This window comes from Glycine soja, chromosome 3, assembly GCF_004193775.1.
Source record: "Glycine soja cultivar W05 chromosome 3, ASM419377v2, whole genome shotgun sequence".
Lineage (NCBI taxonomy): Eukaryota > Viridiplantae > Streptophyta > Magnoliopsida > Fabales > Fabaceae > Glycine > Glycine soja.
This window is the reverse complement of record NC_041004.1, coordinates 47,215,712-47,359,890: the sequence shown is the minus strand read 5'-3', so window position 1 is coordinate 47,359,890 and position 144,179 is coordinate 47,215,712. Positions and strand designations below refer to the sequence as shown.

Sequence of the window (144,179 nt, the reverse complement as noted above, 5' to 3'; positions counted from 1 at the left end):
ATATCTTTAAATTAAATTTTAGAAAACAAAATAACCAATAATTATATGATCCAAAATTTTTAGTGTTGGATGCTAATGCATTTAATTAGGGAAAATATTAACATTTTCCTTTATATAAATCAAAATTTTAGTTTGATACCAAACAAATTGAGAGATTCTAATTTTTTTTTTCTTCATAGAGGTATAATATAAATTCACCCTATAATCATATTACACTAATTTTTTCATTAATTATTTTTTATTTACAAAATTCAAACTCAAAACTTTACTTTAAAAATTCAAATCCAGTTTCATTAAACTGACAATAATATGTTGATTGCATCTTATTTAATATTTAAAATACAGTGAACATAAAATAAAACTCATGCTATGTTTTGCCATATTTTAAGCTATTTATTGCATGCAATTAAAGTATTGATATATACCTGCCTCTTCAACACAAAAATACACCATCCATTTAGTCATAAGCTTATGGGGCCAATACTCTTACTTTATATAATAACTTATTATTTATTATATGCTATTAAATGATTGATATGTAATACTCATGCTATGTTTTGCCATATTTTAAGCTATTTATTGCATGCAATTAAAGTATTGATATATACCTACCAGGTTGATGTTAGTAATGTCGATTTCATAATAATCAAGATGGATTATTATGGAATCATGGGATCAATTTTTGTGTGAAATATATCATTAATTCTCGTTTCTGTATAAGATTTTTAGTTTGAATCTTACCAGTGGAAAAAAAAAATCATCTTACGTGTGAAAATAAAAAGTGTTCATTCATAATTGTTCATCTAACGCGTGGAAAAAAAAAAATCATCTTACGTGTGAAAATAAAAAGTGTTCATTCATAATTGTTCATCTAACGCGTGTATAAAACTTCCACCGAAAAAATGTTCTTTACTGTAGCATAATTTTATAGTTATCAACCAGAGGGCATGCAGATCAATCCTCAAATTATTGTTACATGGAGCACGATCGATTATGTATTATGTACTATATTACTTTGACATTCATAGCATGATGAACAAGTTTCCGATTCCATGCAATAAAATTGAGTTTTTTTTTTTAACTAATTGTAGTCAGTTGGATTCCTAAAAAATAATAACAACAAATATTCATCAGAGAACTTGAGTGCACATAAGCTGTATGTTTTTTTTCTTTTAATATGATTTATTTATTTTATATTCAAAGATTTATTAGAATTTGAATCCTAATTATGTTCTTCTATTTATACTATTTTTTTTTTTGTGAGGACCTATTTTTTAAACTACTGTTACGTGGAAGCAATACTTTATTAATAATAATAATGAGAGGAGGCCCCAAGGCCACACAAACGTGAACTTTGACCCCAAGGGAATACATACCACTAAGGATGTGAATATATAAGGTTCACTTGATAATTGAAAAAGGCTGAAGGGAATGAAAAAGAGAGAGATGTCGGGTTGAATTTTTTTTCATACTCAACCTAAACCAATTGATCATAAATAGGTTAGATGGAATCGGATTAATTAGGTATGCATATATATAAATTATTTTTATTTTTTAAAAATTAATTAATTTTTATAACAATAATTTATTTTTGTCTAAAATTTTATAAATATATATGACTGAATGCACTCAAAAGATATAAATTATGATAATATTTGACTATTAAACTTAATGATTTCAATATTAATAAAATATTTTTATTTTAGATAGAAATTAAGTATTATACTAGCATGAAGAAATATAAACAAAATTAAGATAAGGATAAAAATAACAACTTAAAAAAGAAAAAAAAATAATAGATAATATAATTTAATAAATTATGTGAATTATTAATGTATTTTTCATATAATAATAAATTTAATTATATGATATGTGTTTGATTGAGTTAAGAAATTATAACTTATTATCCAATTCATATATAATCAGATCTTAATTGAATTGGATGGAATTTAATCCAAACACATAAAAAAAATCCAACATATATTTAAATTGGACCAGAGTAAGGATTAATTCAAACCGGTAAACACCCACATGAATTCTTTTAAATAATATTTCTAACAAAAAATAACATTTGATGATGCATTAATGTTAGTTTGAGAAAATAAACGAAGGAGAAGATGGGTTCCTTTAGTATTGATAGACATGGTGAACAAGTTTGGAATTCCATGCAAGAAAATGAAGCAGCTAATGAAGAAGAGAGTAGTAAAATCGGGGGGTAATAGAGTTAATTAGAAGATGCGGAGGGAAGATGAACGGGATAGTTATTGATGGAGTCATCCCAGGGGTTGCCACGCCAGTCCTTTAAGAATGGCATGTCCCTAACGGCCTTCCAGACGGCGCTGTTACACTTGAAACCCGACCCGAAGGCGATCTGCCAGACCCGATCCCCCTTGGAGACCCGACCCTTGGCCTCCGTGTAGGCCAGCTCGTACCAGAGGGAGCTGCTGGAAGTGTTACCGAATCTGTGCAGGGTCATCCTGGAGGGCTCCATGTGCCACTCGCTCAGCTCAAGATTCTTCTGCAGCTCGTCCAGCACCGCTCTCCCCCCGGCGTGTATGCAAAAATGCTCCAAGGCCAGCTTGAAATCCGGAATGTATGGCTTCACCCCCGACATCTTCAGCACCTTCCTCCTCACCAGCGACACCACGAACATCACCTGCTCCGAATATGGCAGAACCAACGGCCCCAAGGTCGTTATGTTTGTTTTCAACGCCTCCCCTGCCACTGCCATCAACTCCCTCGCCAAACACACCCCTATTTTCCCGCTCTGGTCCTCCTTTTGGTATACGCAGTTGTAGTTCTTGTCATCTGCCCCCTTGTGGGTTCTGACTGTGTGGAGGAGCTGGTACTTGGAGCGTGCCATGTCTGATGGCTTGTTTGAGAGGAGCACTGCGGCCCCTCCCATTCGGAAAATGCAGTTGCAGAGTAGCATGGATCGGTCGTTGCCCATGTACCAATTGAGGGTTATGTTCTCCGTGCTCACCACCACCGCGTAGGAGTTCGGGTTTGCTTTGAGAAGGTCTTTGGCTAAGTCAACCGATATGAGTCCCGCGCTGCATCCCATGCCGCCGAGGTTGTAGCTCTTTATGTTGCTTCTCAGCCTGTAGTGGTTCACAATCATTGCAGATAGAGATGGTGTTGGGTTGAACAGGCTGCAATTCACCACCAGAATGTCAATGTCCTTCGGATCAACCCCCGTTTTGGCCAAAAGAGCGTCCAGGGCGCCGAACATGACTGCCTCTGCCTCCAGACGCGCTTCGCTCATGCAGAGCTTGGGCGGCCGAGAAGTTATTCCTCTGGGAAGGTAGGTCTCGTCGCCCAAACCCGCCCTTGTGGAAATCTTCCTCTGGAATTGGAGAGACTCTTCCTCGAACCCCCCACTCTCTTCGGTCATCTTCAGAAACCCCTCCACCGATATTTTGCGTTCTTTCTCCGGCTTGTAGCACGCGAAGTCCACCAGGTACACCGCCGGGGACCGCTTCCACCAGTACAGGGCGGCCAGGGAGAGTAGCGCCGCCGAAGCCGCCGCCACGGTCTCGGCGTCGAGCTGGTGGTTGTGGGAGCAGAGTTTGGAGAGCTTGATACCACCGGTTAGAGAGAACACGAGAGGGAGGGTGATGGCTAGCATCACAATGCTGGCTGCTTTGCATGAGTATGAGTAACCGTATCCCAATCCCAACTTCACGTATTTCAGTTTCACCGACTGAAGGAAATCCGGCAGCCGGCGCCGGATTCTGATCACGGCGGAGGATGAGTCCTTGAAGTCCATCTCAGCCGTTAATCTCTCCCTGTCCATGTCTATGCTATTGCGACCCATTTGCTTAATTTAATAATTTCCTATCTCTCTCTAGAACGTGCTTGTGTGTAGAACTCTAGAGATTGTGATGTTTGTTTGTGAAAGAGGTTGGCTTATAAAGCAGTCACTTGAGGGGGCTCGCGTTTGGAGGAAGCTGAACCATAACTGCGCTCTAGGAAAAAAACAAAAGCAAATGCTCAAACTTGAAACTCAAATGGGAGCAACAAACATGCTATTGCTAATGCTACTTTGGCCTTTCCTTCACCGCAAGAAAGATATTGACTCTAGTCACTTCACGTTAATTAATCTTGCCCGGGGGAGGTCCTAGTTTCGGAAAGGATTAGATAATATTGCTCAACTACTTAACCAAACTCTTTTTTAAAACCAATATACCCTAGGCAGGTGATTTTGTTGATAAATATTTCACTAAAATATTATTTTTTTCCTATAAATATCAAAATGTTTAGGATTGGTTCTTACAAAATTTTAAATTATATTTTCATTCTCATAAAATATAAATAAGTGATATTTTAGTTCATTTTGTCACGTAACACATAGGATTGAAATTCTTGAATCCAACTCTAAATTAAAATATCACATGTTTATATTTTGTAAAAATGAAAAATATATTTGAAATTTCGTAAAAAGAAATTGAACCTTTTGATATTTACAAGAACAAAAAAATATATTTTTAATGACAATCGAAGTGGATAGAAGAATTTGACTTTGTGAGGTATTTTCTCTTAATAAGCATTAGCAGGAGTGTCATCACGTTGTTTCTTTGTTTTGCCCATTTTCATTTTTTATTACTTGTTAATGTGTAACGTATGCACTTGATACAAAAACTGGGCTACGGGCACGCAAATGTAAACCACCAAAACAAGAAAAAGAAAAGAAAAGAAAAGAAGAAATTGGTCTCTATTTTGGGGGCATATACGGTAGCAGCCAGCGAGATGAAAAAGGGAGATGGGAAATTTGGGAAAAATTATTGATGGAAGGCTGGTGGTCGTTGGTGGCTGGTTGTCAAGGAACAATTAATGGTATTGTGCTAACTTGTCAAAAGCTCAACACCATTTAAAAAATGAAAAAAATAAAAAAAAAAAAATTCTCTGTTTTTCAATTAAGCGCATTGTCTTTTCATACGGCTACAAATTAAGGGGTATGCATGTTCGTTATGGAAGTGTTCACTGCCTATACAATTTCTTTCTTTTTTCGCGTTTTTCCTCTAAAATAATGCATCCTAAAACAATAAACAACGTCAGGCTAGAGATAGTAGGGGAACAGTAATAGGAAATGTAAGTAGCTGATCTAAATTATTCAACTGTTGGTGTTGGACGGTGAGATTCAGAAACTGTTTGACTTTTTTTGAGCAAAAAGTTGTATATGCAAATGCAATTGGATTGAACTGAGCCATGTCTACCTAAGTTGGTGGAGATCAGTGGTTTAGGCCAACAAATTGTGAAATAACATAATCAGCCCATAACTGCAAAATTTTGTGATACAGTAGTGTAGGAATAAAGTTTAATTTTACCCAAGTCATAATAGAATTGGCCCCAATATTACGGGTACCGATCATTTAGTGCAGTACTCATTGGATATTGCCGATCCCTTGGAGTCTTTATACTTTAATAATGTTTTCATGCAAATCCTTATCCTTCTCAAGATCACCCCAAACAACACGTGGGTTACATGTTACAGCCATATAAGTATGGCGCATGTAGCTCACCGACCTTGTTCAACCGTTTTAATACGTTTTGAATTTGGTTGACCACAAAGGAGATACTTTGCCGGTGGTCAACGGAGTTTAAAAAGCGGTGTCTTTTTCCCCCCTTGTTTAAATGTCTAATTAAGGACCAAACCTTATTGGTTCATCCATAATCACCAATAAAACGCACTTAACGTTTTGAATTGAAGATGACGAAGCTCTTCTCTGCATGCAACCATTATAGAGCCAAATTCTGTGTTTGCAATTTCTGGAATTTGCAAGACCATCCACAACTTGCATACAATCAGTTTAAAATATGCTAAGCGATAAATCAAATGTTGAAATGGTATTTAGCAAATGAGAGATTGCAATATACAAGAATAAAAGGGATAAAAATGAACTGCCTTGTTGTGTCTTGGTCAATTCTTTGTATTTTAAGGACAAAGGTTACATAACAATATACTATCATTATCATGCAGGACATCACGGGATCACGCATCCCTTAAGGTAAATTACAAGTACAGATGTAATAAATCTTGAATCTATTACAACACATTAGTCCAATCTTCTTCTTTTCCAATTATCAACTCACACTTTATGAACTATGTAGTAAACTTTAACTTAATTTCAGGGCTACAAATAAAATGCTATAGTAGGATTTAGCATGTGAGAGATGGGTGAAGTCTTGACTTGCTCAAATCTTCATGTTTAAGGTAAAAAGTTTCATAACGGTGAATTCTATTTCCAGGCAAGTTATCAGCTAATCAAACATTTTTAACGACTGCTTAATGAGACGTACTTGATCACTATTCTTCTAAGGTGGAAGGGACGTTTCACGGCCATCTACTGCTGTTTGTGATTGCATTGTACAGGATCTCGCCGAACAGATGTTTCGGGGCCCTATTTTTTTCTCTCTTTTAAAAAAATTTCAACTCACACCTTACTTGATGAACTATGAAGTATTGTTTTCGATCCTTTTTAAGTATATTGTTTAATTCCTGTATTATAGCCTTAGATCAAACTCTGAAATAAAGTGTATTTGTATTAGGTTTGATCATAAAAGAGATTCTAATCCATTTGTCTTCGAGAGATATGGAATTAATGAATGGCCATGAAAATATCACAAGGAATTGAGTCCGGCGAGTGTAAACCAAAGGGACGAAAAGAACTTATCCTTGGAGTTGGAGGTGCTGTGGCTTGATTCCACGACGAGTAGGACCCTTTGAATTCTGCAACTTGATAATGGTCCCCCATTACAAATGAGAACAGTCACAGAGCCATATAAGCATACGGCACTGGATTTATGTACTCAGTTAGCAAGTGAGATTAAAACTTTTGGGTCCCATTCTGGTATGTCTATGCACTCACAAATCACAATGTGACATACACTTCATATTGAATCATGCTTCTCCAACTAGAAACTAATTCAATCAATGTATTTGAAAATAATGGGGATGACAATGATAATCACGGGGTGGGTCCACGCCTGGTTTTAACCAATTAACTCACGTGCAAACTTAATCTCTAGCTCAGCTTACATGAAAGAGTTGCACTCTAATTAAGTAAACGGGAAATGAGAAAACTTAAGTCATTTGTTTTGAAATAAAAATGATTTTACATGTTTCAATATTAAAATGTCATCTTTTTTGCACTTTGCTTCTTATTATTAAAAGTTTTTTTAGAAATTATATTTTTTTTTGTTTTTACAATTCATTATACGAGTATTGTTAGAAAACAAAAATATAGTGATGTTTTTTAAATTAAAAAACAAATACAACATTTTTATCAAACTTATTAATTCTAAAGAAAAATTCATATTCTTAAAACCTCTGGAAAGTAAGGAAAAACAATTTCTATATCATAAATTTCAGTCTTTTATTTTCGAATGAAAAGAGATATCTTATTATACGGCTCTTTTTTGTAACACGTAGTTTCATTTTTATTTAAAACTTATTTTTCAAGGAAATTAAACTATTAAGTATTTCAATTTTGATTTTTTTCATTAAGATTTCTTTTTATATTAAAATATTTACATGAAGAATTTAATTCTTCAAATCTCAATTTATTTTTCAAATTATTTTTATCACTACAAGATTAAATTTTTTTACAAAGACATTTCTCATTGGGAAATTTCAAAAAAAGTCGTGAAAAGTATTTATGCCAACGAAAAAAAATGCCGTTGCATGTTATTTGTTGCAAAAAGTTTTCCAACAACTTTAAATGTCACTTTTGTTAGTGATGTTTTTGTTAGAGTTTTATGGTTTTAGTTCCTTTGTCCCACATTGCTTGGTTTATAAAAATTTGTGTCTCATTAGTGTTATATATAAAGACACCTTGTAAGCTTTAAATTGTGCAAGTAACAAGAAAGTTTTTTTATTACTCTATACTAACATGTGACATCAAGAGCTTTTGGTTACTCCACGGGATTTCCTTAGTTTAGAGGAATTAGTGGGAGTCTTCTTAAAGGAGACAGTGAGAGCAATGACATTAGAAGAGGGGAAGGTGAAGATCGAAAAGTTCGATGGTAGAGATTTTAGCCTTTGGAAGATGCAGATAGAGGATTATATATATCAGAAGAAGTTGTATCAGTTGTATCAACCCTTGTTAGGGGATAAGCCAGACGACATGAGGCAAGAAGAATGGAACTTGCTAGATCGACAGGCTCATGGCGTGATCAGATTGATATGAGCCAAGAACGTCGCATTCAACATTGTAAACGAGAAGACTACTGTAGGCTTAATGAAGACATTATCAGATATGTACGATAAGCCGTCTGTAGCCAACAAAGTATACTTGATGCATCGGTTGTTCATCCTCAAGATGGGAGAAGGTAACTCTATAATTGATCATATTAATGAATTTAATATTACTCTTGCCCAATTGGAGTCAGTGTAGATTAAATTTAAGGATGAGGTGAAGGTATTGATTCTATTATCATCACTACAGGATAATCGGGTTGTAACTTTTATTGCAATTAGTAGTTTTACAAGGGAGAACACATTAAAGCTTAGTGACATTTGTGACTTGATCTTAAGTGAAGATGTTCGCAAGAGAGATTCAGGAGAATCTTCTAGTCATGTTTCCAATTCAGCATTGAATACTGAAGGCAAAGGAAGGACTACCCAGAAGGGTCAGAATAGTCGAGGTAGATCAAAGTCAAGAGGAAAAGGTCAGACAAAATTTTGAAGTGACATTATCTACTGGAATTGTGACAAGAGAGGTCATTTTACCAATCAATGCAAGGCACCAAAGAAGAATAAGACTCACAAAAATAAGAAGTGCGATGATGATGAATGCAAATGCAGCAATTGATGAATTTGATGATGCATTAGTTTGCAGTTTGGATAGTCATGTTGATTCATGGGTTATGGACTTAGGTGCGTCATTCCACACCACTTCCTCTAAAGATTTATTGTCTAACTATATTTCTAGAAGGTTTGGGAAAGTTTACCTTGCAGATGGAAAATCTCTTGACATTGTCAGAAGAGGTGATATTGACATCAAGACCTCCAATGGATCCCTATGGACATTGCACAATGTTAGACATATTCCTGCCTTAAAGGGAAATTTAATATCTATAGGGCAGTTGGATGATGAGGGGCTTTACACTACTTTTGGAGATGGAGTTTGGAAGGTAACAAAAGGCAATCTCGTTGTGGCTTGTGGAAAGAAGCGATGATCTCTTTACATGATTGCAGATGAGGATATGGTAACAGTTACTGAGGCTATCAATAATTCAACCCTATGACATCAAAGACTTGGACACATAAGTGAAAAAGGAATGAAGCTTATGGCGACAAAGGGTAAGCTATCAAGCCTGAAGCATGTTGATGTTGTTGTTTATGAACACTGTATCTTTGGAAAGCAAAAAAAGGTTAGCTCTTCATGGGCAAGGAAGACTCCTAATGTTGAAAAGCTAGATTTGGTGCACACAGATGTTTGGGGGCTAACCCCAGTGAAATTTGTTGGAAACTCACGCTATTATGTCACCTTTATCGACGACTCTACCAGAAAGGTATGGTTTTATTTTCTTAAAAATAAATCTGATATGTTTTCTGTGTTTAAAAGTGGAAAACAGAAGTTGAAAATCAAACAGGTCTAAAGGTTAAAAGTCTAAAATCTGACAATGACAGAGAGTATGATAGTCAGGATTTTAAGGACTTTTGTTCAGAACATGGAATCAGAATGATTAAGACAATACTAGCAACACCTGAGCAAAATGGTGTTGTAGAAAGGATGAATAGAACCTTGAACAAGAGAGCGGGGTGTTTGTGGATCCAATCTGGCTTGCCTAAAACATTCTGGGCAGAAGCAATAAACACAACAACATATCTCATCAAAAGAGGACCATCAGTTCCTTTGAATTATCAGCTTCCCAAAGAAGTATGGTCAGGAAAGAAGGTAAAACTTTCACATTTGAGAATTTTTGGGGGTGTTTCATATATACTGATAAGCTTTAATAGTAGAGATAAATTGGATCCGAAGGCGAGGAAGTGTTATTTTATTGATTACGGATCTGACATGTATGGCTACAGGTTTTGGGATGACTAAAACAAGTAAGTTATCAAAAGCAAGAATGTCACTTTTAATGAAAACTTATTTTATAAGGACAAATTTTCTTATGCTGAAAACAACTACCCAAATAAAGATCCCTCGAGTGAATGGGTCTAACTCTATTTAAACTTCGTCCTTGATCCCTCAACAAACTTAGTTTAAACGAGTTGCATTAAGATTACAACATAATATAAACTAAATCACTGCACTCTGTCCCTAGACATATAATTTTCTAGTCTGTTCTATCAAGTTCTAAGGTTTTAAAATACTTCCCAATACTAAAAATCCTAACTTTACATACAAATGGGTGATCAAGCCACAAGCATGCAAGAAATAAGTATAAATAGAAGTAATGAACACATAAGGGAATGAAATATTTGAAGAGTACAAGTATTATACCACACTCCAATGCCTACTCACTTATACTATTTTCCCCCATTTATATATATTTACTACGTCTATACTGAATACGGTAGTAAAAAAAAAATTAAGAATACAGCGTCAAAGATAAAGCACCAATAAGGGATCTATTTTTCTCTCTTTCATATCGAACATCCAACCAGACACATCCAAAGTTCCAGATTTAGCAAAGCATGGGAACTCCACGAACCACAATAAGGGAATGGCACTAGAAGTAGAAACAGAACAATAACCCGATTTATGAATTAATCAAACGAATCATTGAAGGCGTAACCCTATGAATATGATGATTGCTTTCCCTAGAGGTTGCTGTGGACAAAATGGTACATGATCAAAACGTTCTCTTTCATAGGATACATGTGGCATATAGGTAAGGGGAAATATAGGAATAGGCGATACCTTAATTCTTCATATTTTTTTTTCCTTCAGTATCATGCCACACTATGTCTTGCAACCCTGATGAGAATATTTTGTAGAACTGCATATAAACCAAAGATAGGGTAGCATTCAAGAAGTTTTTATTTGTTAAGAGAAAACAAACAGAAAAAGTAGAACTTAAGGGTTCAACCAGAGAAAAGTGATAGGAAAAAGGCTTTGCAAAAGATCTAAGTCGAGCAGTAGTAAGAATCCCAAATGAATTAAATCTGGGTTGCAGATTTCCTGATATGACTCTTGTATTTCTGGATCAAAAGCAAAGACAAGGAATTTTCACATGCCTTATGAAACTCTAATGTATCACCCCCTGTCTTTCGCAGCTCCACCATATGCACGGATGGCGCCACTTCAAAAACCTGAAGCCAAAGACAATCAATTCCAGGCAAGGTCCCATTGGAAAGACACCAACAAAATTCTATTCCATCATGTCTTCTTTTGACAATGTCAATTTTCAATAAAAGATTCCAATTTACATACATATGCATGAAATTTATGTTCTACGTTTTATTTAGATATTATAGAGTCAAGATCCTATGGTTAGGCAAAAGTCCTTGCCTCGAGACAATGCATTAATTGAATCCATCAAGTTGATCAAATAATTGTTGCAAAAAGTGTCAAGCATTCAAATCTCCTGTTTGTCATATAAATTCCATTCACTTGTAAGCTAGATTCGAGTCCTGTCAAGTATGTCAAACCTTAAATGACCAATATCTCTGAAATTAGATGCCTTAGGTAAATAAAATTGGAATTATTCACAACCAATTTGTGGTCTTGTGACTGTGGATTCAGATATTTTATCCCATTTGCTGGTCCCATTTCCTATTTCCTTAATTGAATGTTGACAACTCATCAAAATGAAATAAGCTATTGCCACTTTAAGAGAGAGAATCAATTTTTGTATTGAGGTGCCATTATTTAATTAGAGACAAGAAAAAAGGGATAGAAAAATTATCATGTGACCATGAAAAAAAAAAAGCCTATTATCCTAAGCAAATATCTCAGTACCTCAGTAGCCACTGAAAGGTGACCCTTCCTCCCACTCTTGTCACCTTGCAACTTCATCTGCAGTATTTAAATCTTTGTAAGTTACAATACTCTACCCTCTACAGCAGTACAAAGTAGGTCACAACAGGAAATAAACAATGCATACCAATGTGCAATGCATAGTAAAATTGAAGAGATACATTGTTACCTTATAATTTCGCTTGTGTACATTAAAGCCCAGTGGCTTGGCTGCTTCCTCGATTTTAAACATAATTTCATTTGCAGGGCACTGTGAAGTAAAACTTGTTTCTTGCTTTACTTGACCCTACAGTATTGAGTTGACATAAAACAGAGACACCAGGCATCAACCAGAAGTAATAAATATAAATATCAACATTTTATTGTCCACTTGACAAAATGAACAAATTACTAGCTTAAATTTGAATCTGATTAAAAATTATTGATCCAAATATTATAGTCCACAAATTATTGCAGGTGGTAAGTCAATATCCACGGGAGTTGACGACTTGCGATATAACCAAAAACATTTTAAAAAAAAAAAAAAAACTAAGAAGTGCATGAAAACGTTAACCTGGTCAAAGCACAGGATCATTTTCACATACCGTTTGCTTCTCAAACAAACTGTCAAGATTGAAACTTTGTGACCTACAAATGAGCTCAAAAGCATTCATGGAGACGGGTTTCTCTTTTCTCTCTGTCACTAGATTTTCCTATAAATCAAAGTGAATGAATAAACAACAGAATTTCCTGCAACTGATGAAAGAAGTTGAATACAAATATTGCCTAAAAATCAGTACATTAGACTCATTGAAAGCAACGACTACATCATCTACATTTAGATCCTCTTCCTCAGTGAAGGATGTTGGCTTGTATCCTTTTTTGAACCATTCATCTTCTAAGAGCTCAGGAATTTTTATCCTCTGCAAAAAAAAAAAAGATCTTGAAGTGTAAATCACCGGATTAAAAGTATAACAAATAGCAACAAACAGAATTCGAAAAATACAATAGTAAGGCCCAATAGGAATTAGCAAGTAGAAATGGTCAACAATTCAAGCAAACATTCAAAACACACCGTTAGAGGGTTTGGGTCAAGAATGTGTTTTAGCAATTTCTTTGCCTGTGGCGAAAACCATGATGGACAAGAGAATTCTGCCCTGCCAATCTGAAATATAATTGTATTTACAGATTTTCACTTCCATAAAAATTGATGAAAAACGCAACTTTTTGTTTTCATGGGTAATGATAATCTAAAATAACTCACTTTTTTGTACAGAGCCATATGAGTTGGTTCATCAAAAGGCAAGTACCCAGCCATAAGTACAAAGAGAATGACTCCACAAGACCAAATATCAGATGTAGAACCAACATAACCTCTATCATTAAGCACCTGATTCAAATGGCACACAAAGCACCATTTATTGCAAGTTTGAGGGACTAAAGACTAATGTAGTTTACAATGTCATTCACCATGTCAAGGCTAGGACCTAAAGTAGGTACCTCAGGTGCAACATAATTTGGGGTTCCACATGCAGTGTGGAGCAGTTCATCCTCCTGCATTATGTAAGAATTTGAAAAATGTGATTCCCAAAGTTATATGCAAATGAATCGCCCCTAGAGTAGATAACTCAAGTGAAAAAGTAAGATCAGACATTTCCATAGCAACAAAGAGCTTTGTAACAAAAATAGTTGTCTTAATATCAAAACTTGAAAACTTAAAAATGAAATACCATCTAAGATACTATCCAAAATCAAGTCTAGATGACTATGAAATTAACCTTGTAACACTATGTTAAGTTAATTAATTAACCTTGTAACACTATGTTAAGTTAATTAGCTGCAAGCAAATATGATCTAAAACGAATCATGAGATGTATGTATATTCAAAGAGAAACAAACTATCATTTATGGGTTGTCTGATACTCCCGAATAATTTTAGTGAGATGCCATAAAGATTAAAGAATTTTTTTTTTTATATCAGCTAAATTTTAACCTTAGGCAACTGCACAGTGTCTAAATCAAAAATCAAATAACATGAAACCTGTAACAATCCAGCATGGCTGGAATCATCTTACTTTCTGTGAGTATGTACTCAAACCAAAATCTGAAACTTTAAGGACACCATTTGAGTCTAGAAGATTCTCAGGCTGCAAAATACATTGAAGATGACTATAAAATAATGAAACCTGATTAGCCTATCAATCAAATTTAAAAGTTATGGTGCTGGGGAGAAAAGATTAAGGAAGTTGAAAGACCTTCAAATCTCTGTGATACACGCCTCTACTATGGCAGTAATCAACAGCATTAATAAGCTGTTGGAAATAATTTCTTGCTTCATCTTCTTTAAGTCTTCCATTTGCAGCCTATAAATCAAAGAAGCAATCCAAGAATTGTATGTACTCAGATGCAAGATTGTCTGTGTAGAATATTGATAAAACTAAATAAAAAGACTAATATGTAGTGTAAGAGGAATATATTTTATGTGTGTATTAGAAAGGTAAATCAGACTTACAATTTTGTCAAATAGTTCTCCCCCATCAACAAACTCCAGAACAATGTAAATCTTTGTTTTGCTTGCCAACACCTATCCTTTAATAGAGGACATATATTGACTGAATATAGTGAATGCAACGGATTCAAAGAATAATAAATCATTAGTTACATTATATCCATAATTTGTCGCTGATATATAATCTAGGCTTATTTTAATATAATGATGACTTCACTTAGGCATGCATTTATTATACCCATGGTAACAAAATCTAGATATACTTAACTTACTCGCTAAACCGAGTATACTTTAGAGAAGCAGGATCCTATGATATATATCTTTAGGATTAGGAGAAGAGAAGACGGATACTTCACAGACATACTATCGTGTGTCACTCTGTCATAGAAAGGAATAAATAAAAAAAATCACCTCAATCTTCTATTCTTATACATACTTTCTACAATATTTTTTTATAACTCAAATTTTCTTGTTATTTCTTCTTTTCTATTACATCAACCTAACTTTCACTTTTCCCCTTTTGTTATCTCTGTGATGTTTATGAGGTATATGTATGTGTTCTTGATTTATATGGATCTAACAGTTTTCGTATCATATTGTCCAAATCCATATGCTGATTTGACCCTGTGTTTGGTTTAACGGAAGACTGAATTGGTGTTAATAAAGGAGACTTGTTTGGTTTGGATATGGATAGGGGATGACAAAAAAATAATAATAATTATATACTGTTCTACCCTTATAAATAATAATGAAAGAAATACAAGTCAAACAATATCTTAGAAGAGTTATGTTGTAGTATTTTACTTTCTTTTCTATTTTATTTTTACTTTATTTTTTAATCTTTATTTCTCATCACATTATATTGCACATTAATTACTTCTTTTTCTCCTTCTTTATCTTTCTTTTCTTTTCACTCATAAATCTCAAAAGTAGAATGTGCATTCAACATTTTTCATCATGGGATAATTAGTTTCTACCATCTAAAAATTATAAATTAATTATTTTTCTCTTCAAATTTTCCCAATATGAGGAAGGATTCAAATAAAAAAGGAAGAGATTTTTAGTTCCTTCATTTTCCCTTCCTTCCTCCAATTTTTTAACTCATTAAACAAGCCAAAACTAAAATAAATCTTCTCCCCCTTTTTATTTTCCTCTCATTGAACCCACTGAAAACTGAAAAAAAAAATTAAGCTTATTAAATGCATGGTAACTAAATATTAACTAGTTCAACATTATAGTAATATAGTATATAATTATTATACAAGTAATCTATATGTTTACACAATTTTTATTTTTTTTTGTGTATAAGGGTAGCAATAAGGTTTGAATCAAGATCCTGTATAAACTATCCCAAATGTTCACCACTAAACCAACTTTAATGGTCTTATTTTTTCACCACATTTTGTTTAGGTAAATTTGATTGGTCTTACCATAAGAAAAATATGAGCCCATTCCCATTTTAGCAACGTCTATATAAAATTTATTAAATAACAGCGTAATAAAAAAATAGTTGCGCAAAGGAGATTTAACTCAGTAAATTATCTAATATTGTCTTAAATTTTTATAAATAAAAAAATCAATCAATAACATTTCTTATAACTATATTGTGATATCCACATATTGACATCACTCGAAAGTAACTTACTTCACATGCCAACATTTTTAAAATTAATTTGATTATCAAATAAGTAAAAGTTGTTTCAGTATCCATAAATCATTATTCATCATAAAATTATGTTTTAAAAGGTTTAATTATTCTCCATGCCCATAAAATTTTACTAAATTCTCAATTAGATTCTTAAACTTTTATCTTTCCTTCAATTGGGTCCGAGATTTGTATTTTTTAATTAGGTTCAAGTGTTCATCAGCTACCCAACATAGATCCAATTAAAACATAAATATAAGTTTAAGTATCTAATTGACAAAAAAAAAAAATACTTCAGGAATTTATTTAAAAATGACAAATAATTCATAGACCAAATTAAAAAATATCAGCATTTACATACTACTATTCTTACCTTTTCAAATCAGTATTCTCACTACTTCAAAACTTGGTATTCTTAGCTTCTTCAACCAATTTAGAATCTGGGGATGAAAATACTGACATGCAGAGTTTTATAATTTTTTAATTAAATACCTGAACTATTTGTCATTTTTAAATAGGTTTCCAAAGTTTTTTTCTTTTCTTTCAAGTAGGTTCTTGAACTTGTATTTATCTTTTAATAAGATATTACATGGACTTAATTAAAAAGTTCAAGGACTTAATTATATATATATATATATATATAAATATATATATATATATATATATATATATTCAAGGGCCTAATTAAAAATTTGGTAAAAGTTTAAGATAGGTGAAGTATTTTTTTTACTTGTAGAAATAAAAAATAAATAACAAAAAATTTATAATAACATATATATATTTTTCAATCAATTGAATTATTTCCATTAATCTTGATAATTAAACTTATTTTAAAGAAGATTCATTAATAAATTATAAATAAATTTGACATCATATTTTAATTCAAAATCTTAAAATTTAAAGTTTTCTCTTCATTCATATCGTATTTATTTTTTACATTTCTATTCAATATGAGACTTCACTTGATCTAATAATAAAAAAGTTATGACTAGGTGTAATTAAGCAAAAGTTTAGTGAGGAAGGCACATGGTTTGGTACCTCAAGTATTCTAACAACGTTGGGGTGATTGATTAACTTCATGGTTGATATTTCTTTCATGAGCTGTTCCATCATGTTGAGGCGGAGGACATGTTTACGGTCGAGGATTTTGATGGCGACATAGTTACCGTTCTGGACGTTCCTGGCGAACTTCACCTTGGCAAAGCTTCCCTCTCCAATTGTTTTTCCCAACTCGTATTTACCAACCAGGATACGCCCTTTCGCTACCTTCATGCTGCTCATTTTTGGACCTTGCTCTTATCCCTTTTGTTTAGTTACTTACTTATACTTGAAATTAATTAATCATTATTAGGAGGAAGGAACCCAGATATGTATGGAAAAAAAGGTGAGAAGATTGATGCTGCCTGCAGTATATAGGTCCCACAAACTCTCTCTCACTTTAATTTCGTGTCCTTCTTCATTGCTTTCCAAATGCCCAAAACAAAATACACACAAATTCATCTACATTTTTTTTCTTTTGTCTCACTTGCCATTTGAAATTGAATTATCCATCAATTTTCCTTTCAATGATATTAGGCTAAATGTGTTAACTAAACAGTTTAATGTGTATATATTGATATTCTGATCTAATTTGACAAATTATTATTTAAATTATTTTAGAATAACTATTTTAAAAATTAATAAATTTATTATGCATAAATTGTAATTGAGCGATTGTATAATTTTTTTACAAAATAGGTACATGATCATTTTTCCTTAACTACTCTAATTAATGATTTACGTTTTCAATGGTCATTTTGTCAACTTCTTTTTTAAATTCAAAGACCAATTTGATTGATTATTACAATTTTGAAAACTAAATTAATTTATAAATTATAATTTTAGAATTTTTTTCACTATTTTATTAATCTGAGAGACCAAATTGGCCAACTATTGCATTTTGAAGACTAAATTGACGATTCGCTGTAGTCTATTAAATATAAATTACCATAAAGAAAATATAAAATATTATTCTTTTATTTATTTATTTATAACTTCTTTTATTGATTGTTTTTCGTCATTAAATTTGGAAATAAATTATCCATAAATCAAATTTAACAATTTTAGTTTTTATTAAAAAAATTATCATCATTAGGTTTGGGATAAATTATAGATTGCCGTGTGTAGTGTACACATTCGCCCTCTTTCGTCAATAATGCACATATTTTGTTGTCAAACTCCGAAATAATATTTCCGTGGTTAGAATTATTGAGCGGACTATAATTGAGTTCGAGAGGAGGATAAAAAGATAAGAGTGTCCCACAATAATACTTTATATGGTAAGAATTTAGACTTAATCTTATTTTTAGTCCAAACAATTTTATGATTATGTAATTCTGATGTCTCAAAAAAATTTATTATACATTTAGAATATAAGCCTAAATATTTTTCTGTAACAAGTTTGTAATAAATAAATATATTTTAATATATGAATATACTATAATTAAAATTTGTAATAAATAAATATTTTTAACTTATAAATTATATTTTATATTTAAAATAAACAAATTATATTGTAAAATAAGGTTATTTTTTATCATGGATAATTTATTTCAAAATTTTTAAAATCAAATTTAAAATAAGGATAAATATGATAAATTGAAAGAGATAAACAATTGTGAAATTTAAATATATGAATGAAGATAAAAAAAAAAGCATAAATTGAGATGGTCGAGAAAGATTTTAAAAAAATAATGTATATAATAACACAGGTAAATGGAAACACTCTTATTCAAGAAAATTAAACATCATAGTTTTTAACAAACTTTATGATTGTTAATTTCTTAGCGAGTTAATCTTTATATCCAATAAAAGTAAGTATATTGTGTCTTCAATATAATACAAATATACAATTTTTCTTAAAAAAACTATTTTATTTTATTTATTTCGTGTTGATAATCAGTAATCACATCTAAAAATAAAAACTGTTTAGGATAAGGCGAAAGTTTACAATTCAGAAAAAAAAGGCCAAAGTTTACAAAAATTGGAAAGCACAATTATGGGTCAAATTGGGGATATGCTAGGTGCACCCAGCAATATTGCTGGTGCACCCAGCAATTCAATGAAAGGTCAATTTTGCCCTTCAGTTAAAAATATAAAAAGCATTTTTTTTCTTCCCGGAAGCATTCTCTCTTTTTCTCACTGTGTCTCTTCCGCAAAAAGCTTCTTCTCTTCTCTCTTCCCCGACAAGCTTCTTCTCCGCGAGCTTCTCCGACAGCCCTCCGCGAGCTTCTCCGACAGCCCTTGGACCCATTTGCTTTCGAGGTAGGTGGCCTTCTTCTTAGCTTTGGTTTTGTTATGCACTACATTAGGGTAGGTTAGTGTAACGTTAGGTTAGAAGACGAAACCTAGGGTAGAAGACGAGAGGGGAGAAGACGAGAGGACGCCGGAAAAAATGGCGGAAATCGCTGACGGAGGAGTCTTCCGGAAGACCCCTTAGGGGTTCTTCCGGAAGTTCCGGAAGAACGTTTTCCGGAAAGTTTCCGGAAGAAGTGTTCTTCCGGAAGTAACCAAACGTCTTCCGGAAGAACACTTCTTCCGGAAGACTTCCGGAAAACGTCTTCCGGGAATTTCCGGAAGAAGTGGTTCATCCGGAAGAATTCCGGAAGACTCGCACTTCCGGAAGAAGTTTCAAACTTCCGGAAGACCTTTCCGGAAGAACCCTTCTTCCGGAGTGTTTCCGGAAGAACCACTTCTTCCGGAAGTGGTTTTTTTGTTTTTTTTTTGTGTTTTTTTTTAAAAAATTTTTTAAACAGAAATTGTTTTGTTTTTTTTAAATGAATTATTTTATTTATTTTGGTTATTTTGTTTTTTAGATTTTATGAAAAATGAAGTTTGGGTTTTTGATGTCATATTTTTTTTATAATTTAAATTGTGTATTTTTACTAAATATTAATTTGTAAATTAATTTTTTTTTATAAAAGTAGTTGTGTTTGTTTTTGTTTATTGTTTTTTTTAAATTAGTGTTTTTTCTTTAAAAATGAAGTTGTCTATTTTTATAATTAAAGTTGTGTGTTTTGGAAGTTTTATAAAAATACTAATTTTTTATAATTAATTAGTTTATTTTATTATAAATGAAGTATTTTATTTACTAAAAAAATTGTGGATGTTTACTAAATAATTTTTTTTTTACATTAGTTGTTTAATTTTTTTAAAAATTTAAGTTGTGGATGTTTAGTAATGAATTATTTTTATATTAGTTGTGTTTTTTTTTTTTATAAATGAAGTTGTTTAATTTTTTTAAAAAAAAATTAAGTTGTGCATGTTTATTAATAATTTTATTTTACATTAGTTGTTTTTTTTTATATAAATGAAGTTGTTTATTTTTTTAAAAAAAAAATTAAGTTGTGCATGTTTATTAATAATTTTATTTTACATTAGTTGTTTTTTTATATAAATGAAGTTGTTTAATTTTTTTTTTTAAAATTAGGTCGTGTATGTGTGAAAATGATTTGATTTAAGTTAGTCTTATTTGTTTATAAATAAAGTTGATTTTTTATAAAGAAAATTGTGTATATTTTGACCGAAAAAAAAACGTGTTCGACATGATTTACAGATCATGGCCAGAACACGAGGTTTAGGTCGTGCCATAGGTAGATTTGTAGGCAGAGATAGAGCTGCTGGCGAGGATGCTGGCGATGTTCCCGAGAGGCGTAGGCCTACTGCCTCAGCCCGTAGGCTACGCGTTCATCAGATGACTACGGAGGGACGTGATATGGCTGAGGACGTCGCTGACATGACTGATGATGTCCCTGAGCAGCCTACGGAGGCACCTGAGATGCGTGCGGACGCACAGGGTGCTGATAGTGGTGAGGGGTCAGATGGTAATGATGCTGCAGAGGGATTCCCTGGTGGTCCACGTGACCCGTCAGTGCTCACATCATTTGCCGAGCATGTTGCACATGCCGTGTGGAGTGGACAGGTATTTTAATTTGTTAATTATTTGTCATTGTTTATTTATTTGTTTATGATTAATTTTTTTTTAATAATTGTATAATTTGTACTTCAAATCAGGAACGTCCTGATTTGAAGTTAGTGTCACATGGGAGGAAGCTGACACTGATTGGGAGGCCAGTGCCTGAGATTGAAGGCCTGGTGGCTGCCACAGGATTAAGTCCACTGATAGATTGTTCAGTTATTACTGGCGATCCTGGACTTATATCCGCATTTGTGGAGAGGTGGCACAGTGAGACTAGCACCTTCCACCTTCCAGTAGGAGAGCTGACGATCACATTGGATGATGTGTCGTCCATTCTACATTTGCCCATCACTGGCGCCTTGCACAGTTTCCACGCTCTTTCTACGGAGGAGGCCAGATTCTTGCTCACAGAGTTGCTGGAAGTGTCTGCGGAGGAGGCCAGAGCCGAGACAGCGCTCACACGTGGAGCATATGTACGATTAGGATGGGTTCGTGACATTTATGAGACCAGATGTCAGGCCCGGCGGTGGATTGTCGCAGCTCGCGCTTATTTGCTGCACCTTGTCGATTGCACTCTTTTTGCTAATAAGAGTGCAACATACGTGCATGTGGTCCACCTTGACGCTTTCCGGGACCTCGCTCATAGTGGTGGTTACGCTTGGGGGGTTGCCGCGCTGGTTCATATGTACGACCAGTTAGATGAGGCTTGTAGGACCACCACCCGACAGCTTGCGGGGTACTTGACGCTATTTCAGGTAAATTTTGTGTTTATTAATATGTTAGGTTCGATTATGATTTAAACATGTTTTTATGTTATGTTAACCTCAATTATTGTGTAGTGCTGGATCTATGAGCACTTCCCTAGTGTGCATCAGTGCGTGACTGACGACACATACCAGGAGACGTCCCCACGTGCTTCCCGGTGGTTGACGTCGAAGGCGCACATGAAGGGCATCACAGGAGCACCCTACAGGGCACGTTGTGATGGTTTGACCGTCACAGATGTGTCCTGGTTGCCGTACACGGAGCATCGGGGTGTTAGGGCGTTTCAGGAGATTTCATCGTTCCAGGGTCAGCTCAGATGGGGTCCTATGATCGTCGCAGTTCGACCGGAGAGGGTGGTACGCCAGTTCGGTTACATCCAGAGCATCCCTCCGCCGCCTGTTAGTGCACGATTGTCACAGGAGCAGATAGATGACAGGTGGATGGAGTTTGCGGATCACTTACTACCTGCGGGTCAGCCTTGTTTAGTGCCTGGGCAGGTATCTGCGGATTACATTGAGTGGTTTTTCCGCATATCTCACCCTTTCATGACACCGACCCAGGCAGCTGACCAGCAGAGGGATGCACCAGCTGCAGACCCTGAGGACTACATACAGCCGCCCAGCCCCCAGGTTCCAGTGGCATTTGACCCCCCTCCATATGTGGTAAGATTATTTGCGCGTTTAATGTTTTATGAGTTGTTGTTTATTTTGAATTTCATAATAAATGTTTTTACTGACTTTGACAGGATGATTACGAGGGATATGAGGCGATTGCACAGAGGTTGGAGCGTGTGCTCAACCTTAGGATAGTCACTGCAGGCACAGAGTTATATGACATTATGCAGGACTGCCTGACGATCGCGAGAGGGGGACCCAGTGCTGATGGGACGGTCAGGGCTCGTCAGAGACGCCGCACGGACCATTGATCATTGTATTTATATTGTTGTGTTGTAGTTGACATGAATATTTGTAATTATTACAGTTTTTGTTTAATATAGTTGGCGTGTTTTGCACAGTTTATTATTTTATAATATAGTTTGTTATTCCGATTGTTTGTGGTCCTTAAGCAAAGTTTACGGTTGTTTTAAATTTATTTTTAAAAAAAGGGAACCTAGAATCATGAGTTTTGTTTGTAAGAATTACATAAAAAATAAAAGTTTTTAAAATAATTAATAAATCAGGAAATAGTCCCGTTCCCCAGTTCTCATGTTTGGACGTCAAAGAATCCAAAAAAAATAGTCCTGTTCCCCAGTTCCGTCAACTAACACGTCAAAACAAAGCCTCAAAATCGAAAAAAATAGGAAATGAACCCTTTTTCCATGTTCAAGTACCCATGTTTGGGATTTTTTTTTCCAAATGCACAGAAGCTCCACGATCACAATCTTCAAAACCTATTCATTAAAGAAGCAAGAGAGTTCATTAAAGTTCAAACTTGGAATATTCTTATTCCCCTTGATAATTAATTAAGTTCGGGAAATGTTCCTATCAATTATCAATTCGTAGTCACTTTCTACAAATTTGATTGGGAAAGAGCGATAACTAGGCATGCTAATTAATCTTCTATGGCTATAGTATATTGATCAACCTCAGATAAATACAGTAATCTTCATAAGACTGGACCTCCTCCTGACCATGCATGCATGGTTACCGCACGAGAGAATAAAAAAAAAGGGAGTTAATTTTGTTTAATCCAATGGCTGAGATTGAGCACAACCACCTTGGATATATCCTAATCCTAGTAATTAAATTGATCTTGTAACTCTCACAAGCATACTCATCGTCACCATTAAAACGCATAGAAGGCGGCGCGCACATTCTCCAAACAATTAATAGCCACCTTTAGTTACAAATGATTCACTCTCATCATATCGTATATTCATATATGTTGCCAACACTTCCTTTCATATTCCCACGTTCTACTACTGTTTCATCAAGGAAAGGACTTACTCCAATCCTTCTTCACTACTACTTCAGCATCGTTATACATATCTTCCTGTGTGAAGCATAATCATGGAGTCTCAGTCACTCATGGGTTGGAGCTCTTTCTACGAAATAGATGAAAAACCATTTCCATTTACGTGCCAATTTTCTTACAGGTAAACCATGAAACTTCTGTTGTACTATCTTACCATGATGAAATGTTTGATGTGAAAAAGCTATGTGTGGGGAGGTGGCGGGCGTGGCCTTGGGCAGCTCAAGATATTGTATACAATACGAAAATTATAACAATTATACTCCTTAATTTCACATGAGATATACAGTTTTAATTAATGATAATAAAAAAAGATAATCTAACTTCATGTCCCAATTCGATATTGTATACAATGTGTTGTCACGCTCAAACTGTAACACGCATGCATGTCATTATTTTTTGTCAATTATGACAATGATGTATGTTGTACGCGTAAATGATTTTTGTTGGACCAACAATTTCCTTGCTTAACCAAACGAGTAGTTGATAATATTAATTGGTTAGTGACGGGTTACAACGAATTATATCGCATAATGAATACAAATAAATAAACAATGAATGTTTAGTCTTCATTTAGGTCTACATAGTGTGTTTTGAATGACATCAAGCTTGTGTATTCCTGCATTCTACTAATATATGGAATTGCCCATTGCTTTGCCTGAGAATAACAATTGGTTGACCACAACAGCGCTGGGGGCGGCAACGGACAATGGTCTTTCAAATAAACCTGTTGTACATGAACAAACATTATATCATGCGCTGACCGTGCCAAACGAACAAGCGAAGTCATTGCATAATTGTTACACTAACTATATTCAATGTACCTGAACAAAATGATTTCCAAACACGTGACCGACACATATGATGCGGTGGCCAGAAGAGTCAGGTGGTGGTTGACTTCTAAGAGGGAAAAATGTCATGCTTTGTTGTTGGGACAACGATACAAGGATTACGTTATACCGTGAAGCAATCACATATCCCATGTCTGTTATATCCATCCACTTGTCCACACTAACCTGAATGAACCAAACATACACATGTAAGTTATTTAAACATTGTTATTAAAAAAAATTAACCTAAAAACATACCTTTGAAAATCCATCAACAAGTAGGGACAACTTTAATTGTTCAAATCTCTCTGTGCCACCGAAGAGGTTCATGTACTCATGCGACCACCTGCCAAGTTCTTTAAGCAATTCATTACGCACTAACGGCCACGAATCTTCCCCCATACCTAATAAAGCGCCAATGGACCGATATCCACAGTTACCGTCCGCTTTCACATCCACAACGTCACGAATGAAACCTTGAAAGAATGACGCAAATTGATCCAACATCGGGATGATCCTTGTTGGCTGACGCGGTTGAGAACATGATGCACTTCGTTTCACTGGAGAGTTGCTGCTTTGAACAGAATGAAAAGCATCAACATACTCCCAGTAAGACGGATCACGCTTTGTGGATGTTTGACTTCTTTTCATCGGTTTCTTCGGTGCACCTTTAGTGTTCACCTTTGATGGAGGAGGGCACATAGAGTTATGATCAGGGTATGCGATTTCTCGAAGTTTACTCTTCAGATTTACTTTGCCAGCCACATCAAGTTCATCAAACCTTTTAGATATGACCTCTATTTCTTCCTTGATGGTGACTTCCGTCTCACATAACCCTTGGTCTGAAAAGCAAAGTCTCCTCCAAAAAAGATGGACTGACTCCAATGGGATGCTGCTAGCAGTATACCTAGAAAGCTCACATGCACAAGGAAGCCCGTGCGTGCTTCTCATCACACAACCACAAGAAGAGAGATTGTTGCCGAGATAACGTAGACGGTCAATCTCAGAAGCAATCTGATTTAAAGCATCCCTCGAAACCATCCCAAGAAGTCTCTTATATAAGGTTTTTTTATATACATGGCCAACCACATGCGTACTGGTTTCAAAGGATGCTTTAATTTCGACGTGTTGCAGCGTGATCATGTTGTTCATGGCATCCCAAACACTACATAGGTCTCCAACGCTATTTTGTAGTACTCTTTTGAGAGCCCAATGAGCTGATTCAACCCTACATTTAAAATACACAACAAACATGAAAATATACAACAATTAAATACCATTTAATATTAATCGTTACTAACAAATAAAATCAGTTGTTAATACCTGTTTGTTGTTGTGTTGCCTAGGTGCATGACCTTATTCGTCCATGCTGTAATAAATTTTTCCTTGTGGGGGATAATCCATGTGTCGTTAACATAGTCAACGAACATCGGCCAAGGCGAACAAGCAACTTGAAACTTCTGATATGACTCATGAAACTCGTATTCGGACGGACAATCAACCAAAGTACCCCAGTTATCCATTACATAGTCCCACGCATTTTTTTCCCCGATTAAAGATTTGCACTTCGCCTTCACATTCTTATCGATATGAAACCTGCACAACAAATTAGTAGACTCGGGAAACACAGTTTTCACTGCATTCATCAGTGCTAGGTCTCTGTCAGTGACAATAACAAGAGGGAGGCGATCGTGTCTTAAAAATAGGCCTCGAAATCGTTCCAAAGCCCATACAATATTATTAACACGCTCAGCCTCCAGATATGCAAACCCAGCAGAGAATGTCATCGCCGTTGGTGTCACTCCAACAAAGTCAAGTAGTGGGAGTCTGTACCTGTTTGTTTTGTAGGTACTGTCTATAAAAAACACTAGATGACATGCATTGCATAACTTTACTGCATCTGGGTGACACCAAAACAGATCACGCACCACAACTTCATCCTTCAATCTATGCCAATGAATGTATTGATCACGTTCGAGAAGCTTCATCAGATGCTGCATTTCGGTATCAGCTCCTCTTATTGAAGAACGATATGCACTTCTTGCATTGTAAATTTGCTTTATCGTGGTGTAACTGTCGGCATTGTGTTCCTTCAACGTTAGCAAGATGTTTTTCGGTTTCACCATCGACTTTGTCATATCAGCAATAATTTTCTTTTCTTCCTTAGTCAATCGCCCGGCGTATGGATGTCCAACTAAGGACTTCGCCAATTCATGATTATGAATCCCACAGATCAACTTCACCATCCAACCTTCCCCTCCACGCACTGGTTTCCCACGAAGCCTGAAGGGACAACCACATTTCCTACTCCCGGTGTCTTTTCTAACGAATTCTTTATTTCTACACTTGTACGTACCACTCCTTTCACACCCAATTAACACAAATGAACTTCTTCCTCTGCTACCGGTCTCTGTGTCAGATCTCATAATCACTGCAACAAATCCATTTTCATGGGCAACTGTTCGAGCCCATTGCAAAACATCATCTCGAGTAGCGAATACCTACAACGCAACCCTAACACATTAATTTTCGTACAAACCATCAATTCAACCAATGACTCAAACTATCTATGATTACCTGAGATGTATTAAAAGCATTTGAACAATCGACATGTGGTTCATTCACTCCACATTCTTCTTGATTATCATAATCATAATCCATATGAACTTCTTGTGACATCGCAAAGTCATACCTCCATTGATCTTCGTCCATCTTAAGGACATATGCATCATACACAAGTACATTCAAATTATCATATAACCACATCCAAAAATTTACTACACCTTAAATAACAAACATATTAATAGGACATATGCATCATACACGACTATATTAAAATTATCACTATATTCTAAATTTATAACTACATTATTTACTTAAACTAAACTTATCACTATAATAAACAACTAATAAAACATTTTTGTACCATTATACATTTAAGTTACCTAAATCATTTAATATTATACCATTATACCTAATTAAATTATCCACAACATATATAAAACAGAAATACAAAAAATTATAAAACAGAAATATATATATATATATATATATATATATATATATATATATATATATCATTATAAAACAAAAAAATTATTAAATGAATTTTATTGTTATAAATTTTAATGTCCACAATATATACCATTATACCTAATTAAACAAATAATCCATTATTAAACAAATATATATATATAAATTATAAAACATAAATAAAAAAAAAATCTAATAATTTAACACTTCCGGAAGACCTTCTTCCGGAAGTTACTGAGGCCGATTCCGGAAGAAGTGGTTCCGGAAGTGTCTTCCGGAAGCACTTCTTCCGGAATGGGCCTCAGTGACTTCCGGAAGACCTTCTTCCGGAAGTTACTGCGGCCTATTCCGGAAGAAGTGCTTCCGGAAGCACTTCTTCCGGAATGGGCCTCAGTGACTTCCGGAAGACCTTCTTCCGGAAGTTACTGAGGCCCATTCCAGAAGAAGTGCTTCCGGAAGACACTTCCGGAACCACTTCTTCCGGAATAGGCCGCAGTAACTTCCGGAAGAAGGTCTTCCGGAAGTCACTGAGGCCCATTCCGGAAGAAGTGCTTCCGGAATAGGCCGCAGAAACTTCCGGAAGACGGTCTTCCGGATGTGTTTTCCGGCAACACTTCATCCGAAAAAAATTTCTTCCGCATACACATTTTTTTTACTACTTTTCTTCCGGAAAAGAAAAAAAATACCCATAAAAGCGTACCTCCGACAAAATAGGAAGAACAGCCACTAACAAAACTTCAAATACCGAACACGGGACCACCGAATCTCTAAATACTTCACGGGACCACCACCAAAATAGCGAAAGCGCAACCGGAACAACACCAAAATAGCGAAAGCGCAACCGGAAGAAACAAAGCAACCGGAAGAAACAAAGCAGAAGAAAGCGAAAGCAGTAAAAAGAACCGAAGAAAACGAAAGCGCAGTAGAAAGAAGACTTTACGCGTTAATTTAAAGAAAATTACACAAGGGCAAAATCGTCATTACATACGCATTAAATATTATTTAATTTTTTTTTTTAAAAAGTTCAGTTCCGGAAGAAGGTTCTTCCGGAAGTTTCCGGAAGAATGTTCTTCCGGAAAGTTTCCGGAAGAATGTTCTTCCGGAAACTTCCGGAAGAACCTTCTTCCGGAAACTTCCGGATGACGATCTTCCGGACGAAGTTCGTGAGTACTTCCGGAATTCCCAAATTCTTTTTCCGGAAGAAGTATTTCCGTAAACTTTTCGGAACAAGCTTTTCCGGAAGGTTTCCGGAAATACTTCTTCCGGAAGAAGAATTGTTGAAGGGCAATTTGGCCACTTCACTGTTTGCTGGGTGCCCCAGCAATAATGCTGGGTGCACGTAGCAACTCCCGTCAAATTGGAATAAGAAGGCCTGCGTGTTGATTAGCACTGTAAAGAATTATGGACCTAATTCAGATTTAGCCTTTGGGCTATACAGCGCGGACTGTTTCACATGACAAGGCTGTGCTTCAACTTTGATCCAAAAATGGCTGGATTGCACTTTTTAACCAAAAAGGTAGTAATTTTAAAAAAAAATATCTTAATGGGGGTAGATTTTGAAAAAAAGTTTAATAAAGTTTTTCATACCTGAAAAATAGGTCATTTTCATATTACTACTTAACATTCATTTTCTTTAAACCAAGTATCTGAAAAAAAATTATGTTTCGTTTTACTACTTGTGATTAGTCCCCTTCTGTTAAGTGATGATGTGACACACAAAGTGTCACATTATCGTGTCTTATCATTGACACGTCAGCATCACATGATCACCTTCTTCCCCTTCTTCTCCTTCCCTTCTTCCCCTTCTCCAATAGAAACCACCACCACCGTGCCATCACAGTTGACAACGCCGTGCCACCACCGCGGCATTCAACCAAGTGAGGAAGCCAAAAAAAATAACAGTGTCGAATTTGGGCATAGAGTGAGGAATCAAGCAACAATGAAATATTGAGCAAAAGAAAGAAAGGCTAAAAATAGTGCACCACTCCTAAGCTAGTAAGGTTTCCACTTTCCCTATTTCTACTCTCCATTGTCTTCGTCTTTCTAGAAAAGAAAAAAACAATTCACACTTTCATAGTGCCAAAGATTCTCTTTTGCAAATTTCACTTCACACATCCATCCATCCATCCATGTCTTAAACTATGCTTCACATATCAAGCAAAGTCTATTCCAACTCGTGCAACCCCATGGACGAAGATCGGTGATCTGGTGGAGCAGATCGTTGCATGAGATTCATTACATGAACTAGAAAGCGAAACTAGAAGTAGAAGAAGGTACTTGGTAGTTGGTTCTTTTCAATGTTTGATTTTGGATGTGGAAATAATGTCCTACAAGGATGGTAGCAGAAACAGAAACGAAAATGGAATCACTATGAATAACGAGAAGTATGTCCGTTACATGCCTAAGTAGGTTGAAGCCCTAGAAAGGTTCTATCACGATTGCCCCAAATCTAGCTCCATTCGCCGCCAGCAACTCATTCGCAAGTGCCCTATTCTCTCCAACATTGAGCCCAAACAAATCAAGGTCTGGTTCCAAAATAGAAGATACCTACCCTAAGGGGAGAAGGAGTTGGATGGCGTGGTGGTGGCAATGGATGATGGTGGTGGTGGTTTCTGTCGAAGAAGGGGAAGAAAGAAAATGGGAAGAAGGTGATGATGTGGCATTGAGGTGTCAATGACAAGGCGCGATGACATGACACTCTATTTTCCATGTCATTACTTAACAGAAGAAAATTAACGTCAGTAGAATGAAATGGAAAATTCTTTCAAGTACTTGATTGGAAGAAAATGTTAGATACTAATCTAAAAATGACATATTTTTTAGGTATGAAAAATTTAATTAAACCTTAAAAAATAATACTAATTTAAGGGTAAATCTTAAAAGCAACCACCACTTTGTACACAAAAATGATAAATTTTATCGTGATTTCTAATAGAATTGGTGAGAGTAAATCATCAATTTGATCTTTGAAATTGTGCTTAAACTAATAAAATTAGTGAAATTATATAATATAACATCAAGTATTAAGAAATTCTTTAAATTAGTCCTTTAACATTGATAAAATCTATCAATATAAGTTGATTACTCTAAAGAAGAAGAGAAAAAAAATACTAGTAATATTTTAGAAATAAATGAATTATTTATTGGAATTGTTGACATCAATCTGCCCCGGTGAAAAGCATCTCTACCTCAGAGTGAGACGGAACCAATTCCCCCACCTAAGTAAATAAATACTATTAACAGCTTTAATCAATCCCCAGATACGTTGAAACCCCATTTTATTTTATGCGTTTTAAACTCTCATAACTTAATTAAGAACGAACAAACTAACATAGCAGTTTGACATCGTGGGCCGCTTGCACTCATAGCATCCCTGCATTCGTGTTGTTATTTGCCGCCCTTGTCTCCTCTTCTCACCAACCAGCCTACTTAATCCTATTCCACACAAGGCAAGGCAACTTCCCCTTTCATTACCAAATCAAAAATGACCTTTTGCTAATTCATTTCTCTTCTGTTTCAGGATGGTATCAAATGAGACTGAGGGAGAGGGAGGCTACAACAAGAAAAGTAGTAGGTGGATAGCAACAAAGTCATCTTCATGTTTGTTTATTTTATTCTCGTCCTTGTTGATAAGCATAGCAGGAGGTTCCATGCTTGGATTCTGGCTACACAAATACCATCCATCAAATACCCAACTCTGGATGGTACCTTTTGGCTTCCTTCTCTTCCTTACCCCTCTCTTTATCTGCCTCTCCGTAATCATTCCTGACCTCTGTGTTCCCAGAACCAGAATCGACCAAGACCAAGCTTTTAAGATACAGGATCAGCCTCTTACTTTGCCATCTATACAATAGAATATGCTTGTTTGTTTTAAACTACTTCTCTGGTTTCTTTCTCCTGCATTTTAAGAGGAGTGTAATGTAACTCCATGTTTTCTTCTTTTCACTTGTGCAATATTGGAAGCACAATCTGGTTTCTTCCATGTTTAAGAGGAGTTTGTATACATACAACAGTTCAAAATGATACTTGCTGGATGCTCCACACTTGAAAGCTCTCTTCACATATTCATCAAAATGAGTTTCAGTAATCTTTTATGGATTAATTGAAGGACAGCACAATCATTTTCCAGAATTTGTTTACTTTATTCCATTTCGGGTTTACAACTAAACTAGAAGTATCAGATATCTCAGAACATGACCGGGGTAGTAGATATCTGGGACAAAATTTTCCAGTATTATATTATTGTGATTAAAATAAGGTCATTTATGTGATTTGGAAGCTGCATGGGAAAGCAGTGTGCAGGAGTAGGCTAGTCACAGATGTTCCCTTCCCCAGATTCTACAATCCAATTGGAATTGACTAGGCCACATATGGGGTCAGTCATGTAAGCTAACCGTAGCTTTCAAGAAAAAGCATTTTTCCAACACCGTCCCTTGATCCTCTAGTATTAGTTTTCCAAGAGATGACGTCGATTTCCAATAATACAACCATTTGAAAAACCAAATATCTATGACTTCCAAGTAACTAAGAGCCACCGCAATTCATTCAAAAGGCCTATTTCAATACAAATTTTGGAAAAATCCTTTTAAGTTTTTTTTTTTTTTTTTCTGTAGACTTAAGTTATTAAATAGTTGAGAATTTGTTCATCTCGAGCCATAGAAATTATGTGGAATTTTATCTCTCTTAACAGAGTATTTCTTCTCAAGTCATTCATTCCATAAAAGAGTTCGTTGAACAGTCGTTTTCTATCCTCAAAAGACGTGGTGTTTAGAATTTTCTCTGTCGCCCTATGCTTAACACCTGGTGTTTAGAGGGTCAACTACAGAAGGTGAGTCCAAACAATTCATTTAGCGATTTATTCGAACACAGGACACCAACCAAAATTAGCATGTTTCATAATTAATTGAATTCTGCAAATGACCTAAAATTTTATTCCACTTAGTCTGTTTTTTTTTTTTGGAAGACATTCCACTTAGTCCGTGGTCATCTCCACCATGCATTGAGTTTCCAATTTCATCTAACAAGAAGTACCAGACAGTAAGGCATAGTAAAGTGGACAATTTTACATTCAATTTTTTATGAACCAAAGCTAGTAGTGTTTGCACATTAGTAATGAAAAAAGTCATCACACTAGTAAGGAAATTTGAACTCATGTTCTTATATGATATGAACTTGATGTTGCTAACTAAACCAAAAAACAAACTAAACCAACATTTTTTATCAAAAAAAAAAACAATAGACGAACATTTATTAGTTAGTGTGGACATTCATAATCTGTGCATGGTAATAGAGTTGGAAGCCTTTTTTTTTCTTCGAAAAAGGGAATATATAATTTTGTGATTGATTTGAAATTACAACGTGAGTGAACAACAATCATTTTTCCTTAAACAACAAAACAGTGATTGTAGCAATTACTGTATTTTATGTTTACTTCTGTCGCCACCAACTGCAATTTGCTTTGCGCCTTATATTTTATTCAAGAGCAATGTTATATTTTAGCAAGTTTACTAGAAACTTTCTCAATTACTTAGAGTATAAGTATTAAATAAAATAAAATAAAAACATTTAATGTCTAGGAACCTAAAGATTATTTACTAACTCCTTCCTAAAATTATTGTGGAATTGTGTACCCAACGTATGCTAGCATGAGTAAGGGTTACACTTCTTTGCATATAAATTTTAGTTTACAATTCATTTAGTACATATACTTGCATTTTTTTTTCTTCATGTTGTCAATTGTCTCTTAACTCCATTAGTGTTGGATGCTCTAACACCTCCAGAAAATAGGAAGAAGTAGTGTCAAATTGCTAGAAAATCTCAGCGTTGTTAAACCACCAAAAATTTATTTCGTAACATCAAAGATGTTCCCTTCCCCTCTCCTTTCTCTAAATATTTTTTCTCCCCTGAAATCCCCCTTCCTTCAATTTCTCTGCAACCAAATAAGACGCTAAGTATAATATTTTCCATTTTAAAAAAAAAAGTATAATATTTTCAGTATAAACAGAAGCTTCACATTATTCAAATGGGTTCACTTAGCCCAACTCCACGGCCACCTGGTTGTCACTTGCCTCCACAACAACCCACTTACTTGCCTTTACCAATCTTCTCGAATCCTTCGCCCAAACAAATGAGTTCTCTCCTAGTTTACCCAAAACTGCATCTTCTTTTACCCTTCTGTTCTCAAGGTTGTTATTGCCGTTGTTGACTTGGTTACGGGCAGGAAAGTATATGGAAGAGTAGTTAGATCCGGGCTTAGCACTGATCATGTCATTGGAACATCTTGTTGAACATGCACGGATAATTGAGATGTTTGAATGATGCTCGGAAGGTGTTTAATGAAATGCGTGTGATTTGGTTTCTCGGAATTCGATTATCTTGTGTTATCTTAAGAATGGATGCTTTATTTTAAGGAAAGAAATCAGAAATGGATGCTTCCAATCTTGATCAAGGGCCTGCACTAGTTTAGTTTCTTGACTCCTTGAAGCCCCGTTTATTTTTCCCACCACCTTTTTTCAAACAGTAGCTGTAGCATCTGGACTTCGCAATACCATCACAAGTATAATATTAGGATGAACTCTTAAATTACTTTTACAACGAATGTCAACGAGTACAACAAAAGAAATCAGATAAAAATGCAAGTTCCACTTCAATCAATCAAGTTCACAGACAAACCATGTAAACCGCATTTCCCCGGAACAGTGCAATAATCGACAGGTCAAACACTTGGAATGAATTTTGTTCTTCGAAAGCAAATCTACATTTAGTCCCCTTAAGATCACAGGTTCTTAGATTATAAGAATAATCAAAACAATCTGAATCGAACATTACATATATACATCTACTGGACAATTCTATAATTTAAAACATCAGCAATCAAGTAGAGTATTACTTTCATGCCCTACGCTGCACTGTCATGAAGTAAGCATAAATGACATCATTTAATGAAAAAAATGTTCAAACCTATAAGCTACCCAGCTTTCATACATCAACATCCGAACGTGTAGGGAACTCAATGCCCCTTAGTGCAGGTATGTTGTCTAAATCCTCTTTTGAAAACAATGGAAACAACCATAGGGCCTTCTTAGTGCCAAAAACCTTGAAAAATAGGGTAAAATAGATAATAACAAAAAATCAGATAAGAGTGAATATGCTATTCACAAGTTATTAGTTCAATCAGAGATCACAAAACTACTATTACATGATTCTTTTTAAGCTTAATAGTACTTTTGGTTCTCCTACTTTCTCAATTTCGAGAATTGTCTCAATTATTTATTGTAAATTTGATCCTCCGCTATTTTACTTGTGTAATTTTGGTCTATTCATTAACTTAATATTTATTACTTATTAGAAATACAGACATGACACTCTAATGGATTCCCATGTTAGCATATCCATGTTGATGTGACACTCTATTGCACTAACACATGGCGTGTAAATTATGTTGGATGCTAAGTTGATAGATGAACCAAAATTAGACAATTAAAATAATGGGATCAAATTTGCAGAAAAACTAGAGGGATGAAATTCACAAAATTGAGAAAGTAGTAGGGGCAAGATAGATACCAACTGATAAGGGAATAAAGACTGAATTTTATTCAAAGGAACAGAACAGAAATTACAAATTACACAGGAAACTGAGTAGACTAGTTAATATATAGGTTTCCCCCAATATGTTCGAGAGTCTGGTCTCTCCCTTCCTGAAAATCCACTCAAAAACTGCCTAACTCCCCCCCTGCTGTTACTCCAGAATTTATTCTGCAATAACTGCTTAAGGCAGTTACGTATGGTCCTAAAAACACACACACCTAATTAAAATAACAACTGCTTGAAATAACTATCACAAACAACAACTGAAACAATTCAATCCTATTAATAAATCTTAAGTCTTGGCTCTCCTCTTATAATATTTACTTATAAGAGGCCTAACAATACTCCCCCCCAAAAGAGTCATCTTGTCCTCGAGGTGAAAAGAAGGAAATTGGTGCATGATGGTGTCGACTGGTTCCCAAGTGGCTTCAAAGTCTGGGAGGTCAGTCCATTGAATAAACACCTCAACAATCCCTGCAGCAGTGTTACGCACGGCTTTTACAGCAGCCGGTGTTACCTGCAACTCCAACTCCTCCGATAACATAGGTGGTAAAGGTTGAGGATTCGCTGAAGGGGAGAAAGCCTTCTTGAGTAAAGAAACATGGAATACCGGGTGGATTTTACTCTCCGGTGGAAGGGCTAACTCAAAAGCAACTGCCCCAATCTGTCTTGTAATTTGGTAAGGACCATAAAAACGTGGACTAAGCTTCTCATTTGTCTTCCTAGCCAATGATCGTTGCCTATATGGCTGTAACTTGAGATACACCCAATCGCCAACATTTAATGGTATTGAACGCCTAGATCGGTCAGCATACTTCATTTGATTCTGCGCCTTGGCCAAATTTCCTTTGAGATCATGTAACATTTGGTCCCTGTCATTAGTCATCACGTTTACCTCTTCCGCAGTTGATGGAATAATGGCTCCTTTCAAAAGATGGGGTGGGTCACAATCATACAAGACTTTGAAAGGAGTCAATTTCAGAGAGTTGTTGTAGTTGGTGTTAAACCAAAACTCAGCCCAATTTAACCGCTTAGGCCATTGTTGAGGTTTAGTCCCTGTGAGGCACCGCAGATAAGTCTCCAAGCAACGATTGACCACCTCGGTTTGACCATCTGTTTGGGAATGGTAAGCAGAGCTAAATTTGAGTCTAGTGCCGGCCAATTTGAACAATTCTGACCAAAAGTGGCTGAGAAAAATTTTGTCACGACCCGATACAATCGAAGAAGGAAACCCGTGCAATTTAACTATCTCTTTGATAAAAACTTCAACAACCTCTTTTGCAGTAAAGGGATGGCTAAGTGCAAGGAAATGAGCGTATTTAGTCAATCTATCAACCACTACTAAGATGACATTTTTTCCGTGAGCCTTGGGTAGCCCTTCAATGAAGTCCATGGATATATTAGCCCACACTTGAGTTGGTATAGGCAATGGTTGAAGAAGTCCTGCTGGAGAAAGAGCTTGATATTTATTCATTTGGCATACCTCACATGTAGCTACATGTTGCTGGATGTCTTTTCGCATTCCCTCCCAATAAACAACTTCTGAAATTCGTTTATAGGTTCTAAAGAAACCCGAATGTCCCCCCACAGCCGAATTGTGAAATTCTTGTAACAACAATGGAATTCGAGAAGAGCCTTTGGGAAGCACTAACCGTCCTTTATAAAACAGTTTCTGGTTCTGAAATTTATAGCCCGGATGGGAATTAATATCTTGTATCAGATCATGAATGATTCCTTGGAGCTTAGGATCGTGGTGAATTTTAGTTTCCCAATCTTTTATTTGCTCAAAGTGGATTGAAGACAAAGCTGAAAATGTCATCTTTCTAGAGAGAGCATCAGCCACCCCGTTTTCCTTTCTTGGTCTATATTGTATCTCAAAATCCAAACTCATGAGTTTAGAGGTCCACCTGAAATATTCCTCGCCCATTACTCGCTGTTCAATGAGGAATTTGAGGCTCTGCTGATCAGTTAAAATTATGAAGTGCCTTCCCAACAAGTAGTGCCTCCATTTTTGGACAGCCATCACAATTGCCATTAATTCCCTCTCATATACTGACTTAGTTTGTGTCCTATCAGATAAAGTTTGGCTGAGAAAAGCCACAGGTCTGCCCTCCTGCATTAGAATTGCTCCTAGCCCTTTGTTGGATGCATCAGTTTCTATAGTAAACGTTTTGGAAAAATCAAGGACTATCAGAATAGGCAATTCAGCCACCAATTGCTTTAAGTTTTCCAAGGCAGCTTGTGCTTCCTCATTCCACTAAAACTTATCTTTCTTCAACAATTGAATCAAAGGTCGGGCTATCTTACCATAGTCCTTAACAAACCTTCTATAGTAACCCGTCAACCCCAAAAATCCCCTCAGAGCCTTAACATCCTTGGGTATAGGCCAATCCAACATAGCATCAATTTTTCGGGGGTCTGCTGTCACGCCTTCTACAGAAATGATATGACCCAAATATTCCAATTGAGTTTGGCTAAAAGTACATTTTTTCTTATTAGCAAACAACTGGTTCTCCTTCAACAATGTCAAAACAGCCCGTAAATGCTCCTTATGGTCATCCTCACCTTTGCTGTAAACCAGAATATCGTCAAATAAAACAAGTACAAATTTCCTCAAATATGGCTTTAGCACCTCGTTCGTAAGAGATTGGAAGGTGGAAGGTGCATTGGTGAGTCCAAATGGTATGACAACAAACTCATAATCCCCTTCATGAGTCCGGAAAGCCGTTTTATGAATGTCCTCCTCACGCATCCTGATCTGATGGTAACCGGATCGTAAATCCAACTTTGGAAAAACCACTGCTCCTCCCAATTCATCAAGCAGTTCATCTATAATAGGAATAGGAAACTTATCTGGTATAGTAATCTTGTTAAGAGCCCGATAATCTACACAAAAACGCCATCCGCCATCTTTTTTCTTCACCAAGATTATAGGACTAGAATAAGGACTAACACTAGTTCTGATTATACCAGAGCTAAGCATATCATCTACTAACCTTTCAATTTCATTTTTCTGGTAATGTGGGTACCTATACGGTCTGATGTTGGGAATATTAGACCCTTCCTTCAACCGAATCGCATGATCTTGCCTCCTAGGGGGTGGTAATCCTTTCGGCTCTTGAAAGACTGATTCATACTCTTTCAAAATCGATTCTGTCCAAGCAGGATAAATTGCTGACTCTCTACCTTCCCCTTGCAAGTGACAGTACTTCACCAGGAATCCTTGATCTTGATCACTTAGAGTCTTTAGGATAGATTTTAAAGAGTCTACAACCCTAGTTAAAGCCGAGTCTCCCTTCAATGTGTTGTATCAGTTCACAACTGGAATTTTAAGAGTTAATTCACGAAAATTTGCTCTTACTTCTCCCAAACTAGCCAACCATTCCATTCCCAACACCACATCCACTCCTCCAAGATCAAAGACATAGAAATCTTGTTGAATTTTTAGACCCTGCATCTCCAATGTCAATTCGGAACATATCCCTTCACAATCTAGCTTTCTCCCATCACCCACCTCCACAGTATAGATGGAGGTTGCATTCATATCTAATTCCTGTTGTTTCACAAACGTAGCTGAAATAAAATTATGAGAGGCTCCACAATCAATAAGTACCATGACTTGTTCCTTCCCAATCTTACCCCACAACTTAATTGTTTTCTTTGATGAAAGGCCAGCAATACTACACATAGATAACTGGAGGTCTTTTGGCTCCCCCTCTTCCTCAATTGCATTAGTATCCCCCGCTGTACCCACTTCGTCATCCTCTTCGGTCAACACTAAAACTTGTAACTATTTGTTGGCACACACATGGCCTGGACCAAACTTTTCATCACACCGAAAACAGAATCCCTTCCTAGACCTCTCTTGTAACTCCGCATCTGTTAACTTTCTAAAGTTTCTTCCTCTGAAGGTATTGGAAACCTTCACTACACTTCCCTCTCCGGTAGAACTTCCAGTCCCGGACACGTTGGATTGTTGCTTCGCTCCCGGTTCCCACGTCATTGTGCGGTTGCTGCTGTACGTCCTCATTGGCCTGCTCATCGCACTTGTTGGATTTCCCCCCTTGATGGACAACTAGTTTTTCTCATCCACTCGCTGTGCCCAATCCATTAAATCAGACAAACTTTCTGTTGGATGGAGCTTTAACTCTGCCCTAATTATTTTCTTTAGTCCATTCAAAAAAATCCCTCTCAAGTACGCTGGTTCTGCACTCTTTAACGAACCAGCATAGAGTTCAAACTTCTCTCTGTATTCTTCCATTGAGCCTATTTGTTTGAGACTCAGCAACAATTCAAAAGGACTGTCAACCATGGTGGGTTGGAAACACCTAATAACCGCTGTCCGAAAATCCTCCCAATTTGGATGGTGCGCAGAAAACTCCCACCATTGATACCAAGTCAGCGCTTTCCCTTCCATTGCTACCATAACCGCCTGCAACTTTTCCTCTCCAGACATCCCCTTCAAATCAAAATACCTCTCTACTCTGGTTGTCCAGCCATACACATCCTCTCCATCAAAAACAGGTATCTCTAACTTCCTCCATCTATCCACTTTGTGTCGTCCTCCATTGTGACTTCCGTGTGTTTCACCTTGAGGAATTGTGTGGCTGTGTTCGCTGCTCTCTTCTTCCTGTCTTGCACGAATTTCTTGCACTGCGGCTTGCACTTCCCTTAACTGTTCAGTGCTTTTCTCTATTGTTTCACGCATCGCCAGCAAGCCTTCAAACCCCCTCTCCAATGCCTCCATTCTAGCCTCCATGCTGCGTGTTGACACCATGAATTTGTCTCCAGGAACTTGTTGCTCTGATACCAATTGATAGATACCAACTGGTAAGGGAATAAGGACTGAATTTTATTCAAAGAAACAGAACAGAAATTACAAATTACACAGGAAACTGAGTAGACTAGTTAATACATAGGTTTCCCCCAAGATGTTCGAGAGCCTGGTCTCTCCCTTCCTGAAAACCCACTCAAAAACTGCTTAACCCCCCCTGCTATTACTCCAGATTCTGCAATAACTGCTTAAGGCAGTTACGTATGGTCCTAAAAACACACACAAAATTTATTCTGCAATAACTGCCTTAAGTTACGTATGGTCCTAAAAACACACACCTAATTAAAATAATAACTGCTTGAAATAACTACCATAAACAACAACTGAAACAATTCAGTCCTATTAATAAATCTTAAGTCTTGGCTCTCCTCTTATAATATTTACTTATAAGAGGCCTAACAGGGCACCAAAAGTGCAATTAAGTCTTATTCTTATTTGATTTTGATAAAAATTATTACATAGTTATTCCACAGTAGAAGACTTCATTTCAAGTTAAATTACAATAAAACCATCAACATTATTTCAGAATATATTTTGGCCATCAATAGAAGTTATAATCTGTTAGTTTAATTACAAGAATATGAGAAGCAATTCCTCAGCAGAAAACTTTATGCTAAATTTCATTAAAACACCACAACATTAAAACTAAGCTTTGGTCTCTTTGGGGGGAGAGGCGGGTGAGATGGGTTTTGAAAAGTCCTTCCTTACACCATCATAGAGTAGGAATTTTCCTACTCCTAAACCAGGAAGGATCTTCACTGTCAATTTTTGCTCCACTTCTTGTCTATTTCTTATCTTTTAAAGCAAAAGTTAGACAACTCTCCAAGGGTAAGAAGTTTCTTATGCCATAGAGATGTTTTTTTTTTTGCACAGCAAAAATCTGATATTATTAATAGGGGTCAGTACTAGGTGTACTGAAATATAACAAAATATACAAGGCAGAAAACTGCCATCCCCAACTACAGAAAATTAACCACAATAGGTGGTTACCCAAACAGCAAAAAACCCCTACGACATTTCCTCCTTTAAGCAAGAAGACCATTGATTAAAATGTGTGTGGAAATCTTTCTCCATGCATTTGATCCAAGACCAAGTGAGAAATAAAGCTTCATCCATGACTTTTTCAGCGCAGAAATCGTGGTTATTAAACACCAAGGCATTTCTATGCTTCCAAATAGTCATGGATAAAGCTATCCATAGAGCTTTCCAACGATTATCTACGTTGCTTTTACCACTCCATTGAGAGAATTGCAGAAAATGGCGATTGGGTTGGGGAAGGAAAGGACCCATCCTATTATGCCATAGAGATGTAAAATTGTTTTTTTGTTAGGAGGGGAGAGGAGGACTGAAAGGTGTATGGAAAAAACATACTATAATTGTACATTCTCTCTCACACACACCCTTTCTTCCTCTCTTATTCTTTTTTAATTATTAACTCATAAATTATACATGTAATATTTACTTCCCAAGTTTCTGAGCATAAAAACATTTTTGTTTTGCTGCTTTACTATCATTTTGTAATCATTTGCTACTTGATATCAGATATTACCTGCTCAAAATTCCTCTTCCAGCCCAGGTCGTACATCCACCTAACTCCTTTTTTCTTTTCATGAACCTAAAACATCATTTTTCCAAATAATATTTTAGATAAAAGAAGGGCATGGTGCTGCATGAAGATTAAACAATAAACAATGCAGAGTTATTTTGAAATTTGTTTGGTAGTTAGTGTATCAGGTTTTCATCTAGTTGAAGGTCAATGAGACAATGAAGAATAGATAGTCGAATCAATAACTCATTGAAACAAAAATATCCCCCAAGTACATAACCATCTTATCAGAATTAATGATGACCCAATGAATCTCACAGTTCCGATGGCTATAGATAAAATAAAACTTTCAGAGCATTTCCACATGTCAAATTGTCATGAATTTTTTTCCCACTCAAAGGTGCTTTTGTAATTTTTCTCACAAATAAGATCTCATTTGGAGTGCATTTTAGTTAGGCTTCTTCTAACATGTGAATGCCCGGGTTGCTATTCTAGTAATAGGCTGGTATAATTCCTATGGGAAGAGGCACAAGTTAACAACAACAGTATTACCATATACGGTAAAAGGAGAAAAATAAGAATGTATAGGATTACCTCAACTGAAGTTGTGTTGCTTAACAGAAGAGATGCATGCATGACAACGAAACAAAGAAGACTGAGGGCGAAGGCTAAATTAAGAACTGCATCAAGGCACACAATCTGTAAGAAGCATTAACAGTTATGAGAATGCAATAAAAGATAGGTATAGTAGCCGCTTAATATAGTAGAAGCAGAATACATAAACATACTAGAAGCCAAAAAGATGACTGCAAAGCCCCCAGGAGACAAAGAATGATTGTTGGATCCAGCAAAGAACCTGATAAAACTAGGAACCAGAGCTAGGCAATCCAGGACAGTCTCGAGGAATGTATAGAGCTAAGAAAATGAGAATTAAGGAAAAGAAATGAATAATAGGTAGAAGTAGGAAGGGAGGAAGGTAGGTATGAGGAGAAATGGAATAAGTAGTACCAAGAAGAGGAGAAAGTACTTGTAGTTACGTGCCCCAACACAATTGACGACCCAGATGCAATGATGGTCCATCTTGAGAACGCACCTTTGGCAAATAGAGCAGTGGTGGCAACGAGGAGGCTTCCCATTCTGGCAACGAGAACAATAAGAGGGGGAGGATGTTGGATCCGAATCGGAGCCAAGATGGATCCAATTGAGAGGAACGGGGCCGGGATCGTTGAGAAGGACCATGAGGTAGGACCAAGTTAAGAGGAGGAGGAGGGTGTGGAAGAGGAGGAGGATGAAGAAGGAGGGGATGCGGAGAGGGGAGCTGAAGAAGAGGAGAGGGCCCCATGTGATGAAAACGACGGCGTAGTAAGTTAGGGCAACAATAGCACCGAACAAGAGGATCATCAAGTAGCCAAGGACTCTGAGGCCAGAGCAGAGCTTAAACAGGTTTATGTTGTTTCCCATTCTTATGTTTGGGAGCCAACCCGACCTGCTTCTTCGTGCCGGGAATAAGCGCTTCCAAATATCCCAAGCCACGACGCCCTCCTTCTCTCCTCTCATCACCGTCTCAGAGATCCATGGAACCACCAAAATACTAATACCTACTCTTCTCTTTTCTATAAATTTATCAACTTCCTCATATCACAATCACGCCTTAATTCTTTTCCTGTTAAAATACTGCCAAATATTATTAAGTTAATTATAACAAATATATATTCTAATTATATAGACTTTGATTTTATGCAATATAATATAATATTTAATTTATACAATTTTATGCAATTACATTTATAATTACAGTATTTGATTAGAAGAGATCAAAATGATAAATAAAATAATATTACAAAAAAAATTAAATCAAACTAAACCATACATAAAATATTATTAAATCTTTTTATTAAGTAGTATTACTATTATCGACAAAAAAAAATATTCTGAAAAATATTATTGACAAAACTTAGATGAGCTTTCTTTAGATATTTTTTTATTTTGTTCAGTAGTCATTGGCATGCTTTCTTGTAGCTTTCATAAGTTATGATACATCTAACTGTCTCATTTTTTTTTTTAGATCAGTATACGAAAACTTGTTGATAGGGTCTGGGACTGAAAGTGCTGTTGCCACAACATAATGAAATGATACGAGGAAGAGATGAAATTAGAGGAAATTGTTTTGTTAGGGTCGAGGCCTCAATTGCGTGCTGGTTTTCAACAAATTTGCTTCGTTGCATTGATATCAATAAGAGTGTTTGCATTTTGGGCAAATGTATCTGATACTGGGTATTCTATTATTTACTGTCTTTGTGTTTTGTTGATGTAATACCTGATTAGGAACTGGTATTCCTGGGAACTGGTTTTTATTCGGGTAAGGAGGGCCAAGCCTCTGGACTATGGCTTGTCCCTATTCTGGGTTTTATTGTTGGATAATGTGACTAGCTGGTGACAGAGGGGACTCATGGGAGATATGCTCTTGTAAATATTTAGCAGAATGTGGTTGGGAGATATAGTTTATATGTAATGTAGGTCACCATAATTAATAACATTTATTCTTTAGCTGTTTCAAAAAAGAAAAAGAGAAATCAAAATATGGGAAAATGTAGTATTTTATTCCTTAGTTTCACCCAAGACTATCAACCACCCTTGTACTTTATTCTTTATGTCCTTTTAGACGCTAAGCAAATGTGGCTTACAACCTAATACTAACATGTGTTTTGTGATGCCTCTCAAGGATATGTAGCACGTTACAAATGTAGGAAAAACACTCTTATAGTCACACTGTTTTACGGGAGAGAAAAGAGACACGTGATTAATGGATTTCAGGCCGGAGAGGATCAAGTCCGGTAAATGTAGGGTCAGAGTGTGTATCTACTTGTTATTTATAGTGGTAAAATACTAAATACTTGATCCAACAAAATCTTTTATAGGACTAGTCATTGGAACTATAAACTCCTTGAAACCTCTCGGAACTTGTATTCTACTAAGAGACCAAGCATCAATTACAACTAAAGCTATGCTTCATACAATCTCAAGCAAGCATCTATACATTTCAATCATACAAGCCATAAAACTAAAGCATGCATGGAGTAGTTGTTGTTTTAGGCCAAAGCCTCTCCACCTCCTTCCCTAGTATTTACAACACCAAGACTTGCACGCTTCTTAGTGGGCTTGCTCAATTGAAATACAGGGTGTCTGCATAGCCTGCGCACTCCATTTCTCAATTTCACCCAATGTTCACTGTCATATATACCTCTATACCTATTCTCTAATGGACCATTCTCATATCTAGAAGGTGAGCTACTACCCAAAACAGATTCAAATTCCCCAACAACTCCATTTCCCTTTTCCTCAGATCTCCAAAGTTTCTCTTCAATACACCATTCTATTCTTCCCAAGGTAGAAGTCCTTGAGAACTTGCTTTTCATAGGTGGCTTTGGGGTACAAGTTTCTTCATCACAAGATTCCTCCTTGTTATTAACTTCCATAGGATGGGAATCACCTTTGCATGAGGGAGAATCTAAGAGTGATGAAAGCTGTCTTGCCTTGGCAATTGATTTATCTCTTTCTCGAAGGGTCTTCAGAATCAATGTCTTGAGAAAGTTCATCACTTGCACTGCATGAATCAATGCAGTCAAAGGGTCCGCCATCTGCAAAGCACAATGAAACAAACATTTAAATATCCACATCCACTAGCATAAGTAACATGTGCATACAAACAGTTATACGGGCCTCACTGGTAGGAAGAAAAAGTTATAAATGTGATACAAGTAAAAATGAAATGGAAGAGAAAGTGAGTGTATATTTATAATAACTTAATAACCCTTAAAAATAATTATTAAAACATAAGGAAGTTCAACTAAATAATGAGCCTAATTAAACTGTTTGAGAGAAACCAACAATAAACAACAGAAGAATACATCTTTATTTGCTTATAATGTTGGCTAACCTGTGTCATGTTGGGCGCAAAAACCATGGCAATATTGCGAGCATTCATTTTGTTGAACTGTTCATGTTCAACAACGTCTGCCATCAAATTGATTGCCCAGTCAAGCAATGCAGCTTCAGTTGAAGGAAGCAACTTCATAAGATTGGTGCAATCCTCTTCTGTGTTGCAATGCATCACCTGTTCGGGGGTGAGGGAATCAAGTACCCCCGTTGGAAGCTCTCTAAACCAAGCCTGCAATACATTAATTAAATTAAAATAATAATAAAAATGGGCAGAAGACCAAATCCATGGCTGAGCTTCCTTTCCAAATATTGAAAGAACAATAACAAATCCCGTATTAATTGAAGCATAATAACTGTTAAGCAAAAATAAAAGTAGATTCCAATTAACCCTAATATATGTTAAGTCAAGCATAATAGAAAAAAATAAATTAAGAATTAAGAATTTAGTATATACCTTTATTAAACCAGATAAACAATGAACGTCAATTCCAAGTGGTACCAGACCTCTGTTTAGCTGATCACGCACAAATTCTTCTTGGCTGTTATCAGCATTAATTCGGAATATTCCTTCCGCCTTCAGGCATAGCAAAACCATGAAATTAGGCCTCAAAATTTATGTGGAACTAAAGGGTATTTATCCCAGTACCCAAAAAAAAAAAAGGGTATTTATCCCACAGTCGAGTTAGGCCACAAAATTTTATTAATGATCAGTTTATTTGATGAATTATTAAACATTTATAGCTACACCAAACATGATAATTCGGCCAGCATACCGGTATTCTGTGGCGAAAGAGAAATTACGGAAAAGTAAAACCAATTAAATGCTTTTAAAATTTATTCTACACAAACATTACATACTTTAAGGCCTCCCTCTGAATACAATCGCTTTTGCATCATCAGCAGAATCGTTGGGACACTGTTCCCCCTTTCATCATAAGAGCACTGCATTGACTTTGCAGAAACTCCAAATACCTTTGCACTGCATGAACATATGAACTCATTCAAATATGGATTTAAAAGGAAAAGAGAGGAAGAGGGTAGTACATAAATGAAAGTGAAAGGTAAAGCAATCAACTCCCAGCATAGTTTTTTCATTTTCTTGCCTCCACTGAGCAGAGAAGAGGCATTGAAGAGATTACAACCAACAACCACAAGACCAATCAAAGAACCTTTCTAAGCTGTATTGAGTTTACAACAATAAATCCATACCCGACTGTTTAATTCCTCCCCATCTCTAAGTCATCAAACCTTTAATTCGCAGATATCAAGCAACTTGTTTCAATTGAAAATGCATTCAACAATAAAACTTCGAACAGACGTCAACCAAGGGACAAAGCCAAAATCTTCATGCTGGGAAGGCTCATAAAATATCAGGGCATCTCAACTTTAGAAACCAAAGTTTCCTAGCTAGAATTTGGAACTTCAACACGAAGCCCAATATCTTCTCCGTTTCAGAACACCCCGTTGGATGCAAAAATTACAAACATTTCTCCATCAACGAACACACAAAGATGTGGTCCTGATTGAGGACATTATGTAGCCTAGTTCATTACAAAGGTTACGTATGGATAAATTTCTCTGTAAGTACTAATTATGTACTTTACTTTTATCAAAGTTCTCATGTAATTTCTGTAGAAGATGAAGTGATTTAAACTCATAAAAGAATTACAATTCATAAATTTACAAATTTAGTCATGCACTGGAAAAACAAACGCATCTAATCCTAAGCCAATTGTGAATCAACACCCGCTGATCTGAACCGAAAAAACCTCAACAAAATAGAGTCTTCAGCGTAACTTCAACTAGCCAATTTCATGTTCTGTTACGGTGTAATGAACTACTAAAAAAGAATGGTTAAGAAGAACAGAGAGTTCACCTGGCACTGGGAACCCTCTTGGAAACCTCGGGCTCGAGCTCAGAGGGCAAACCGAGAAAGCCATTGAACCTATCGAAGGTAACATGCGAGACATGGCGCACCTCTGTTGGCCAGCTAATATCCAACGAAGAAACATCCTCTCTTTCCACACTGCAAGTTACCAACGACTTCTTCAACGCAGCCACCAAAATATCCAATATCGCAAACTGGTTCGATTGGCAGCCATGCCCTTTTGACCCTGGATTCATGAACGGCGTTGAAACATGGTTGCTCGAAACATCATCATCTTCGTCTGCATCCTCATCATCATCATCACTGTCCAATTCTTCTTCTTCTTCTTCCTCTTCTTCATTGTATTCATCCTCGCTTTTCACATCATGGAAAAGTGGACTGGGTGGAGCAGCGTTGAACTCGACCAGTCCGCAAGACTTGGATCGAAATAGCCGAGTCATTGCCGTAATTAACGAGCAAGCAATAATGGGGCGGTGTTAAAAGGATTCGAATGTGTATGTGAGACTGTGAGAGAGAGAGAAAGAAAGAGTATTAAAATGGGGGCGGTAAAACTATAACTAAAAGGGAATACTTTTAAAGACTATTTCAGAAGAAATGAGTTGGGTTTGGTTAAGTGGTGAAAAGGAGAGAGGAAACAAGGAAGGAGGGATGAATCAACGATCGGATTGGGAAGGTATGCTGGTAAGGTGGATGGAGACAAGTTGCTTTTCTTTTTGTTTGTTAGTATTATGTTGGTGGTCCTTTTTTTCTTTCTTTTTTTTGGAGCTATTATGTTGGTGGTACTTGGTTGAGAGTAACGCAAGGAAAAAAAAAAGGCGGGTTAGTGAGAAAAACGCCATGAGAGTGAAAGTGAACAAATGATCTAGACGACGTGAGAGAGTGAAATGGAAGATTTGACGGTAGTTAATGCAGTTTTGACATTTTAGCATCTCCTCCTTGGCATCAAAATTCTTTAAATAAGATTTTACTTGTTCATCTTAAATTTTTCAAACATTTAGTTTAGATTTATGGCGGAAAAAAGGTATCTTTCATCCCCACATCACGAAAGATACTAAACCTTGAAACAGGGTGTCAATAAAAAGCAGAACAGAGCAGCAACTTTCGAAATTGAGATGAACTAATTGCGCCGCTTTTCCGTGCTTAACTTAATTGGTCACATAATTGAGCTTCGAAAAAGAGATTATATTGTTAAGCGTCAGAGAATGGATTTCTCTACAGCTAGAAAGTACAGCCCGTGTTTAGGATTATGATTCCAAAGTCACATGGGTACATGTTCCTTCCTTGTTCGAAGCTGCAAGACTTTCATCGCTGAGATTAAAAAAAATGAAATTTCACACAAGTGAAGTGGAAAGTGTATGTATTGTGTCATTTTTGGGGCATGGGATGGGGCTATGCAATGGTGGGGGCATGAGAACATGGCCATGCACACATCATGCAAATACACCAACCTGTCCTGTCATTACTATGCCACCTCCGCGTGATGTTATCTACCCGTGGGGTTTTCTTTGGTCCCCATCCCATGCATCACGTGTATTGTTTGCTAGCCTGTATCATATTACAACTTACAATTAGGTATAGCTATAAAACCATTTTCTTTATATTATTTCCATTTTCTAATGCAAATGGAGTCATAGGTTTCAGTTTTAATCCTTTTTTTCATATAAAATCGTTTTCAGTTTCTTTTCTCTCTCAACTTTTTTATCCTATAAAGTCGAGACTCGAGATGAATGACTCCAAGTGTACGTGTACTGAGTTTAACTATTTGTATAATCTTCCAATCGCAATATTATGTGGTCTTGGGAAACATGCTTGGAACTTCTATGTACGTACCAACTCTTAAGAGTTAGGGACTTCAAATTATTTGGAATTTTAGAGTTACAATTAGAGTATTTTTATCAATGTTCTAATCTCTGACACGAGTGTCTTTTTTGTTTTTGGAAACAAAGTACTATATGTAATTAGATCTTGTACTGATTATTATTGCGATGTCATCTAGTTTTTAGTTGCGCTCGAAGTTTAATTTAAACTAGAAAAAAAATCAACCTATATTTGAGTTAAAATTTAATTATTACTACTCTAATTTAAAATATTTTAAAAAGTTGGATTAATACAAAATATAAATACCGTCAACATATTTTCTGAAGAGTCCAAACTCCAAAACTCAATGAATTAGGGAGGGGAGAAAAAAGAGGGGACGTCAAAAGTGGGGCTTTCAACCTACAAGCTGCATTATTGACCCCCAAATTTCCAATCCTGGATGCGCCCCAGTATATACCCTTAATGAGAAAAACAGAGAAATTTGTCAAATTGAAATTTGAAATTAAAAATTTATTCCCAAAAATATATATACTATATTTTGAATAATTTAGCCATTTTTATTGACAATAGATGTCTTGGTCCAATTCATATGTTCATGAGAAATGTTGATAGTCTTTTAATTTTCCACTGACATTATGCGAAACCGACGCGTCGTGACGGTCGTGTTGGGCGAGGAAAAGCAGGAATAACCCCTTAGATTTTTAAGTATTTAACACTGACGTAATGAAAAAAAAAATTGAAAATGGACCTCAAATCATGCGATTTTTTGTCTTCTTATGTGTATTTACTATTTACAAGTCTAATTCCGGATACACTCTTGCAATTTGTAAATGTTTCAAAGAAAGAACGATAAATACAAATGGAAAGAAATAAATTAACCAAAGCCACACATTCAGAGAAGATAGACGACACAATTAAAATCGTTTTTTAGCACCTTCGTCAAAAGGAAGGGGGGGGGGGGGGGGTGTTCCTAACCTTATGTGAAAAATGTTAATCTCAGATACAATTTTTTATCACGAATTTAAACATTATTAATGTCAGAAACAAGTTTTTAGTTAAAATCTATTAATGTTTTAATGAATGAAACATGTATAACATAATTTATCAGTTGCTAACTTGCTATGATCGAGAGCATCATAATAGATTAAAAAAGACATTTAAATTTTTAATCAGGCATATATTAGATCTCCTTGTTTTAAACTTAAAAGAAAAGTAATTGATGAGATACAATTGTTTATTCTTTTTCAAAATGTATTACTTTACCAGTTGAAACTTGAAAGCCTAGCCATGGGTCTTGATCGTAAATATAGTTGAAAGCCGGGCCTGCTTCTATTAAGCTCTCCTTTCTATTATGAGATACATATTGAGGAAATCAGTTTGGGGAAGTTGTTTTCTGCGAACATTCCTTCATATGATTGGGGATTGAATATATCTTATCCATGATTAATTGTGTCAACCATACCTAAAACACCCACCATCATTTAAAATTGTTTGAGTCATTATCATGTGGTTGCCTTTGAAGCATTGGACAACATGCAGTACCAATTCCATGCATACATTCTATACTAGTCTTAATTTGGTTAGGAGTTACTTTTAAGCTACTCTATAATGAGCTTCGGAGTTCATAGCCTCGACAAAGAGCGTTTCCTTTGGGGGATGAGTGAACAAATTAGGTGAAGGTGTGCGTGTGTAACAGTTTAACTTAACCCACCAACTAGAATAAAACTTCTTAGCGAACAAAAAGTGTGAGCTCTAAGGTATTGAATGCTCAAACAGTAATTTTTAGTATATATTGGCCGGCATATCAAACTGAAGATAACTTATTCTCTTCTCTTTTTTTTTTCAGAATTGTCAACGATATTTGTACTCTTTCTAGCCTTTTAAGCACCTCTTTGACGCGTAGCTTAATTTGCATAAATATATGTATTCAGACAGAATTGGAACGAATTATACGGAAGGTGACTTAATCAATCAAAATCTCAGTTTGTGTACAATTTATTTACTTTCATTAACTTCTTTCGTTTCTCATTAAAAACAAATTCAACCGGTCATGATATTTGAATATTGAGCGATGCTATTTCCTACGAATGCCAAATGCAAATTGGGAGTTGAGGAAAACACCGGTTGGTACTTGGTCTAAAAAAGCAATTTGAAAACAACCAGTTTGAAATATTTCAAAAACCAATTTGAAAGCAGTCTAGTTCTTATAATTAATTTAAAAATGATTTAAATCTAATTTAGTTCAGAACCAATATTTGAATATAAAATCAAACTTATTAAAAAAAATTGAAATCAGCTCGATTCATTTTTTTTTAAATTACGTTAAAATACATTTATTTATATATTAAGTAGTTTAAGTTATTATAAATTCTTTGATAATCCTGCGGATAAAAAAATATATTGAATATTTTCTTTAACTTCACTCAAAATTTTAGTACCTCTATTTGTGATCTCTCTTCTCTATTTATATCTTGAATTTGAATGTTTAGAACTTTAACTGGTTATTTGTTTTGGGTAGAACACTAATAGATAAGGATCCTAAACAGAGGTAGCCTCTGGTCCAAGAATGCGCTAAATGCTAAATTATACTTGGGCTGAAAAACTTGCCTCTTAGTGGACAAATAGACTGTATTAATTTGCAGCATTAAAATGAATTTTTCTCAAAACAAAATAAAATTTTGGTGACAACTCTCTTCAATCCTCCAATATTTGTTCTTTTCTCCGTCCAATCCCTGATTGCGATAATTTAATTAATCAAATGCGCTAATTAACAAAGCTAAATTGGGAAATATTGAGTCAGTTTTATGTTATAAGTCCTTCCTCTTGACCTATATTTTGAAGATGGCATGTTCTTACGTGACTTTATGAATGCCAAAAAAGACTACAAAGTAAAAATTAATTAATTTGTATTTAATATGGATTTTTCATCGCCTTTATTTAGAATTTTATTTTATGATGATTCAAAATAATGTCATTATAAAAATTATCCTAGTTAATCGAATTGTTTCCATATGCCAAATTGTGATTCTGATTATGAATATGCCTAATCAAATATTTGGGGGGAAATGAATATTGAAAAGACGGGACGAAAATAAGGCCTCTTCATATTTGATGAATATATTATATATTTTAAAAATATTTTTTATAGTTATTTTATTGTGATAACACACTATGCATTGAGAGTGTGTAAAATAATTTTACACTATTATCTAATTATAATCTATATGAGTTTGTTAATTTTTATAATAATTATTTTGAAAATCATATCAATGATAATTAATAATTATATCATGGTATAAAATTATTTTACATTGTTAGTAGATCAATGCAAGACAATTAAACTCTATATTATTTTATAAGTATTTCAAAGATAATTTTTATTATAAAATTCTTGAATATTTTGATATTATTTCAAAAATCATACACATATTTTTTAGATAAATCAGATATTTATAAGTGTGTGTGTTTTGTTTATAGGAAAAAAAATTAAAGAATGAAACATTTTTTTATGAATTAAAATCAACTCATTGGCATCAATTTTTAAAAAAGTTTGACCAAAAAAATCTATGAAACTTCAAGTTCAACTTTCAACTTATAAAAGAATTGATTTATTTTATATTTCTTATATTTATATCTCATAAAAAGTTTACTCGATTAATGAGGTGCGTGGCCTCCCTTGGACTTTTTTTTTTTCTGTTGCTACTGACTAGGCTGAGGCCCAAAGGAAGAAGATTGCTTCTTGGCATTTGAACTCAAATCTGGCGCGCCATTTTTGCCTCTGATTTGGATGAAGCTCAGACGCAGAGGTTGAGTGAGTGGTGGGGAGGTTCGCCGGTGGGTTTGGGGTAGCGTGGCTGATTTCTTGTTTGCTTCACCTTGCACTTTTTTCTCATATAAGGATTATCAACATTTAGATATATCAACCACTCCATAAACATTGCCAAATGGTTTATCTTCGTGAAAAGCATTTTGAGATGTCAATGGTACAGTTTCGCCACATTCTCATTACTTTTCATGCGATGTTCATTGGGTGATCCAACCAAACTACGCTGTTCTCTTACATTAGCTTGTTCATTGTGTATCTCAACTGCTTGTTCAGAATGTGCTATTAACATAACCAACAGAAAGATGTTTGGTAGCATGAAAGGCATATTTTTGAGGTAATTCACCAACAAAAGAAGAACTCTTCCATTCACTGGAACACTGCCTTGTTAAGTTTAATTTACACAACACTGTTGACGTAGGTAGACCAGAGATCGGAACTGACGATGCCAAATGTCATTGCCCTAGTTGGGGGTGGGTGATTTTCCAGAAATAGGGGAGTGCATCTTTTCAAAGAGGATAGTTTTGGAAAACAAATTAAAAGGGGGAGTGGATAAACAAAGAAGGGGAGTGAATATAACAAATTCCAAAGAAAAACTGACTAAGGGAGCACCAAATGAACCCACGGTTCACCCAGTATTCAGGAAAAAACAAAATGCATCCACCCAATTCAACACGGTTCAAGCGGCAATAACCCTATATTTTAATACTCCTAACGTTTTAAAATGTATTTCTAGATAGTCAATTTATTGCATTCTATTTATTTCTTAAAAAGATAAAAAATATATTAAAGATATTTAATATTATAATTTAATGCCTACATTAAATACGGTAAAATTATTAACAAAGTTGTAGTATTTCAGGTATTTTAGTAGGGAATGAAATAATTTAAGATTTTTTTATCATGAGTACGAAATATTAATCATTTTTTTATAACTAATCTCTATCAAATAGTTAATTTAAAATTTGGTTTGATTTTGACAACTAATTTAAAAAAATTCCTTCTATACTATTTTTCAAACTACTCTCCCATTATATTTATTTTTATATTTGATTCTATTTTTTATTTATGAGAATTAAAAACAGTATGATAAGGATTATAATAATTCATGCAACATGTTCAACCAACGGAGCTAGCCTTGACTATTTATCTCTTTCTTCTATAAAAAAAAAATTATCGCTTTTAATGTATCATTTTCATCTTTAGTGTTTAATTGAATTTCAATGTTTTTTTTTTCAAAATATATCAAATAGTTCAAAATAACCCTGTATCACAACATTAATTTTTAAATCTAAAACATAATATATATGATAAAAAATCATTAAAAAATAATGTTTATATATTAAAAATATTTATTATAATAAATTTTAGTTATATTAAAAAAATATTTATCATGCAGACATAATTAATTAGAATAAGTACATTGAATGAGAGTGTTTTCTTCAATGATAGCATTTTTATAATTATTTAATATTATATATGTGTTTCAATTTATCACTTTCATCTATATTTCCAAATTTGATTTTAATTTTTAAAAAAAATCAATAATAAAAAATAATCTTGTATTACAATATAAAATATTTATCTAACTGCAAAAAAATATAATTTTTTTACCATCCAACTTTTCTTTTGACAAATTTTACTACTCAATTTTCCATTTTTTTCACATTTTACCAAGTTACCAAAAAATGTTAAAAGAAAAAATAAAACGTGTTTTTCGTTACCAAATATAATGGTAAAATACACACAAATCGAAAAGTTAAATGATAATTTTTGCAAAAAAAGAAAAAAATTAAAAGATAAAATTCACGAAATGATGAAAGCTAAGCGGTAAACTTCATGCAAAGAAAATTTCGATTGTAAAATTCATGAAATCATGAAAGAGGGTGTATAAAATTTGTAATTAAGCTAAAATAAAACTGATCAGAAATCGAGCGTATTTTTTCCTCTTTTAATTAAATGTTTGTATCACCCAAAGGAAGTAAGATGAAACTGTTATCCTACTCCTACCATTTCATTCCTAAGAAATGTTAGGATTCAGCCGCATTCAGATTTCAGAGAAAAGAAATGGTCCACTCCCTATGCCAGTAATCTTTCTCCATGCAAACCCAATTTTAATTTCAGTTTATGGTTCATATTCGTGTTGAACTGTTCATAGGCACGTGCAAGAGTTCATGGGATAAGGCCGTTCCAAAATAATAGAATAGATGTTCTTGGATTTTTGCAAGAAATCTCTCTTCCAAAGTAAAAGAAAGTTTAGGCACTTATAAATTAGGAAGAATATAATACCTATATAATTAAATTTATCTGAAAGACTATATAATTAACCATTAAAAAAATCAGAGGAAAATAAACCATCTCAAAAGAACTGAACAAGAGAAGAATGTAAAAAAACAAACAGAGAAGCTTGTGCCGTGTGCACTGTAATGAGCCACGGCTACGTATGGTAAATTCATTCATTCAGCGACTCAACACTCAAAAAGAAATAAGAACCCGTTAAAATTTGGCCCAACATTCGGTCAATTGTTTCCACTGTCATCAAATGGGCACAAATCCTTCTAGAAAATTAAGAAAAAGAAAAAGCATATTTTTTTCAATTACGATTCCGAGCAAAACTATAACAAGGAAACTACAATTGGAAGATGTAACGTTCATTCTTGCGTCGTCATCACTCAACTAAGAAAAGCAAATTAAAAGGTAAAAAAAGCTAAGAATTTACAAGACGAAATCAGTAATAGCTTCAAATAACCCGATTTTATAATTTGGGGTGAAGAAGGTATTTCGATCAGAACTCAGAAGCCAAAGCAGCGAAGATGGAGGGACTTTTCCCTATCAATGATCCCACGAACGTTCCTAAAGTGCTCGACATGGCAAGGGATGGTTATGGTTCCTTTGTGATCGAAACCGTACTCTTCCTCTGCGTCCTTGAGAAGCTGCATGAAGAGTGGGTGTTTGAAATACATGAGTGGCACCACGAACCTTTCTTGCTCTTCTCCTTGCCCCACTTTTATTGCCAAACACCCTTTGGGCACTCCCCGCTTGTGAAAACCCTTCTCCGCCCCACTAGCACCCATCACTGCAAATTAAACAGCCTAGTTAATTTGTGTGTGCGTTTCTCGATAGAAGGGAACCTCGATCAAAAGAGCCAAAGATATGAGGGTGTGTTTGGTTTCTCGAAGCAGGGGGTTACAGACGAATATCTCAGAGACTTTGGAGCGTTAGTCATGGCTTAGACACACAACAAATCGGGAGAGTAACGCATTCCGAACACAAACACTTGACGGAGGGATATATAATACCACAGAGTGTGTCACTGGCTTTTCCACTCAGTTGGACTCCACACCGTTCGATCTTCGTGACTATCCTCATCAACGGATCTTTTGTGGACCCAACAGAGAATACAAAAAGTGGGTTAGAATCGGATGCAACGCTGACCTTTCTTGTGTCACTTTACGCCCGTACGATCAAGGACACTTGTGCTCTCATCGGGCCCTCCTAGGTATTCTTAAACTGAAAAAAAAATTAAAATAAAAGCAACTTTGCCTAGAAGGCTAGAATCTTATAATTAATTAATGGCTAATATCTTACAATTAAATAAAATAGTTTTACTCTATTTGAAGAAATAAATAAAAAATTTAATGCCTACGGTCTAAAATGTCATTATGCATAAATTTTCTTTCTCATAATAAATCCATACGATTTCTAAATTGTATTGTTATTTAAGGATTTTGAAAATGATACTAATAATTATTTAAAAGGTCAATTTGTTATTATATTTATATTACTGTAGGATTATATTTATATTTAGGTCATTATCAAAATACTTAATTTAATTTTGATAATTTTCGGTCTAAATAAATTTTCCATTATTATTTAATAATGTGTTATTTGCATTGCTAACACAAAAATATGTCCAAATTCTTTGAATATAAAAGAATATTTTGCTAGATAATTATATAACTTTTTTTTTACATTAAAAAAGTATTCAAGATAGGTTGGAAGGGAAAGAGATAGGGAAAGATGGTGAGTTTGAGTCTCTTCCACTAACAAAAAATTAACAAATCAACAATTAATATTTGTCGAAAAAAAATATAGCAAATTATATAAACATCCCTCAAGTTGAACATATTACACATGCATTTCCTATCTTAAAATGTATTTTTTTGCACACCCTAGCTGAATATGTTAATTAGCATTATTGGTGTGATTGTGAAATGTCGAAATTATCCTTCGTAGTTTTCAAACCCTTCATTTTGTTGTTCCCTCACACGTTCTAAAACCCTCAAATTAGAAACTCCAAAAATGTGTTCTGCTTTGATTTGAGTTCCTTCTCAGGTTTGATAACCACAATCTCCGTGTGTAAGGATTTGATGGCCATTGTATGCGTATGCTCCATAAATGATAAACAACAACAACAACAACAACCAATTTCACAAAATAACACCCAACAACCCAAAAATCGCATCAAATAGATACAAAAAGGAAACAAAAAAAATACACCTAATTATGAGATAAATTGTGATTTGTGTCCAACTATGAAACCTTCAGTACAAATGCAAATGAAACCTAGGACCCATGATCAATAACTCACGAAGGCATGAAGAAATCAAACAATAGTATGAAGAAATCGATTTGCCCAATAGAAATCAAACAAAAACCAACGAAAACATGAACAACCCCTAAAATGTATGATTTAAATGATTATGTAACTAGCAAGGGTATTTTTGTATTTTCATTTTATGTTTTCATTTCCTATTTTCATTTTCTGATAACTATTTTAATTTTCAAAAGATTAGAATTCTAAAAACATTTTTTATTTGACTTCTTGTGCGCTCTGTTTTTTGTCGAATGAGAGAAGTGTGTGAAGGAAAGGAAGCAAATGTATTTTTAAATTTGCTTAAAATTACATTCATTGTCACTGCATTTTCATTTTATCCAAAATGAGGTTCATGTTTTCAACTGAAAACGAGATTTTATTATTTTTATTTTTTGGTTCGTTTGATAAAATATTTTTACTGAAAATATTTTTAAAAATCCAACCAAACACATTTCCATCACCATTTTTTATTTTCAGTGAAAATGAAAGCAAGAAACAACCAAACCAAACACCCTCTAATATAATTGAAATTTCACAATAATGGGTGTTTATGTAATGGTTAAATAGAAGAAATGTGTGTATAATATGTCAAAATTTGATGGAATATTTGTCTAATTTGCTAAAAAAAATAGAGTATTCAAAGTATTATACATTCAATTGAATTTTCTTTTAAAGTAAAATCATTTGAAAACTATATAAAAAATTCCATAAATTTTTATAGAATTTATTGACTCGAGTCGGATGAAGTCATTGGTTTTATATCCATTTGCATTTTTATTTTTAAAAGATACATGTAAAAAACTAAAAATGAATTAAAGCATAAAATATCAAATTTAGATTCACATATATGTTTACATTAGTATAAAAGATAAAAACAAAGATATTGCTAATGGGTTGAGACGTTGAGTAGTTCAGTTTCACTTTCAACTATTTGTGCGCGCTACCAGTCTATGATCGAGTTTCGGTTTTTTTTTTTAATTAATTTATTAGAACCAATCTAATTATTATTTTTTTCGTGCATCAAGTCAAACCTGGGATCACACCACTATATATGTGCCAAGAGATATTATTTTTTAAATTAAAGAATTTGAAAAATAAAAAAGGAAAAAAGAATAAATTATTATAAGAAGGGGTGTAGATTAATTGATTTGACTCAAATTTTAAGTAAAATAAAATTCAAGTTGACCACATTTAATTAGGTTGATTTAAGTTAATTTTAAAAACTTTCAGCCAATTTAATTCAAACAAATCAAATAAAAATTAACCAACCGATAAAAAATTTGTAGGCAGGGATTGGACATTTTTTTTACATAACTGACATAAACCCAACTAATCATAAACGAGTTGGATTAATATGAATATTTTTAAAACATTTATTTTGTAAAAATTAGAATTTTTAGAACAATAATTTGTTTTTGTCTAAAACTTTGTAAGTATATATTGACTAAATACATTCAAAAGAGATCGCATTATTATAATGTTTGACTAATAGAACTAATGATTTCAATGCTAATAAAATAATTTTATTTTAAATAAAAATAAAGTATTATATTAACATAAGAAAACATAAATAAAATTAAGACAAAGGTAAAAAACAATAACTTAAAAAGAAAAAAAGATCGTTGATAATTTAATTTAATAAATTGAGCTAAAAACTAATGTGTTTTGATTTAATAATTAATTTATATAATAATAAATTTAATTATATGATATGGATCAGGTCGAATTAAGAAAAATGTTATAAAATAAAACTTATTATGCAATCCGCGCATAGGATAGAGTCATAGCTGGACCCATCGGAGTCGTCCAGACACTAAAAAACCAACTCAATATAATTTGGTTGAATTGGATCCGGGTATACCCCAGCCCGTGAACACCACTAAAGGCCATAAAGAACCGGCGCAGCTAACAGTAGCTCAGGCTGAGAGACCTAACGCCTACTAGAGCATTAAGGGCTTTTGCTATTTACACTGCCCTTTTCAATTAAATTTTCTTAAATAGTTTTATTCTCTCAACGTTTGTAAACATCAATCCTCGCTCTAGTTACACTGCACTCCCCCTCACGTTTCACTATACTTCCCCATCCATGAGGAGTTGTCGATGGCTGCAATAAATAAAAATTGATGTGTTGTGAATTGTGATGATGAAGAGCACTACAGGTGAAGCATTGTGCAACAAGTTGAGCTTGAGCGTAAGGGGAAGAAATTGAATTTATGGAAATTAAGGTGGGGATGAAGTTAACATAATGTGGTAACTTCTAATTAGATTTTTTTTCTTTCTTTTCTATGATATTGACATGTTGATCATTGACTGGGCTGATCAACTTTGTGTTTTATGCTTTTCTTGTTTGCATAAGGATTGTGAGAAGAAAAAAAATCATAAAAAGAAAAATGAGAGGAGTGCGATGAAACCATAGGTGAGGGAGTACGGTAAAACCAGAAAGGAAGAGTGCAGTGAAACAGACGAGTGAGAAGTGATGTTTGAAAAAAGGAGAGGAAAAAAATAAGATTATTCATGAGAAGGCTTCCTTTCGACCCTGCTGTCCTAAATCCCACATGATCTCAAGAAAGAAAAAAATCACTAGATCATTGACCCAAAAACATAGGGATCAATCAATTGATTTAATAAAATCCATTTCAAAATATTCAAACATGAGAGATTAAATAAAAAAAAATCATTCATTTGTCTAAATGAACAGCTAGCATGACTGAGCTAAGACACCACAGTGCATCAAGGGCCTGCATGGTGAAGGGTGGGGTAACGAGTTTAAATGACAGACACACAACATTGACTAAAGTCTATTACCACTTTAATACTGCATTGAAGTAGGCAATGAATTAACAAACCTAATGAAACTTCGGCTCTAGCTCAACTTCATATTTCATGAGGTGCTAGCATGCTTCTTTTTGCCATAGTACTGCAGGGCAAAGGCAAGGCCCAATATCAAGAATGGCAACAGGAATTGCAAGATCTTTACAACAAATCCAGAAGATTGATTGCCAGCGCCACCTGCTTGTGTAGGTTGTGGCAGACTATGGTTAACTTTCGCTGGAAGAGTGGAAGTGTCAACCTTCCCGACGAAGTATTTTTCCATCATTTCTATGGCAGAATCACTGTGGCCCACATCTTCAAAATCAATGGTGGCATCCTTCCCTGTAAAAAAACAAGGCTGAGATTCTTAGTTCACTCCTTTCCAGTTCCTACCACCGCTGGCCAGGCTTACAGACTACTAGTATGAACCAGCCAACAAGGAGAAATTTATAACCTGTTGACGTTACCAAAACTTCATCTCCTCCAGGATGCTCATCCAGAAATGGCGTGATATCATACACCTGTCGCAGTGGAATGCATTTAATTATGATAATTTGATGGACATACTAGTCATAAAAGTTGAAGTTTTAATACCAATTGTAGAGGGAATATAGAATACTGTGTTAAAATTCAACTTGAATCTTTCATTGGACATTTACAAACGAAGGTAAGGATAAGTATCTCATTCCACTTGATAAGTTTCTTTTTTTTATCCCTCTTCAGTGAAAAGCACCAAAACATGACATTTTTATGCATTGAATTTACTAATATCATAGACTTTATAAATTTTTAATTGATCCATCCTATGGTCCGATATAGTGCTTATCCAGGAAGAATAAAAAACACCACTCTTTTATTGACTAGTCAGTTCTCAATCAGAAATTTATTTCTCCAATGCACCCTGTTGAATACATCTTGACAACCTTATATGCCTAACAAGTAATAACATTAGCAGCCCCTAAAGTTGTTAGACTAACCATTGATGAATTCATATTTCTCTCTAGGAATAAAGATGATGTAAAAATTACAGGAAATGTGATAATTCATCAGATACGATGACATTGTTCAAAGTTATTCAAATGAATATGAAGATTATTCAGATTCCAACTTCAATCCTTTAGTAGATACGGGGACTGTTACTAGACCAATTATAGTTTGAACAAAAAAATGTTAAACCTAGGGTACTGAGGATGTTGCCATTAAAAATGGTGTCAGCTGTCAGGGAGATATTAGCTTAGAAGAGGACAGTGAGGGTAGCGTAGATATTAGCATGGGTATCCAAGATACTGGATAGGAGTCACAGGACATTATTAACCTATCAAGAGCGGCTTGTGACTTGAGAGGATGTTGATTTCATAGATGGGATTCTTCCACGTCCAGATTTTGTAACGTTTTAAAGAATGAATATATCACTTCACCAGCATGTTGAAAACTGTCTGTGTCATGACAACTTACAGTACATAATAATTACTAAAGTACTCATGATGTTATAGATCTCATTCACCATACACTGCACAGTTTAGTAATCACCTTTTTGTTATTCTATCTCAGGAAAAAATAAAAGGAAATTTTAAATTATTATGTAACAATATGTGATTCTACATTAAGCAGTTCTGAAAATTTTCAATAATCTTTGTCTACTTGCCAGTAGCTAGCAATCAATCATGTATTAGAATTTATGTGCAGACTACTGCCCAAGAGTATGCGAGAGAGAGCTAGTGGGTTTTAGTATGAGTGATCTACCAGTTCAAAAATACCTAGGTACTTTGGAGTTTGGACACATGGTCCTCTTGCATATATATACCCTTTAATTTGTTTCTAACATACCAATATCTTGATGAGCCACTACATATAACTGTTCCAACAGGAGATCTTGTGGTAGTTGAGATGGGATGCATGAACCTTAACAACATTATGAAGTTGCATAATGTTCTCTTTATTCCTCAATTTATTTGCAATTGGATATAGTTTTGATTGAGGAATCAAGGGCAACAATTGACCTCAAGCTTCAAATTTGGAGACATACATTGGAAATAAAGGGTTTTTGACCTTTCGCTTAAGCAGGAATAAGACATAGTATATTCATTGCAATTTTAGCAAGAGACAAGAGGAATATGACTTGGAAATAAAATTGGAAGAAGGTGTCATACCACATGTTTCTAAGTTGATATATCTGGAATCAATAATACAAAATAGTGGAGAAATTAATGAAGATGTGTCGCACACAAGATTCAAACGGAAAGACTAAAATGAAGAAGACATCAGGGTTATTTGTGATAAAAAAGTGCTTATTAAATTCAAAGGCAAGTATTATCGTACTACTAGTAGATCTCTCAGTTTTCAATTTGATGGAAATAAATTGGAATGTTGTGATGTGTGCCATTGTTCCAAACGATGTATCATGGAACTGCTACTTGAAGGAAAGAAATTAGTGGGATGCAAGAGGGTTTATAAGATAAAATATAAGGCAAATTGGGGAGATTGATAAATATAAAAATGCTTGGTTGCAAAGGGATACACATAGATTGAAGAAGATTTTAGAGAGACATTTACGTCCATGGTTTATTGAGTTCTCTGCAAGTCCCTTGTAAGACTTCTACAACACTCTTTTGTTATAATCAATAAGCACTTCATATATCAATGAATCCCATTTTCCATGAGCATCTTCTATCCAGCATCATTGCTACTAATTATGTTCTTAGCAAGCAGCAACCAGATGATGTATTTACTAAGGCTTTGGGCTCTAGACAGTTTCACGACCCGCTGGCGAAGTTGGGAGTTCTTAAATCTCAATCTTCACTCTCCAACTTGAAGGAGGGTAATAAGGGATAACATCAGGCCTAACAACTTCCGTTGCAATTGTGCCGTTCTTCATAATAGGTATAATTGTTTTGTTGAGGTTATTGGGTCCGGTTTCCAAATTCAAATCTGGTTGTATTCTGTTCCAACGTTGTATTTGTATTGCAGAGATGAATTTTTGGGTTCTACATTTTGTTTTGATCACTAATCTCAACAAATCAAGCAATTCACTTGATAAGCTTAATATACTGTATTGGAGATTAACATGTGGCTTCTGCACCCCATCACACCCTCTACACGAGCCATCGTGCAAGCATTTAGCACGCATCATGGTAATCCCAGAAACTGAAAGAGAACAACTAAGACAAAGAGATCAAGAAGAAACAGACCTTTCCATTGATAATAATCCAGCAATCCTTTTTGTTGTTGTGATTAGCCACCTCCTCAAAAGTCAAAGGTTTGGGATTTGAAGCCATTCTTATTTGCTGCCGCCTCTGCCAGATTATTCACAACAAGTGAGGAAAAAATCGGAAAAGTTGAAGAAAAAATCTAAATACAGAAAACAATAGGCAACACAGCGCAACTTTTTTCTTGTTCAAAGCACTACCTGTCTGTCTACCTCACAAATTATTGTTTCACATCGGATCCGATCTAGTTAGTTCGAACATTAATTGCTCATACTTTACGTACTCCATCATTTTTTAAAAATATATAAATAAGAGTATTTTCTAAAAGCAAGTTAATATTTAAATATGCGTTCTAATTTTATTTTATTTTTACTTTGTTAGCTAACATTTTGTTTTTATTTCACATAAATTGAACCACTGAACTATATTATATTAAAACCCATGCGCTCCACGAGATGGATTTCTACCAATATATTGGATGCATCGATATGCACGTTTTAAAAAAAATTAATATAACTGGAGGTGTTTTGTGTAATAGATTTTCGGTGTACTTTTAGGATATGCTATAGGATTTATTTTAACTTCATTTAAAACCTTATTAGCATCATTTATCATTTATGTAGATTTAAGTTTGATTTGATTTAAATTTAATAAAATATGAAGTGAGACTGAATTATTTAAATTAAATTATAATTTATAGTACATGTTTAAAATAAACAATATCGTTATGGATACAATATTATATTATATAAAAAATTATTATTAAGTAATTTTTTTTAGTAAATATATAGTTGTTAAAATATATAAGCTTTCAAGGAATAAATTAAAAATATTAGAGCAGACAAACTTATTCTTAAAATAGATAAGGTTACTGATAAAAAATAGATAAAGTTAATTTTTAAGACTGGAATACGTTAAAATTAATTTCAGATTGAGATAAATTAGTATGACAAAAAGTTGATCTTTTCAATATAACTAGAGTAAAATGTTTATATTTAACTTCTTCTTTTTTACTGAAAATGTCTATATTTAATCGGTGACTATGAGAATCAACAAAAATATATATGTACAGCTTAATTATTATCTTTATAACTACTATACCTACTCCCCTACTGCCTACCGGGTAGTTACATTATCTTTATGTAGTTGTATTTGAATTAACTGTACAAAATATTTTCAAGATTAATTATGAAATAGTTAATTATTATACTTAATTATATATAAAAATTGTATTTAAATACAGTAAATAAGACTATTTTTAAATTCAAGGATCCGACCATTGGCTATGAAAAGAATTATTTAGTTCACAATATGAACGAATTTTCTACCTTTTTTTTTCATTTTATTGATTTTCTATATTTGTTGCTTTAGTGCGTTTAATTTGGGATTGACTCACTATAATTTTTAGAAGTAATAAAATAGTTATTTTTATGGTAAACTCATCATGATTTTATACTCATTAAACCAAACACAATATTAATTGTTTAACTAATTGATGAGTAGAATTTGTGGACTTGTTTGAGACCCTATTATATGCCTATTTTTTTTATTGTAATGGAATTTGATTGACTGATTGTGATTTTTATCTGAGGATTTCCTGCGTTAAAAAAATGTATGTCTATTTTTTACTTGCAAGTTTTTTGTTGCTATTTGTACTTGCAAGTTTTATAGTTGCTACAATATAGTATTTGTTATTACTCCATATAAGTTCTTAAATTTTGTAGAGATTTATATCGGGTGCTTATTATTTGTTATTGTGTTACTTTTTTCGTCGTCTCAAATATGACTTAAGTATTTTTTGCATAAAGAAAAAAAAGTTATCAACTAGCATGCAGCTTGCAAAGGGTTGAATTAGGTAGCAATTTAATTGACTTAACTCGACTATCTTTCTTAGTCAAGTTATATATTGTTTTCAAAGGCTTCAGCATCGTTTTCCATAAGGAGAGATTGAAAAATAGTTGAAAAGGTAAGGAAATAATATGCTCGGAACGAAAGACCAAAAGACCAGAATGGAAAAAGTGCTATATTTGAGTGAAATACATAAAGTGGAACACGAGATAATTTTTAGAAATGTGTTGTTAACACAACATTATAGAGATACAAATTTATTGAAAAAGAGCACTGTGTGAATTAACAAATAACAAAGGATCACCACACAACCCCTTGGTATGTTCAGAATCTCTTTCCATACAAACATAGATAGATATTTATTATAGTATTTTCCAACCAAGGGCAGTGAAGAGCACAGGCACAAGAATTAGAATCATTCCATGCCCCCAAGTTGGCCACTCCACCTATTTTTATTTTCTCCAACAAAATATAGCCAGAAAACAGAAAAGAAGCAACACTAGTACTATATATGTTTGGAATCAGCGTGTTCCTTGAGATGGAAACCTTCCCCGGATGGTTTCTTGGAAAGAGAGAGGCGCACTCCGGGGTCGTGGTGGGAGCATGAAGCGTGGTACAGCAGCGAGTTGTTCACACACTGCACGTTGCTGTTCATGTACGCAGACATCGGAAACGAAGAAGAACTCGTACCTTTCTGATTCTTATCCTTCTTGTTCACAGTCCCTTCCTCGGCACTCGAACCCTCGGATTCAACCCCGTCAACGTTGATGTTGGAATTCCCCTTCTTGTGAAGGTACTTTGGATCGTGTTTCTTCGGGGACTGGATGAGTTCCATGTACGCTCCTCTGTTTTCCCCTGCAATGGTTATGACTCTCATGCCGGACTCCTCAGACTCCGAGAGCTTCCGGTGAACAACCTTCTCCTTGGATTCACTTTCTTTGACGCTGTCGTGTTTTCCGTGACGGGCATTGTGCCAGGGCTTGGGCCTGGGGTCGATGGTTTTCTGGACTAGCACGGTTTTGGGCTCGGGCTGGTCGGGTATCATGGTCTCGCTCCTCGACTGGGAAGGTGTGAGGGCGAGAGGAGAGGGGGGAGGTGAGGTGTTTGGAGAGTGAGAGGGACTTGGCAAGGGAACACGGGTAATGTTTTTATTCTCTGGGGAAGTAGGGAGTGAAGAAGAGGAGAATCTGTTATGTTGAGAAGAAGGGTGTTCTTGAGGCTGGGGAGCTGGTTGAGTTGGCTGAATCTGTGGTGATGATGGTGCTGAAGCAGTTCTAAATGCTGGCAGGCGTGGCTCTTGGGCAGGGGCAGGTGCAGGGGGTGGGGGTGGGGGTGGGCTAGACCGAATTGAGGCTAAGCGAAACCATGGACGAACTGGGGGTGGGTTAGCCATGTCTTTTAGTTTTAGCTAAGGAAATAATAATAATAATGTTATTTATAGAGCCATCGGAAATGTGAATAATACTATAACAACTTGTTGAAACAAACAAAAAGTGAATTCTGATCAATAGCATAAAGAGAAAAACAAAGCATCCGATTCAATAAGCACTTCCAGCTGACACAAGCTCACAAAGTAAGCTTGGTATCCAACCGTTACGGCTACCATGACATTCATTTTTACTGTCTTGCTAGTGACTTTGCTTGCTGGAGCAGTGAGAGAGCGATGCTCTATAATACCTTCTTCCTTTACCTCATTTTCTTTCTTTTCAAGATGCTTCATGCGGTTTCCTTTACCGAACGTGGCAATGGGGCCAACCATGGAAACTAACCTATTTCAGTGATCCAGAAGTAAAGAACCTATATATATTTATATAAACCAGACGTTGATCCTTCGTACGTCTATTTGAAGTCATTCTGTTTCTTTATTGCTCACTGTTTATGGAGATGACTTTTTCTTTCTTCTTCTTTAATTAACCTTCGTTCAGAATGCTTTTAGCCTTCAATTTAGTACGTACTATTATTCTTTAGGATCATTTTTTTTGTTGTTGTTAAACTTTCTTTAGGATAGTTGTTATTAATATTATACATCCCATTTTTGGATTTAGATAGTGGAAGAATGATACAGATAAAAAGAAGAACAAATGAGACGTATAAATAGTGGTTTAGTGTAAAAGAAGAAAAGAAAAAATTTAAAGAAATGAAAATTATTCTCGATATAAACGCGGCTTTTATTTGTTTAAAGTTGAACTTAGCAAATATATACCACTATTATGTTCGTGAAACATATGGAAATCACCAATGAGTGGTGGAAGTTTAAATTTCTTAAATTGGGACAGAAGAACCCAAGAATTTTTTCTTATATTATGCTTGCATACCTACTTCTTTTGTTCACCAAAATATAAGAAAGTGAAAGATTAGTCTTTGAGATACTAAAATTTATTCAAAGTTTTTTTTTATTTCTTAACAATTTTTTTATAGGCCCGAGTTAATAATAAAACAGGATAACATTATCTATCAATAATGTCATTGGTATGTATTTATAGTTTTGATGTCATTTTAAAATTGAAGAAATAAATGTTTTCATAAATATACAATGCAAATATTATACTGCATTATCTATTTATCTTAAATAGAAACCAATAAACACAGAAATAACAATATTAAACTCTATTCTAAAAAAACAATATTCAACTCTTTCCAACTTGCCTAATAGATTGTCCTGATCATTATACTGATATATCAAATATTTAGTCAATATTATTTTTATTTACGATTCTTAAAAGAAGAAATTAATAGGGAAGTAAGCGTGTGGTGCGATTAATCTCATAAAGCTCCACTCTCCATATATAAATCAGGTCGTTTTATATTATGGCCTCTTGGGTTGTTAGCCATCTGTATTGGGTAGGCTTAAGGCTTGGGATATATTCTCCCAGTAGCTGTTATATGTCCCTGCTTGCATGGGTTTGTTTCGCTCTTTTGTTGCTTTGGTAGGTTTGTCTATATACTCCTTTGCCGGGTTAGAGCCCTCACTGTGCTCTGCCCAGGTTTTTTTCCGTTTATTAATATATTTTTTGCCGACAAAAAAAATTGTCTAGTTTAATTTAATTAATATTCATTAGTTTTTTTATCTCTAAAAATTAAAAACATGTACCAAGGAGTTTATAACAACACACTATGATCAACCTAGTTATATCCTTAATTAAGATTCTTTAGTTTGAATTATAAGAATGTAGCTATGTTAAAAATTTTGAAAAAAACTTTCTTGTGTGTAATAATCCTAATGGACTCCAGTGATCCTATAAAAAAAACCTGAAGGTATAACTTTGCTGAACTTGCTTATTTTTCGATCGATGTTATTAATCATTGTTCTTTCTCTTTGATCGCGGTCATGACAAGGGTATGTAAGAGAAAAGAAAAATATAAAAAAAATAAAAAAATGTTGATAGGGTGTTAGTTTAAGATTATCTAAATATCATTGCTCTTTTAGAAAATATAGTAAGCTTCGGTCCATTTTTAAAACGTGAGAGTAAAAAGAACAAAGAAATAAAAAAAAAAGCAACAAATGTGATAAGTTTTGCCAAAAAAATGAAAGAGTTAAAAAATGAGGTGGAAAAAAAATAAATTCAAAGGGAAATCAATGTATAATAATAATTACTCACATTTTTATATGGTCATCTTCGAATCTGTTACGGATTGGGCTAGGACCCAACAGAATAACAACTCTCCCAAGTTCAGATATTGTGGAGATTCAAAGTTACGAGTGTTGCCCGAAATTAACTTTAGTAACAAAATAGTAACCTAGACATGAGATTAACAACTCACATCTATGCTAGGAATAAAGTGATTTTAAAACAGGATATATAATTACTCACAAGAGGTCTTAAGCCTTACACTAAAGTTATTCTAAAAGAGTGATAGAGCCAACCCAATTTCAACCTTTATATAACACTAATGTCATTCTAACAGGTGCGTATCTTGTCATTCTAATAAGATTATTAACTTTTACCAAGTACCCTACCCATTATTCTCTAGAGCGTCTCAAGTCTCAACCATGCCAAAATCTTGGCAATTTCAGAAAAAACGCAGACGTTAATCTTGTAGCATACTAAGACAAGTGAACAATCTACTTCAGATCAGTGATCAATCCACCTAATATCTACCATCAATCCATTCCAAATTTATCATCCACATTCATTTATTTAGATAGATCAGTCCATTTCAGATTTGACATACACATTTATTACGGACAGATCAGTTTTCAACTGCTGGTTTTAAATCAACAATTCAACATACGAATGAATCTCAACTTATGCTATTGATTTTTTTTGGGTGCAAACTTATGCTATTGATACCCATCGAGAAAAACAATCATCAATGTGATCTTCGTCACTCAAGTTGCCCGAATAGGTATAGGAAGGCAAAAACGTGGGTGACAATCTTTTCAGTTTATAGATCTAGAGAGCTGTCGGGTTCAAGTGGAAACCACTCGTGGACATGACAAGGTGCTAACATATATTTGAGAGTTTTTGTTTCTCAAATAAATAAATAATCCATAAATAATTCGCGAAACAGATGCTTTCAAACTATAAACAAAGTAATTAAAACTCTTAACTTCTTTAAAAATATTAATGTTATTGTATTAGTTGTTTATATTTTTTTACTATCAAAGTTCAAAAATATAAAACGGTCATCAAATTTATCATTTTGTGTCACTATGTTAATCTTTTATTCATGATATTTTAATTTTTAATAAACAACTTAATTAAAAAATTAATAATATTGATACACTAATCTTTAAAAGATTAATTAAAAAGTTCCTGTACAAATAAAGAAACTTATGCAATAAAAGAAAAACTGATATGTACCTCAAATTAGAAGGTCACGAAGAAATTCTTATGTCCTCTTCAAATATGAGAAATATTTTAGTTGGTATTGTTAAAACTAAAGCCCCTTAACAGACACGCTAATTATAAAATAACTCTCTATCAGAAACACACATATTTATAAAATAACCTTTAATTTTGTTAAATAAATCAATCTTTCCTTTAATATTTTTAATATTTTATCTGTATTTAAAAGCACAGTTGCAAAATGTAAGATGCTAATAATATTATATATTTTCAGCACATTTCATACACACGTGGTGATGAGAAAATCAATTTAAATTTTTAAATATTATTTCAAGTGAGTAAATTTAATATATAATAATTAAAAAGTGAAAGATTGTGGCTCTAGGTCTAGATGTGATAATTTCCAAAGAAAGAAGCCTCCAAGATTTTTTTGGATTGCATACAATACTCCTCCTGATTTAAACGTTTACAACAATCTCCTCTATAGAAATATAATGTAATGTAATGTTTTTTAAATAATTAAAAGATTAGTGAAATATACAAAAAAAAATGTTAGTATAATACTTTTTAAGTATAGAAATAGAAAAAAAAAAGAATAATGTTGTGTGTAATTTGAAAAAAAAAAAGATGTGAGGATAATTTACTCTAATTTCTAAAGGAGGTGACTCTTGGAATTGTGAGAAACAATCAATTGATGTTTATTCAAAGATTCATAAGAAATCATTCACTATAATATAACTAGAGTCTAGATGTTATTGATATGAAAAAAATCATCCAAGGATCAGCATACAAGTGAGACGGGTTGTATAATGGGAAGAAGGTTTTCTCAAGTTTCTTAAAAACTTTTGCAAATTGCAATAAAGAGGGCTTCTCAAAGTTGTGAAAAAACTTGTAATAAGAGTTATAAGATGGATGTGGTGAGTTTTCTTTTTGTCATGCAAGTGGACTTGGTGGTTGAAGGGAGAAAGAAAAAATGGAGAGATTGTGGGTTCAAATCTCTCCTACTAACAAAATTAATATCTAACATTTACAGATAAAAAAATTAATATTTATTGAGATATTTTTGTAAATATAGACAAAAAGGTGTCAAACTATATTAAATACATTTTTTTTGCTATTTTTTTTAAGTGTTATTTGTGTGTCTCACACCTTTGATTTGCATTCTCAATGTGAAAGGGGTTTTCCCCCAACATATATGATCAGGTGAAAGAAGTTGTAACAGCATAAATCCATATTTAGCGTATACTTAGACGTATTTCATCAGAAATATCTATCTAAAGTCAGGGTCCCTGCACCTCAGAAATTTGAAAATTTGCAACTTTTGCTAATTACTTCCAACACTATTTCTAAAATATTTCCAACCGAATAAGCAAGGTGCAAGACTACAAGCACTACCCATTCAATTGCAGAAGAATGCGAATGTAAGAAGTTCTTTATATGCCAACTTTTACACTAAAGAATGGTGTAATGCAATTATTCAATGCTTGTCTGGCACTTAATCATGGTACATATGGCTAAAGGAGAGTAGAAAATGTCAAAATTATTTGATGGTGCCAGAAAGCAAAATTGAAAGTAAAATACCAGGGAACTTACACTTTAGATTCTTACATTCAAGGCCATGTTGTGAACTCAAACACCTTAAACACAATGTCAATTCCAGTGGGAATCTGCCACACAAAGAGCAGAACGTTTACTGCATTCAGCGCGATGTGAAGATTTCTGGCTGTTTCATTTCCTTTTTGCATTGATGGTACCAGGGCTGCTGCCAGTGCCCATAAAACGGTAATAGCTGGAGGGCAAAAATTACACAACAATTATCAACTTTTTTTACCACCAATGCATATAATAAATAGTGCAAGCACTAATTGTATAAAGGATTTTTATACTATTATCCAATTATAAACTATCACAGTAAATTTATTATCTTATATAATAATTATTTTAAAAATGACAGTAACCATAATTTTTCTCATTGCAGTGGAGCGTAGAAATTAAACCGAGTTGTGTTATCTTTACCCTCTTTGTTTTTGGTTCATCAAATGCAAATTTAATCTTTACCTGCTCCTGCAAATAAATGTGGACCGGGAAAAAGCTTTCCTGTCCTAAACCATGTGTTGACTCCTCCACCAATTGACTCAAGCACCCCAAATCCTAGAAGTATGGATCCTGCATTGAAGTGTCTATCCTTATAGGAACCTTTGATCAGCTCTTTCCTTTCCTGAATATGAGTATCCAACAAATTAGATGCTTCATCGGGTTCAGAATTTAGCATTCCATGATTAGCTCCATGCATTTTACTGTTTTATTGGCTACCATTATAATCCAGCATCCAGAAATTAATGAAACAAGCACACACAGTGACATTGTCTAATTGTTCATGTAATGATATAAATCAGGGTCAGTTGCACAATTGGAAAAATATGTTTCATTAGAGAGACATGCATTGTTTCAATACACTTTGACTACCTACCTCTGTGAGTTGCTGTATTTGGAGTTCAACCGGTGATGGTGATGCTTCTTCCACTGGTTTCCCATCTGGGGTGACTGGGGTAGGTTTGACTTGTTTCTTGAGGTCATTAATATCATTCTGGATAGTCCTAACTCGCCGCCATTGCCACCCCAAATACCCTGCCCACAATGTATACAAGAAAAAAGAACCCATCACAATGGGGTGTATGAGAGCAAATGATCTTCCTTCCAATATCCCAAACTCTCCACCAACAGCAAGTGCATCCTGTGCCAATAACACGACACCCATCATCACCATCACAAAATCAAATCAAACAATGGGATGAGCTAGATAATGGATTTATGCTTGCTTGCCTTGGTTTCTAATAACAATGGAAATGTGATTGCCGAGAGGGAAAGAAAGGCAGGCTTGAGAGCATCGATGTTGTTAGGAGAAACAATATAATCTTTTGGGATATTTAATTTTGAATAGATGGAAGGAAGTGGAAAAAGTTTTGAGGTTGATGGGCGTGGCAGTAATGGCTTGTTAGGAAGGATTGGAAGCTTTAGAAGAGTGAGTGTGGCGGCCATATGAGTTCTCTGAGAGTGAAGGAGAAGAAATTGAGAGTAGCCTAATTAGTGCAAGACTGCCAGACAGGGTTGAGGTTCTACCCTGCAAAAGATAAGGAACTTGTGCCTAAGATGTTACTTCCCTCCACTGAGCTTTCTTTGTGGTTTGCATTGAATGTGTTGTCACTTTCTTCTAACCACTTTGTTATAAAAGAAAAGAAAAAAGTTCAACTATTTAAAATGTTATTTTCTAAAATGTTACTCCTACCAGTTGTGTGCAAAAACACAGAACTAGCCTGTTTGTGTCTATGCACAATTCAAACGAGTATTATTATTAAGTAAACAAGAGTTTAGTTCTGAAAGTCCTATTTGATTGGAAGTAAAAATTTTATGTTATGTGGTGTATTGAGGTGATTACTCTTTTATGTGTCAAAATAACTTTATCTTAAAACAAAAATGTCAAAACAACTTTTTAGATATAGGTACCAAAATATAAATTACTTTAATTTTACTCGTTTTTAATCAACTTAATTTTACAAAATCAAGATCATTTAAACTTATTAAAATGTTATTCTATGGGTACTTTATTACTTAAAATAAATAACTAAATTGATCTTAAAAAGATATATTGCCCATTATCATATAAATTTTTAAAATATATTTTAAATTAGTTAAAAAAATATTAGAAAATTCCAAAGGCTAATTTACCTGATGAATTACATATTGTGAAAACTTATGTAATAGGTTTTAAATTTTGAATACTAATATATATTTCCTATTCTACGATGTCAATAAGTATATTTTGAAAGATCATTTTTTAAAATAAAGAATTATTTTCATTGTTTGTTCTACAATAAATATATTTTACTGTCAACTTTTAATTTTTTTTATTTTTTATTCGCGATAATTATCATAAGTTAATATCGTTCCTCATATTTTCTGTAATCAATACCGAAAATATGAGCAAAGGTTATTAACATGCTAATTTCCTTTTCTGTGAACGCTATGATCCAAACTTAATGGAGCGAGGGAGTATCTCGGGTTAGGCCTTTGCTTCCTGCATTCAATTTTTTCTTCCTACACCCCCAAAAATTTTGATATCCCTAGCTTATTACCCTTTTCCCCTCTTATTTTCCCCATCTTCCTCTTCTATCTTTACACTTTCAAGTCACTCGCATTACCGCAACTAGGGCCTTGCACCACATTTGGTCATGGAAGCAATATCACAACTCATCTATCGCCGAATAAATCCATCCCCATGCGCCTCTTCTTCCTTGCGCTACCCGCACAGCCTCCTCCACATTAACGGAGGCGAAACCATAAACACCATGACCAAGGGTTAAAATCCAAAAGGGTCCTTCACGGCACCAAACTTGTCTTCGGTGACAAAAACAAGGGAATATGCCCTTTGAAGCTTTTTGCAGGCATTGAGAATTGCCGTGGACCACTTCGAAACTAGCCAAATTGAATGATGCTTCATGCATTTGAAATTGTAGTTCCCATTGCCCGTGCACCAAAGCCAACAACAACAAAATTGACCCTTTTGCACACCTAGGCTCCAAACCTATCCTGCTTTGCTTTTTCCAAAAAAAAGAATTGAATAGGCACCGAACTCAGACATGATGATGATGATGTCATGGTAGGTTCCAAGTGCCAACAAATAAACGAGAGTGAAATTGAGGATAACCCCCAACAACCAAGTTCGTTCAATCCAAAATTAGGCCTTGAAGCCTTGAAAAGAAGAACGCAACACAGCCCAGGTCACAGTGACGAGTGACATATGGGGATTGGGGAGTGTATTTGTCTGGGGTATTTTTAATAAAACCAAACAAAGGAGAGTGTATTAGCAAAGAGGGTGAGTGGAAATAACAATTCCAAGAACTTTTAGATTTGAAAAACGAGTGAATAGACAATTTAGTCCCTGAGATTGTATCCATTTTGTATATTAGTTCTTAACTTAATGTTAAATTTAAAATAGTCTCCATCTTTACATAAGTGTTGTAAAATAGTTCTTTCGTTAAATTTTAAAGTAACGCTATTAGTGAGGTCAATTTTAGTGTCACGTAGACTATCCAACGTGGCACTAAAGGATGACGTGGCATGGCACGTGGACGTGTCTCCTAAAAGATGTCACATCATTTAATGATAACAAAATGAGTAAATAGGCAATTTAGTCCTTGACTTTGTACCCCTGTTGCATATTAGTCCCTAACTTAATGAAAAATTTAAAATAGTCTCTATCTTTTGCATAAGTATTGCAAAATAGTCTCTATCTTTTGCATAAGTATTGCAAAATAATCCCTAACTTAAAAGATGTCAGAAATCGTGCTTAAAGTGTTCATGCATTGCAAAGGTTGTGTCTTGCACGATTTCTAGCGACGCAGATTCCTCCTTGGATTCTTTGTCATCTTTTGATTCCTCTAGTTTTTTCTCTTCTTCTTTCTTTTCTTCTTCCTCTGCTTTTTTCTCCTCCACTTTGTTTCCTCTGGTTTTTTCTCTTCCTATTTAGAAAACAAAAAAAAAAATCAGAACATACATTGATGGTAATTGAAGAAAAAAAAAAGAGGAAAAGAGAATGGTTATGCAGACCTCACCCATTGGTGTTGACGGATACAAAAATAAGGTTGTTGCTGTGGATTTTTGGTTTTTTTATTTGTGCAAGTGTGTGGGTTCTTTTTCGTATATATGCCTCAATTGGTTCAGAATCATCAGATTTGAAGAAGCCACTCATTTTATCATCATCAAATGACGTGGCACTAAAATTGACCTCACTAACAACGTTACTTTAAAATTTAACGGAAGGACTATTTTGCAACACTTATGCAAAAGATAGGAACTATTTTGAATTTTTCATTAAGTTAGGGACTAATATGCAACAGGGGTACAAAGTCAGGAACTAAATTGCCTATTTACTCAATTTGTTATCGTCAAATAATATGACATCTTTTAAGAGACACGTACATGTGTTATGCCACGTCATCCTTTAGTGTCACGTTGGATAGTTCATGTGACACTAAAATTGACCCCACTAACAACGTTACTTTAAAATTTAACGAAATGACTATTTTATAACAATTATGTAAAGATAAAGACTATTTTAAATTTAACATTAAATTAAAAGCTAATATGCAAAATGGATAGAATCTGAACAACTAAATTATCTATTCACTCTTTGAAAAACAAACAATGGACTGTGCGGGTTTTGAAAATAGCCCAAATCCGTTTTTGCAGGCTCCGCCCCTCACATACATTTGTCACCTCTCCTGATACAATGGTTTGCATTTAATGGGGTTTACTGTTGATTTCATGATTGAAATGATTTGCAGAATCTGAATCATACGTATCAACAAAAACAAGATTGAAGATTCCATGCCCCCGTGAACAAAACTGTGGTACGGACAGGAGATCAGGTACAATCCAAGTTTTATTTTCTGCTTTTCTGAACTGCTTAGGACAAAAGCACAAGCCAGACAGAAGCAGTTCAAAAAAGCATATGGCAATGGCATGATGCCTATCGGCAATTTCCAAGAGTCCAATCAAATAGTCAGTGGTTTCAATCTTATAAATGCTGTTTTTTATTTTTTATTATTTTACAGTATCATCTTAAAAATGCTATTAAACATAAAAAATGGGTGCTGGGGTCATGTGTGTGTTTATGCATGTTTTCCTCCACAAATAAAGTTGTTTAACCATTAAAAAATAATTTTTAAATCAAAATAAAGGTTATTATATGAGTAAAAAGATAAAACACGGTAGACTAAAAATAAATTAAGAACCTAAATTAAATTCTTCTATTATAGTAAAAATTAGCTACTATTCTTAAATCCTGTGACAGTAAAAGATTCATTAAAAAAAGTTTAAAACTCAAATTAAATATTTACATTAAAGATACATTAACAACAAGAAAAAGAGTATTTATAAGTCTATTATATTATGATAAATGTTAATTAGTGTCTTTAAGGCAATTAAGACAATGGTAAAGGAGTTGAAAGAAATTTTTTTTTATTAGAATATGAAAAAATTGTATTTTCTTATAATTTTAAAATATATTTTCATATAATTTTTAATAAAAAAAACTCTTAATTTTTTAAACATTGATTAACAATACCCTTACATTATAAGCCTTTCAACTTCTAACAAGCCGCAAAGTACTTTGAAATTAAACAAACCCAATAATATTAAATTCCAGGCTATTACATCCACAAATTGTTGGGTCACATAAACATAGAATTTGAATAGGAAGAGACGTGGCAAAGTTTAAATCAAAAGTATGATCAAGACTGGGCCTAATTTTGTTATACATTCTTAAGTTTGATTTGAGACAAATTTTGTTAAGTATTCCATGTCAATTACGGATATAGTAAAAAACAAAATTGTATCTTTTTTTTTTCTCTAATGAATTCTTATCTTATACTAATTATTCGGTTTTATATAATTAAATTAGATATTGATTTTTTTATGATATCAGGATTTATTTTAATAATTATTTATTGATCCTATCAGGTCACGTTAATATTGAGCTATCATCATTGTGTTTGTTATCTATTAATATTAAAATATTTGTATTTCTCTTATTTTTCCTTGTACTTCATGTTTATTATTAGTTTCTTTGAAGAAAGGTTGGTATTCAAACAATATACAGATGAAGAAGAATACTATTTTGGGGGTAAGTGAGTGTTTTTATGTTTAATAGCTATAGGGGATGTGGTTTTGAATTTAAAAGATATGTATGAGAAAGTTAGTGTAATTTTTCCTTGAATAAAAATATTGTAGTTAATTTTGTTAATAGCATTCGATTAATCCGTGACTCAATCAACCTACATGAGACTAGGAAGGAAGGATAAGCTAAAGGCATTAGCAAACTAAACGAGTCAACAAGTCCAAGTTAGCACCTTAATTTTCGTCATGCATGAAAGAGCTACATCGGTTTTCACTTCTCACTGCACCAAACCGATGCTATCAAATGCCAATCCCAAATCCTACTATGAAAGTTGCCTATCTGTGTGGAAAGCGAAAATCAAAATGGCACTCTCGGATTTTATATTACAATTTATGATATTCGTGTGCTGCTTACCAAGGGAATAAAGGAGTTCAAAATTAGGACAAGATGCCATCAGTTCCTACTTTAAGGTAGGACATTAACCCTTTTGACAAGATGTATTCCAATTTCTGTAATAGTGACTTTGGAAGCATTTTTCTGGGTGGCGTTAGTTGACTAAAAATCAATATAATTAAGGAGTAAGGAACATGGCCAATATAATTAAGTGCCCGAAACTAGATCTTTAATTGCACTCGTAAATTTAATTTAATTTAATATGTGAGTCTGTACTTATTTTAAAAAATCAGAATAAAAAATTTGAAAAAAAAACTTTTATTTTACCATCGATTTGTACTGATTTTTTACTTTATCATTTTTTTAAATTATCCAGATCTAACTTGATCATCTTCGATTTAACTGTTAAACTTAGTCTATTTTTTTTCATTTATGTTGATTATATATTTATTATGTTATACGTATATTTTTAAATTTTTTTATTATTTCATATGACTTTTTACACTTTATATATTTTTAAATTTATTAAAATGAAAAATAAAGATTATTTTTATCTTTTTAAAGTGAGTGAATCATGGAATTCATCCTTAAACGTGCAAAGTATTGATAAGTTAGTCTTTAATTAATGAAGAAAAAATATAAACAAAATTCTAAATATGCATTTCATTTGTAACATTAGTACAATCATGAATGGACATTAACATTAGTACTTGAAATATGAGTGTTTCAATTCAAATTGAAAAGACTCTTATGCTTAAGTGAAATATTTGCGGTAATACTCTCATGCTTTAAGTTAAAAATGAATCTCATTCAAAGTATAATTGTAATAAATGTGCATACTTTTTCATCTGGGATGGTGTTTGGGGTACATATATATAGGTATTATATCTTTGCTAAAATCAATGATGATTTATAATTGGCTAAAAAAAAACTATTTCAGAGTTCAGACCACTAATAGATAATAGATTTGCAAAAATAAATCCTTAACAGCGGCTGTGCCATAATCCCAAATGCCCAGTTGAAGGATTTTATTTCATTAATGACAGGTGAGCATATTATGGAGAAAATGGATAGTTCCTTTAAACAATAATTTCCTACTATACATATCAAAAGATACCAACAAATCAACAATTTAGGAGGTTATTTCTAATCAAAGTTTTGGTTTCAGCACTTAAGCGTAAATTTTACTGCTTAAAACACAGTGTAAATGACACAACGTCCTTTCAGAATTTAATCTTAACCTTTAAGATATAAAAATAATATGCATCGATACTATCAGCTATTTTCCTTCTTGTCATGTTCATGCATTTTAACAAATGTCTTTCAAAGTTTTGAAAATTGACTAATTAAAAAAAAGATAGATACATTCTTTATAGCAACAAATAAAAGCAAAGAAAGTGAAATTAAAAGGAGAAAGCAAAAATAGATTAAGAAAAATAAGCACCGACGGAGTGCTATTAAATATATTAATATGGAATATGCATGGAGTCCTCACTGGGAAAAACAAGCAAATTAAAGGAGAAATAAAACGTCATTGTTATAAAGCCGAAAGGAGACCAAAGGGATGGAAAGTTCACGATATGAACAAACGAACAAATGGACCTCAGTTTCTTAAGAATGATGGTAAATAGATTAAAAGATAATTTTTATTTAAAAAAATATTATTAAACCATAATTTTTAATATTATTTCTTTAAATAATATCCCTTAAAAGTACTGATCAATAATACCCTTAGAAATTTGAGAAAGTGCTAGTTTATTGTTCAACTAAGTTCAAACTTTGAACCAAATTAATTTTCAATGGAACTCCAACGTGTAATGAAAGTCCATGCATGACACGAACTCTAAAAAGAAGGAAGCGTGATGTATTTCCATTGTGCATGCCAGTTAATTATATTTTAAAATTAAATTATAATAAATAATTTATATTGTGATATAAAATTATTTTTAATTAATAGTAATTTCTTAAAATTTAATTTGAAAATAAAATTAAAAATAGTAAACCAAAGGAAATAAGAGGTTAAAAAAAGTCATTCTCCAACGATAGCGTATTTTTCTTAACATCCTATCTCTTTTAATATTTTTAGTTTTAATTTAAATTATTATATTTTTGTAAAAAATATCAATAATAAAAAAATATTATTGTATCACAATATAAATTATTTGTCATAAATATAAAATATAATCTATATGTTAACAGTAATTATTCAATATAAATTTAATAATAATAATAATGTAATTTATATATTTAAAAATGTTTACTTATAATAAAATTTACTTATAATAAATTTTAGTTATATAAAATTAGTCTTGGATACTCCATATGAATAAAGATAATAAAGATAACGTGTATTGGTGCTCGATTCCTACATATCTGGGAAGAAAAAAAATATAACATGTATTGAATCAAATAAATTATTTTCATAAATTTTTCTTAATTTGAATTACTTAACTTTTTAATTTATTTCAGTCTAATAAATTGAAATATTCACTATTATTAATAAAATACTTACTACTTCCTTTAATTTATTTTTATTTTAAATTTACTAATGATTTTAAAAATTTAATATACATACCCCACCAATGCAAAATCTTCTATATTATTAATCAATTAGAATTTATTTTAGTTTAAATTTTAATATAATTATTATAAATGTCAATAAAGTTATTATGCATGATATTAGAAAAACTTTAAGCTATTATTATATGAATTATTTATTCTTTAAAAATACTTAAAAGTATACAGAAGCTAATAAAAAATACATTAAATTACTTAATAAGAAATTAAAAATACATATAATCAACAACAAAGCAGCAAAGCCTTTAACAAATATTTTTAATATGAATTTAATTAAAATGCATTGATATTGTAGAAAAAAGGTTATCATTTAATAATAGATTGTAGTTTATGGTAAGATTATTGATTGTTCTACTAGTGATTTTGAAAGTGGTGATTTTAATTAATAATATTTATATTGGTGCATACAAATTAAACATTATAATATTATTTATGAAGGTTTTTTATTAATTACTATATCTATAAACATTATATTCATACAATAATTATTAATAACAAATTATTTTGTAATAATTAATGTTATTCATAAATATTTAAGAAAATGTTTAAACTAATTTCTTAACTTTCCAATAAGTTTTTTTATTCTGAAATTTTCCAATAAGTAATTACAATTCTTACCTTTTTTTTTTTCTTTTGAAGTGAACATCAACTTTTAAAAGCAAATTTATTTTACTTAAAACAAAAAAATTAATTAGATTTATGCATTCACGTTTTATACTGTAACTATATTTCACTTTGTGAATATTTAATAGTAATGTAGAATATATCAATAACATGTTTATTTATTTTAAGATAATGCTATGCTGCAATAAAAAGAGGGTAACTTACCCCTTCTCCTCTCCTTGGCATTCTCTATCCCACCAAAGTCGATTAATTCATTTTTCTGAATAGCCATTCCCAGAATCCAAACATGGTCTTTTGAGGTTTTGGTCCCCGATCACCATGATTCTTTTCAGTTTCACCTCCATCGTTTTAATCGCGTTTGGGGCGACGCTGTTCCAGACGGGGCATGCGAAGAAGCTATGGAGAAGAATCGAAGACTGGTTCCACGTGTACCAGTTCTTCAAAGTCCCAGAACTCAACGACACGACGCAGCACAACCACCTATACAGGAAGGTCTCCCTCTACTTACATTCCCTACCTTCCATCGAAGACTCTGACTTCGCCAACCTCATCACTGGCAAGAAGCAAAACGACATCGTCCTCTGCCTCGGCCCAAACCAAACTATCGAGGACCATTTTCTCGGAGCCACACTCTTCTGGTTCAACCAAACCGGAACCTTTCTTCTCAAGATCAGAAAGGTGGACAAGCGGAGAATCCTCCGTCCTTACCTTCAGCACATTCACGCCGTCGCCGACGAAATCGACCAGCGAGGGAAGCGCGACTTGCTTCTCTTCATGAACATCGCCGACGACTACCGACGCTGGAGATCCGTTCCGTTCACGCATCCTTCCACGTTCGACACCGTCGCCATGGAGCCGGATCTCAAAAGCAAAGTTAAATCCGATCTCGAATCGTTCCTCAGAGCGAAGCAGTACTACCACCGCCTCGGCCGCGTCTGGAAACGGAGCTTCCTCCTCTACGGTCCCTCCGGCACCGGAAAATCGAGCTTCGTCGCCGCCATGGCCAATTTCCTCTCCTACGACGTCTACGACATCGACCTCTGCAAAATCTCCAGCGATTCGGATCTGAAATCGCTCCTCCTGCAAACGACGCCGAAGTCGGTGGTGGTGATCGAGGACCTGGACCGGTTCCTCGCGGAGAAAACGGCAAGAATAAGCGCGTCGGGGATACTGAACTTCATGGACGCGCTTCTAACCTCGTGTTGCGCTGAAGAGAGGGTTATGGTGTTCACGATGAACACGAAGGAGCATGTTGACCCAAACCTGCTTCGACCGGGTCGGGTCGACGTGCATATTCATTTTCCGCTTTGTGATTTTTCGGCGTTTAAGACGCTTGCGAGTAGTTACCTTGGGGTGAAGGAGCATAAGTTGTTTCCTCAGGTGCAGGAGATTTTTCAAAACGGGGCGAGTTTGAGTCCCGCTGAAATCGGTGAGTTGATGATAGCAAACCGGAACTCACCGAGTCGGGCTATTAAATCGGTTATCACCGCCTTGCAAACGGACGGTGATGGGAGGGGGTGCGGCTTGATCGGACGGCAGACGGAGGACGATGAAATGGATGAACCTGACGGGGTTGTGTGCGGTGAGACTTTCAATACGGTTAAGGATTTGCGGAAACTGTACGGTTTTTTCAGTTTCAGGGTTACTAGAAGATCTTCGTCGTCCAATGCTTCCTTGCCCCCCGCAAGCCCATTGGAAAAAGAATAAGCAATGTTCTCGATTGCACTTCATTCCGGGGGATACGCCCTTTCAAAAGAAAGCAATTTGGGGGCAAGCTTCTTCTTCTTCTTCTTCTTTTTTGTTCATAGCCGAATTAGTCACAGCATTTATTCATTGGAAAGTGTTGGTAATTGTCGTTTTTGGAGCGATTTGCATGGGTTTGTAAGTGTAAATCTTTAGAAATAGATTCCATACATGAAAACAATTTGCGCAAAACAAAATTATCCTGTAGTGTTTGTTTCCCCATTTTGGTGAATTGTGAGTCCACTTTCATGAATATACTTCTTCTAATCAAAATCCTTCAAGCCCAGTTGAAATGTTTTTTCTCCCCCAACCCAAATAGAGTTTTGTTTTTCTGTTTTCAAAAATGGCTTTCCTCACTTTCTCATTATCAGAATTATGTGTTAATCCATCTTGTTTTACCAATTATCTGGGTTAACATCAAGTCCTTAAAGGGTGTTTGGCTTAGTTACATAGTTAGAAATAATTACACTTCTTTTTGCTAGCTTACTTTACGAGAAAACTTTGAAAGATAAAAATATTATATTTCTTGAATAATTCATTTCTAAACAAACACTTAATTTGGAAGCATTGGTTTCTTGTTTCATTTACATTACATATTACATATATGCCTGTGATGAACAGGTCATAAAGCGATCGATTACTATTTTCATAAGTATAACTCACGACAATCTTTTTTTTTGTTTTTTTGCTAACTATCACAATAATTTTTTTAATCTTTGCTATTGTTGTTAGTGAAGGGTGGTATGCAAATTGAAAGGAAAAAACATACACCTTCGGATCCTATTAATCGATTACTTTCAACAAGATTAAGAAATGAAAGTTAAATTATTAAATATCTCTGAAAATAAAAAAAGTTTTTAATTATATCCTAATATAATTATACATTCAACTAATTTCATTAATAATTAATTAAATATTTAATCTAAATTATCATCTCACAAAAGATATAGATAATATGAGAAAGAAGATAATACTAGAGTCAAAAAGAGAATGCGGTATTTGAAAAAATATTTATATTTTTATTAATTACATGAAGTGAGAAAAGTAGGTGGATAATACATCAAAAATAAATTTTTTTAATAATAAAATATTAAAAATAATATAAAAGACAAAATTTGAAAAATAATTATTAATATATTAATTAATAACTTATAAATAAGATTAAGTATTTTTTAATGTGATAAATATATAAAAGCCGAGGGAGTAGTATTCACGCTTTAGCAGTAGTCAATTTAATGCACGTCTATTTCAACGTATATAACAAGTACTGGGTTTCATTATCATGAAGTAAACAGAACCTTTACTCCTTGCATATGTAAGACAGTGAAAAATCTTTTTAAAGTAATCGGCTTATTTCCTCCACGTGAACCTTGAAATATATCAAGAAATTTAAATATATTTTATGGAAATGGAAAATAAATTAAAAGGCAAATATACTTTAGTCTGTCGTCTTTATAAATACAAAAAAGTGTTGAAAACATAATTTTTAACATACTCTTTTATTATTAATTTAAATTTGTCAAAATATATAAAAATTATAAGTGAAACTTATTAGATAAAAATTAAAACTCACAAATTGTGACTTTCAATAGATTTTAGTTAGTCAACATTAAAAAGTATGGTTAAAAATGCATGTTAGAGAGTCCTACAGTACTATAAATATATGATGGTGCAAGCATGTTGTTAGATACCAAATTATATGCCACAAACACACATTCTCGTAGTCAAATTTTAATTTTAACTTCAGATAACGTAGTTTGCCAATAATTTGGTGCAACGACTTGTTTTCAGTCAGAGAACGATCAAACTCCTCCATTTTTATTTTCTCCCAACTTGGTTATAAGTACTTATTCTGCTTTTTCTGCTGAAGTCCATCTCTATTCTCTTTAGTTACAGAAACAGCCAACTAATCACAAGAAATATCATGCACGAGACCAATTTCACATGACTAAATTAGAGAACTAGGCTCTTACGTTTTCATAAGGGGCGCCTTAAATAGTTAATTATATGACAAAAACCATCAGAAAATCTCAGTAGTTGTTCTTTCCGGAGCCTATTAGTTCACTTGAAGTTAAATATTGTTCAACTAATTTATGACATATTGACATGCAATCGTATTATGAAGTGTCACATATAATTCCTTGTTCCATCTTCCCTTTTTATATTCTAAAGCATTGGTCCACTAACAATTTCAAACCATTTATATTTATTTGATTTGGTTACGTATTCTTTATTCCCCGCCAAACTCACTGATTGTAGTTTTGTGACGGAATAAAGAGAGATGAGACGTGTGTGTCCGCGCGTACAAGACTATATTCTACTACCAATAAGTTTTTCATATATTAAATTAGATTATTAATTTTTTAGTGTGGTTAAACCTTATAATTTAATTTCTCTCAAAGAATGGTATTTTAATTTTAAATTCTTTTTATGCATGTATTTTATATGATTTCAAGCATATATCATAATGTTAATTTATTTTCTAAGATTTTACTTGAATATAAAAATAGTCTCATAATTCACAAAATATTTGTTAATTTAAATTAATAGAGATAATAAGCCAAGCAACTATAACTTAAATAAGCTGAATTCGCCATTATAGTTTATACATGTCAAAAATTGTAGATCAACAAATAACCAACGAAGTGAACGAACACAAGATCAAGGGAACTATAGCTCACCTACACAAGAGAAAAAGGGAAAGAAGTGTAATAAATTTTCACGTTTCAGCCTTCACTCTTCAGTACCTCTGGACTCTGGACGTAGTAATCAATGGAGTAATAATTTCCTTTTCCATCTAAACGTATTAATGTAACCAGACCTACAATCTAATAATGCAAAATGACAGTATGTAATGGAAGAGCCTTTCAGCTCTTTAATTTTGATCATGGCATGCTCAACCATTTTTGCTCTCTCTCCGGTGATTAAGCCGCGGTATTTATTTCATTCTCCTAAAGCAATAATGAATAGCAAGCAATTTTCAACATCAGGCCAGCTGGAGTTGTAAATTAGAAGATCATCAGCCTTGAGGGTGTGCATAGCTTATTTTTTTAATAGAAATCAAACTAGTTTTAAAACCAAAATTAACTTAATTAAAATCAGTTTTTAAAATAAACAGAATTAAACCAACTTAGTTTAAAAATTTGTTTTACATCATTTAAATATTTTAAGTGTGATTTGGTTTCAAATGTGACTTGATTTAATTTAAATGGTGTTGTTTTACAACCCTGCATAGCCTCTTTGGGATTTGAGAAATGAAATGGACACCAACCGGAATCAAACCAGGTTCTGGCCAGTAATTGAAGACGAGGCATCCATCACTATCACTCATCAGTGTTCCCCAAACCACCGTGTACATGACCTGACAGGTAACGTTATGAGCTGTAATTGTTCTTTATTTTAGGGACAAACAAGATAATTATACTTAAGTAAATGTAATTAAGTGCAAAATATTAAAATATAGCTTCATTATTTAAATAGTACGACTTCTTAATATATAAAAAATAAAACAAAGCAATATAATATATTTTTAAAATGATTAATGACAATTTTTTTTCTTAATCATATAATTGATCCCTTAATTATATTTTAAAATTTAATTTAATCTCTTAATTATTAAAAGGTTCAATTTGATCATTCCATTGTTTAAAATGAAACAATTATACTATTTTCTATGAAATATGTTAATTATTTGAAAAAAATTGATATTTTTTTCATTGATTGTCAATATAATTAATGCAAAATGTAAAAAATATTCTCAATTTTTATTTAAATTGAACTTTTTATCTCACTTGTTAAACAATTCATTTAAAAAAATATAATGTTTTATCTTGATTGTGTTGACAACTAGTGTAAAAAGTAAAAATTCTCATCAAATAGTTAACAAATTTAATGAAAATGAAATAATTATTTCATTTTAAATAATTGAGAGAGTAAATAGAATAGTTTAATAATTAAATGACTAAATTGAATCTTAAAATATAATTAAGAGCCTAATTATATAAGCAAATTAAACCTTATATTTTGAGTTTTTCTCACTACAAGGTTATTATCAATTAAAAATTGATGTTGCTTTAATTAATCACTAACATTTATCAATCCAAAAACAAAAAATTGATGTTACATTACAAATGGCAATGATACTTTCCATTTTAATGTTAGCCAAATATCAACATTATGATTAATACTGAATGCAATGTTTGGAATAAAGTTGGGAGGACTTAAAAATATTTTTACTTTGAAAGCAATGGTTTTTCTTATTAGTAAAAAAATTGATGATTGTTCATTGCTGTAAAAACTCATTTTGGTTATTTTATGGTACATGTGTATTTTAAAAGAAAAAAATGTGATTAGACAAAATTAGTGAATCCTTCGCAATTATAACATATGAATAAGAAGAAAAATATATACAAAGACTTCAACCTTCATTTAACTTCAAGGAAACAATGTAGCTATGCATTTAAGTATGCAATATTGCTTGCAAACTATTCAAGATTATATGTAGTGAACTAGTGATGTAGTCGCGGCTTTAAACTGTAGTATCAATCACACACATGAATAAGAAGAAAAATATATAGTATTTTTATTATTTTATTTAAGGAGTTGAGAACCTTTTAGAAAAATTTGTTTTTTTTTATAATATTTTCTTCAAATTAGTTTTGGTATAAACTATTTTTATCAAAATATATAATAAATATTGCAAATTAATAAAAAAATTCTCTATCTTGTAAAGATAGAAAAAGATAACTAATTAGATTTGAGTAATGATAATTTTAATTTGAAAAGTTATAGTTACACTTAACATATTTTTTATTGGTTAAAATTTATTAAAAAATTATAAAATAATAAACTGAAATTATCAAATAAGAAATATAATTTTATGATTTCTAATAAGTTTTAGCTTCTATAAATAATAAGTTTTAGCTAATAATAAGAAGTGTATTAAAAGTACTGTTTTGATAGCAAAAGCAAATATATTAATTAACTAAACAGAAAGAAAGAGAGAATGAATTTCAATAATTTTAAGAGTAATGAAGAGAAAAATCACTGTAGAATATCAGGCACACTTGAGCAAACTTGCATCGTGCTGTCTATAAATGTGGGAACACAAACTGAACAGAAAATTAATGCAAACATGAAAAGTTACTATTTTTCAATTAGAAATGACAAATTGTATTATGAATGAGATTAAATAACGGGCCATTGTCAAAACTACTTTGGGTGTTTCTTCTCTTTCCTTTGTTTTTTAGGTCGAACCTTGGGTGTTTTATTATGTTTCAGCTGTTTCCGACTGATTTATGACCATGTATTGCTTATACAATACTAATACCTAACCCATCCTTATATTTGGCTCCTTTTGCTTAATCTTGAAGGATGAAAATATACTTAAGGTATGGTCTACGAGGGTTAATTGTTCAACGAGTTCTTAGTTCACCATTAAATAATACGAAACCATAAAAATCGCACCAAACTAACTCGGAGTCAAGTCGTAGCAGAGATAATATTTGAGGGCGACGTCCACACAACTTTTCTTTTGTTTTGTCAAATTCTACACCCACATATATAATAATTAGAGATGCAATAATGTTTTTAAATTTTAGTTTTTATACTATGGTTTTGATTTTAATTTTTCATTTAAGATTTAAATTTTGTTCTCTTTTAAAGTTTTCACCAGAGGAATTGGGTCACTTATTTTCTTCATATGTTGTTTTTCTTGTCCTTTCATAATTGAATAACCATTTGAAGAAGGTTTTTTTTTTTTTTATTAAAGTTTGACGTATCGTTTTGGAAAGGGATATATGCAAATGCAAATGCAAGTTCAGAAAGTGCGTAAGTTGAAAAGAAATGGGTGTAGAATATATGCAAGATGCACACGAAATGAAGTCAAATTAGAACGGCTTGGGTCGGAAGTAAACAACTAGTATTTGTTTACACTTGAAATGAATAGTCCCATTTCCATCAAGGTCGGTTGGCTTGGCAGTCATCAAATTATGGGTACCACTGGCCACGCATACGCATATTACTTGAATAATTGAAACTTTCTAGTTTCTAATGAATGCTTTGAACAAATTTTATATTCAAAACGTAAGTGCATCATTCATGCCAGACGGTTAGGTCAAGAAAATGATCTAAACTTATAGATTTTTTTAATGAATTTAATTTGTATTCATTTTTAGTGTAATTTCTTTTTACATAGACATATAATATACATTCACTTTATTATTGTCACATCATCTTATTCATTAATATAATGTGGTACCAGGATAATTTTTTTTTATTAAATGTTTATCTAAAAAAATTACACTAATTATGCGTATAAACTATTTTTTAATTCATTTCTTCGTTTTGTTATTTTGATATTGCGCCCTTTTGTATTGGCAGTATATAAGTGTGGCTTATGTTTACTAAAGCCCAAAGCCCAACCTAGCAGTCATATATTTTGGGTCAAATTTGGAATCCACAAAGCAGGACACAACAAGCCAATTCTAGTTTTTTTTTTATCCATGAAAATTACACACGATAGCACAGTAGATTTACGACACTCACAAAAGGTAAATAAAAATGAGCTCGTAACTTCTTTTTTTTTTTTTTTCTTTCAAAAAAGGAGGTAAAAACAAACATAAAATTCATTGCTGTTGCTGTAATAAGTCATAATCAAATTGAAACAGGATAATTCTGAGCATGCAAGAAACAGATGAAATCTATGATCCTCACCAACCACATTACCCCTATATGTATACATATATCAGAAAGGAATTTCTGCATGTACTTTTCACTCCTCTCTCGCTCTATGTTTTTACTTAGATCTTAACAAGAACATGAAGACAACTTCTTCATATCAGTAATTTCTAATTCAGCACCTGAGATAACATCTATTTTTGACCCTTTAAGAGTGGCAAGATTGTTGTCAGCATTGGCCTTCCCATTACCACATTCCAAGGACCTCTTTGAGATAACCCTATGGATCTCTTCCAGCAACTTGAAAAAGGCACTCTCCACATTCTCACCACTGAGAGCTGAAGTCTCAGAGAAGAAGAGGCCCTGATCCTCTGCAAACTCCACTGCATCTTCAGCATGTACCACTCTTTGGTCCACAAGGTCACCTTTGTTCCCAATGAGCATGATCACAATGGAACTGTCGGCGTGTGCTCTCAGTTCGTCAACCCACCTAGCCACATGATCAAACGACTGTCTTTTACTAATGTCGTACACCAGCATGGCCCCTAATGCCCCTCTGTAGTATGCACTTGTCACTGCCCTGTACCTACATCAGACCAACAACACTTACACATTTTTAAATGCTATTTTTTTTTTTTTTTTTATCAATTTCTCTAGATCGCTAAGGCAGAATGAAGATCACATATCCTCCCACACACAAGAAAAAAATTATCACATATTTTAAATTTCTTATTAGTTAGTTTTTTATTTAATTTTTCAATCAAAGAGAAGAACAATAATAGATTATTTAATTCGGCTAAGCCAACCATTTCTCAAATATGAATTCATTAGATTGTTAGTAAAGGTTTTTCTTTTCCTAGAAAGTTTTTATTTGTATAACTCAATGTATTTTTTCCCCCTTATTTTACATTCAAGTTGAATTAAAGTGATAATATCAAAATATTTTACATTCCTATTCAATTATATATTATTATATATTATAAATTTATTAATTTTAATAATAAATATTTTAAAAATTATACCTAATATAAGTTGTAATTGAATGGGCATATATACTTTTTATATTGTAAATACCTGAAAAATAAATTCAAATTAAAGTGGAAGGTAATGTTTTCCACTAAAAAAAATTGAGAATTGATTTTTTAACGCAAAAGAATTGAAGGAGGGCTGAAATTCCTATCAGTGAAGTGACTCAACCACCACAGTTATACTTGCATCCAAGTAGATCTCCATTTAAAGGAAACCCCAGTTTGGGATTTTAATTTCATTACATTTTGCTAGGGCTGGATATAGTCATATAGTACTCAGTATCTCGAATCTGACAAATTAGATGAGCAAACAAACATCACATGCATGATGCAACAAGTATCACATTCTTCCAGTACTGTTAAGAGTCTCCCTTGTAAAATACTGATGTGGTTTTTGGACCAGATCATCAGGAAAAGGAAAAGAAAAAGCCGTACAACCAAAGTCAAACAACTCAACATGTCATGTGCTTGTGTAATACTTATGATAGTAGGATTCATAAGTCAAATTGGGATTACATTATTAAATATACTAGTATTCAAGTTAGTATCATAAAGGAAACTCAATGCATGCCCTCCCTTACTTTCAAGGGATGAACAAAATCAAACATAGATATGAAGCATGCATGAGATCAGGGAGTGAACCTTTCTTGGCCAGCAGTATCCCAGATCTGGGCTTTGATGACTTTGCCATTAATTGTGACAGTTCTTGTCTGGAACTCAACTCCAATGGTAGATTTTGAGTCAAAGCAGAATTCATTCTTTGCAAACCTTGACAGTATCTGAGTCTTACCCACAGCTGAGTCCCCTATCACCACCACCTTAAACACATAATCTATTTTGTCATGCACATTCACTTTCACCCTCTCTGCCTCAACCCCATTCATTTCCTGATTCATTTTCTTCCCAAGATCAGCAATAGCTTGGAAAAAATTAAGTAAAACACTTCTTCTTGCCCAAACTATAGCGTCTAATCTAAAACATTGGTTCAATCTTCCCTAATGGTCGTGGAGGTAATTAAGCAGGAAAAAGTTAAGGAATATGAAAAAGGTAGGAAAAGAAAAAAAAATGAAACGAACAAGATCAGTGTTGAATCACTGGTAGCAAAAGAAGGAAGTAGGCTAAGTAATGGCCCGGTCTTTGTCTCTCTTTAATGCTTTACCAAATTGAATGCACTATACATCAAATATAATAATATTTATATGACAATATTGTGGCCTTGTGGGGGCATTATTACCTTCTGCAACTGAGATACCACTGTATCTGTATGTAGATACATCAACGTAATGTTCAATTCTTTATTAGCCTAACAATAAAAGGGAAAAGAAGAGTACAGACAATTAATCAAAATTTTCTAGAAGTTGTGATTCTTGGGAAAGGGATTGAGAATTATATGTGATTGATTGAGTGGTTGAAATGTCAAGTTCATATTTAGTTGCTCTTAATTTTCTGATGCAATCAGGCACATGCCTTTTTTCTTAAGTTTTTTTATAACGACCTTAGCTTGTTGTCGATTTATGTGATTATGTCTATCAAATGGCTCTCTAAATTTTAATTATCTAAGGGCTTCTTAAAGAGATCGTTTGCATCATTGAAGCGAATGCACAAGTGCTAATAAGGAAATATTTTCTAACATGGGTATAATCACTATAATGTTATCTGAGTTCCCTTAGCTGTTTTGCTGGTATCATGATGAATCCTCAAGTGGTGAGACACAGAAAAACGAACTGATTTAAAAAGAAATCAAGGTGTAACAAGGCAAAACCATATTTCTTTTTGTGTAGTTACTTCATAAGTATATTTAAAATATAATTTTCTCATATATATTAGAAAATAAGCAATCTTAAATTGGATCATGTTCTTCTGTTGTAAATATTTCTTAAAAAACTTATAGAAGAAGGACCATAATGTTATGTAGCATGAGCATGGCACACCATTTGTTCCAGGCTTCCAACCACACATGATGGGATGCTGTATTAAACTTGGATCCCCCATAAAGGCCCATCACAGTGACCATAAGTTTATGAAAGAAACATTCTATAAATCCATCTAGGGGACATAGAATTCAGTACAGTAACACTCGGATTGGGATTTTCCTCACCGACAGAACTGGTATAGTACGATTAACACCCTCCAGAATTATCACTTCTTGCTTGTAAACGGTAAAGGTATTGAAGTATTGCATGACCCACATATGCTGCAACGATCTGCAATCACAATGAATGTTGGTAACTAGAGTAGCAATTGTTGCATTCCTCACAAATTGTTTATGACGTGTTAAAATTGAATTTGAGGAAGACAAATTATATTTGAAAGTTTTATTTCAAAAGTAAATTTGTAATGAAAATTTATGTAAATTTCTTTTCTTAATACAATGAAAAAATCATATATGGTATGTCGCTTCTAATTAGTTAAACTTGTTTTTGGAAGGAAACTCGATTTTTATTTTCCATAACTAAACATGTTTTTTTTTATTATATGAGAGAAGGTTTGTGATATTAAATATTAAAGAATTTACCTCCATTGGTGGAATAGTATATGAGTTGTTGTATTTTTTTATATGAATTTAATTTCTATGAATAAGAAATTAAATATATACCTAAATTATTTGTCGAAGAACTTATTTTTTTTTTCCTAGTGTTATATTTGTTAAATATTCATCATCTTTGGTAATCGCTAATTTTTGTTAGCGAATATAATTTAGTAGAATTTTTTTTCCAATAACATTTAACATATTTTTCATCCACAAAACTAAAAAACCTAAAATTTTATTTAAATCTTATAAGTTCAATTCAAGTTAATGGTGCTGAACTTAGATTGTTATGACAAATTATATTAAGGGTGTCTATGACTGTCTCAACCTAAGATTGATTTTGACTGTGCTTTAGAAATTAGAGTCAATGTAGTCTGAGAATGATTCAATTTATGTTTGATGTCATCCTAACTCAATCAAGTGTTTTATGGTTTTTTAAAAAAGTACGAGTTTAATAATTACGTGTTAATAATAAAACTTGTTTATTTAGTAAATAATATAGTATAATCATGCTATTTATTTTGAAATATATAAATTGTAGCTGTAGTAATTTAATTTTATATGAACAAAAATTAAAGAGTTACAAGATAATAAATATGATAGATAATGATTTAAAAAAACAAAAAAAAACATTAAGAATATAAGTAAAAAGTACTCCATATCAATTATTAACAAATAAGAAAGTGAGAATCCATATGATAAATAGTTAATATTCACAATTAATTAATATATTTGTGAAAGCTAAAAATGCAAAGGACTTTTGAAATGTGCAGCAGCAGCTCTTGCATGATTTTTAATAAATAGTAAATACGATTATGAAACATCGAAATTGTTACTTAGTTAGGTTACTCCTACAAAACTTGTCCATCTCAGACTCTTTCCCATGGATACTATATCAGCCTGTTTCTTTGAATCAATTTCTGGATATCCTTGATCTTTTGAGCATGGAGATTGTGTCCTCATATGAGCAAGAGACAATATCAAATCGGACCAGATGGGTTGTCGTTGCTGTAATGACCATCCACCTTCCTGAGGAGTCGCAAATCAGCCCCCCCTTGGCCACACCTGAAGGGATTTCTTCTCCCTGTTACAGAAAACCACGGTTTTAACATATTAATAATTTGAAAAATTATCGTTAATGTATTCCATATAATTTAGAGATAATTGAAAAATAATTCATTATCAAAATTTAAATTATTTATTATAAAATTAGAGAATTCCATTTAAATATATTTATTATAAAAATAAAATACTCTATATAATCTATATATCTCAAAAAACATACAAAATGATATAAAATAAAATTAAAAAGATTTATATATTAAATATTTTTAATTAAAAATTTTGATAATTTGAAAAAAAAACTCCTAACTAATTATACATAAAAAATAATATTAATGTAGTTAACTAAACAAAGTTTGTTAGTGATTTATTGTCTTGCTTATGAATAAAGAATCATGCATATAACATGAATATGTAACATTAAAGTCAACATTCGATTTTAAATGATCAATGTAAGAATCAAAATTATTTATTTTTTAAAATAAGGGGACTAAATGTATTAATTTAAAGATAAATGACCAAGATGAGCTAGATGCCGAAGATGCAATTCGTGCACTTGACAACTTTCAGTTTGGAAATGAAAAACGAAGACTGTCTGTGGAGTGGGCTAGGGTATGATAGTGATTTCACTATAATGTTTTAGGTGTATTTACCTAGTATTATTGAGGTTGCAACTTACATGTGTAAACAATGTATTATATACTATCTGAGTTTTATAAGAAGGTTATGTTTGCTTTATTTTGACTCTCGAGGGCAAACCATGCAGAGGCCCACAAAAACCCTATTTGTGATTAATTTTGACCCAATTCGAACCAGAGTCCGTGATATTGAAAGACACTTTGAACCTTATGGGAAGGTTCTTAATATTAGAATTCGTCGGAACTTTTCATTTGTTCAGTTTGAAACACAAGAAGATGCTATAAAAGCTCTTGAGTGCACACATATGAGGTCAGTGATGAATGATAAAGTCGCAGGTTTCTTGTTTTGCTAACTCTGTACATATTTAATGCATTTATGGTTTCATTCCACTTGAAGTAAGATACTGGACAGAGTGGTGTCTGAGGGATGATGATGAAAAGGGTGGCAGTCCTAGAGGAGGGGTTGAATATGGTAGACATTGCAGGTATTTTATTCATTTGCCATTATAATTAATTATCTGTGCAGTTGCACTTTTGCATTCCTTTTAAAGCTTATCTATTTTTGTTATTTGTCTACAGTCGTTCTCCAATGCGAAGGTCTAGAACTTAGAAGCATTGCTTGGTTTAGGGATATGAAGTAGGCTGCATTGGCACCGATTTTCTTTTTAGTACTTTTCACATTTTAATTCTTTGTTTCTTCCTAGATGTGTAGCAGTCGTGGCAAATTTGTGCTGATAGGACCTGAATTTAATTGTTTAAAGACATAATTGTTGTTACCTGTTATAGGGACACCATGCCTTGCCATGATTAAAATTAATTATTCGAAGTGCCATGATTGAAATTGGTGTTGCTTGTGAATTATAACCAGAAGTTTGTAGTTTCCATCAGTGGGGTAGAACCATGGATGTTCTTGCCAGGAATGGGTAAAAGTTAATGTAGAGGAAGTGACGGTGTTCTTGTGTGTTTCAAAACGTTGCTGGGAGAACCAACACCGAAAGAGCCAAAGAGGTATATCTTTTTGGTGAAATGTTTAATTGATTTTAGGTGGTCTATTTTGGATTATAGTCTGTTTAATATTATTTAAGGGGACACCAAAATGGCAAATTTTATGAAGGACTGAATGCTGTTATTTTATTTTAAAATAAGATGGTTAATATTATAGATTTTAAAAATTAGGAAGACCGAAATTATATTTAATCTTAATTTTTTTATTAATTTCATACTTTACGTGCCCATTATTCTAGTTTTCTGTATGTAAAACATCAATGAAAATGAGTAAATAAATAACATTTTACAAAATTAAGAATTACCATAGTTTTTAACATATGAATATCGAGGACTAACTCAGGAGCTCATTTCATCTCTTACATATGATTGACTTTTAACTTGGGATAAAGACTCAACTGTATCTGATAAAAGATGAAACTATCGAATGCTAGGAGTGCAAGAAAAATATATAATTCAACTTACCTCTTGAGTCAAACTCGTCAATGCTCGAACAAACTGGACAGATTCATATAATTATACTCAAATTCCCTTTAGAAAGCATTCATGGAGTGTCAAATGAGTTTATTTAACTTGCATAATACACACCCACATACACATATTGATGTATATATAACTTACAATTGATTTGGAAAGTGTGGAATTTAAGTTGAGGACTTGGTGAGCTCTTGTTCAAGTGCCTTGTGAAGCCAGGTCTCAGCATCTTCCATGATCCCAGGGCTAAGCCTCACCATAAGGATGCAAAACTCAGTTTCATTGAGCTTCCCATCCCCATCAAGATCTCCCTGTCTAACCATGGTTTCTGCTTCCTCTTTGCTCATCCCATCCATACCCAACATAGCTGAGTTCCTCATAAGACTCTCACCAGTGATCAAACCCGTTTCTGGGTCAGCCAGAAGCTTGAAACCCCCACACAACTCAGACACAAAGGTCTCCACATCCAACTTCTCTGCCATCACGGGCAGCAAGTCCTCGAACTCTTCTACTTCCACCGTGATCTCTTTTGCCGATTGGTTGCTTTCCATTGTTTTTGGAGGAGAAAGGAATCCTTGTTTCTTTTAATTGCAGAACGTGGAAACAAAGCTGGAAGAAGAAAGTGACATTAGAAGACTTGCTGTATATAGTGATGACCAATTAATGAGAATTGGGTGGGTAGATAGATGGCCTTTTACAAAATGAAAAATCCCATGTGGTAGTAGACTTTAAAAAATCAAGAGTGTAAGATTGTTTGGCCTAGAAAAATTGTATTTTTTAGAATATTGTGTACAACGGTAGTATTACAATAAGGGAAGTAAAATAATTGATGTGATGAAAAGATAATTATATTTGAGGGGGAAAAGTCATTAAATGCTAAATAATTTTTACTGTAGAAAATAATTATATTTTGAAGGGCCTTGTATTCGAATTTTTAAAATGTTATTATTTCATTAATGCCAATTATCATTTTATTAGAAGAGATTTTAAGATATATGGATAAAATTTTAAAATATTGAATAGTTATCCTTTTATATTATTGCATATTGATTTAAATGGTTAAGGATCAAATATATTTTCGTTAGGAAAAGAAATTATAAATTAACTAAAATATGATGTCAAACATGATCAAATGCTCATTTTTTTCTCGTAAATGTGGATTCGAATTAAAAAAAGTTTTTTATTTATTTTAAAAGGTAAAAAAACTAAAAATACAATATTTATTTTTTGGGTTAATTAAGTTTTTAGTTTTTTGAACTATTTTAGATTCTAATTTTTAATCCTTCAAAATTTATTTGACAATTTCTAATCCATTAATTTTTTTTCAACATTTTTAGTCCCCAAAAAAAATTTAGCTTGTTTTTTGTCATTCGTTTATTTTTATTGTTCAAAATTAGTTCAAAATATATAAAAATGAGGGACTAAAAATAGATAAAATAAGAATTAATCTTAAACAATAAAAATAAAAGAGAGACTAAAAATAGACAAAAAAAATTGAGGGACTAAAAATGTTGATGAAAAATTAATGAAAGACTGAAATTCGAAAAAAAAAATTTAAGGACTAAAAATTAGAATCTAAAAAAGTTAAGGACTAAAAATTTAATTAATCTTTTATTTTTCCTTTTAATTAGCATGTGGGTGATGAAAAGTTGGAGTGTATGTTGTTCATCTCTTCATTTTCTCAAGTTTTGAGATGTAATGGAAGCTAATAAATTATTATATTAGCATGTTTGGTTGCTCATCTCTTCATTTTTTTTGTATAAATATGATATTTTTCATGTCTGATGGTTTGGATGAGGTTGTGGTAGACAGGGTCATCCCAACAACAAGTGAGACTTAAAACAAGTTTTAAGATAAATATTTTACTTTAAATGAGAAAATTATATATTGGACATTTTTGTCTCTCAACTGAGAAACATTAAATGAGAAGCAAAACCCACTTAATTAGACTTATTAGTAATGTTTTTTCCCTCTTATAATGGTGATTAAGACAAAAAAAATATAATGTAAATTAACCGCCTTGTATTAAAACCATTTCTATGCGCAAGAATAAAACATCTCATCAATATGAATTAGTTTTTGCTCTAATGCCAAATAAAATAAGCAAAATAACAAAATACTGGATTGATCTACGATGTAGATGAAATGCAAAAAGATAATCAAAATAATTTTACTCTTATAGCTTAACTTGCTCATTTTTAACCAAAATCCACAAGACAGCTCAAAATCCAACTTAAGATCACAAACAAAACATCACATAATCCTTTAAAAAATGAAATATAAAAATAGGATATGAGGAATGAACAAAGCAAATCATACCCAACGATATCAACTAGTGAGATCTTTTTCTACAAATTCCTCGAAATCAAAAGATTCCCTTGTTTTGAATCCATTGTTCATAGACAATGGCAACACAATACCAGAGTCCATTATGTGGCTAAGGAATTAGCCTTGTAATTATTATTGTTTTTTTTTTTAAGGTTTTGGCTTTTTGTTGTTATTCAAAATAATGTGGGAGTCAAAGATATTGTTGGTCAACTCCAAATGAGGTGAATGAACAACCACTTTCAAAGAAAGCTTTGAAGTTAATGTTCAACATGCATGACACTCGATGATAATGGTTGGAGGCAATGTGCCTAAATCCAAAATGCCGCCTTCTGTATTGTAGCAAAAAATCATCTTCAAACAAAACCCAAAACAACCTTCCTCTCAAAATCCATTTTTTCACCAACCTAGTACCAAAACCTAAAAAAGAAACAAAATTGAATAGGAGGATATTGTGTTAGACCATTTGCTAAGAAAAAAATCTTTGAAAAAATCTAAAAATAAAATAAGAAGAAACTAAACAAAAGGTTTTGCGTGGTTGGAGATGTTGGTTGGCAAGGAAAAAGAGAGAGTGTGTGAAAGAAAAGGTGACAACAAAGACTTGTGTGATAACTAGAGCATTCTCTTGGTAGATAACTCAACAATTGAAAAAAAAAAAGGAAGATTGATTATTTCTATTGATTTGGTTAACTAGGTAGTTAGATACTAAATTAATACAAGACACAATGGAACAAAGAGGTTTACAATTCTCACGTACTTTGTTCAACTGAAATAAACTCCTAAATAATAGAACAAAGAGATTGAACAAGAAAAAATAACTCCCCAACATTAATTAATTAGTTCATAAATGTTAGATTATTAATATTGTCCAAATTATTAAAGTCAATTTTCCTATGAACAATATCCAAGTCATTCACACTATATTTTATTTTTACACTCAACTTTGAACGAAGATTATAATTTTGCTATTTTGTCATTGATGATTCATTGTTTATAGAGTATATTAAAACTTTTTAATCGATAAATATTAATGGTTAATTTTATTAGAAAAAGAATACTAGTGACATTTTCTTTGACATTCTTCCTTAAAGACTCTCCATGAGTAATTAGAATTTATTAAAAATCATTAATTTTAATATGTTTTCTTATCGTTTAATATAAATTAGGGAACATAATTATTAAATGAGAATCAAAACCGACTAAAAATAATGATTTCTAATAAATTATAATTAATCATAGAAAAAATCTTTAAAAAAAGTATCATAAAAAATATGGCTAACATTTCTCTAATTAGAATATTGGTGAGAGACATGCTCCAAAAACAAAAGGTTTAAATTTTAAACGTTAAAAGACAAATTAAGAAAATTGAAATAATTTTCCCTTCAAAACCACTCCACAGCCTTATTTGCAAACGCTTCTTGATATAAAAAACTACCACTTAAAAAAGTTGGCCATTTCTACTGTGGACAATTCGCTTAGGAGGTCCATTTTAGACCAGATTTTAATGTTCGTCTGATTCAATACTATAACAGTCAACTTTCAAGATTTCTTACCAGTAACTGTCTACAGCAGTGAAAAGTAATTTTAGTTAAATGATTTTTTATATGAATATGATGAATTTTACTCATATACCCTTTTCTTATATTAGTGATTGAAGTACTTTTACTCATTATTGACGGTCACACCGTACAACCGCGCAAAAGCGGTGAAAGAGTTGGACAAAACCAAGATCATAGTTGGTCTCCACCATCTCCCCTTTCTTCGCACACGTATCCGCAAAAGAATTCGATATTGTGTAATTTGCTCCCCAACCACCGTTTCAAACAAGATCTTCGACCGGACACCCTTTCTTTTTCTTTCATTCACTAACTGTTCACCTTTTCTTAACTAAGACCAAAAAGGTCATTTCCCACTTAAGAAAATATTCATTGCACAACCTAGTAAAACAGGTTCCATCGCATGGTTCATTCTGGACCATCTCTTGTAAGGAATGTGATTCTCATTGAACATGCATTGGGAATTAGGAAAAACAAACAGACAATCACTAACTTAATATCTGGAAAATGAATTGTCTTTGGTTTAGAAATGGCATGCCATTGCCATAAGTCAGGGCCGCTCTAATTCTAATCAGTTTAGTTTTCCAAATAATAGAATTAATATCAAAAAGGTGTCGTGGTGTAGTTGGTTATCACGTCAGTCTAACACACTGAAGGTCTCCGGTTCGAGTCCGGGCGACGCCATCCATCATTTTAGTTTTTTTTGGCGACATTTTGCTTGAGTCGTTTTGGTCTTCGTTCAGTTGTTTTAGCTATTTTGTCGGGCAACACTTAACGTTAATTAAAATTGATCTTGGTCGTCTTGTCTCGATGGAGAGGGAGAGGGGTAAGAGGTGGTGGAAGGTGAAACAGAAGGAGGACTTGGCATCCCTCCTACGGAAATCATGGTACCATCTGAGGTTGTCGGTGCGAGACCCGTGTCGGGTTCCAACGTGGGATGCCATTTTGCTTACCGCCGCTAGCCCAGAACAAGCTCAGCTGTACAACTGGCAGCTGGAGCGGGCCAAGCGCATGGGTCGGATCTCTGCCTCCACCTTCACCCTCGCCGTCCCCGACCCCCTCGGCCAAAGGATCGGATCCGGCGCCGCCACTCTCAATGCCATCCACGCCCTCTCTCACTGCATTAATCATGGAAGTGATATTGATGTTTCTCTTTTGGCCAGGAAGCATATACTGTTGCTGCATGCTGGAGGTGATTCCAAACGGGTTCCGTGGGCAAATCCTATGGGGAAAGTGTTTCTGCCGCTTCCTTATTTGGCTTCAGATGATACCGATGGTCCCGTTCCCCTCCTCTTCGACCATATACTTGCTATTGCTTCTCGTGCAAGACAAGCTTTTGGAAATCAAGGTTTTTCATTTTAAAACTTTTCTTCCTTTTAACTACACATCCAACTTGTATCAGCAGACAAGTTTTACTTTTCAATCTCCATCCAAATTCTTTATTTATGCATTTTTAATTTTGAAATGCTGATCAAATTTATTTATCCATATTGCTGACCTTTTCTCTGGTGTTAATTATGGTTGGCATTTGCTTACACAATTCTTTCAATGTTCACAGGTGGAATGCTAACCATGACTGGTGATGTACTCCCATGTTTTGATGCATCCCTTATGACTCTTCCTGTGGATACTTCTTGCATCATCACTGTTCCAATCACTCTTGATGTTGCTGCAAACCATGGAGTAATTGTTGCGGCTGAAACTGAGCATTCAACTCAAACTTATGCAGTCAGTTTAGTAGACAATCTCCTGCAGAAACCTTCTGTAGATGAGCTAGTTAAAAGTAAGGCAGTTTTAGCTGATGGTAGAACACTTCTTGATACTGGAATAATAGCAGTTAGAGGTAAGGCATGGTTGGAGCTTGTTACACTCGCATGTTCCTGCCAGCAAATGATTTCAGAGCTCCTGCAGAGCAAAAAAGAGGTATACTACATAGTTTGCTAATGAACATGTTTAGTTATACAGATGGAAAAGAAAAGAGAATAAAGTAATGGATAAATTAATTCTTTGTTATGCTTTTGTATACAGGGATAGAAAACAAATTGAGAGATACAGAGTTTATTTGATTTTTAGAATATAATTATGGAGTTTTTTTTTTCTGTGTTTTGCAACTTTTTGAACATTTCCATTCTGCCAAACAAATCATAAATTTTTAAATGTTATGAATACACCAAGGAAACTTTCTATACAATCCAGTGTCAATCATATCTTTGCCTGGCTTTGTCTGAGAGCTCCTAGAAGTTAGTATTTTTTAGTCTTTGACCGGGTATCTCTACAAGCATACCTGAGGGACCCATTCCTTGGGGCAGGGTCTTGGTTAAATAAAACTTTTCCCAAAGTGGTGACTCAAGGATCCCAAAAATTTGTTTTGTAAATTATCATTGTAAATTATACAAATGCAGTGTTGTCAAGAGATCTCTGTTCATGCCTTTAGGTAACGATATTTAGTGTTTCTTGGGAATATTGACTCAGGTTGGCTGGTCCTACTGCAGTTATTTGGTTCAGCTCCATATGTATAATACTAGATTTTTTTTTCCAATTTAACAAATAACACTCGTTGATTATTTATTTATATATTTTGTCCATTTAGATAGTTTGTTTATCCTACTTCTCCTTTCTAGCATGATCACTACTCATTTTGTTAATATTTCTTCAAATCAGCAGTACATTACAATTGATAGAACTAATTTAGTGTTACTTAAATAGTTATGAAGTCTGCACATTTGTTCCTACTGAAACATTTAGTGCCTTTATTCATTTGCTGAACCATGGAAGTATTTTATCTAAGAACAGATTATTTGTTGTGTAGATGAGTTTATATGAAGATCTGATTGCTGCCTGGGTACCTGCAAAGCATGAGTGGCTGAGAAAGCGTCCTTTGGGTGAAGAACTAGTCAATAAATTGGGAAAGAGGAAGATGTTCAGCTACCGTGCTTGTATGTCAAGCCTAATTGCAATTTATCTGTATCTGCATTTCTCTCATATCTATCTGTACTAAAACTTATTCTTCCGTATATTTTCCCATTACAGATGACTTGTTGTTCTTGCATTTTGGCACCTCAAATGAAGTTTTAGATCACCTCAGTGGTGTTGGTTCAGAACTGGTTGGTAGAAGACATTTATGTTCTATTCCAGCAACCACTGCATCTGACATTACAGCATCTGCTATTATTATTTCTAGTAAAATTGCACCTGGTGTCTCAATTGGAGAAGATTCTCTCATATATGATTCATCCATCTGTGGTGGAATACATATTGGCTCCTTATGTATAGTGGTTGGTGTGAATATCTCTCTAGACAACTTTTTAAGTGTTGAAAAATCAATCAAGTTCATGCTTCCAGATCGCCATTGTCTTTGGGAGGTTCCCTTGATTGGAAATAGGGAGCGAGTCCTAGTATATTGTGGCCTTCATGATAACCCCAAAAGTTCACTTTCTAAAGATGGTACGTTTTGTGGGAAACCTTGGAAGAAAATTTTACATGATTTGGGTATTCAAGAAAGTGATTTATGGGGCTCCTCAGGCCCTGATGAAAAGTATTTATGGAATTCCAAAATTTTCCCCATACTTCCTTATGCCCAAATGATCGAGGTAGCAATGTGGTTGATGGGCTTAGCCAATGAAAAAAGTGAATCCATGCTTCCTTTATGGAAATATTCCCAGCGCATCAGTTTGGAGGAATTGCATAGATCAATTGATTTTTCAACAATATGTATAGATTCTAGTAATCATCAAGCTGATCTTGCGGCGGGAATTGCAAAAGCTTGCATCAGCTATGGAATGCTGGGGCGCAATTTGTCACAGTTATGCGAAGAAATTCTTCAAAAGAAGGGTCCTGGAGTTGAGATATGTAAGGAATTCCTAGCTATGTGTCCAATAGTCAGGAAGCAAAACTCTAATATACTTCCCCAAAGCCGGGCATACCAGGTGGAAGTTGATCTTCTTCGTGCTTGCAATGATGAAGGGACAGCATGCAAGTTGGAGCACAAAGTTTGGGCTGCTGTGGCTGATGAAACTGCGTCAGCAGTAAGATATGGATTCAAAGGTATAGGCTATAATCATACCCCAAGATGCCATACTCATAAAACAAATTTGCAACGATTTAGTGTTTCTTGCATTCAATTTTTTGGCAGGAGAACAAAGAGGAATCTTGGAACAAGTTGATGACTTGACTTTTGCTCAAGTTAATAGAGAAAATAAATATGATTCATTTAATGATTTTTGGTTCAACATAGGATAAGATGTCTACAGTAATACTTATGAGAATGCGATATTAAATCATGTATTCTGAGTAAAGATAATTTGCTTTCTATAGTTAGGTTTAACTTTTAACTTTTAACTTTAAAGGCATAATGAATTGCACATCAGGATAATTAGTATAAAACTATAAGCCACCTTTTAGTATCAAAATAATGAATGAAAATTTAAAGTATGGTTACTATTTTAAAGAAATTAATATAATGGTTAAACTATTGAATACCCAAATTTTCCATGGAAGATAAATTAGTGAAATGTTAGGAATAGCATCTATGTGCAATTCATGGTGGGCATGGCTGTCAAACTCTAGAGTCAACTCGTAGACTCTTACGAGTTTAAGAGTTTACTTTAGTCCTGTGAGTTGACTCGGAAGCAAACTCATTTTTGAGCAGACTCGATGGACTCGGAGTGGACTCGTGTAAACTCTTAATTGACTCTAGAGTTTGACAACCATGCATAAGTGTTCAAAATTAAAGCATTTAAATAATTAAAAAAAACACAAATGTCTTCAAAGAAGCATGTCCAATCCTCTAATAGGATCATCTCCATGAATATCATCACCATTTTCATCATCATCAAGGTCTTCCTCAGATTGTGCATCATCATTAGGTTCCACGAAAATTAAATTATCTAGATCAAAAGCTTAAAATAGATATCAAATATGCTATATTAGAAATAGTTAAAACTTGAAATAATATACAAGCAAATTTTAAATCTGAGAAAGTTCAGAAATTATACCTTTTCTTGGTGTTATTAAAGTTGCATTTTATCTTCTCTTTTGCATTTTCCATCTCCTCATATATGAAAAGTATAATTCTGTTGAATTTCATTAACAAGATTGATCCAACTCCAACATTGTAGGGTCAGTTGTTGTGTTTTGTAATAGTCTAATATGAAGTATGAACTATGAGCTTATTGTCATTTGTTTGCAAATTGGTGCATTTTGAATATATTTACTTATTATCCATATATTTTTTTTACGAAGTAGACTCTTATGAGTCTACGAGTCGACTTGTAGAAGCTCTCACGAGTCTGCGTAGACTCTCGATATTGATAACCTTAATGGTGGGTAATATTAATTTCTCAGTATTATCTCTGTTTATTACCTCTCAAAATACAGGAATCGAGAATAATATATCTATAAGAATAAGAATAAGAGTGATAATACAATTCAGGATAATTTGACACCAAAAGAGTGGTTACAACTTCTTAAGTGGGTTTTTTCATTAATTGTAATACCATATTCTCTATCCCTGTATATGAAATTATGAATAACGAGACAATTCTTCATTCATGCAATAAATTAGAAAAACAAATTTTCCGAGGCTGAAACCTGTTCTTTTTTGTTTTCCTGTAGAACATTTATCAGAGTCTCCTGGTAGCCTTTCCTGTCAGGAGTTCCAGAATAACCAACATGATAACTGCACTCATCTGCCTTTCCATCCTAGAAGGGTAGAAGTAGAATTACCAGTTCGTGTAGATTTTGTTGGGGGTTGGAGTGATACCCCTCCATGGAGCATTGAACGTGCTGGATGTGTTTTGAATATGGCAATAAGCTTGGAAGGTTTTCAGCCAATTGGCACCATCATAGAGACAACTAAAACAGAAGGAATATTATTTACTGATGATGCAGAGAACCAATTATTTGTTGAAGATTATACATCTATTTGTGCACCGTTTGATGGAGATGATCCATTTCGGCTGGTCAAATCTGCATTACACGTGACTGGAATTATTCATGATAACATTCTTGTAGATATGGGCATGCACATCAAAACATGGGCCAATGTCCCCCGGGGCAGTGGATTGGGTACTTCTAGTATCTTGGCTGCTGCAGTGGTGAAAGGGCTTCTCCAAGTAATTGATGGGGATGATAGCACTGAGAACGTTGCTAGACTTGTTTTAGTGTTAGAACAACTTATGGGTACAGGAGGTGGCTGGCAGGACCAAATAGGGGGTTTGTACCCAGGGATTAAATGTACTTCAAGCTTTCCTGGAATTCCACTTCGGCTTCAAGTTGTCCCTCTGTTGGCTTCACCTCAGTTGATTTCCAAGTTGCAGCAACGGCTTCTTGTGGTATTTACTGGTCAAGTAAGTATCAGTTTCTTATATAAATATACATTTTGTATTGTTACACTGAGAACTCTGCATTAAATAGACTCTTTTTAGTGTTAACTGTCTTCTTAAAATTAACTAAAACCATAAGTGCATGTTTGGATTGAAGTTAGAAATGTTTTGTGCACATTCCAATGCAAATCCAACAGATAGAAGTAAAATGAAAGTAAAAGCAAGGTCCTCATCCTTTGGTAAAATTACTTTTGCCTCAAAAGTACCTTTTCACCTAAAAACAAAACATGCACTGCACTAGTGTGTTGATCTGGCAAATAATGATCTTTGGGTAACTGTTTCTGTTAGAAAGTTTTTGTTGATAGCATACAATAAAATTATTTGTATGTGGGTTTTATCAAATTTACTTCATAGATTAGAGTGGTAAGGCTGTTATATCTGTGTTGTCACCGTTGTCTATTAGCCCCCTGAGATTTTTTAACCCTTTTTTTGACGTTATATCTTATGTATAGAAACCTTTTTCTTTTCGATGTATTGAAGCAAAATAGTGAGGAAAGGTAACACTAGTTTTCCCAACTAAAATTCAGGAGACAATATGCTTCTTTTTGTTTCTTATTTATATAATGTATAAATTTGATTTGGTTTTGTAATTTTGTAGCTAGTGCTGCACTACATTTAATTCAACCACTTTCACAAATTAACTATTGATTTTGGTTGTACATTGAACTGTTGTGTTGTAGGTTCGACTTGCACATAAGGTGCTGCAGAAGGTGGTTGTTAGATATCTTCGCCGTGATAACCTTCTTGTATCGAGTATCAAGCGCCTTGTTGAACTGGCTAAGATTGGGAGAGAAGCTTTGATGAACTGTGACGTAGATGAACTTGGTGAGATCATGCTGGAGGCTTGGAGATTGCATCAGGAACTTGACCCTTACTGCAGCAATGAGTTTGTTGACAGACTATTTTCTTTTGCCACTCCTTACTGCTGTGGCTACAAGCTGGTTGGAGCTGGTGGTGGGGGCTTTGCTCTGTTACTTGCCAAAGATGCACAGCTTGCCAAGGAACTGAGACAGAGACTAGAAGATGACAAACATTTTGAAGTGAAAGTATATGATTGGCAGATATTCCTATAGTGATACAATGAATTGTATTGTTGCTGATCCAATTTATTTTTACCATTCTTTGTATAGTCTAACCCCATATATTGAATTGGGGTCCATTCTCTTAATGTATTCTTACTGAATAAGATATGTTACTCTTAAGGACTTAATTATGTATATGATATATCGTATTTGTAATTTAAATTTTATTTTTTACCTGAATTCAAAAAATTCTTTTAATAGACTGGATATTTGCTAAATTCATAGAAATTCTTAAAATATCATTTCAGTAATGTGAAACACAAAAAATAGATATATGAATTTATAAAAAAGCGACAGAACGATAAATGGAATAACACAGAAACAGGGATTTGGTTCTTTCTTCTAAAGAAAATAGATGTACGAATTTAGAAGTCACTTGATACTTCACTTTTGCCCGGATCTTGAGACCAAATCAGGAGTGAAAACAGAGTCATTAGTATCGTGACTTTCCGAAGGCATATTCTGCCCTGAGTTTTCAAATAATAAAAAATTAAAAATGTATACCGTGATTTTTTAATTGCTCGACCATGAGATACATAGCAAAGCAGATATCCAATATCAACAACAATGAACTAAATTATGGGCAAAACAATATTGCTAGAGCTGTTATTAGACCCTCTGATGGTTATTGCAATTTGCAACCTATTTTACATAAAAATTAGCTATGACAACTTTGACAAGCCTGCTAGGAAGGATGCAAACTAACAAGAAATTTTGTCTCCGGGGGAGGATCAAATTTTTCTTGCTTGGTCTCTGTTGAGATGAATGGTCAACTTAATGATAGGTGAGGTGCATGTGGTCACTCTGCAAACGTGTCTTAAATTATTATGGCATTGTAAAAGTAAGAGTTATGATTTCAGATGATAACAGTTTGAAAATCCATGTAAAATCACACTTGACATAAATAAATTAACCACTAATAGACATAGTAAGAATTGAGCCCCATTATTTTCGTACACATGATTCTGCTGCACACTAAGAAAGAAGTGAGAGAGAACGTGATTTGTGATAATCATTTTCTATCTTTGCCACTTATTAATCTTTTAATTCATTATTTATTTACAAAAAAAGCGATAACGTGAAAAAGAAGGGTGCGAAAAAGGATGAAAAGAGAGGAGGGGGTATCACTTGTTCATGTGGCAAAGAATCCAAAGTCCCATGGGTTGCTTTGCGGCTGAAACTTCTTCGGTTCTTCGGTACGTAAACTTTGATAGTTTATTACAACATACATATATAAATCAAACTGCGTAAAATATAATTTATAATAAACTTATAAATGATATTTTAATTAAATTTAAATTATTAACATTTGTTGTTTATGTATAATATTTGTATAAAAAAGATTATAAATTTGGTTAAAATATAAATTTAAATCATATACTAATTATTAAAACAATACTTATTATTTTTTTCAATAACCTCTCTCTGTCTATTTATATGTAAAGTTATGAGTAAATTATATCGATACCACCTCCTGCAATTTCTTTGAAATTCACGTAATACTCCTATCTTTATTTAAATTTATTTGAAATACATTACACCTATACTGTTTATTAGTCAAGAAACACATTAAATTGCATATTTTTGTAAGAAAATTTACTATAAAAAGGGATAAATAGTTATTTTCTTTTTTGAAAATGTGTAGTACTGATAAATTCATTTTTAAAAAATAAAAATATAAAATTTAATACCTAAAAGTAAAAAAAGTAAGATAAATTTATTTCACTGTTAACTTTTGGTCTCTCAGGATAAGAGAATTTGTCTGCGAAAAGTGACTCACAAGGATAAAAATATTATGAAATTGATGCTTACATAAATGTGGAGTAAAGTTATTTGATAAATATATTCCTAAATTTAATAACTTATTGGCATTTTTATCTTTACAAAAAATATAACTTATTCGCAAATATATCCACAAAATATATAAATCTAATTAGTTCATATAAGTAATAAAATACATATACAACACATCAGACTTAGAAGTAAAAAAAACTAAAAGTTAACTCAAATATCATGTCTAACATAATCTTATTGGATGCTTGGATTCGCATCTATGATGCATGTCTTTTCATTTTCATGTTACCAAGTTTTTTTATAGTAATTTTCAACGTTTTTTAAAACGTTAATATCTGGTTTCAAGTTTTTTATATTTTCTTTTATTTTTATTCTTAGTATATCTATTCATTTTTCTTATTATTTTTTTAAAATAAATCATTATTTTATTATTTTGACACTTTTAAAACTATTTTTACTGTTGATTTTATTAAATACTTTTAATTTAATAAATTAATTTTTTAATTATCAGTTAACCTTTTTTAAAATTTTCAGCTAATTTTCCAGCTATTTCTACCATGGATGGAATTGATGGTCCGAGCATCCCCTATGGAGTTGCCTTCGGCTTTCCTCCTTTTGAATGGTTTCTTGAATTTCAAAAGAACCTAACATAAGATCGGACGACGGAGTCTAACTTTTCCTCACATAATTTTAATAAGACAATATCAGATATTTTTTAGGAAAAGCAATATTAGTTGAATCTAATAAAATTATTATGGGGGTCAAATTTTTCCTCTTAATAGAATAAAGTTATCTATCTACCCCAACTCCCCATGGATTATTCATCCAGTACGTGATAGTTTAATACCAAGACCATCCGGGGTCAACTGTTAGGGGGAGAGTGAGAAAAAACAAAAGGGTCATAATTGTTAATCACCTTCATCCATTCTTGATGCTATCAATTTGTGCCACAAAAACAAACCTTCAGCATTTGGATTGGTTTTCAGTTAATTTTCGGGACAATAATAAAACAATATTCTTGCTGAGTGTGGGGCCAAGTCCAATGCAATAAGAAAAGTGGCACTCTTTCTTCTTTTCTGGTCTACAATGCTATGTAGCTTGGAGCGGTGTTACGGTGACAGAGTGAGAGTGAGAGTGAGAAATGGGTCTGCTTTCTAACAGAGTGGAGAGACATGAGATCAAGCCTGGTGATCACATCTACACTTACAGAGCCGTTTTCACCTATTCCCATCATGGTCTCTTTCTCTTTTTCTTCTCTAAACAAAATGATATTTCATTTTTTTTTTCTTTCTGATTGTGGATTTAATTTATTTATTTGCAATGTGGCTTCTCTGATCTAGCATTCAGCAATTGGGTTTTCTGCATCGCTTCCCGCATTCTATATTTTTTGTTTTTCCCTATTTTTATTTTAAGAAAAAAATTAGGTGATGTGTTTGCAGAATTATTACGATTTAGGAAGTGGGTCGATAGTGATGTTGTTGTTGAAGGACCCCCGTCCCCCGCCACGGGGAATTCATTTGTTTGCTTTGCCAATTCAATTTGGGTTTTCGTGATTTGTAAGAAAAAAAATGTTCTTTTTTTACTTTCGATTCAATTTTTTCTTCTCTTCTTTCAATGTATGTGTTTTCATGTGATGTTTGCTGGGTCCCGTGAAGCTTTTGTTTCTCCTACTCTTTGGTGTGTGGATTCGGACTCTATTTGTTTATACTACACTTATGTTTTCTTTGGCACAATGAACAAATTGAGCTACGCTTTATGTTTAGGAGGCATTGCAGTAATTATGTAATTTTCAACATGGTGTCAAATTGGGAGTTTTTAGAGCAGAATATGTATGGGATTGGGCATATATAATGTTTGCAATTTTATTATGAATTTATCTTTGTTGGACTAGGAGTTATCTCTGATTCAATTGATAAAACGCTTTTCACCAAAAAAAAAAAAAAATGATAAAACCTTAAGTATTCTCTGTACATAGTTGTAATTTTCGGCAGAAATATTCATCTGATTATGTTTTTTAATCTGTACATTTATATGCAGAGGTAGAATGTAGGGTAATAGAAGAATTTTGTTCTCTTTTTCTTTGTTAAAGTGAGGAAGTAAAACTCTCCAGTAAACTAAGCTTTCATGCCACTCGATTTGAATCAGCATTGTTTGTTTGTTTGAAAGTCAACATAAATGACCTGTGAGACTATGCATGAAATTATGAAGCAAGTATCATTCATTTCACTTTAATTATTCTAATTTAGTTCCTCTGGGAGAGAACTTTTGTCATGGGACAAACGCCGTGCCTCTATCATGAAAGTAATAATGCTAATATACAAATCATCCTTACAATTTCTATAAAATATAAATAGGTATAGTTCAATGAAACCATATAGTGGTTTTGCCTTGGACAATGAATGTTCTGTCTCATGTGCCATGACTTAGCACCTGGAGGTGTGTTGATTGTGGCATGACAGCCTTAGAAGTACATGCCATTAATTGTCTTTTTATCCTCAGTTTCTTAACATTGTTGGTGGGTTAGCCTTGCCCATCATTATGGTCTTTTTCTTTTCTTTTCCTTTTAATGCCAGTAGCTGTATTTGTTATATAGAAGTTATGGTATCATCGTGTTAGCAGGGTAAAAAGGAAAATCTTCATTCTTTGGTGGATGCTTGTATTATTTTTTGAAATTCTAAGTATTTGTTTGTTCAAATGCTTCTATCTATGCCTTCATTAGTTACTCTTTTTAGAGTTTTCATGCTAGATGATGCAACCTAATAACTAGGGAATTCTTTCCATGAAAATAAACACAATCATTATTTTTTACTACTTAACAATTGTTACTACACAATGAAAGAATGACTCACGGGAAAGGGAGCTGTTCTGTGCTTTCTTACTGATAACAACTAGTCTCTTTGTGGGTAATTCATCATTCTGTTTTTGCATTGCATCATTTATAACATTTCTATTGCACACTTTCAGTTTATGCTGTGTGTCAATTATACTGTATCTTTTTCATAGCTTTAATTCTTAAGACCTTCCTGCTGCTTTCTAGTCCTTACAACATCCATGATGAAGAATATCACTGTCATTGTTTGATTTTGTTAGTTTGAAGACAAATTCCTTCTTTTGGTTCTCTACTTTGTCAGAATCAACCTTTTCTGCAGTTTGCCACTTATTCAAGTTGATTTGGGCAAGATCTATGACATCTAACTAAATTCAGAACAGCTTTAGAAAATCTTGTATATTGAATCAAGCTTAAATTTAAGTTAGATGAATCTAAATATCATGCAGGCATTTTTGTTGGGGGAAGCAAGGTTGTACATTTCAGACCTGAAAGGAACTTAAAGTCAATGACTGAGACATCATCAAACTGGGATGATCCAACATCAAACCCATGTCCAACCTTTCCTGATTGTGGATTCAGACAGCCAAACTGTGGTGTAGTCCTTTCCTGCTTAGACTGTTTCCTTCGAAATGGGTCTCTTTACTGTTTTGAGTATGAGGTTTCACCATCTGTTTTCCTCAGCAGAATAAGGGGTGGCACATGCACTACTGCATCAGCTGACCCACCAGAGACTGTTATTCATCGAGCAATGTATCTTCTTCAAAACGGCTTTGGTAATTATAATGTTTTTCAGAACAATTGTGAGGATTTTGCCTTGTACTGCAAAACTGGTCTTTTGATACAAGACAAGCAAGGGGTTGGAAGAAGTGGCCAAGCTTCTTCTGTTATTGGTGCTCCATTGGCTGCAATGATCACTTCTCCTCTCAAGTTGTTAATGCCAAGTCCTGTTGGTGTTGCTACTGTAACAGCAGGTATGTACTGCATGAGCAGATATGCAACTGACATTGGTGTCAGAAGTGATGTGATCAAGGTGCCAGTGGAAGACTTGGCTGTGAACCTTGGATGGACTTGTCAAGAGGAGGAGATAGCTGAACATGAAACTTCAGACAGACAGATTACTACCAGATGATTTAGCATTGCTCTTTATCCTTGTTATGGACATGAAACTGTTGCATGTGTCACTGGAGTTATACACTAGTTCATAGCAGATTTGTCTTCATTCATGCTATATCTTTTGTAATTGGTGTCTAGTTATTCAAGTTGTGTATGAGATGGAAATGCAATAATATTATTACCTACAGTAGTAACTACAATGTGATGTATTCCTCTGAGACAAATTTTCTTCTGGTTGCCTATAATAATGCAACATCTACCTACTACAGTGTGATGTATTCCTCTGTGATGTATTCCTCTGATTGAACCATCTTGTTGTGTATCATAGAAAATCAAGTTGAATTCTATTTTGCTATATTTCTAATCATGCTTTTGACAAATTGTCAAAAGTGTTTGTCTACAATGAAGATATTAATGTTATGGCAACTGTAATAATAAAGGTCGAACCTAAGTTTTTATGTATGTATGTTCAAATCTTACAACTCGCAAAATGTGACCACACATCCAAATATTCTCCTGGATATTTTTTGGTCGTCACTTTAGCCCTCTATAAAAATAAATGTAGTGGGTTTTTTTAAAAAATTAATTTGTTGACAGACTAATCAGATTATAATTTTTTCTTTGAAGATTTAATATATTGACAATTTAAATGATGTGCTAATACAGTAACACATAACGCTGAGGACTAAATTAATAGGTTTTTTTCTTCTTGTTAATTTTAAGTGAGACTTACAAATTTTTTAAAAACTTATAAATATAGTTCAAGCTGCATCAAAAAATATATATAGTTCAAAAGTAGTTATTATTTAAACAAAATTAATTGCTTGAAACTCGCTTCTAAGTTATCGTTTCTAAATACGTCAATATTTTAATACAATTCATTCTAAAAATTAATGCTTTAATATAAATGACTTTGAAATAATAAATTCTACTAAAATCTAACTGAAATAGTTTATTGTTAAGTCTTTACTCGGACTCAGTTTTTTTTTTAAAAAAAAGTTATAAGAACACATTCAACTTAATCGGTAATGATGAATTAATTCATCGGCGAACCACGACTAACATCTATATTTGGGCCGAGCCTAGAAATGCATTCCGGATAGTAAAATACAAAATTGCTTTGGTACTTTCTAGTTAAATACTATTCCGAAACTAAATATAAGCAAAAAAAAAAAAGACTTAAAATATAAATAAATACTAACTAATTTTTATCTCATTTAATGATATTATTTATATTATATTTTTCATTTAATAAAATCTTGTTTCTCGTTAATCATTTATTCATATTTTACCAGCATTACTATGAAGGTATTTTAGGACAAAAAATTTGCTTATATTTAGATTTGGAGGGAGTATGCAATAATTCTAACTAGGTGTGTTATAAGAATTTATATAACAATTCATACTATAAATTATATCATAATATCATTTTTCTATTTCTCTCTTTCATATCATTCAATCATTCATCACCTCTTAATCTTATGCTTCTTTTTTCTTCAACTTCTCATTATTGTGTAATTTATTATACAAATAATATTTCTCAAGTTTAAACATTTTTTTATGCAACAATTCTAAATAACATTAATTTCAGAGTATTGGGATTAATTAAACGTTTTGAGCATTTCAAAGGGATATTTACACTTTTCAAGTAAAGAAACAAAAAACCAATATTAGTATTAATATCCACTCTTTTTTATCTCAAATATACTTACTTATGCTTGTTAAGAAAGTTGGTTAGAATCATTGAATAATATCAATTTAATTTACAACACAAGTCATTTTTTAAAATTGTCTTTCATTGGAACTTAATATCAACAATAATAAAAGAGATTCATTGAAAACAAAAACTTAATTAAATGATAAGTATTTTAAGAATAGTCTCATTATTAGTTAAATTTTATTTATATTTAAGAACAAAAAATGAATTTTTTTCACTATCATGATATTAGTATGAAACATATATTGTTGTGGGTGATAATTAATATTCGTTAAAAACTATTAAAGCATATAAAATAAATATTTATTTCCCAACATAATCTATTCTATTTTATATATCTAAGGTCAACTCTCACAATATTTTACCTCTCCAATTACTCTCTCTTGACAGTTGGGTTAGGTTTTCTTTTTTCCTCCTTGTTTTCTTCTACTTTTCTTGCAAAAAATTATGTCAGTTTTAAAAATGTTATATTTTCTTTTTGAGTTAGTTTAATTTATTAAATAGTGAAACATAAATTAGTGTGAGGATTTGATCTCCACAATTGATTTTGTTCTTTTTTTCATTTTTGTTTTCCTTCTCTTATAAGGTCTATTATAACTTCTATCAAGGGTAAAAAAAAAAAAAAAATCTGTGAACAATGTAGAAAGAACATTTTGATTTTCAAAGATATTCGTACACCCCAAAAGGAGAAATCAGTAAGGAGACTATGGTACAATAAGAGAGACATAAACGTTTACAAAAGTTGCTTTGTCTGCTAATAGAACTTACTGAAAGTGAAAATCATAACTGATGATGGCGAAAAACTAATAGTTAATTAATCGTCGACATGTGAAGGCATTGACCTATGTGAGTGAAATGATTTCCACTTGACCCAAGGGAATGTTTGCGGGTCCCAGGCTGCCAAATACCGAAAGAAGGTGGGGCCCTTAAGAATTTTCTTTATTCTATGCACATTGTAATACTATAATAATTAAATTCAGCTAATGGATGACACGGGACATCACAGGTCATGGAATGAAGGATATGTCATGAATCTTCCTATTAAAATAACCAGCAAGTGGTTGTCCATTGTATTAGGTTAATTAGTGTTTGGTCGGGGCAGGTAACCAAGTTTTCAAGATTAATTTGCACAATTTGTTAAATATCTATTGTCCCTTGCTGCTCAAATGCATACGTTAATTAACAAATGTAATTTGCAATTCAACCTTGCATTGCTAGTGTATATGACGTCCAGATCAGCTAAAATACTCCTTTTCAGTTTTGTTTTGATGTTATATTCTTCCGAATAATTCCACCAAGTGCTTCTTTCATAGTTGGAAGAATCTCGGATGTGGTCATTTAGATATCAAAGCTGACAAACCCACTAATTTTTGCATAGATCGACATAGATAGAAATTTTTGTAATAGGAAAGAACACACAAACCAATCCAATACATGTATAATTATGGTTACAAACTTGAATATCTGACTCTTTCCTTAATCATCAAAAGTCATTTTGTACCAAATCTTTGAAAGCATGCATACATCAATAAAGGTGATCGATAGATATGTATCTACTCCTTGACAGAAGAATTCATGAATACAGGTCATTGCATTGCATGACTTGGACAAAAGCAGACCCTATATTCACCTCTTCTTCTATCTCTCTCTCTCTAAACATATTAAAAATAACCAAGATGAGCTGTAAAATCCTCACATTGCTCGAATAGAAATGTAATAATAATAATAATGTATACAAAATAGAGTAACCATGTGTATCCTATTGTTAGTGATCTGAACAACTTCAAGCGGATAGATAGAAACAGTGAAGAGAAAGAAAACAATGCAGGTTGATATTTATGTTCTCCCAATATTTCTTTTCTTTCCTTACCATGAAGACCCTTCACCAACCAGTCCAATATCCAGTTGAATTATTTCCTTGTTCTTTATTGTGTTCCACTTCAAGACCTGCAGAAAGGTGCTTGATGTCTCCAAAAGGGAACAAAAGCCTCCCTCCACCATTCTCTTGAACCCCATATGATCTATTTCCAAATCCATCATCAACTGAAAAGCTAAGGTTTGGTTTAATTTCCTGCATGGGATAGCCAGGTGTATAAAGGGAATGATCTGAGCCTGACATCAAGGAATTAGGAGCATAAGGATTCAAACCCCTAGAATCCATGCCAGACCGTAGTAGCTCAACTGCAGAAGAAGGGCTATGGCTATGGTGGTGACTATGATGACTAGTACTGTGATCACCACCAATTTCAAGTTTTGGCATCTCAACATACGGAGACGTGCCATGATGATACTTGTCCATAGCTGCAGGAAAAGCCAGATTAAGGTCATGGACTCCTTGCATTTTAGGGTTTTGGGAAGAAATGGCTGAGACTGATGAGAGGCTAATTGGTGGATTCAAGTCAGGAACCTTTGATGAGGTGACCCTCTTGTTTTTCCTAGAGCCACCTCCAACGGGAACGTTTCTCAGAGACCCTCCTTCTGTCCAATACCTTCTACAAGTCTTGCAGAAGTATCTTGGCTGTGTGAGGCTGTAGTTGTTGTAATAACAGAACTTTGTGTTGGTTGAACTGCACCTTGGACAATTCAATTGTTCTTGGGGTCTTGCTTTCTTCTCTGTCACTGGCCTTGTGCATGAATTCGGACCTATATCTTCCATGGATCTCACCAGCTAATCCAACCCCAAAAGAGGCTATAATTACGTAATGTTCACATGTACGTGATAAGAATTCACACAGATAAAAATTAAAATTTCAAGACCATGCATATGACTTGGTAATAATTAACTTCATTACGCGAACAGATTAAGGAGGTAATTTACAAGACAGTCAAAACAAGAGGAATGAGTAAACTTTAAGAATCAACAATAATAACAAATCAATAATTAATCCTTTTCTTTTTCCTGTTATATATTTGATAATAATCATCACACGAGCAAGAAGGTAATTAAAGAGTAAAAGTTAAAGCTGTGGCAGTGCTTTTTGTGTTTAGGATCATGATCATTAATTTTTTTGGTACAAAAGGAGAAGATAGGAGACCAATATACGGTGGATCGAGTTTTCTACTATATTTGCCACGAATATCATATATATCCTTGATATAGCTAGAAAATTAAAACAAAGATACAAACAAATCTTAAATCTAGTGGAACTTCATATTTGTGTCAGCTTTTAAACAAACCAAACCAAACCTCAGAATGAACAGCTCGGAATTTGTGCATCAAAGAAAAGACAAGAGAAAAAAATCGAACACCATGTTTGCCCAGTGAGCGGTAGTAGCCATGCATGAATATTTCGGAGAAGAAAAGACAGTCAAAAGCAACAAAGATGGATATGTGAGAGAGAACTCACCTTGTTTGTCTGCAGCTGCTCTTTAGTGCAAGAAAGAATGTTTTAGTTCGTTTGTGGAATGGCTTTATCTGCTGGCTTATTACTTTATGAATGATGCAAAGAAAAAAAGAAAGTTTGAAAAGAAATGTGTCAGTTTTGACTATACTTGCAATTCATCTTAATTAATGATGTTTTTGCCTTTAGGACTCCCTCTGTATTAATTTAATTGTCTCCAAATGCCTTTTTATTTCCTATTACTAATTCCAATTTGATTTCTTTTTGTCTGCTTTTGTTCTGTGTGGTGGAATAATGAGTGTGTGGCTAGCTAGTGTGGACATGTGGGTGGATTTTTCCTTTTTTAACGATGTAGACTCTTCACTAATGTTTCATTTGTCAAACCTTCTTTTTCTCTAATCAAGGACCTTTCATTAGATGTGATTTTTTAGGTTCATGAGAGAGATTAATGTATTTGAATGCTTTGATTCATGTCTTTCTTTAATTATCAAAGATGCTTTTGCTGCAATTAATAAACTTTCCCCGTGTTTTCAGCATTATATATATACTAGGGCTTGCTTATAAAGCAATCAAACAAATTCAATTCTCTTTTCTTCTTGCTATAGTGATTCGTCGGCTTCATTTTTCTTCAATTTATTTATGCTATATATATATATAGCTTGTAAACTGTTTGTGCTAGAAATAACTTTTCAAATGCTTAATTTCATGGTGATTAACTAGACAACTTCTCTAGCCTGGCCAAACAGCAAAAAAATGTGCTGAAACAGCAGTTCCGAACTTAGATTAACAACCTAGCTAGAAAGGTGATACACGTGATGTAAGCTATAATTTATTAATTACAGATCTACTTTAATTTTATATTTAACTGCAGTGCCTGAATCCTTGTGTTTTCCTGGAAAAAAATTAAACGAGAAATGAACTATTTTGTCAAAATGTCGATTTAGAAAAATAAACATAAGCAGCAAAGCTAACGTAATATATGCTTCATTATTTATATTTTATTTTATACTCGCTTAATGTATTTTTTTTTTATCATCCTTCCTTTTTATTACATTTCCTAATTTTTCCTCTTAAAAGGGTCTAATAAATAAGACATTATCATTATTATTCAACGTAACATATATGTTTAGTCTACACTATGCATAAATTAAAGCTATCGTATCATTCGGGCCGTTGGTAGAGTCCTAACATGATGGTAAATAAAACAATTTTAGGAATTCTATTATCTTATTCTAATTTGTGCTAACTTTCTAAAAAAAATTGAAAAAAGAATACACGTATTTCCTTAAATGAATTCAACTGGACATGCCCAAAGAGTTTCGAAGTGTCTTGGAGGAAAATAATTCATTTTTGTCTGCACTCTACGCTTTATCAACTCCGGGTTCCCCACATCATGTCTTAGCCTCTCTTAGATATCTTTTGTAAACAACTATCCCTCTAAGATAAAGGAAAAGGTTTGATTTTTATTCACTGTAAAAGTTTTACACTATTAATTAATAAAAATAATTATTACAAAAATTAATAGTTTTATATCTGACAATGTTCGCACGTAATTAAATAATAATATAAAAATAATTTGCACCACTAATGCATACAGTATTTATTTAAATAAAAACACTAAATTTTAGTATTTATTGGAGAGAAGACAAAAAAAGAGTAAATTTGTTTTTTATGGGACTCAATAAGAACTTTTCCGCCAAAATTACAAAATGGGGGAGGGGAGTGGAGATCTTTTTTAAAAAAAATTATTAAATTAATTTTTATCACATAAAAAATAAAAAATAGAGTAAATTTTGTTTTTAATTTTTAATTAATATAAAATAAGTGTCAGGTTCCCCATCTAATGTAAATCAATTGGAAATATATTTTTATTTATTTTATGAAAAGAATATATTAATATATTATATTTTAAGAGTATTTTCATTAATAAATATTCCATAATTTACCAAAATATTTATTCAAATTAAATATTAAGCTGGCCATTTCTATTTGTCTTTCAAAAAATATATATTGGTAAGTTACTCCTTTAAAATTATTCAATCATCCTAAATTCTGATTTATTATTATATTTCTTATAAAAACAAGTAAGGTTATACTAACTAATTTATTATCCCACCACACAAACACATATAAGAGACAAGATACAGATGCCGCTCATAATATTATTTCAGACAATCAAAATTATGGTCAATCTTAAGTGTAAACATGTTATTGAATATATGCATGTGATGTGAGTTCCTACCAAAAAAAGGTGTACCACCCATGTTTTAGACACTCATGATATCCCGTACCTAACGAGTAACGACCACAATTAGATTAAATCTATGTTTGAAGGAAAAATATATTTAGGCATTAATTATGCTATTTTACATTTAATATTGAGATAAAAGAGAGACATGTATAAATATAATAGGTTATATCATATGATAGAAAAACAAAAAGTATTGATAAAATATTTAAAATGATAGGATATTCAAATATCATGCTTGACAAATCTATTTGAGAGTGAATGGAGACAACTGTTCCTCCTACATTTTTATTTATTCTTTATATAATATATATGTGTAATTATAAATTATTTATAAATTTAAAATACATTTAAAAATTAAGTTGTAATATCAGTTTTTCCACTAATTTATATTTTCTGTCTTGTCTCATATATAAGAATATATATATATATATATATATATATATATATATATATATATATATATATTAAACATAAAAAAACTTAAGTAATTTTATCTTATTTAATATCATTATCTTTAAAATACCCTTCATAGGCTTTAGTTTCAATGATTTTTTTATTCATAATATTAAATTTTAATAAAGGATAAATTAGAAGAAAATATTAATTTTTAATTAAGATTTGTGTAATTATAGGTGCTTAACTAACTTTTTTGGTTAACGTGAATTAATTTTTCTTTTATATTTGAAACCGGGAAAAAAAGTATGTAAATATTATAGATCCGTGACTATGGTTGAGTTTGAATTATGATGAGAATTTATAGAGGGTACGTATCAAAACTTATTTTTAGATAATGTACTTTAGTGTATCTTTTGCCCTTAACCTTAAGATGCTTTGGTTGTAAAAATAAAAATTAATAAAAAACCTTAAGATGCTTTTGCGAGGGGCTAAATAATACCTTAAACATGGACTAAGCATAACATCAAATTACCTCACATTAAACAACTGTTAGATATATGCTACTATTTATAGTTTAGGATACTTTTAATGCTCTCATATATAATAAGAAAAGTATATTTAAGATTTAATTCAAAGCTTATTGCTCGATAACAATTGGGCATATTAATGGTTACAGAGTAAAAAAAAAAACAGAATTATTTTATGTAATAAATCATTTTTATATTTTTAATATGATAAATTATTTTCAAAATAATTAAGAATCTATATTTTTAAAACCATTTATTGATGCATAAGTTAGAAAATTTGTTACAGTATTATTTTAAAACCATTTATTGAAATAAATTTCACTGAGCAATGCCAAGATTTAAATTAAATTCACGCACACAAGACGTTATCATACTATGCCGATTCTTCAAATTTGGTTTGACAAATTTTAAGTAGGTACATTTAGAGGACATGTGTATGTATCTGACCACCAAACCGTGTGAATTTTTCTGTGCTGCGCGCAGTATTGCCATGTGAATTTGAATTTGATGACTACATACATTTTCTGTGAAAAAGATTAATAAGAAAAACGCGCTCTACGGAACTTAAAACGAGAGGAAATGTGTGATTTCTATTTAGAATGTTTTGGAATTACACAATATGCTTGAAAATCTGTCTTATAAGGCGGTTACGAATTTGCTCACATTATTCTATAATTTTGAATCTGTTCTTCGTATACCTACTGTTTATGTGAAAACAATAGACCCATACGACGTATGAATAAATCAAAAGCCAGAAAACAATAAATGACTTGTTGATCGGTTTCATTTAGCAATTGCATGTGTAATAAGAACACTGCCAATAGCTAATAAAAACTACCAAATCACAGCGATATTTTACATTCTTTTTTTTTTTTTTTTTTGAAAGGTAGAAATCTTATTTCATTTTAGATATAAGAGTAGTATAAGTATAATGAGGAACACAATCAAAACTATGATTGCTAACATATAATTTTGACATCCTAACAAGTGTATGAGTGACCTGATTAACTTGAGTACTCCTAATAAATTCACCATGGAATTAGATAAACTAGTGAAGTTCTGTTTATACAAATTTATGTAGTCAATAACTCCAATTTTAGATACTTAAATTCTACATCATCCAACTCTCCTTTTGTATCACTCACTTTTAGTCTTTAAAGAATTTAATTAAAATGAATTCATCATTTAATCACAAATAATAATTTATAAAAAATTTATTAACTTTTATAATAATTGTTTTAAAATTTCTTATTTATATTGTCTTTTTACTTGATTAACAATATTAAATTTACACCAACCATACATATGTATTAAACTGTTTTTTTTATTATATCATTTATTACACTTATAAATATCTTCACTAATTTTTTCGTGTATCTCACTTTTTCTTTGAGGATGACTATACCATATAAGGAAATATGTCTAAACATAATTTATGTATAATTGTATTATAATTTTTACCAAGAACTGAAGAACATATATATTGAGAGTTTCTTACCTCATCTATAATAATACAAAGAAAAAACCATCAGCCACTGCCACAAATCCTAATTAATGTTCTATTTTATGCAGTATGGCCAACTCTTTTCTTCTTTTTTATTTATTTAACGTTTATACTTTAGCCTCTCTCTTTTTATTCTCTTTCTCTCTATGCAGAGACCACTGCCTAGTTTTTTATATATAAAAAATAAGAAAGTGATACATATGTAAACAATATATTACATTTAGGTTAATAAATATATTTTTACTCCTCATTTTTACGATAAAATTGATATAATCCCTGTATTTTAGCTTGATCAATCTGGTCTTGAATTGAACTTAAAAGAAAACAATGGTTTTTATCTTTCATGAAGATAATTTTCATCATGAAAAAGACAAAAATCACTACTTTTGTTTATAAAGTTTAGAAATTAAATTGATTAAAGTGGAAGTTTTGAACTAAAATAAAGTTTCATGCAAAATACAGGGCTGATATTTTACCCCCCCCCCCCCCCCCCTTTTTTACTGAAGGCTGATATTTTAACCTAACATCTTTATTATAGTTTTAACACAAAGTCGTAAATTTTCCCGTATATTTTAATATGTGATCGATTTTTTCAATGGAATATACAACCGTTTTGAGACAACTGGTTTTAGAAGTCTAACTTTTTTTTTATCGAGGGTGAAACACAAATTCATAGCGTGGTGTTTGACATAAACATCCTGCAGAGTGTAGATAAGAAATTTAGGATTTATATTTTAGTAAAGCCATACCGAATTTTTAATTAATTACATAATTGGAGAAATCTATCAAATCGTTCCATAATTATGATAGAAGAAATTTTGGTTTAAACTTCATTGCTGATATATATCGGTCTTGTAAGTTAATAATTCATATATAGCTTATTGTAAAGAAAATAATAAAAATTATATTAAAAATTATGATAAATATATTAATATTTTTAATTTACTAACTAATGTTTATTACTGGTTAATAATTAATTTCTATAATAATATATTGCAAAACACTGGTGATGTGTTACTCTTTCGGTCTTTGTTCATGATGGTCGAGAAAACTAATAATTTTGCATCCTAAAATCAGCTACAACGTTGCTTTATATGCTATGATTGTGTTTCTTCCTAATCCACGGCGATGGCATTATTGTGACAGAGAGAGATAATTCCAAAAACAAAAGCAAAAGGAAAGATGATAGAAGTTTTCAATAGCCGACAAGAGGCGACAAAAAGAGGCCAGAGCGGGTCCTGAATAATGCAGAACGAGATGGAGAAAAACAAAGGCATTAATTTTTAATTAAATTTATAATCTTATTAAATAGTATATGATTAAAAGTCGATTTATACTAACTTAAGATTAGTGTCTCAACTTCATCCCCTCGTGGGTTTTATTTTGAAGCTTTCGTTTGGGACCTAAGCCCCTTTCCTTCATAAAAAATTAATATTTTTAATAACTTTATATAAATTATGAATTTTAATTTAAAATTAAGTTATAATTATATATTGTTACAGTTATTAGCATCACATTTTATAAAAAAATATAATTAAATATAAATATTTTTTCACATGTTATAAATGCATTATCTTAATTTTTATGCACACTAATAAAGTAGTATTAAATAATTTAATATTGATTTAAAATTTTATAAAAAAATGATATAAAGTATTAACTTTAGTTAATAAATAAATTTCAAAATAAATTTATCTAATAAAAGATGTAAAAGTGACTTGACTTGATGAGTTTTTTTTAAGAGACTTGATGACTTCTAAATATATTAGACTAATATAATATCTGAGTTATGATGGGTGGGAAGGTGTGTCACTTTCTCACGCGACTTTTAGTTGTGATGGCAACAGCAATTGGTTTTTTAAAATGAGAAACAAAACCACAGAATCTTAGTCATTATTTTGATTTGGATTAATGCCTGATGCCTCTCCCTTGATGCTGACGATTTATTTAATTCCTGGTAGTATTTTACATGTTTTGTTGGTAATTTGGCACAGTAGACGACGATAAAAAGTACAATTAAGCTTAAAAAATGATATAAAGGTTAAAGTGATTTTTTTTTAAAATTTAGGAAATTAAATTGAAATAATTTTCTTCTTTGTAGAGTGTAATGATGCCATAATCTAATAATATAGGAGAAGAATAATATATTTTTTTAGCTCAAATTAACAAATCAACAACTTTTGTTGTTTGCAATTTTAATTATATATGTCAATAACAATATTTGAAACGTAAGATTTGGTTTAAAGTATCCGAACTTCTCTAGTCCTTGATTCCTAGTTCTGTTTCTCAAATACTTCATTGGATGCTACTGTAACTAGCTTGTTTCCAAAGTCTACAGTTTTTTGCCTCACTTATCCAACATGTTACAACTTACGTGTATCACTTCCGAATTTTATTCCCTCATAAAGTCCTTATTGTGATGGGATTTTGCCATTATCAATTGAGTAAGGACATATTACGTACTGAATTTCCGATGAGAAATTATTGGTGTTGATATATTTTTTTCAGCAATAAAATAGTGATATCAATATAAAAAGGCATCAGAAATGTCATAGGACATTCAAATCATAATTGTACCAGAAACTCAAATACCGACAGCAAGTCAAGTTGAGATGGTTATGTGTTGATATATTATTCCTTGCCCGAGAAAGCTTGGGCTTTTCCTTGGACTGGGTTTGATTATTTGAATTTTTGGGTCTACCAGTCCATGAACGAAAACAACCAAACCAACATACACTAGGCCCAACAGAAAGCCCACCATACAAAAATAAAACAATGGCAAAGATACAGAAATAAACAAACAAGGCATGCTTACTAGCTAGTTACTATTTTTCATTTATTTTAATTACTAAAAGTATTATATATTTTCTATTAGATACTGAAACTTATTATACATTTGAGTTTTATATTAATTGTGTAGGATATGAATATTCATGGAATTTTAAAAGAAATTACCATTTCAATATTATATATACATCAAAACCATATAGTATATATAATTATTTACATATTTAGCAACAAAAAGTAGCTTTATATTTAATGTAGTTTATTTAAATTAATTATAAAAAATATTTACGTTTAACATTTTTTGAGTGACTTTCTTATTTAAATTAATATATTTAATGTAGTTACTATTTTGTATAATTTAAATGTTGAGTATAAAAAATATAAATTTAAATATATATTATAAATAATATAGAATTTTGAGTGACTTTCTTATTTCTGTGTTAAAATGATTAAATGTATTATATATACTGAAATTTAATTGTTATTGTAAAGAATTGATAAAATAATTAAATCATTTTACAATGATATTCTAAATAAAAATAAATTGATATTTTCATAATATTTTAAGTTTATAGACAATACTTTCATTTGAATAATGTAAATTATAAAAACAGTCAAATTAAAAAATTATAAAAATAAAATGCTTTAAATAATGAGAATTATAATAATAATTATAAACCCTAAACTTCAAGTTTAACAAATATAACGCATGTGATGAATGATGAATGGATGCTAAAAAGAAAGAAATGTATAAGAGTGGTATAAAAGAAAATACATGCACATGAGTAGTGAAGAATTTTCAAATATAATATGGGACTTAGTAGTATATACACAAAGTTTTTCCTTTACAACTCGATACTTGGCAAAACTTTTCATTAAATGGTTTTCAAGTGTGTGTTATATCAAAAACATTATCATACCTACTAGAACTTGAATTATTAAATAAATATTTTCACAGAAAAATGTTCTATCGTAAGAAAGATATGTATAATTAAACACGATAGAATAAAAAAATAAGTTAAAATATAATTGATTTATAATTAAAAACTTTTGTGAATACTTAAAATAATTTCCCGTATTTAAATTTAAAGAAGTTCTAAAAAATGACAAGTGTTATTCTTTTAGGGAAGAGTAGAATATTAAGATATTAAATGACCGTCAAAAGAGTGTAGTTTAATTTAATATGCAGAAATGAATAAGTTTCGAAAAGAAAACACCATAAATAAAAATAGGATTAAAAAGTGTAAATAATGCATGGGGCTGCCTTATCTGTAAACAATAAGAGCAGCCCTCATAGATTCCCTTGATACGTAAAGCAGCTTCTTGCTAGAAAATGGTTTCCAGATGTTTAAATTGCCCGTTCAATGTACGTAGCTATCCCTGATCCCATTGGTAATTAAGGAATAAAAAACGATGATGCTACAGAAGTATTTAGTTATAAATATACTATATATCCTTTGAAAAACCCAAGACCATGTGCAGCAAAGAATTAATAGAATAATCAAGCGTGTACATACAAATTAAACATCTTATGCATAAAAATGACAGTATATGAACAGCCCAAGTCTTATACAAAACGGAGCTTATTTTATTTCATATGCAGTACAAAACTTCTTACTTGATTTTCTCATATAGTCTAGTTATTTGTGTGAGTGTGTTATATATTATCGGGGTTTTATAAACTATTAATGTACGTAAAATGAAGTTGATTGATTCCACATGCACGTGTCTTGTAAATTTTTAAGGAAAAAAACAGAGAGAAATTGATGGTCATGTGACTGAGTACAGTTATGGGTGTGTTCAAGCTTGGGTGCATATAGCGTATGCGTTATGCGTGGTCCTTTGCCTAAGAAAACTAATGATCACATAGTAACCCAGAATGCCTGCTGTAGCACGTATGAAAGACTCATTTATCACGAGCACACGATGCCTGGTACTGCAAATGATTGAGTAAAGAACTCCATGTGTGTTTTGTCGGAAGAGCTTAAACGGAAAGAAGAAAATATATAATTTTTTTTATATATTTTAGAAACAGGAAGTTTGTGTCTGGTGTATCTCTTTGGAGTACTCCTAGTACTCTTGCTGGTAATAAAATTCTGGTTTTACAGATCAAAAAATAGAGTTTAACCATTAGCAGATCGACAACCTCAGTCCACGGCCAAGAAAGAAATTTAAACAATCCTAGCAGAGAGGACACGCCAAAAATAATTCATTTCTAAAGGCTATTCGATTGCACGTCAACCACGAATCAATCACGGTGTATGATGTACCATCTATTCTTATTTTAATTTGTTATAATATATATATATATATATATATATATATATATATATATATATTAATCTAACCCTAATAATTAACATGTAATCAAAGATTTTTTTAACACCGTATTGATTACACTAGTATGGAAAGAGAAAAGATATAACTACACTTGTGTGAAAATTTTATCACTCATTTTTTTTTCCAATATCTCATGGCTGAAAATCATAGACGACTCTGAAGAAATAGAATATCAATTAAAATTAAAGAACAATTTCTCTCTACTCTATTCACATAGTCGGAAATTAAACCTATGTGATATATCTAAAGAACATAAACTATTTATCACTTGAGTTACACTTGGTGAGTATTGTACCACTCGTTCTCCTTCTCAATCTTTATGTCAAAACTTATAGCTACACTTTTTTTTACTGCAACTTATAACTACACTTATAAATTATGGACTATATTATTTTGTAATCAAATTTAACCCTACAAATATTTTAGTGCAAATTTAAACAATAACGTTTTCAGAGTACCGGTTCATTAAGTGCAGGATTAATTTACCTCCTAAAAATTATGGCATACATTATATTATATATCTTTTTTATCCATATAAGAATTTATAAGATTCATATATTCTATTTAATCAATTGAATTAAATTTTATTAATATGCATTATATTATATATGATGATGACTTTTGTTGGCACAACACTTTCCGGTCTGGATTGTGGATACTTAAATTTGAATGAGATGAATTAAGTTTATGATTAAACTTATGAAATCAAAAATAAAAAAGTACCCGTTAATGCTTGTGCACTTGAACCATTATCTTGTCAATCAAGACCGTTAACACGATGCAGCTTACAAAGTTATGAAGTACATGAACTTTCTAAAGCTAACATTAATATGGAAAATAAAGTCTCTGCATATAAAAAATATTAATATGGTATAGCCACATTAATTGGTAAGATTCAATATGAAACTTTCCCAAGAATTAATGACACGAGGCTAAGTCAAAGGGTTAATACGGTGCTTTAAAATTTTAGGCTATTGGTAAGATTCAATATGAAACTTTCCCAAGAATTAATGACACGAGGCTAAGTCAAAGGGTTAATACGGTGCTTTAAAATTTTATTATAATGAATGAGAATAATTTATTTAATCAAAAAATTTGTATTCAATTTCTATCATATATAAAATTATCTTGAATTAGCGATAATCATATACCGCGAATGAAATTAATGATTGATTTAATAAGTTGAAAAACATTCATCATCTCCAAGCTATACAATAATAAAGCAAAAAGATGGAATTATCTGTTTAACCCTTATGGATAGCTACCTTACAAAAAAACAAGAAGACCCTTCACAGTAAATTGGCTTCAATCCATGTATCTTAATTGTGCTCTATATTGTCAACTACATATCCATCAATACAATAACGTATTTCTTTCATTTTATCAATGAATGGAGGGAGGTTTTCAAAATAACCACGTGGAAGAGAAGAGACCGTACCCAAACGAGAAAATAGTTTTGTCAACATGTCTTCTCATAAGCTATGAACTAGAAAATAGTTTTGTCAACTATGACATGAACAAGGGTCGGGTCACTTTATAACATGATCGAAAAAAAATACGTGGCTTCATTTTCATCATACTACAATGTTAGGTGTGAAGCTTGTTTAACCCTTGTCTGTGATGTAACTATGTGACAACTAGTCAGAACTCAGAACGTGCCTTACTTGCTCAGTGGGAAAGAGTTGAATATTACTTGTTTGAAACGCAGTTCTTGGTTCTCTCAATTCGAAATTTAACGTTGCACGTTTCAACGGTTGGACCACGACTAAGTTTTCGACTTTATCACGTATATAGACACCCCCTCACGTAAAATTTCACCTTTCTACTTATAAAGGTATGCGTTGAAAAATGCTTGAAATTTTGTATCTAATTAATTTTATTATTTCACAAGTAACTAAAGATCCTGCTGAGACGATCTAAGATTTAAATTTCAGTTTATTACATCTAACATTCTTAATTTATTTATCATCGATCCAAAAATAAAGTATATTCATATTAAAAAGATCTGACATTTATTTTCAATTGCATAATATTATTAATGTATTAACATTAATTAATACTGAAACTCTTGTAATCGCAACGTAAACATTTAAGAGATATAATGCATCACGCCAATAGAAACTGGGTTATTGATCCCATTTGATATAGTTGTGCCCCAACAAACTTGTGCCTGAACAATGATTCAAAATTATAATCTCCGTTAACTCTTTTTTCGGTGAATGCTAGTCTCCGTTAACTGGTAATAGTGTGTTGAAGATGACAGATTCATCTATTTATTTAATTTGGAATTCATCGTAATGACATTGTTTGTGGAGAAAGTTATAAATGTCTACACAACCTTCAACAAAAGAAAAGCCTGACAATCGGCAGAAAAAAAAGTAAAATAATCTCAAGAGCTTGTTTGATTTTTTTTTTTTTAACGTGGGCTTGTAGAGGACAATAATCTTACAGGTTAGTGTATGATAAATATGAGGGCGAAGGAGACACAGATAAGCTTGGAATTAAGAAAGAAAGAAAAAAGAATTTGGAGGAGAGCAGAAAAAAATGAATTGAAGAGTAGAAGAGGAAAAAGATGTGCCGCTGATTATAAGACATGTTACAATGATCATGACTTGAACGGACAATTAGTATTAACTCAGTATTTTTAAAATCATTCACTTTAAAAAAAAATCAAAACCAAAACAAAAATATTTCTAGAGATTAGAACTAAATTTACCACCAAGCTCGGAATTTTTCAGCTTATGTTAAATATTCAAAATAAGAGTTTTGTGGTCTAAATATATTAATCCTCTTTTATTAGAGTAAAATTATTTTCCATGAAAGATGCATGTAATTCTACAAACTAATTAATATTAGAACTGAATTTTGAAATATTTATAACAACAAAAAAATATTTAATGAATTACTAATTATAAGAATACAAATGATAGTGTTGAATTAATATTGGATTGTCATTGGTTAATTAATACAATAATAGATAATAATTACTTAATGACGACATGAATCAAAATGAGCCACTTTTAAAAGAGTAGGGATCTAAATCTAAAAAATAAAAATAAAATAAAATTTCAAAATATTCATAACAATTAAAAATATATTTAAGTTTAATGAAATTTTATTAAACTAATGCACGTAGAAAGCATCCGCACCTGGAGATAAGTGTCACATGACAATAATGAATGTGTGAAGTGTAATTTTTTTTAAGATAATGACGTGGATCGACAGAAATAATGATGTCAATATGGAACAACTGCAGTTAATTTGTCTTAATTTTGGGGGGAAAATTCAAAAAGAGAGTCATGCATGATAAAAAAAAATATATGGTGAAATTAAATATAATTTCTTAACAATATTGGAGCTAAAAAAAAATCAAAATTTTAATTAGTTTAGTTGATTAAGTAAATGTGTGTGGATTATTGTAAATTTTTAAAATTTATCTTAGATTCTTACAAAAAAAATGTTTATGTTATTTTTATGTTAACTGATGAAAAGACAGACATTTCGTATCTATTTGTATTTTTAATTTTTGATAAAATATACGAATTGCACTTGCTAATCACGAAATCTAGCCAAGTTGCTAATTAACTTTGTAATTATTGGGTTGAGATCGAATCCTTATATGCTATTTTTTATATGTCTTCTATACTCATTCTTAGTAATTACTAGTAGTAATATTTTCGTTAGCTATTTTTTTTTATCAATAATAAAAAGATATTCATTAAGATAGAGAATCAAGGGTACTAGGGGTACCCACCCATATAAAAGAGAGTATCCTTATGTATACATATATTAAAAGCGTATTAAATCCTAGCCCCTTCCCCCATCGAACAACGAACCCTCCATGTAGGAAAAAACATTTAATTATAAAAAATTCCAATGTACCTTTGTAGCCTTACAGACCCATCGCTGAAAAGACCCTGATCAAATAAGACACAATCCTGTTCAATTGGCCAGCAAATAAAACAAATATTGAAAGTTATTGGATGCTTTCATATGGTTGCAGCTATTAGTACTTATCTTAATTGTATAATAAATAACAAATCTTCATATCCTTTGCATTAGCAACAAGTCGGGGTTTTATTATTTTATTATCTTATATGACTATTTCCAGACTAGTACTCAGTAAAAAAGAAAAGTACAAAAATGAATTTTTCCAAGCGTGTTATTAAAATATTTATTCGTTAATTTATAACTACAATAGAGTCAGCAAAAGAATAATGGACTCTCTCCAACTCTTTTAAATATTGTAGTATTGAACTGAGTCAAGTAAATAGCCCAGTCTAATTATATTATTAGTTAAATACTGGGGACTATAACAACTCATTTGGTTTGCATATTTATTTAATAGTTAATACTAGCATAATTTAGAATTATTATACTGATCACAACATATATACAAGGCGCGGTCTACAAATTTTATATACTTAATTGGTTCTCTCTTGGTGATATGGTTTTCGGTGGGCCTTAATTTGCAGTTGCTTATAACCTTCCTATTTGAGGTTCTTTTGGTTTAACTTTAATTAAGATAGCAGGTTTTAAGGTTAGGGGATTACAAACAGTATACAGCATATATACTGTGTATACTGCATAGCTATAAAGACCTGGGCAAGGGAAATTTTTTGTATTTGCTTACCTCTTTGTACCTAAAGTTTTATAATACTTTTATTTGGCTGATAGAAAAAAAAACAAATTTTATATACTTACTAGAATCAGTTTAAGATGGCATCGACAATATATATATTACTTGTGAAAAGGATTTAATTGTATGTGTTATAGTTGAAAAATTAATCTCATTCCAAAAAATGTAAATACACTATAAGGAGACAAAAAATTATATGTTAAAAATCAAGTTGAATATTAATATTTAGATGTTAAAAATTTATTATTTTACACCACTTTTTAATTAAGTATTAGTAAAATAATACCCCCCATACATTTCTTTAACCGAAATGCAAAGTGTGAAAATAATGAAGAGATTTTGATGTGTAAATATTATTTCCCAATTACAATATAATATATAGCAATTAATTATAATGCTGCATAGATAGAAAAAAAAACTAGAAATTTGACATATATACATTTTCATCATTCAGAAAATTTTCGCTCCATATGTCCAATAGGTCCACGTCAAATCCTATCCCACTAACATAAATGCATGTAAAAGCATTAAAAGAAAGGCGGTTGAAAGACAGATAGAAGAAAGGTCGTTGAGTTTCGTGCACGGATCTATATTTACAACAAGAATAACATTACTCTATTTATACACTAATATAATATCACAACCTTCCAAATAAAACATATAACCATTTTTATAGTTTCTGGTAAAAGTATTTAATTGGAGATATAAGAAACGGTTTTGATAAATTATGTTTAAGAAAATAAAATAAAAATATTTTTATTTTTATTAAAGATATAAGTACGTAATCGTTAATATTATTAAAATATTAAATGTCGTAAACTTGTGATGGAGAATTATCAACATATATCTGCGGTGAGAAATAGGAACAGAGAATAGGCGATGCTGGCTGGCTGGGTTTCAAGTTTTAATATTAGTCAATATAAAATTCAACAACCATATACATCAATCAGTTTTGTCGTGATCAATTAGTAAATATTATTTTAAAGAAAGAAGAAACATGGTATTTAAAAGGAGGGCGAAGGTGTTGGAAACCTAATTAATTAAGGTGCTCGATCTGCTTCCTTCTGAGGTAGCTAGAGAACCTTCGATCTGAAGATGGGAAGAGCTCCTTGTTGCTCTAAAGTAGGGTTGCACAGAGGTCCATGGACTCCTCGAGAAGATGCATTGCTCACCAAGTATATTCAAGCTCATGGAAAAGGCCAGTGGAGATCACTACCAAAAACAGCTGGTAATAATAATTTGCTGACAATTCATTTCTTACCCCCTCTCTCTATATATATGATTCCTCCTCTTGATCACCTTTCCATGTATAATCTGCCTTCCTCATCTTCTGATCTCATATTATGCTCTTGTTTTTTTTTTTTGGTGTACATGTTCTTCATTTGTTTGTCCCTTCTTAATCAATCCTATATATCTTCGTATTTCTTTTTTTTTCTCTTTATTCTTTATTCTTATTTTTATTGTTGTCATCGTCTGACCTCCGTTATATAATATTTTGTGAGTTTGTGTAAACGGCATCTTTCTTTTCTCGTTACACCATTATATTTGATTGTCTTTATTGTATTAAATTTTATTTTTTAAACTTAATTTTTCAGATTACTTTATATCTTTTTTTATTCTTTTATCATATCATTTTTCACATTTATTATTATTATTATTCTCTCTATCTCTTCATATCTCTCTTTCAAAAGATTACTATTTTTATTATATGTACACATCTCATTATTTGAACGTATAAAATATCTCATTTTATGTATAATATTAATTATGTACTTGATAATATAATTTTTTATATTATCATTCCGTCCTTATAATAAAATTATTGATTTTATAGTAATTATTTTAAAAGTTAAATTGATAATAATTTCTTTCCATATATATAAATAAGAGTTAATAAAAATTAAACTCTTTATCTCTTATTTTTATTTTATAAATTATACATGCGTATCAAAAGTATTCGTGGGGCCAAGGTATCCCATGATAGCTGTCAAAAATTATATTTTCTAACGTTTTAATTCAAGTTGTCCCCCACCTTCAATCATCCGAGTTAATTACCTTGAACTTTATTTTACCTTGTCTGTAAACATGGTAAGTTTATAATAACTACACTGTCCTTTCGTTTTCTCTTTTAAGTAAGATAATGCTAATTAAACATGGTTGGTGCTTGGTGCAGGTCTTCTTAGATGCGGAAAAAGTTGCCGACTGAGATGGATGAACTATCTGAGACCTGATATAAAGAGAGGAAACATAACCCCAGAAGAAGATGATCTTATAATTAGAATGCATTCACTTTTAGGAAATAGATGGTCCCTCATCGCGGGAAGATTACCAGGACGAACAGATAATGAGATTAAGAACTACTGGAATACCCATCTCAGTAAGAAGCTGAGAAATCAAGGAACGGATCCAAATACACACGACAAGTTAACTGAGGCACCAGAGAAGAAGAAGGGCAGAAAGAAGAATAAGCAAAAGAGTACTGAGAATAACAAAGGGTCAGAGAAGACCTTAGTTTATCTACCAAAACCAATCAGGGTTAAGGCTTTATCGTCATGTATACCCAGAACGGATAGCACCTTAACCCTTGATTCGAATTCAGCTACTACTGCATCAACAAGCCAAGAGAAAGTTCAAAGCCCAGAAGCAGAAACAAAAGAGGTGAACATGGTTTGGGGGGTAAGTGACAATATTGGAGACAATGGTGGGATTGGAATATTCTTTGGTGAAGACCATGACCTAGTCAACAGTGCCTCTTACATGGAATGCTATTCTGATGATCATGATACGCTAGAAAAGCTCTATGAAGAGTACTTGCAGCTCTTGAATGTTGAGGAGAAACCAGATGAATTAGATTCTTTTGCTCAATCTTTATTGGTGTAAACGTACAAATAATGGTGAAAATATATGGTTGGAACAAATAAAACAAATTAAGTTTGCTCCTGCTAGCACGTGAACATATTGTATTATTTATTCCTCAGATTAGTATCATTTATTTAGAATATTTTTTAAATTTTAAATATTATTAATTTAACTATAACATTTGATTTATTTATTGATAAAGTTATAGTTAGATTTTAATTTTTTATTTTATTTTGAATCGGTCGTGTGATGATTATTAGTCTTGTCACTCATATAAATGTTTGTTTTCAGAGGTTTTTACTCTCGTTTAATGTGACTATAAACATTGTTTATCATTAGACAATTTTATTAAATATTGGTAAACCCTAATTGTTAAACAGAGGATAATATTCTTTCTCGCATATATTGTCAATTGTCTTCGTATTTTCTAACAACTATTGAACAAAGTTTAACCCTTCTCTGTTTTAAGGTACATCATTTTAATTAGTCTTCATTTTCTCAAAAAACTATAATGGAGCATATTATAATATCTATATTATTGCTATACGTATATGAATTTAATTTTTCTATTGAAGATTTGTTTATCTATATGTTTATATCCATTAAAAAAATCTATATGTTAATCTATTTTTTTTACTACTGCAATTATATGTGAGATATAAGTATATGAATTAAATTTTAATATACTACTAATGTGATATTTTTATAATCTAATAAGTATTACAAAAGTGAATAGTCAAGCTGGTCTAACTTACTAAAGTAAAAATGAAATTAAATAACTTCATCAAAGCTGATTGATGTGATTTTGTTATATGCTTAAAGTTGATTAGTTACACATGATAATTATACTAATCAACTTTGACGAGATTGTTTAATTCTATATTTACTTGAGGTAAGTAAGATAATCCCATTACAACTATGCCAAAAACTAACATTTGCTTTTTTTGAAATTACATAACGCTTATAAATGCTATTTATGATTGTGATATATATTTATAGACAGCGCTTCTATAAAGGCGCTATCTATGACTGTTATATAGATATTGCTCTCTTAAAGAAACGCTATCTAAGTTCTATTTTTTTTTTTTCCAACGAGTTAACGAACAAAATATCCCGAATAATAAAATGCCAATTATAAGTTATGTTTCATCATCATTTTTATGTATATATTTACAACATTAGTTGATCAGTAACAAAGTAACATGGAGCTAACTAAAGTATAATATCCAAATCACTAGTGCAATAGCTGCTTGTACGCCATACGAAAAAGTAGCAACAACCATAGTTAGACTTTATAAAGATTGGTAGAATAGACATTAAGAATACATACTACTTATACTAGCTAATACACGATCTTCATATTACCAACATATGATGAAACAGGAGAGGAGGCATACACAATTCCCTTCTTATCCAAGTTTGAAGGTATTGAATCCTGGGCATCTCTTCACCACCTGACACACAAAATCAACCAACAATGCTGTTTATATATTCAATTTCGTCCAAAAGCATTGAAGTAGCAAGTCAAGAAGATAAATTGTTAATACTAGGTGTTTAGTATGGTTTTTAAAAACTCGTACAATTATGGAAATTGATAAAAAAATAATATATATATATATATATATATATAAAATATTAATAAAAATAATACCTTAACTAAAACCATGCAATTCATTTAAATCAATAATTATTTTGATTTTAAATAAAATTGATAGCCATATCTAATAATACCACTAATTCATTGATTAAGAAGAAAAAGAAATACAACAGAACAGAGGACAATTTTTCCCTTTCAATTTATTGTTTAAAGTTTAAATCAAATGTTCCTTCATATGTAGAATAATAATTAATATTAATTAACTATAATCATAATTTTATTATAATAGTCTAAAACTATATGAAAGAAAAATTAATATATGTCAACTTAATACTATAATTACAAGCCACGTTACTACGTACATACATGACCAATGCCATTCATGCGGATGCAATGTTTCACGTCTAAGACTCAAATGAAAATAGTATCAATCTTCGTGAAATTAGTTATTTTTTTATTTTTTTTTTGTTGATTGAGTCGTTGTACTTTGATAAAGTAAAAACTAATGTGTACACGTGAGTTCTGTAAAAAAAAAATACATAAAATATAAGAACTCATATAAAAATATCATTCAAATTATAATTGATAAATTTATCAATTGACATATATGATGTTTGTCCCTATCAAATAAAATTTTATACATTATTAATAATTTATTATTTCTTTGGACATAATTGATATTTTATTTTGATAATTTTTGTCTCTAATAATTAAAATAATATTATCCAGGGTGGAAATTGTTGAAATGTTATGAATTATCATTGTTTAATTGTTGGATTAAATTCTAGATAGTTAATATCAATTATAAAAATAAATTCATATATGGTATTTTAATTAAGGCTTAAATATATTTTTGATTCATGATAAATACTTATTTTTTATGTTTGATTCTTAACAAATTTTTTATTCAGATTGGGTCTCTAATATTTGAAATTTTTTGTCCAAGGTTCTTGTCGTCAGTCGAGATGTCCACGTGACCGTTAACCGACCACGCAGCAAGCCACATGTGATGCCACATGTAATCTTTTTCTTAGTGGTATTACACGTGGAAAAAAGTTTTTTTTTTTAAAAAAGAAGTAAAAAAACAATGTATATTTCTTTTTTTCTTTTCTCTATTAAGAAACGACGTTGTTTCTCATGCTCTCGAATCCCACTCACCGAACCCAACAACAACCCCTTCTCCTTCTGGTTCTACTTCACCGTCTCCATCTCCCTCTTCACTCACTTATTTGTCTTCACCTCCTCCACCCTCTCCCCCTAAGACTCCAAAATCTAATTTCTCACCCTTCCCTCCCCCCTCCGCCACCACTATTCCAACGGTCGCACCATCAAGGTCCAAACACACCCCGACGAAACCCCCCTTCAAGTCCTTCGCCGCCATGGTCTTAGCTCTTACTTCTATCGCCACCTCTCCAAATCCTTCATCTCCAAGGCCTTCACGTCACCTCCCTCGACCTCCCTGAACACGGCTTCTCCGACAACTCCATTGAAGTCTCCGTTAGGTGTTGATTTTGTTTCTGAGAGGGCTGAGTTGGTGAGAAGCTTGACTCTTATCAATAAGGTGTTGTATACTAAGGAGGGATTTTCCCCTTTGGGCTCTGGAGGTGCCTGTGGTGAGAGAGGTTGTGTTGGGGATTTTCTTTTATTTTTGCGATTAACAGAGGGTGATCTCCTTGGTTTCTTTTGCTTTTGCGATTAATAAGAAGGAGGAGGAAAGAGAGGTTGCAAAAAAGAGGAAGAAGGAGCTTCTGAGATGACATCGTTTTTAATTAAAAAAATTCCACATATAATCTTAGTCAGACAAAGATTACGTGTGACATCACACGCAGCATACTTACATGGCTGGTTAACGGTCATGTAGGTAATTAACGGATCTCAACTAATGACAGAGACCTAAAACTAAAAAAATTTAAATATTAAAAACCTGATTTAAAAGAAAAATTTATTAAAAACTAAACTTAAAAGATAAATATTTATTAGGATCGAAAACATAAGTCTCTAATTAATGAATAACAATTATTTGGCCTATGAAATGAGTGAGTTTAGGAAATCACTTGGTTTTTAAACGAAGCATCTTAGCACATGCCTTATCTATACTTATATTAAATTTGTCCAATCATTATTTATAAATACAAAGGTATCAACATTTCATTTAATATGGATCCACTGTTAATTTTTCTTTTTTATTTGCTCTCATTTTTTCTCTTTCGTACGTGTGCTGTGCACAGGTACTTTATCTAGTAGTTATAAAATTATTTTTTCATTACACATTTTTTTTAATTATGAAATCTTAGTCGTTAGATATATAGAAACTCTCTCATTTCCATTCCATTTGAGGTAACAAGCTTAAATTTTATCTCTTATTCATCTTCATACTTTATAATCTTGTATAATTATTATATGATACTAGTGTAAAAAAGTACTTTGGGTCTGAATTTGAAAATTAAAATAAAATGATGTAGTAATTTATAATAGTTGAGAGTAATAATGTTAAGAAGAAAGATGACACCAAATACTACTATTTTTTTACAATGATTATAGAGGATATGTTATAATTGAATTTTTTTAATTAAAATACATCATTTGATTGTTAAATCATTTTTTCAAAAATATGTCATTATGTCTCTTTGCTCACATATAATTGCAAGTTTATTTTAGATTTTATTTCATGAATTGTCATTCCTCAATTTTGCATGCACTTTTCTTTCGATGGATGAATGATAGTTGTGGTTGATTAATATTACTGAATGGTCTTGGTGTTGCAATGAGATACTCTAGCTCCACTTGCAACTTATTATGCTTCCATTTTGTGTGATGAAGGTTTAGAACCTTAGTTAGATGTGTTGTTGACTTCTTATGTATGGGCCTAAATAAAAGTTTGTTAAAAACATGTAGGATGAATAATTTTTAAAATATATTCCATATGAAAAAAAGAGAAAATTCCTATTATAAAAATAAATTTTTATGTTCAAATTGGTTTTATTGCACTATTTTTTTCTTCTATATTTTACTACAAGAGAGGTATACTCAAACAGTCAAACTAAATATAAAACTACCAAAAATTATTATCAAACTCAGAATGATGTTTATCTAATATTATGTTAATTAATATTTTAAGGTATTTAAGACAATTCAATTACATGTACAGTTGATACATTGAAAAGTACGTAGATACACCTGGTGAAGTGGATCATTCAAGTGGGTCCCGCGCGAATTGCAGGCTACACAGAGAGATCGAGAACCTAGATCTGTCTGTGGATTGGATCCACCCACCAGCTTAGAATGTGTGTATCTTTGATCTTTCCCCCTCACCCTCCCAACTCATTCTCAGAACGGGAAACTTTACATGGATTCCATTGCCTATTTATGATTAGTTACTTTTTAAATTTATTTGCTATACTTTTTAATTCGTATTTATCATATTTTCTATTTATTAAATTTGAAATTATTATCCTAGAAATAATAATTAGCAAACTCACAAAAAGTAACGGAATGGGTTGAATAAAAAAGTAGCAGTAGTTCAATGAATAAATTTTATGACGAGACCACAAACTAAGCATTTAGAACTTTGATAATTAATTTCTTAGGGCAGGCCGAAATGGTGTTTGGCATGACCTACAGGATAGGGATTTTCTATGTAAAATAAAAAAAGTAAATTAAAAGGTCTCTCTTTCAAGAAAGATAAGAGTTATCATTTGATGGCAAGGAGGAGGAGCGATCAGCCGTTGATTTTTGCGCCCATTGCCACGTGTTAATACCAAGGGCGTACACAAAATCCTCTTTAGCTTGATTTCCCGTGGACCCCACCATCGCCTAGTACTGACCAACCATTTGACAAAGACTGCGTAAGTAAGAACTAAGAAGAGATAACGGCGAAAACGGCGAAAACGGCGAAAACGGCGTCGTTTAGGCCCTAAACACGGATTGTCGTGTCCATACCGGAGCAGAGAAAAAGGGTGTGTGTGAAAACCGACAGCATAGAGTAGAATGATAACCAAAACGAAAAAACAAGCGTCATCACCTTCTTCACTCCCTGTTTCTGTTGGTTCCATCCCTTCATTCACACCTTGATCCGTGATCTCCTAATTTCTCACTTGGTTCGTTCACTCAACTCTTCTCTCTTTTCTCTCCGTTTTGGTCTCAATCTTTTCACATGGTTGCATCTTTTGTGTGATTAGTCCCGCTATATGGTTGCTGCTGTATTACATGTGTACCTGCGCTTGTTTGAGTAATTGTCATGTTTTGGGTGGTTCGAATTTGCGGACTTTGTGTTTATTTTCTGTTATTCTTTCTGATTTCATTTGGGTGTTGACTGATTTATATGCTTGTTATGAATATGGATGGGTTTGACCATTTTGATCTGTTTAAACTTAATTAGTCTTTTAACTTGAAGTCTCAGAGAGGCACCGATTTTCAGTTTCTGTTTTATTTGTTCACTGCCCTTTTGAACTTTGTGTATGATTTGTTGAGTGAATGTACAAAACCCAAAATATCAAAATCTGTAACTGGTTTTGTGAAAATTGAGGTCGACCATCCCCTCCCCATCTTTTTGTACAGGGAACGTTTACATTGTCAATTCATATAGTCTTATGCATCATAAGTTTGATGATTTTCACTTGAAGCATGTTCTATCGATAATATCTGGCAATTGTTGCATAATCATTTGAGTTTTGGTTGACTCCCTCCCCATATTTTTGTACCGGGAATGTTTACATTGTCAATTCATAAGATTTTTTTTTCTTGCAAAAAAAGTTTTGTCCTGGATGAAATGATTGATAGAGTTCTTGCCGTTTACTCTGCTTAAACAACACCTTTATATTGCAGATTTGTTCTAGGCTGGGCTTGGTTGAGTAGGTGGGAAATAGAAATGTATTTGAAAGGTGAAGGTTTATTCCAACAAGATGTATAATGCATTTCCATCTTCCCTTATCAAAACAAGGATAGCCTTAGTGAGTAGTGACAATCAAGCCCAAATACAGAAACCAATTAAGGGAGGGACCAAAAGTAAACAAACTATAACATACATAATTATAAGATTATAATTTTTTATACAAAAAATTACAGTTTGCATATACAATTATTTAAAAGAAATTGACATGGTGGGGTTCCGAGCCCATGCATGCCCCTCCTTGGGTCTGTCTCTGTTGACAATCAGAATTCGTTACTTCTAATCTTCCCTGATATGTCTTCCTTCTTTTCTGCTCTGTACTAAAATTTAATATCTTTCTTATAGTGTATATAGGGAGTAGTAGTACCAATCTTTTGCATCTCAATGTTTTGCATATATTGTATTTTCTGTTAGAAGTGCATTAGTAGTCAACTAATTACTGGCTATTTTTTTTGTGCTTTTGTGTTTTCTACTTTGTCATGCATAATGCATAAATCATGTTAAATAGGTTCAGACTTTTTAAACTACTAATAATTTTATTTTTCTTAGAAAGTATGAAGCAAGAATAGATAAGTAATGGCAGGAGCAGAAGCAAGGGCTCTGTGGCAGAGAACTGCTAATCGTTGCTTTGTCCAAGAAGATGCAAAAAGAGCTCCCAAGTTGGCTTGTTGCCAATCTTCATGTGCAACATCAAAATCAGTTGATGCTGGACCTGCCAGTACAGCAGATGAATCTGATCATACTACAGTTAATGTTACCCATTTTAACAGGAAATCGTCAATTTCTAATCTATCACCAGACTCTAGGTGGTGGTTGCATTTGCAACCTAATTATGGGTATCAAAAGGGTTTAACATATGAACAGTTAAATACATTAGAGGATGAGGTAGAAACTTTGTTAGCTAGTGATTTAAGTAAGAATTCTGAAGAATTTCAGGAATTAATGGATGTGATGGAAAAACATGAGACAATGGACATTGATTGTGTTGGCTGCTCTGGATCCTCCAAGAAAGCAAATGACTTTTCCTTGGAATCCGATTATTCTTGGATTGAAAGTGATAAGGCTTTGCCATGGTGGCGGACTACAGATAGAGATGAATTAGCTTCATTTGTTTCGCAGAAATCTCTCAATCATATTGAAAATTGTGATCTTCCCCCACCACAGAAGAAGCATCTTAGAGGGCACCCATGTGCTCATGTTAATAATGACAAAATAAAGACGGCATCTTATGACTGGGAAGCCAAATCCAGAAGCTTTTCCAATTTGACAGCTCATACACCAGGAAGTTTAGATTCAAGATTGATGCATAAGAATCAGGGTCATTCTGCCAATGAAGGACTTCTATATTTTGCTTCTGACAAATGTTCAAGGTATTTTGCTATTAATGTCAGATGATTGCTATAAGTGGCTAAAGTTTACTCTCAAAATCTTTAGCCAAAACAAGTTGACAAATATATTCACTGTTATTCTGTACAGGGTTCAACTTCTCATAGCTTTTTTCTGAGTCTCCT

General features: G+C 32.7%; 15 protein-coding genes and 1 non-coding gene across 25 annotated transcripts in view; 6 read left to right on the top strand and 10 right to left on the bottom strand.

Moving 5' to 3' along the window:
- Positions 1–2,006: 2,006 nt before the first annotated feature.
- Positions 2,007–4,100, bottom strand: LOC114407831 (3-ketoacyl-CoA synthase 1). Its single transcript, XM_028371094.1, has one exon. The coding sequence runs from the start codon at positions 3,815–3,817 to the stop codon at positions 2,225–2,227; it is 1,593 nt and encodes a 530-aa protein (XP_028226895.1). The 5' UTR covers positions 3,818–4,100; the 3' UTR covers positions 2,007–2,224.
- A 6,263-nt stretch (positions 4,101–10,363) lies between these two features.
- Positions 10,364–17,470, bottom strand: LOC114407830 (CBL-interacting serine/threonine-protein kinase 9-like). 5 transcript variants are annotated; one of them, XR_003665684.1, is made up of 14 exons: positions 17,105–17,468; positions 14,425–14,496; positions 14,168–14,275; positions 13,988–14,059; positions 13,413–13,466; positions 13,177–13,302; positions 12,988–13,077; positions 12,713–12,835; positions 12,518–12,625; positions 12,103–12,219; positions 11,916–11,972; positions 11,044–11,266; positions 10,875–10,953; positions 10,364–10,784 (listed from the first exon to the last, which is right to left on the bottom strand). XR_003665684.1 is itself a non-coding variant. In XM_028371090.1 (14 exons), the coding sequence occupies exons 1-13, from the start codon at positions 17,345–17,347 to the stop codon at positions 10,876–10,878; spliced, it is 1,323 nt and encodes a 440-aa protein (XP_028226891.1). In that variant the 5' UTR covers positions 17,348–17,465; the 3' UTR covers positions 10,364–10,784; position 10,875. The 5 variants fall into 5 exon arrangements, 3 of the variants coding, with proteins under 3 accessions (XP_028226891.1, XP_028226893.1, XP_028226894.1); XM_028371090.1 differs by having other exon boundaries at positions 11,192–11,266; positions 17,105–17,465; XR_003665683.1 differs by having other exon boundaries at positions 10,364–10,953.
- A 16,717-nt stretch (positions 17,471–34,187) lies between these two features.
- Positions 34,188–43,210, bottom strand: LOC114407829 (probable protein S-acyltransferase 12). The gene is made up of 5 exons (XM_028371089.1): positions 42,598–43,210; positions 42,378–42,504; positions 42,184–42,269; positions 41,593–41,658; positions 34,188–34,717 (listed from the first exon to the last, which is right to left on the bottom strand). Exons 1-5 carry the CDS (start codon positions 43,144–43,146, stop codon positions 34,601–34,603), a joined length of 945 nt encoding a protein of 314 aa, XP_028226890.1. The 5' UTR covers positions 43,147–43,210; the 3' UTR covers positions 34,188–34,600.
- Positions 43,211–44,483: 1,273 nt separating this feature from the next.
- Positions 44,484–48,096, bottom strand: LOC114407828 (rho GTPase-activating protein 3-like). Its single transcript, XM_028371088.1, has 5 exons — positions 47,405–48,096; positions 46,387–46,507; positions 45,983–46,102; positions 45,527–45,757; positions 44,484–45,227 (listed from the first exon to the last, which is right to left on the bottom strand). The coding sequence occupies exons 1-5, from the start codon at positions 47,854–47,856 to the stop codon at positions 44,679–44,681; spliced, it is 1,473 nt and encodes a 490-aa protein (XP_028226889.1). The 5' UTR covers positions 47,857–48,096; the 3' UTR covers positions 44,484–44,678.
- A 12,146-nt stretch (positions 48,097–60,242) lies between these two features.
- On the bottom strand, positions 60,243–64,032 carry LOC114407827 (cytochrome b5-like). The gene is made up of 4 exons (XM_028371087.1): positions 63,872–64,032; positions 63,654–63,758; positions 60,920–60,986; positions 60,243–60,807 (listed from the first exon to the last, which is right to left on the bottom strand). Exons 2-4 carry the CDS (start codon positions 63,738–63,740, stop codon positions 60,536–60,538), a joined length of 426 nt encoding a protein of 141 aa, XP_028226888.1. The 5' UTR covers positions 63,741–63,758; positions 63,872–64,032; the 3' UTR covers positions 60,243–60,535.
- Positions 64,033–66,024: 1,992 nt separating this feature from the next.
- On the bottom strand, positions 66,025–66,912 carry LOC114405347 (arp2/3 complex-activating protein rickA-like). Its single transcript, XM_028367924.1, has one exon. The coding sequence runs from the start codon at positions 66,910–66,912 to the stop codon at positions 66,025–66,027; it is 888 nt and encodes a 295-aa protein (XP_028223725.1).
- Positions 66,913–71,677: 4,765 nt separating this feature from the next.
- Positions 71,678–73,451, bottom strand: LOC114407826. Its single transcript, XM_028371086.1, has 4 exons — positions 73,133–73,451; positions 72,780–73,043; positions 72,368–72,527; positions 71,678–72,098 (listed from the first exon to the last, which is right to left on the bottom strand). Exons 1-4 carry the CDS (start codon positions 73,346–73,348, stop codon positions 71,920–71,922), a joined length of 819 nt encoding a protein of 272 aa, XP_028226887.1. The 5' UTR covers positions 73,349–73,451; the 3' UTR covers positions 71,678–71,919.
- An 8,311-nt stretch (positions 73,452–81,762) lies between these two features.
- On the top strand, positions 81,763–83,617 carry LOC114407825 (AAA-ATPase At2g46620-like). The gene has a single exon (XM_028371085.1). It carries the CDS (start codon positions 81,900–81,902, stop codon positions 83,286–83,288), a length of 1,389 nt encoding a protein of 462 aa, XP_028226886.1. The 5' UTR covers positions 81,763–81,899; the 3' UTR covers positions 83,289–83,617.
- A 6,315-nt stretch (positions 83,618–89,932) lies between these two features.
- On the bottom strand, positions 89,933–92,176 carry LOC114407824 (ras-related protein RABA3-like). Its single transcript, XM_028371084.1, has 2 exons — positions 91,673–92,176; positions 89,933–90,588 (listed from the first exon to the last, which is right to left on the bottom strand). The coding sequence occupies exons 1-2, from the start codon at positions 91,924–91,926 to the stop codon at positions 90,132–90,134; spliced, it is 711 nt and encodes a 236-aa protein (XP_028226885.1). The 5' UTR covers positions 91,927–92,176; the 3' UTR covers positions 89,933–90,131.
- Positions 92,177–94,256: 2,080 nt separating this feature from the next.
- LOC114407823 (calcium-binding protein KIC-like) lies at positions 94,257–97,415 on the bottom strand. 3 transcript variants are annotated; one of them, XR_003665682.1, is made up of 3 exons: positions 96,887–97,415; positions 96,731–96,763; positions 94,257–94,644 (listed from the first exon to the last, which is right to left on the bottom strand). XR_003665682.1 is itself a non-coding variant. In XM_028371081.1 (2 exons), exon 1 carries the CDS (start codon positions 97,288–97,290, stop codon positions 96,910–96,912), a length of 381 nt encoding a protein of 126 aa, XP_028226882.1. In that variant the 5' UTR covers positions 97,291–97,414; the 3' UTR covers positions 94,257–94,644; positions 96,887–96,909. The 3 variants fall into 3 exon arrangements, 2 of the variants coding, with proteins under 2 accessions (XP_028226882.1, XP_028226883.1); XM_028371081.1 differs by lacking the exon at positions 96,731–96,763 and having other exon boundaries at positions 96,887–97,414; XM_028371082.1 differs by lacking the exon at positions 94,257–94,644 and having other exon boundaries at positions 96,560–96,763.
- Positions 97,416–101,230: 3,815 nt separating this feature from the next.
- TRNAV-AAC lies at positions 101,231–101,304 on the top strand. Its single transcript has one exon. It is a non-coding gene; the product is annotated as a tRNA-Val (tRNA).
- LOC114407822 (bifunctional fucokinase/fucose pyrophosphorylase-like) lies at positions 101,272–108,265 on the top strand. The gene is made up of 6 exons (XM_028371080.1): positions 101,272–101,968; positions 102,179–102,543; positions 103,430–103,556; positions 103,651–104,664; positions 106,234–106,967; positions 107,684–108,265. The coding sequence occupies exons 1-6, from the start codon at positions 101,431–101,433 to the stop codon at positions 108,074–108,076; spliced, it is 3,171 nt and encodes a 1,056-aa protein (XP_028226881.1). The 5' UTR covers positions 101,272–101,430; the 3' UTR covers positions 108,077–108,265.
- Positions 108,266–110,655: 2,390 nt separating this feature from the next.
- Positions 110,656–114,186, top strand: LOC114407820. Its single transcript, XM_028371079.1, has 2 exons — positions 110,656–111,114; positions 113,156–114,186. Exons 1-2 carry the CDS (start codon positions 111,021–111,023, stop codon positions 113,836–113,838), a joined length of 777 nt encoding a protein of 258 aa, XP_028226880.1. The 5' UTR covers positions 110,656–111,020; the 3' UTR covers positions 113,839–114,186.
- A 2,754-nt stretch (positions 114,187–116,940) lies between these two features.
- LOC114407816 (dof zinc finger protein DOF2.5-like) lies at positions 116,941–119,031 on the bottom strand. 3 transcript variants are annotated; one of them, XM_028371075.1, is made up of 2 exons: positions 118,887–119,031; positions 116,941–118,228 (listed from the first exon to the last, which is right to left on the bottom strand). In XM_028371075.1, the coding sequence occupies exon 2, from the start codon at positions 118,193–118,195 to the stop codon at positions 117,422–117,424; it is 774 nt and encodes a 257-aa protein (XP_028226876.1). In that variant the 5' UTR covers positions 118,196–118,228; positions 118,887–119,031; the 3' UTR covers positions 116,941–117,421. The 3 variants fall into 3 exon arrangements, with proteins under 3 accessions (XP_028226876.1, XP_028226875.1, XP_028226874.1); XM_028371074.1 differs by having other exon boundaries at positions 116,941–118,207; XM_028371073.1 differs by lacking the exon at positions 118,887–119,031 and adding an exon at positions 118,727–118,880 and having other exon boundaries at positions 116,941–118,207.
- Positions 119,032–134,180: 15,149 nt separating this feature from the next.
- Positions 134,181–136,358, top strand: LOC114407817 (transcription factor MYB8-like). The gene is made up of 2 exons (XM_028371076.1): positions 134,181–134,552; positions 135,498–136,358. The coding sequence occupies exons 1-2, from the start codon at positions 134,420–134,422 to the stop codon at positions 136,202–136,204; spliced, it is 840 nt and encodes a 279-aa protein (XP_028226877.1). The 5' UTR covers positions 134,181–134,419; the 3' UTR covers positions 136,205–136,358.
- A 5,309-nt stretch (positions 136,359–141,667) lies between these two features.
- Positions 141,668–144,179, top strand: part of LOC114407815 — a 3,303-nt gene continuing 791 nt past the window's right edge. The window contains exons 1-2 of one of the 2 annotated variants that reach the window (XM_028371072.1): positions 141,668–141,877; positions 143,222–144,038. In XM_028371072.1, coding sequence (XP_028226873.1) covers positions 143,245–144,038 — 794 coding nt within the window. In that variant the 5' untranslated portion in view covers positions 141,668–141,877; positions 143,222–143,244. Of the gene's footprint in view, positions 141,878–143,217; positions 144,039–144,179 lie in introns of both variants that reach the window. The other variant, XM_028371070.1, reaches the window with a different exon arrangement.

Coding starts and splice junctions, on each gene's coding strand:
- LOC114407829 (XM_028371089.1), bottom strand. CDS start 43,146: ATGAGAGGAGAGAAGGAGGGCGTCGTGGCTTGGGATATTTGGAAGCGC. Junction 42,505..42,597: donor AGTACTTTCTCCTCTTCTTG/GTACTACTTATT, acceptor TCATTTTCTTAG/CTCTATACATTCCTCGAGAC. Junction 41,659..42,183: donor GCAACACAACTTCAGTTGAG/GTAATCCTATAC, acceptor ATGATGTTTTAG/GTTCATGAAAAGAAAAAAGG.
- LOC114407824 (XM_028371084.1), bottom strand. CDS start 91,926: ATGAATCAGGAAATGAATGGGGTTGAGGCAGAGAGGGTGAAAGTGAAT. Junction 90,589..91,672: donor GATACTGCTGGCCAAGAAAG/GTTCACTCCCTG, acceptor GGTCTGATGTAG/GTACAGGGCAGTGACAAGTG.
- LOC114407820 (XM_028371079.1), top strand. CDS start 111,021: ATGGGTCTGCTTTCTAACAGAGTGGAGAGACATGAGATCAAGCCTGGT. Junction 111,115..113,155: donor TTTCACCTATTCCCATCATG/GTCTCTTTCTCT, acceptor AATATCATGCAG/GCATTTTTGTTGGGGGAAGC.
- LOC114407817 (XM_028371076.1), top strand. CDS start 134,420: ATGGGAAGAGCTCCTTGTTGCTCTAAAGTAGGGTTGCACAGAGGTCCA. Junction 134,553..135,497: donor ATCACTACCAAAAACAGCTG/GTAATAATAATT, acceptor TGCTTGGTGCAG/GTCTTCTTAGATGCGGAAAA.
- LOC114407816 (XM_028371073.1), bottom strand. CDS start 118,822: ATGCATGGCTACTACCGCTCACTGGGCAAACATGGTGTTCGATTTTTT. Junction 118,208..118,726: donor TCCGAGCTGTTCATTCTGAG/GTTTGGTTTGGT, acceptor GGGTTGGATTAG/CTGGTGAGATCCATGGAAGA.
- LOC114407826 (XM_028371086.1), bottom strand. CDS start 73,348: ATGGCCGCCACACTCACTCTTCTAAAGCTTCCAATCCTTCCTAACAAG. Junction 73,044..73,132: donor CATTGTTATTAGAAACCAAG/GCAAGCAAGCAT, acceptor TTATTGGCACAG/GATGCACTTGCTGTTGGTGG. Junction 72,528..72,779: donor AAATACAGCAACTCACAGAG/GTAGGTAGTCAA, acceptor ACTCATATTCAG/GAAAGGAAAGAGCTGATCAA.
- LOC114407827 (XM_028371087.1), bottom strand. CDS start 63,740: ATGGCTTCAAATCCCAAACCTTTGACTTTTGAGGAGGTGGCTAATCAC. Junction 60,987..63,653: donor GGATTATTATCAATGGAAAG/GTCTGTTTCTTC, acceptor CCACTGCGACAG/GTGTATGATATCACGCCATT. Junction 60,808..60,919: donor AGTTTTGGTAACGTCAACAG/GTTATAAATTTC, acceptor GTTTTTTTACAG/GGAAGGATGCCACCATTGAT.
- LOC114407822 (XM_028371080.1), top strand. CDS start 101,431: ATGGAGAGGGAGAGGGGTAAGAGGTGGTGGAAGGTGAAACAGAAGGAG. Junction 101,969..102,178: donor ACAAGCTTTTGGAAATCAAG/GTTTTTCATTTT, acceptor CAATGTTCACAG/GTGGAATGCTAACCATGACT. Junction 104,665..106,233: donor AGTAAGATATGGATTCAAAG/GTATAGGCTATA, acceptor GTTTTCCTGTAG/AACATTTATCAGAGTCTCCT.
- LOC114405347 (XM_028367924.1), bottom strand. CDS start 66,912: ATGGCTAACCCACCCCCAGTTCGTCCATGGTTTCGCTTAGCCTCAATT.
- LOC114407823 (XM_028371082.1), bottom strand. CDS start 97,290: ATGGAAAGCAACCAATCGGCAAAAGAGATCACGGTGGAAGTAGAAGAG.
- LOC114407831 (XM_028371094.1), bottom strand. CDS start 3,817: ATGGGTCGCAATAGCATAGACATGGACAGGGAGAGATTAACGGCTGAG.
- LOC114407828 (XM_028371088.1), bottom strand. CDS start 47,856: ATGACTCGGCTATTTCGATCCAAGTCTTGCGGACTGGTCGAGTTCAAC. Junction 46,508..47,404: donor AAGAGGGTTCCCAGTGCCAG/GTGAACTCTCTG, acceptor ATGTTCATGCAG/TGCAAAGGTATTTGGAGTTT. Junction 46,103..46,386: donor ATTCAGAGGGAGGCCTTAAA/GTATGTAATGTT, acceptor CTATGCCTGAAG/GCGGAAGGAATATTCCGAAT.
- LOC114407830 (XM_028371090.1), bottom strand. CDS start 17,347: ATGAGCAGCATGAAGGTAGCGAAAGGGCGTATCCTGGTTGGTAAATAC. Junction 14,060..14,167: donor TGTATCACAGAGATTTGAAG/GTCTTTCAACTT, acceptor TGTATTTTGCAG/CCTGAGAATCTTCTAGACTC. Junction 10,954..11,191: donor ATACATTAGAGTTTCATAAG/GCATGTGAAAAT, acceptor GTTTATATGCAG/TTCTACAAAATATTCTCATC.
- LOC114407825 (XM_028371085.1), top strand. CDS start 81,900: ATGATTCTTTTCAGTTTCACCTCCATCGTTTTAATCGCGTTTGGGGCG.